Source organism: Armigeres subalbatus, chromosome 3 (assembly GCF_024139115.2).
Source record: "Armigeres subalbatus isolate Guangzhou_Male chromosome 3, GZ_Asu_2, whole genome shotgun sequence".
Classification (NCBI taxonomy): Eukaryota; Metazoa; Arthropoda; class Insecta; order Diptera; family Culicidae; genus Armigeres; species Armigeres subalbatus.
Window position 1 is genome coordinate 213462632 of NC_085141.1, and position 144179 is coordinate 213606810.

At 40.2% G+C, this 144179-nt stretch overlaps 6 protein-coding genes and 2 long non-coding RNA genes across 8 annotated transcripts; 3 read left to right on the forward strand and 5 right to left on the reverse strand.

Moving 5' to 3' along the window:
* Nucleotides 1-17749: 17749 nt before the first annotated feature.
* On the reverse strand, nucleotides 17750-60562 carry LOC134219321 (N-lysine methyltransferase KMT5A-B-like). The gene is given in 7 exon segments (XM_062698037.1): nucleotides 17750-18720; nucleotides 21665-21855; nucleotides 21913-22273; nucleotides 22397-22523; nucleotides 22526-23239; nucleotides 60264-60320; nucleotides 60396-60562. Coding segments are annotated over 6 exon segments (1650 nt in total). The 5' UTR covers nucleotides 60310-60320; nucleotides 60396-60562; the 3' UTR covers nucleotides 17750-18509.
* Nucleotides 47474-48153, reverse strand: LOC134228149 (uncharacterized). The gene is made up of 3 exons (XR_009983849.1): nucleotides 48077-48153; nucleotides 47886-47954; nucleotides 47474-47819 (listed from the first exon to the last, which is right to left on the reverse strand). It is a non-coding gene; the product is annotated as an uncharacterized LOC134228149 (long non-coding RNA).
* A 4988-nt stretch (nucleotides 60563-65550) lies between the features above and the next one.
* LOC134219327 (transmembrane emp24 domain-containing protein 2) lies at nucleotides 65551-66605 on the forward strand. Its single transcript, XM_062698044.1, has 4 exons — nucleotides 65551-65800; nucleotides 65859-66040; nucleotides 66124-66276; nucleotides 66339-66605. The coding sequence occupies exons 1-4, from the start codon at nucleotides 65665-65667 to the stop codon at nucleotides 66486-66488; spliced, it is 621 nt and encodes a 206-aa protein (XP_062554028.1). The 5' UTR covers nucleotides 65551-65664; the 3' UTR covers nucleotides 66489-66605.
* A 227-nt stretch (nucleotides 66606-66832) lies between these two features.
* On the reverse strand, nucleotides 66833-83609 carry LOC134219325 (probable arginine--tRNA ligase, cytoplasmic). Its single transcript, XM_062698042.1, has 5 exons — nucleotides 83445-83609; nucleotides 83249-83386; nucleotides 81623-83035; nucleotides 67095-67401; nucleotides 66833-67031 (listed from the first exon to the last, which is right to left on the reverse strand). Exons 1-5 carry the CDS (start codon nucleotides 83487-83489, stop codon nucleotides 66922-66924), a joined length of 2013 nt encoding a protein of 670 aa, XP_062554026.1. The 5' UTR covers nucleotides 83490-83609; the 3' UTR covers nucleotides 66833-66921.
* Nucleotides 83610-83719: 110 nt separating this feature from the next.
* LOC134219326 (large ribosomal subunit protein uL18m) lies at nucleotides 83720-84514 on the forward strand. Its single transcript, XM_062698043.1, has 3 exons — nucleotides 83720-83970; nucleotides 84034-84184; nucleotides 84251-84514. The coding sequence occupies exons 1-3, from the start codon at nucleotides 83804-83806 to the stop codon at nucleotides 84446-84448; spliced, it is 516 nt and encodes a 171-aa protein (XP_062554027.1). The 5' UTR covers nucleotides 83720-83803; the 3' UTR covers nucleotides 84449-84514.
* On the reverse strand, nucleotides 84457-84864 carry LOC134219328 (cytochrome b-c1 complex subunit 9). Its single transcript, XM_062698045.1, has 2 exons — nucleotides 84635-84864; nucleotides 84457-84562 (listed from the first exon to the last, which is right to left on the reverse strand). Exons 1-2 carry the CDS (start codon nucleotides 84764-84766, stop codon nucleotides 84524-84526), a joined length of 171 nt encoding a protein of 56 aa, XP_062554029.1. The 5' UTR covers nucleotides 84767-84864; the 3' UTR covers nucleotides 84457-84523.
* A 5899-nt stretch (nucleotides 84865-90763) lies between these two features.
* LOC134225093 (ribonuclease P protein subunit p29) lies at nucleotides 90764-91891 on the forward strand. The gene is made up of 4 exons (XM_062704881.1): nucleotides 90764-90924; nucleotides 90983-91298; nucleotides 91356-91501; nucleotides 91567-91891. Exons 1-4 carry the CDS (start codon nucleotides 90903-90905, stop codon nucleotides 91704-91706), a joined length of 624 nt encoding a protein of 207 aa, XP_062560865.1. The 5' UTR covers nucleotides 90764-90902; the 3' UTR covers nucleotides 91707-91891.
* Nucleotides 91892-98815: 6924 nt separating this feature from the next.
* Nucleotides 98816-99811, reverse strand: LOC134225094 (uncharacterized). Its single transcript, XR_009983160.1, has 4 exons — nucleotides 99736-99811; nucleotides 99592-99671; nucleotides 99459-99529; nucleotides 98816-99378 (listed from the first exon to the last, which is right to left on the reverse strand). It is a non-coding gene; the product is annotated as an uncharacterized LOC134225094 (long non-coding RNA).
* Between the last annotated feature and the right edge of the window lie 44368 nt (nucleotides 99812-144179).

A 144179-nucleotide genomic window follows, 5' to 3' on the forward strand; every position in this document is an offset into this window, starting at 1 on the left:
GCTTTGACGTTATTTACGACATGCTTACATGTTGGTCGAACATTACATCGCTTGGATGTACATTTCTATATTTCTTCAAAGTCTTTCCCACGAACAAATCTGGTCATGTCAACTAACAGTTTTTATATATTTACAGCTCAATGCCCATCATGGGTGGCAACATTCTAGAATACTTGCATTCCCATCGATGTAACACTGAGTCATCAAATGACAACACATTGCACCACTTGACAATCGGTCTAGTGGCATCAATTCATGAGAACATGCAAAGCGCAAGAACATTTCACTTTTCCGTTCTTCGCTGACCTAACCCAACAGCGCATAGGTTGAACTAGCAATGCGTTTGTGCATGCTTATTAGTATTGGTTAGTATTCTTCTGATTGGACAAATTGGAAAATGGGTTGTTCCTATCTTCTAGTTAAGCAACGTACTAGATTAAGCCGATAGGTTAGCTGTAAGCAAAGCAACTTAATAAAGGACAGATTATCGACAACCATCGTGAAAACTAGACCTCTCAGTGTTTCTTATTTGTGATGTGAATTTCTTAAAGGATAACGAGTATCCTAAATGGCGACCGGACTAAGTGAACCTAGTGCCAATTGAATTGTTAAAGTGTGTTCAAAATAAAGTGTTTGGAGAATAGTCAAATTAGCCATGGGATTCTTCAGTAGCGACGAGATTGTTGCTAATAACACTACGACAGAAAGCACAGTGATAGCGGGAACGCTAGTGATTATAGTGCTAGTGATTATTGTGTTTATTTTCGCCAAGATGTACGCCAAATACGTGAGAAGTAATATGTGCGAAATGGCAAGAAGAGAAGTGCAATTGAACACACTTCGGCAAGTTTAGTGCCTCATAATTATTGACAATAACAGAATTGAAAAACCGACAAAACTATTACGAAAATGAGCAACGACTGGTGGAGTGTTGTCCTCGAACGAGTTCGAGTTGAACGTATTATTGATGCGGCAGTGACTGAATTTAGAAACAGTGATTTATACTTGAGCTTTTGCGATTCGGACAGAAGAAGCATCACTCTACATGTGCCGTGCGTTAACAGTGAGGGTGCTAATGTGGTAACGAAAGTGGACGTCGCAAAAATAAACATAAGTGATGAATGGTGAATGAAATTGGAACTACGAATACGGCGGAACGGGACCCGGTGTGCGTGCCATTGCAAAGGAAGCGATGCATATGACCGATAGTGAGCGAATGAAATTGGAGCCACGAGTGCAACGGAGCGAGATTGACGGTGCGGCGTGAAGAAGCAGCATTGGACACCACAGTTTAAGTCAATGGATGAAGAGTATGGGTAATGTACTAATGAATCTGATTTATATGTTTTAGAATGCTTAAATTAGATTTATATGTTAAAGATTTCAAATTCTGATTTATATGTGTCAATCAAATTATTTAAATTTCATTTAATTTAAGATTATTATACAAATTCTTTTTAATGAATGATTATGAAAAATTGAAACTATTGCATGAATACATAAAAAAATCAATCAATACTACTTTAAAAGAGAGAACTTTACGAGAAAAATTAAGACAGTGCGATGATTTATACAAAGCCTTAGAGTTAAAATTTTATCAGAATATTGGTCAGTTCTCTGAAGAGGACTCTGATTTATTGCTATCAAACGTAAATAGATTTTATTTGGAAATTAAGAATATTATTAAATGCAAATTAGAGAAACTTCATCTTAAAAACCAGATTACTACAAGAAGCACATACAGCTCTCGCAAAGTTGCGAAAATTAGAACAAGCACAATGGCTCGTGCCGAAAATGAAACTGCTTTCGATATAAAGCAAGCTACGGCAATTATACAGCCGTATGATGGAACGGCATCTGGGTTTGATGCGTTCATAGATTCTGTTAATTTATTGAAGGAGCTCATTCAGCCAGCTCATATGCCACTGGCAGTAAAATTCATAAAAACGCGGTTGACAGGAAAAGCTAGATGTGGATTTCCTGAAACAATTAATACAAATTGTCGATCACATTATAAACAAATGTAGGGATACCACCACTCCTGACTCCATAGTTGCGAAATTAAATTCTACAAAGCAACGTGGGCAATTAACAAGTTTTTGTGAGGAAATTGAAAACCTCTGCAATAAACTTGAGAATAGTTACATAGTTCAGCAAGTCCCTGAAAATGTAGCTAAAACTATGACGACTAAAGCCGGTGTGTATGCTCTTATTAACGGCATTCAAACAAGCGAAACAAAATTAATTCTGAAGGCTGGTACTTTTTCTTCAATTAAGGAAGCCTTGCAGAAAGCACAAGAGTGTGCCAACGATAATCCAGTTTCAAACATATACCATTTACACAATAAACACAGTAACAAACACCATACTGGCAGGGAGAATTTTCGTGGAAACAATTTTAATAGAAATCGCAATACCAGAAATTTTAACAGAGGAGGTTTCTATTCAAGAAACCGACCCAATAACAATTATCAACAGCAGCGGGGTAGATATTCACGCGGAGGATACAATAACCAAGGACGATATAATTACAATCGCCCTCGGTTTGATGGCATGAATAGAATGTATGGGAGCGTCCACAAATTACGTAACGCTTAGAGGGGGGAGGGGGGGGGTTGAGTAAAGTGTGACGATCCATACAAAATGTTTAGATGTTTCATACAAAAAGTGTGACATAGGGGGGAGGGGGGGTTGAAAATGTCCATTTTTTGCGTTACGTAATTAATGGATCTTCCCTATGTAGCGAATGTTGATCAACAAATTGACCAACACCAGAATTTAATTCGTGAAACAAATAGTAGAGGACTCAATAGACCGACTCCTCAACAAAACCAACAACAACAGCAAAATTTTTTAGGTCAGTATTAACAATAAGCATAAGTGCAGCCAATTTTATAAAAGTTGGTGTACGTATGGCTAATTCAATTTGCACCTTGCTTGTTGATTCAGGTGCCGATATTTCAATATTCAAATCAAATAAAATTAGTAGCTTTCAAAAATAAATCAGCAACACAGAACAAAGCTAGTAGGCATAACCGAAGGAGAAATTGAAACGTTAGCAGTAACTGAAACATATTTAGATTTCGGAGATAATATACAGGTAAAACATACTTTTCATATTGTCAAACCAGATTTTCCGATAATAACTGATGGAATTTTAAGAAGGATTTCCTATCATATTTTTAATGTAACATAGATTATGAATTCTGGTTATTAAATTTCAATGTTAATAACAGATCTGTATCTATTCCAATTCAGGATACAGTGAATGAGAAATACTTAATACCACAGAGATGTGAAGTGGTTCGGAAAATTTAAAACTTGGATATAACAGAAGACATGGTTTTATTTTCTCAGGAAGTTAAACCTGGTCTATTTTGTGGAAGTTCAATAATCTCACCTGAAAGTCAATTTATAAAGCTTATGAATACTTCTATGGAACCAATTACTTGTTCAAATGATGATTTTAAATTCAAAATGGAACCTTTGAAAAGTTTTCAGATTTTAAATATTAAAGCAAAAACAGATCAGAGAATAGCCGAGACAGGGATAAGAAAATATTGGAAGAGATTGATATGACAAAAGTTCCTGAATTTGCTAAAAAGGATTTAGAAAAGTTGATAACTAAATTCTCAGATATTTTTGCATTGCCAGAAGAACCAATTACAACAAACAATTTTTATGAGCAAAGTATTACTTTGAATGACAATATTCCAACATATATACCTAATTATAAAACTATTCATTCGCAAAGTGAAGAGATACAAACTCAAGTTAATAAGATGTTGAAGGATAACATAATAGAGCCTTCAGTATCTCCTTACAACAGCCCGATTCTGTTAGTACCAAAAAAGTCAATGGAAGGTAGTCAGAAATGGCGACTTGTCATTGATTTCAGGCAGCTAAACAAAAAAATTCTAGCGGACAAATTTCCTTTACCGAGAATAGATTCTATACTAGATCAGCTTGGTAGAGCAAAATATTTTTCAACTTTAGACTTGATGTCAGGATTTCATCAAATTCCATTAGATGAAACCTCAAGAAAATTCACAGCTTTTTCGACCCAATCAGGTCATTATCAGTTTACTAGATTACCGTTTGGTTTAAACATAAGCCCAAACAGTTTTCAAGGAATGATGACAATCGCAATGTCTGGACTTACACCAGAATATGCCTTTGTATATACATTGATGATATTATTGTAGTAGGATGTTCAATGCGACATCATTTACAAAATTTATCTCCTGTTCTAAGACGAGTTTAGACAATCCCATTGAATTCCACCACTTAATTGTATCTTGACAGATACGTATTTCGACCTCAAAGGTAAGGCCGTCTTCAGTGTCTCGTACTTGACTCGACTTGAAACTGCTTCGAGTCGAGTCAAGTACGAGACACTGAAGACGGCCTTACCTTTGAGGTCGAAATACGTATCTGTCAAGATACAATTAAGTGGTGGAATTCAATGGGATTGTCTAAACTCGTCTTAGAACAGGTGAAAACATTCCACTAAAAAGCTCAAAATAATTTTCTTATCAAAATTTATCTATTGTTTTTGAACGAATTAGAAAATACAATTTAAAATTGAATCTAGCAAAATGTAAATTTTTTAATATTGAGGTTACTTATCTTGGTCACAGAATAACGGATAGAGGTATTCTGCCAGATAGTAATGAATTTGAAGCAATTAAAAATTATCCAGTTCCTTTGAACAGTGATGATGTGAGAAGGTTTGTAGCATTTTGTAACTACTACCGGAAATTTGTACCTAATTTTGCTACAATAGCATATCCATTGAACCAATTGTTGAAGAAAAATGTGAAATTTGCATGGACTTCGCAGTGCGAAGATGCTTTTAAAACACTTAAGTCATTTTTGATGTCACCAACATTACTGCAATATCCTGATTTTTCTAGGACCTTTATTTTGACAACCGACGCATCTGATGTAGGATGCGGTGCAGTGTTGTCCCAAAATTTCGAAGGAAACGATTTGCCTATAGCGTTTGCTAGCAACAGTTTCACGCCAGGTGAAAAGAATAAATCAGTAATTTTGAAAGAACTGACTGCAATTCACTGGGCAATTGATTATTTCAAAGCTTATTTGTATGGGCGTAGATTTACAGTCCGTACAGATCATAGACCACTAGTATTTCTTTTTAATATGAAAAACCCAACTTCTAAATTAACTCGAATGAGACTGGATATGGAAGATTTTGATTTTAATATCGAATATATTGCAGGAAAGAGCAATGTTTCAGCTGATGCTTTGTCGCCTATAATAACAACATCTGAGGAACTTAAAGCAACAAGCGTGCTTGTTGTTAATACTAGAGCAATGACATGGAAGAAAATGAATGAGGAAAGCAGGAGAAAAAAACAGCATAATAAGACTAACGAACAAAAGACTGACAATAGTGAGCCTGATCAACTCATTATTTACACGACTGAAAACCCAACTGAGACTAGAAAATTACCAAAACTTCGAAGTACTATAGTAAACAATAATTTGATATTTGAAATATATAAAGGAGCGCAAAAGAATGATACAATAATACGAATAACGACACGATTGCAAAGTATAAGACAAACATTAGTGTTTGCACTTTCAGTGTTAGAGAAAGAAATGGCCATGAAAAACATAAATAGAATTGCGCTATCAAGTCATGATAATATATTTGAAATGGTACCTAAAGAAATGTTTAAAGAGTTAGCTCTTAAAACAATTAAAAATCTGCAGATAATTATTTATAAACCACCTATGTTCATTAGTGTGGCATCTGCATCACAGATGTCATCGATTCTCGTTCGACTAAAGCAGATCGCAATTGTTGCGTCCTGCTGAGTCAAAATTCTACATGTCCCATATTTCTTCATTGCACCACTCCGGGTCAGAATTGTTCAACCCTCGTCAGTCATCGACCGTGCCATAATGGTCGATGTACTGCATAATAAATTTCCAACGAAAGGATCAATTTACCAAGTCAATGTTCTACGCCTGTTTCCAACCGGCGCTGTTCCCATGCCACATGAGCGTGCTAACGCTGCAATGTGCATTCTCTTTTAATCATGTCTCTCTCCTTGTCGTTCTATGTATTGATCACTGATTGGCTACAAAATATATAATGACTTCAAATACCTCCAAGTCACAAGAGTTTAGCTTAAGTCAAAATGGTTAAATAAAATCAATGATGGATGTAAAGTCATCGAGTGTAGTTCATTGGAAAAGAACTCCCTAAATTATAAATGTATATTACATGGCTGACTGTGGCAAAAGAGCCATTAGCAAAAGTGATAAAAAGTTGTAATTTTACAAACATTGGTTCAAAGAAACAAACACAAAGCAGTGCATTTATTTTTCAAAATTGTCATGTGACAGTGAATCCCCAGTGCGTCAAAAGTGCATAGAAAATTACAGTGTGCTCAGCACTGAAAATTAGTACGAGACAATGTACATAATGCGGGAAATCCAAAGCAAAGAACCATGAAAAATCGAGAAGCAATTGTGACAGTGCCAGTGTTAATAAATATTGGATGATCAAGCAACAGTTATTTTCGTCGCCAAACATTCCCAATGCAAAAGACAATTAAATAAATGTCACGAGAAGCAACTGAAGAAATTCGTTAGTGAAAAAAAAAAATTAACTACTAATCAACTGCAGCAGAGACCCCTGCCTGAGGCCGGCAGCGGGGACGGAAAAAAGTGCAACCGCACTTCAACAATAGGCAGCGTTTTCAATTTCATTACAACACGGAACAGATACGAAGGTGCAACCGAACCAAATGCCGGTAAGCGTGCTCTTTAATTTTTAACAAGTGAAATTGAACGTAACACAATGGGAAAGCCCCAATCTAAAACAGCAGTGTCAGGCGATAGCAACGTGAATATAATTAATCAATTAGAGCAGCATTCAGAATTCCACGACGATCACAACCTCAAATTATGGATCATTATTGTATCGCTATAATATCGCTCAGGTTTTATTTGCCATTTACAAGTGGAATAATAAACGCGTAAAACGTAAAGCTTTTAAAAAGGGATGTATGTCCACCAACAATCTTGATAAGATTTAAATTTTGTGATGAATAAATATTTGAAACTAGAGGACGCTATTCGGTCAAACATAACAAATATCAAAAAGAAATCTAAGTTTTCTGTTGAGAGTAGTGGAAAATATGCTAATACTTTAATATCTCTTAAAAATAAATTAAAATTACATATTTTGGAAACCGAAGAATTAAAAAACGATCCTACTTTTGTGACGCGTTACCGGGAAATTAAAAACGATATTGAACTTGCTCTACAAAGAATGAAACAGCCATCCCTGGATGAAACTAAAGGAGTAGAAATAACGGTAGAAAGTGAGGATAATAGTGGAATAGAGTCAGACCCAGACGACGAAATAGACGATATGACGTCGATTTTAGAAATTATCAAAATTGCCTCGACACTCATTCCTGAAAAACTTAACAGAGTCGTATCTGCGATTCAAGCGCTACAGGCTCTGGTTACAGACGTTAACAAAGCATCTGCGATTCAAGTCATTTTATCTAAACTATCAGGAAAGGCCCGCTCAGCTGTACCTGAAAATCCCTTGGAATTGCAAGAAATAATAGATGCTTTGAATTCGAAATGTGCTACGACTCAAACACCAGAATTACTTCTGGCTAAAATTGCAGGCGAGAACAATCCGGTGAACTGGCTAAGTTCACCGACCAACTTGAAAAACTAACTCTCCAATTAGAAAATGCATATATCGCAGAAAAAGTTCCAGCCGTCACTGCGGCTCGTTTAGCAACTAGAGCAGGCACAAATGCATTGGCCAATGGCCTCAAATGTAAAGAGACTCAGCTGATTGTTAAAGCTGGGAAATTTGACACTTTTGCCGAGGCGGTAGCAAAGGCAATTGAAAACGATAAAACACCACCATCAAATACGGTGCTTTATTACAGAGCCCCATCGAGCAACCAATTCAGAGGAGGATACCGAGGTCGTAACGCTCGAGGAAATATTCTTCGAGGTGGAGGCCAGTATAATGGTAGAAATCATGGCTACCAAAACAACTACCAAACGCGAGGTCGTGGTAGATATGCGTATCAAAACAGCCACAGTAATCGCGGTGGAAATAATTTTCGGGGTGGAAATCACCATCAGCACTCGCGTGTTTTCTATGCCCAGCCGGAAAACCAACCGAACCCCCAATCTCAGAGTGTTGGGGGTCCCCAACAAAACCAGCAAGCGCCTCAGCACAATACACAAGTGGCACTAGCCAATCTAACGAGACGTTAACATGTTTCAATATAAACACTTCATGTACAAATTTTATTAAGATTCAATTAGACGCGTCTGACCAGGTATGTACTTTACTGGTAGATACTGGAGCAGACATATCTATACTTAAATCCAATATAATTAAACCATCTGAACTAGTAAATATTAACGAAGTATGCTCAGTTACAGGTATTACTTCACAAAAATAGAAACCATTGGAACAATAACTACTAATCTAATATGCTCTAATAACATTTTCATTGAACATAAGTTTCAATTAATTGATCGAGAGTTCCTGATACCCACAGACGGAATTTTAGGTAGGGATTTCCTAACAAAATTTCGCTGTAATATAAACTATGACTCATGGTTACTTACAGCATTTATTGCGGGTAACCAAATCGAGATTCCAATACATGATAATCTGAATGGATTTTTGTAATCCCACCGAGATGCGAGGTTTTGAAAATCATTGATTCCGAAAACCCCATGGAAACTACTTCATGGACTCTACAGAAATTCTTCCAGGTGTTCTATGCGCAAAATCAATAGTAAACACAACAAAACATCTCATAAAAATTATTAACACAACCTCTGAAATAGCGACAATAAGTAAAAAGTTTGAAAGAAGCTATGAACCTCTCGAAAATTATGACATTTTTACATTTAATGAAGTCAATCCACAAAACAGGCAAGTAAACTTACTTAATGAACTCGATTTAGAAGGTGTTCCAAATGAGGCTAAAACAAGCTTAACACAGTTATGTACAAAATTTTGTGATATTTTTGCACTTCAACAGGATAGTCTAACATGCAATAACTTTTATAAGCAAGAAATTCTACTTAACGACAAAACACCAGTCTACACCAAAAATTACCGAATTCCGGAAGTACACCGAGAAGAAATAGATAAACAGATAGACAAATTATTGACAAAAAACACAATTCGTCCGTCAACATCTCCTTTCAATTCGCCTATCCTGCTCGTGCCCAAAAAATCGAGCGATGGCATAAATAAAAAATGGAGACTTGTTGTCGACTACAGACGACTTAATAAAAATATAATTGCTGACAAATTTCCGCTCCCTAGGATCGATGACATACTCGACCAACTAGGTAGAGCGAGGTATTTCACAACTCTAGACTTAATGTCTGGTTTTCACCAGATAGAACTAGATGACTCATCAAAAAAATATACAGCCTTCTCCACTTCGAAAGATCATTTTGAATTTAATAGATTACCATTCGGTCTAAACATTTCACCAAACAGCTTCCAGAGGATGATGACTCTAGCACTGAGCGGTCTTCCTCCAGAAAGCGCCTTCCTCTACATTGATGATATTATTATTGTTGGATGCTCCATAAAACATCATTTATCCAATCTTGAAAAGTTTTTGAAAACTTCGAGAATTCAACCTGAAGTTGAATCCTATGAAGTGTATATTTTCCGAAGTGACGTAACCTATCTAGGTCATCACATATCTAGTGAAGGAATCCAACCCGATAAATCTAAATTTTCAGCAATACTCAACTACCCTGAACCGAAAATTCCGATGATGTAAGAAGATTTACTGCTTTCTGTAATTATTACAGAAGGTTTATTCCATACTTTTCAGAAATAGCAGCTCCTCTAAATTCGCTACTGCGAAAAGGAGTAAAATTTGAATGGACCGAAAAATGTAAAGAATCTTTTAACTGTTTAAAGCGAAAATTGTTATCACCTACAATTCTAAAATTCCCAAATTATAAGGAAAAATTTATTCTAAGCACAGACGCATCAAAAATTGCATGTGGTGCCGTATTAGCGCAATTACATGGTGATATCGAATTGCCAATAGCCTATGCAAGCAGAACGTTTACAAAAGGCGAAAGCAATAAATTCACTATCGAACAAGAGTTGACTGCCATACACTGGGCGATCGACTATTTCAGACCATATTTATATGGTAGACGGTTTTTGGTGAAAACAGATCACCGCCCTCTCGTCTATCTATTTTCCATGAAAAACCCCAATTCAAAATTGACCAGAATGAGACTAGACTTAGAAGAGTACAATTTTGATGTTGAATACATATGCGGAAAAAAGAATGTTGGCGCCGACGCTTTATCCCGTATAGTGCTCGACTCTGAGGAACTGAAAAATTTAACTATACTACCTATACAAACAAGAGCTATGACGAGACAACAAACAAATCCAACTAATGAGGATACACAAACTGAATTATCTGCTGACGAGACTGATCACCTCAAAGCTTATGAATCGGTTAACAATCTAGACGCATTCAACACACCTAAGATTGTTTTTGAAGTAAAAGATAACGTTATAAATTTACGAATTTTAACGAAAAACATGAAAAGAATTATCGCTCAAGAGCAATTATTCTATAACAGAGGAAAATTTAATTTACAAAAATGTCTGCAGACAATAAATACAATGGCCATAAAACAAACACAAAATTGCTAGCACTAAAAAACGTTGACAACATATTTTCATTGATTCCTCGACAATTATTTAAAGTAATATGCAACCAAATTTAGAAAAATGTGAAAATCCTAATTTATGAACCAGCCCGGATCATAAATGATGAGGACACTATACAGAAGATAATCGCTGAAAACCACGACACGCCTATGGGAGGTCACTGTGGTATAAATAGATTACTCAAAAGATTGAGACCAAAATATTATTGGTATAATATGAAAGAGACCATATCCACATATATCAAACAATGTTTGAAATGTAAGCAAAATAAGCATCAAATGAATACGAATGAAACTTATACACAGACTACGACACCGACCAATTGCTTCGATCTAATTTCAATAGACACTATTGGTCCTTTAACAAAATCTAAAAGTGGAAATAGATATGCACTAACAGTTCAGTGCGATTTATCAAAATACGTGATTGCAACCCCAATACCTGACAAACAAGCGAACACATTAGCGAAAGCATTAGTAGAAAATTGCATTCTAATATATGGTTGCCCAAAAGCAATTAAATCAAATTTGGGAACTGAATATAAGAACGAAATTTTCGACAACGTATGCAAATTATTATCAATTCAACAAATGTTTTCAACAGCATATCACCCAGAAACAATAGGAAGCCTCGAAAGAAACCACCGTTGTCTCAACGAATACCTCAGAAACTTTACTAGCGATGAGAAAGACGATTGGGATTCTTGGCTTAACTACTACACATTTTGCTACAACACTTTACCGCATACCGATCATTCCTACACACCTTTTGAACTAGTTTTTGGAAGATTAGCAAATATTCCTAGCCAATTTTTGAACGTCACAAAAGTAGATCCAGTATACAATCACGAATCATATATGTATGAATTGAGATATAAAATGAAACTAGCGTCCAGTAAGGCAAAAACACTGTTAGAAAAAGCAAAAGGTACAAGAATTCAGAATCAGCAAACAATTTCAAAACCCATATGTATAACAATAGGAGACCATGTTTGGTTGAAGCAGCAGAATAGACGAAAATTGGATCCAGTATATTCTGGACCATTCGAGATTATTGATATAAACCACCCTAATGTGAAAATAAGAAATATTGTAAACCAAGCAGAACAAACAGTTCATAAAAATAGAATTATTAAAAATTAAATGCCAATAATGATAAACTTAGAAATGCATATTATCAATATAATATAGGTTTAAAAAGTTCCAAATAAAAAAAAAATAGTTAAAATTTAGTAACGAATGATTTCAATATATAAAACCATTCTTCTCTAGCGGGAAGGGTAAACTTAGATGAATAAACTATTAATAAATAAATAAATTAACAAATAAATTGTGTTCTTCAACATTTCGTAATTCACAGCTCTTTAAATTGTGAGAGGTACTTGAAGTCAATAATAAAAATGACATCATGCAATTCAATCATTTTTCCTATAGGAGGATGGTGTGGCATCTGCATCACAGATGTCATCGATTCTCGTTCGACTAAAGCAGATCGCAATTGTTGCGTCCTGCTGAGTCAAAATTCTACATGTCCCATATTTCTTCATTGCACCACTCCGGGTCAGAATTGTTCAACCCTCGTCAGTCATCGACCGTGCCATAATGGTCGATGTACTGCATAATAAATTTCCAACGAAAGGATCAATTTACCAAGTCAATGTTCTACGCCTGTTTCCAACCGGCGCTGTTCCCATGCCACATGAGCGTGCTAACGCTGCAATGTGCATTCTCTTTTAATCATGTCTCTCTCCTTGTCGTTCTATGTATTGATCACTGATTGGCTACAAAATATATAATGACTTCAAATACCTCCAAGTCACAAGAGTTTAGCTTAAGTCAAAATGGTTAAATAAAATCAATGATGGATGTAAAGTCATCGAGTGTAGTTCATTGGAAAAGAACTCCCTAAATTATAAATGTATATTACATTAGTGATCATGGTGAAATCCAAACTACTTTAGAAAAGTATCATGAAACACCCACTGGAGGACATGTAGGTCAGCACAGACTGTATCTGAAATTACGAGAAGTTTATTGCTGGAAGAATATGAAATGTTCCATAGCTCAATTCATCAAGGCCTGTGAATTGTGCAAATTGAACAAGGTAAACAAACATACGAAAGAGAAGATGATTATAACAAAAACACCATCGAAACCTTTTGAAGTTGTGTCTATCGATACGATAGGACCACTTCCTAAATCAAGTAATAATAACAGATATGGGATCACAATACAGTGTGAACTCACAAAGTATATAGTAGCAATACCAATTCCAACTAAAGAAGCTAATGTGGTAGCTAAAGCTTTAGTTGATAATTTTATTCTTATTTATGGAATATTTTAGAGTTAAAAACAGATCAAAGGACCGAATAAAAAAAAGAAAACCCTGATTCAATATATAAGTTTCTACAAAATAAAAAAAACTTTTTAACCTCCTATCATCCGCAAACTATTGGTTCGTTGGAACGAAACCACAGATGTTTGAATGAGTATTTGAGGTCATTCGTCAATGAACATCAATCAGATTGGGATGATTGGTTACAATATTACGCATTTTCGTACAACACAACACCTCATACCGATCATGGGTTTACACCTTTTGAATTAGTGTTTGGTGTTAAGGCAAAATTACCACAAGAGGCTTGTATAAATGATATCGATCCTGTCTATAATTTTGATTTGTACAGTAATGAATTGAAATTTAAGTTACAAAAGTCACACAAAATAGTTAAAGAAAAATTAATAGAACAAAAACACTTGCGTAAAGACATAGCAGATAGAGAAGCAAATCCTATTAAAATAAAAATTGGAGACATAGTTTATCTTAAAAACGAGAACAGAAAAAAGTTAGATTCTTTTTACGTAGGCCCTTACAAAGTTGAAAGTTTATATGAACCAAATTGTGCAATTATCCATTTGCAAACAAATCAAGAATTGTTAGTACATAAAAATAGACTAATTAAAAGTTAAGAAGTGTTAAAACATACCGAGCCTAATCTCATAAAAATAATGAAACTCAAAAAATAATAAACAAAAATGAGATAGGTAAAAATTCTTAGACCATCTAAGAAGTGCGAAATTCGGTTTAGCAGTAATTAAACATAAATTTTAGTTTATTTTATTTTTTTATTCAAAAAAATATATGTAAAGAAGATTGGAGCAAAACCCTATTTTTAGCATTAATTCGAAATATGTTGACAATAATTGAATGATTCCATTTCATTACATCATTCACCTAAAGGGGGATGGTGTAACATGATAATTTCCAGAATATCATAAATTAAGTATTTTGACGCTTTCAAGTTATTTACGACATGCTTACGTGTTGGTCGAACATTACATCGCTTGGATGTACATTTCTATATTTCTTCACAAAGTCTTTTCCCACGAACAAATCTGGGTCATGTCGCTTAACAGCTAATTGTTTATATTTTACAGCTCAATACCCATCATGGGTGGCAACATTCTAGAATACTTGCATTCCCATGCATGTAACACTGAGTCATCAAATGACAACACATTGCACCACTTGACAATCGGTCTAGTGGCATCGAATTTCATGAGAACATGCAAAGCGCAAGAACATTCCTTTTTCCGTTCTTCGCTGACCTAACCCAACAGCGCATAGGTTGAACTAGCAATGCGTTTGTGCATGCTTATTAGTATTGGTTAGTATTCTTCTGATTGGACAAATTGGAAAATGGGTTGTTCCTATCTTCTAGTTAAGCAACGTACTAGATTAAGCCGATAGGTTAGCTGTAAGCAAAGCATCTTAATAAAGAGGAGATTATCGACAACCATCGTGAAAACTAGACTTTTCAGTGTTTCTTATTTGAGATGTAAATTTCTTAAAGGATAACGAGTATCCTAAAACTTGAACATAAATTATATATGGTAAACGATTATTTTCCAATTCCCACTGACGGAATGTTGGGAAGGGACTTCTTTACCTCTTACAAATGTTGCATTGATTATAGTGCATGCATTCTGACAATGAGTATTTTTAACACGCGTATTACTAGTATACCAATCTATGAAAAATCACACACCAAGCAAATTATACCTCCATGGTGTGAAATAATGAAAAAAATTAAACCTACTTTATTTACCAGAGGAGATGGTTTCCATATCAAACGAAGTAACTACAGGTTTAATGTATGCTAATTGCATAAATATAAATATAAATGATAACAAATTTGTAAAATTCATTAATACAATGAACGAAAATAAAAATTGATTTCATACCAACTATGACACCTCTACGAAATTTTTGTTTCATTAGTAAGAACTGTTCCACAAAACGTTCCGTTTTCGAACGCATGAGAAATTATAACCTTAAATTTAACCCGGCAAAATGTTGTTTTTTCAAAGCCGAGGTAACATTCCTTGGACATCATATCTCTGAGAAAGGACTCAACTATAAAAAACTATCCAATACCAAAAAATGCGGATGAGACCAGTAGATTTGTTGCATTTTGTAACTATTACAGACGTTCCATAACTAATTTCGCTGAAATTTGCCACCCATTGAACCATCTTACTAAAAAGGATACAAAATCTAAAATCCTCATACTCAAACAACAGCTACTGTCACCTCGAATCTTAAAATTCCCAAATTATAAGGAAGATTTCACTATTACGACTGATGCCTCCAAAGTGGTTTGCGGAGTTGGTATTAGCTTAAGAATATGATGATATCGAATTACCTGTGGCCGAATTACCTGTTTTCCAGTCGAACGTTCACAAAAGCTGAAGCGAATAAATCATCAATACCGTCGTCGGGGGTGACAATGGGTCAAATGGGGGTGAGAATGGATCACTGTTTCAACTACTTAGAATGCTTGTAGAATATATTTAATGCATCTGAGGCCAAGAGGACTAAAACTATAAGAGACCTTTTTGAACGATTTTGCTCTACGGCCTCCAGAGTGACGGTGAGAGCGATGACCCATTCTCACCCCCCAGACCCATTGTCACCCCCAACGGCGGTAGTGCGTAAACTAACTGCAATTCACTGGGCAATTAAGCACTTTCGACCATATGTGTACGAATTCGATTAGACTTGGAAGAATATGATTTCATAGTACAATACATAAAAGGGAAGAGCAACGTTGTATCGGACGCACTATCAAGAGTGAACCTTGATATATGAGAATTGAAAAAATATGTACATAATTATCAGGCCAATGACTAAAACCAAAATAACCCCACAATTCGTTCAACCGGCTCCACCGAAACCACATCAATTTCGTGTGTATGATGTCATGAATGGTTTTGAAACCTTCGTTTTACCTAAGCTAAGTTTTTCATTTAATCAAATGGCTATGTCGATGCTCTAATTGCTGGAACAAAAATCCCGAAATAAAAACAATACTACGCGCCGGGACATTTACTAAGCTGAATGTTGCAGATCAGAAAATAAAAGAGAATGACGCTATACAAAAGACTCATGAAGATAAATCTAGAAACACAAGTCCCATACAAGCTCAGATATTTTCGGCAACCAGGAATCAATATAATCGAGGCCATGGATGAGATAGTAATATTAACCAAAGGAGAGGAAATTTTAACCCTAACAACAGATTTAGTGGGAGCTGGCGCAATGCCTTAACCAAAAGCGTAATTAAAATCAATTAAACTACAATAAACTAATCCAGCATACAAATCAAACTAGCACCACGGAAACAAACGGGCACAAAATGGAACGCTGAGTTATGCAATTGAAAACAGCATACCTAGAAATCATTCACCACCGAGAGTTTCTCTCTCTCTACTTCCGGCGAGGCTCGAGGGTCAATATCACGCAACTCGAAAGAGTCAAATAACAAGCCAGGGCCCAACAACTAAATTTAATAAACGCAGTGATAATGCCAGGCCATGCTATTATGGATCATACAATATTCCTTGTAATATTGAACCCGGAGCGGTATAAATATGTTCACATAAACGAACACCATAGGACACCTAAACGAACAACTTCAGAAATCAAGTTTTGTCTCTTGTGATTGTACTGGAGACTTCAGTCTGGTATTCTCTCAAATAGAGAAATAAAAATATTGCGACTGCAAGGCATCACCGCGCCTATATCTCATCCCAAAGTTTGCGTATCAAGGATCTCGCACCTATCCATATAGATTCTTATTCAGAGTTGAAGGTTTGCTGAAATCAAAATGTTAAGTGAAACACAGAATGATTTTAACTTTTAACGTAACACGTGTTTAGGTTTATTATAATATGCTTTGTCTACATTGATGATACTATTGTCGTTGGATATTCAATGCGACACTATTAATCAAATTTATCTATAGTTTTGAACGATTTCTTAAATATAATTTAAAATTAACCAGCAAAATATTACTTATCTGGGTTACAGAATAGCCGATAAAGGTATTCTGCCAGATACAAATAAATATAAAGCTTTCAAAAATTATCCTGTTCCTAAGAACAGTGACGAAATAAGAAGGTTTGTTGCATTTTGAAACTATTATTAATAATTGTACCTAAATTTGTTAAAACATTGTAAAAAATGATAAATTTGAGTGGACAGCGCAATGCGAGGATGTTTTCAAAGTACTCAAGTCATTTTCGACGCCATCAACATTATTTTAGTAGGTACCCTGGTTTTTGTAGGACCTTGCTTTTGACAACTGACGGATCTGATTTATGATGCAATGTGGTGTAGTTCCAAAATTTTGATGGAAACGACTTACCAATCGCGAATGCTAGCAAAAGGTTCGCACCTTGTGAAATGAATAAATCAGTTATTTTGGATGAACTGACTGCAATTCTCAGGGCAACTAATTATTTCAAAGCTTATTTGTATGGACGCAGATTCACAGTCCTTAAGATTAAATTAACATACTAAAACGTGTGATTGACAGTCCGGAGAAGGCAAGTTCGATTTCCGGTCCGGTCTACGATATTTTCTGATTATAAAAATTCTCGACCCGCTTGACATAGTTTAGTGTATCCATTGTGCTTGCTCACAAGATCCATATCCATCGATGCAATGGCAGACAGTATCCATGCAATGATTTATTTCACATGATTTATCTTATAATTGCAACCATTAAATTGGCTGGGTGTATTAATAAATATTTAAAGTTATACGCCATTTAGCTAACTGATTCAGCAAAATCTTGGATTTTCCATATACCTATTATAAGAAAATAGTTTCTAATTTATGTTTGTATAAAATATTTCATCCTAGTTATCCATTTTAAATCTCAAACCTGCCTTCAAAATGGAAAAAAATATTTGAGCTGCTATTTTAAGATTGAATAGAAAGAAAGAATATTTCGAGAAAAATAAATAGGATAACAAACTGATTCGTCCGAGTTATGCTTCATTCAGGAATACACAGTCACGTCTAAACTAGAGTCAATCAAATCAGTTGTTTGCATTGCAACAAATCTCTTTCAATAAAGAGCAATCTTTTTTTTATGTGTAAAATTTGTGTTTATGATGATCTTTCTTTATGCTAGAATAATTATTGTTTTCTCAGGTGTACGCTATTTACAGTGCAAGAGACAAAGTAGGTGTTTACTTCGCTTCCCAAAAGTTATCCTTGCGGGCACGTAGACCATCGTTATCATCATGCTAATTGGGAATTAGAAGGAACATCAAAATGCTTACAATATTCCGCTGTATCCTGCTCTCACTTGACTTTTTAGCACAAACATATGGCGGGTACTTGGCTGTGAAATACGCTCGTTCGAGAATAGGAATTGAACTTTCCCGCGATTGGGAACTCATCTCTAGAATGCCAACCAAGGATGGTGCTGCAGGGCTTCCTTGGAACGGTCTCCATAATCGTACGTTACCTCTACGCCTTCCGCGATATCTTCTTTGGCCAGTAGCACCAGATGAGGTCGGTTGTTCAGGGAAACCGTTTTCGTCATAAGATTGCCGTTACGCGAGTGATTTACTAACCGGCCTAACTTGCCGCTCTCGGCGGTGGCGTCGATGCTGAAATAGAATAAAAATAAAATTGTTGAGGATGCAAATGGTAAAAAAAACCTTAGCTATTTACGAGTTCAAAACAGCAGACCGATAATTATGGGGCGATGCACTAATCATTAGCATTAGCACTATTGTATGAGAGTAGCATCACTTTCATCCGTTACCACAGATATTGATTTGGGAATAACTCACTAACTCTTAGATGAAAGCAATGCACTCTCCAATAGTCGAGATCTGTCCTGGCCACGTCCTTGCGAATGTTTAGGAAGGGGAAGGATGGTTAGTTGGACACCTACTTAAGAAAGATGCAGAGAACTCTACGACCTCTCATAGGTGCCACGGGAAGTTTTGGGATTATGTGAAAGGTTATAACAGTAGGAATCGTTTTGGTAGAACGTGAAACACAGAAAGTGGGAAAGGGACGAGCCTGGAATTGAATCCACGACCTCCTGCTTATAAGCGAAGCTGTCTTCGTTAAAATGCTCGCGACCGATAATGATGCTTTATAGCCTATTCACACTACGCCATTTATAATAATAAATATCGTGTTATCAAGATACTTTTAACATGATCAGTATTCCAATAAATAAAGTACATCTACACTAGCTAGTAATAAGCTATTATACATAATGTGAAAAAACAAGCATTTTTCAAGGTAAGAATCAGCCCCAAATGACCTTTCCCGTCAAACATTTTATTCGTCAAATATCTTGGGCCTTGGCTGTGCATGCACAACACATGTTACGAAATGGACAAATTGATATAAATCCACGTGTCTTGGAGAGACTCGAACTCTCAACCTCCTACTCTCTAGTTAGGCGTGATATCCCGTACACAACAAGACCACTTGAAAGGGGTCGTACACTTATTACGTAAGCAATTTTTCTGGGATTCTCGATCACCCCTTTCCCCCATGTAAGATTTTTTTTACACAAATGATTTTTTTTATATGGTGCGTAAGAAAACGACGAAGTGGTGTGGTGGAACGGAAGGTGTGCGAGTGTTGAGGATAACTTTTCTTCGCTCGAACAGTCGAACGTAACCACAGGGAACGAAACCACTATGGTAACTTATTCAAACCAACCAAAATTATGTTGTTAATGCCTTTTATTGGTAAGAATTATCGGCAATCGAAGTAAGAATTATCAGTGTGAACGTTAATTAACAGTGTCATCATCCGATGGGATGTTCACCCAAGCCGACTTTCTTCCCAAACCGAATCTATTTTAAACTTTCATAAATATATTTCCATATTGCTGAAAAAACAACTGCATGCCAACGAATGGACAATTTTATTATCTTTAATATTAAATCTTCTATGGCTATCTATGTCTATGTCTATCTTCTTCTATATGAATAAGTGCCGATCATGGTATGGTATTCCAGTAAGTTGGATCAAAACAGAATTTTGGGTATGCACTATCTACAACGAAATAGGGGAACAGATGGCTTTCACACTGATCTTCTTCATCTTATTGGCATTACATCCCCCACTGGAGGGTAAAGGAGGGCTAAGGGTCTGTCTCATTTGGATAATTAAACTTAAAAGTGACAGTCCGGAAATTAAAAAATCACCCAGTCATAAAAATGATTGGTGCTACACAGCACCAGGAGGGCTTTCACACTGATGTTGGGACTCTAACGGAAGGCGGAAACACAAAATGTGGAATCACAAAAGGCAGATTCTCGAAAGGCAGACCTTATACTTGTAACAAAAGACGGAAATACGAAAGGTGGAATTTCAAAAGGCAGAATTTTGTCATTTATTAGTTTTACACAGGCGTCTGCTTGAGGTAAGAGAGGACATAATTTATTTTTTGAAGGCTCGCATCTGCCCGGTCTAAGTTGAAGGGGAATATGATTCCTTCTTTAAAAGCACGCCCCTCCGTATATCTGTAAATCTTATTTCACAACACGGTGTCTCTGTGGGGGAATTTTATTTTTCAAAAATCAGTATCTCTGAAACACCCACCACGTGAAAGCAATGCTCTGCAATGCAATGCTCTTTCATATAGTGGGTAAATTAAAATGTTCTATCGGGGGATCTAGAACAAATTTTATTTTCACTATTTTTGGTGCAAACTCCCTCCCTAAATTTCAAATGATAGCCGATTTTACCCCCTCAAAAATGTATGGAAAAATGATCTCCGATAGAACATTTTAAAAATCCACGTTAAAGAGGAAAACCTATACTTTTGTATAGTGGGTGTTTTGGAGCTACTATTTTTTTTAAAATAAGCCTCTTCGGATAAAGACACCGTGCACCACTGAAGCACTAACAGCTTCTTGGCTCAGTATCCATTAAACACTTCCAGAGTTATATAAGTGTACGATTTCTCGGAAAGGCAAGAAAATTTCCTATCAGACCGTGTAGAGATTCGATATCAGTCACCTTCAGCATGGTATGCTTCGTACAAAGCCATATGCCTTATCGCTGAGCTATGGAAGATCTCCTCCCCACTAAGCAACAAGAAAGCATGCACCTGGCCGATCAAAGGCCAAAGGATATCTTTTTATAGAGGAAGGAGAATCACGATCAGCAAAACTGTATTAGCATGTTTTAACAACGGCCGGCCGTTGGGTCTGGTGCTTCAAAGTGTCCGAATAAGTTAAACCAGTCCAATGCAATTCTGCCTTTTGTGGTACTGCCTTTTATGATTCCGCCTTACGTGATTCTGTCATTTGTATCGTTCCGCCTTTCGTTCATTCTGCCTTATGTGCTTTCATTGCGAGAAAGATTTCTAAGATTACCACGTTCTCAAATTCTCCGGGCATAAGAGTAACATCCGAGTTATGATGGTTGTTTCATTTTTAGATCAGATATAATAGATAATAGAAATTAAAAGATTGGTTAGGGTTGAAGATACGAAAAGAAGGACTTCAAAAGATCATCAAACCAAGGGACTAATTATTACGAAAAGTTTTAGTTTACACTGCTTTAGACACTTACCAATGCTGAACGTTTTTGTGTTTGAAGTAATACATATAGCAACCGGTACTGTCATCTTCGGCATATATCTGCTCCCGTTCCTTCGCTTCCGATACAGTGATGAGATCGCCTATATACTCCACTACAAACTCTCCCTTCAAGAAAGGTCTCGTGGTAACGATTCCGCGCCCTTTCTCCTCAAAGTGTTGAATCTTGCAAATATCCAATATGTTAGCTTTAGATAGCCCCGTATGTTGAACTAACTTTACCTTCAATCCCGATTCTCGCTGCTCGCGGATGGCTTTTTCGATATCGCGATCTCTTTCCCACAGTACCTCTTTCTTAGTTTTCCTCACACTTCGCCGGACTTGGAAGAAATCTGTGAGTTTCTTATTCGTACCCGCATCGCCACTATGTTTGCCAACATTCGTCGATACGACTGTAGGAACGTCGCTTTGCTTACTGCTTTGGTTATTGTTGTTGGTGTTTTGCTGAGCAGTTGGATTTACCGAATCATTCAAGACCGGCTTCTTCTTATCCAGCTCAGCTGTGTTCGGTAGGATATTAACATCTGTTGGATTTGTCTCCTCCGTGTCTTCTAAAGCGTTTTCGGATTCCTTAACATTAAGTCTACAAATATGTACATAAAAAGAAACATTTTATATTATATACTATTTAAATATCTATTCAAACAGAAACTAACTCCACTACGTTTCTTGATCAGAGCAAAATTCAAAATCGGTTTAAACCTACCTTCGCTTCGATTTCACATTCCTTCTTGTGGCCCTCTTGCTTTGAATATTCAGGTGCGCCAAAGCTGTGGATGGACTTGCTACCAGCGGATTCTTCACCGGCGACGGGCACAGGATGCGATGAGGGTAGCTGGCTTTCGACGTTTGCCGTCGGCCAACTCCAGGGTGCCAGTAGGGAGTATAACCACCCCACTGTCGCCACTATCACACGAATTGCTATCTTGACTGAAGAACGTTGTCGAGTCGATCTCTGTCACTTGGGTTGGTTTCGACAGATCAAGAGCATAGTCGGATGCTTCAATCTTAACCGTCACGGACGAGGCCGCGCTACCCCACATAGGATCGCACTTGGGCGGTGAGAATTTCTGTTGTATTTCGCTTGCCAGGAAAGAGTTCTTGATTACCATGCGAGATTTATCTGTGGGCGTCTTATCAAAATTCAAGCTGAGCACTGGCTCCTGCAAGAATATATTACTCGCCGGATTGCTTTGAATCGTGCCGAAGGCAAATCCGGCCAACAGCCCGCTACCACTTGCAACATTCTCAAACGAATCACATGTATTTTCGTCAGTGAGATCAATGAATTGTGTTGTGGCTACTAGTTTATTGTCATTCTCTACCGGCATCGAAGGCTTTCCAGTCGTCAGATATTTAGCAATACCGTTCGTCTTGGTACGACCACCACGCAACATCATCGGAGCGGTTACGTCTGCCGATGTGTCATTGCTAGTAAAATGAGATAAGTTGTCGTATTTGAAATCCTTGCGCTTGGGGCTTGCAGTATCGTCAACTGCAGAAGATGTAAGCCACTGACCAGTGGGGTTGGTCTGACGAGTTCGACGTCCTGAAAATAGATAAACAATATATAAAATACTCTACGAATCAATGTATTTATTATTGATAATGGCATATTCGGGATTTATTTTAAATTTGATATATGCCATTTGTTTTCGTGATTAATAGCGCGAATAAATGACAAAACAAATATATTTTGGAATGTGCTAGATCATCCAAAATATCCAAAATGGCCACGACACTAGCTTTTGACGTCACTTGAAGCTTGGATATCTATTGAACCATGTCTATAACATATTCCATAAGACCAGGAAACATGCTCTGATGGTTTAGAGATATCCTAGCTCATCCAAACTGTCCTTGAGTCCAGAACTTGCGATCTACAGAAACAACACTTGGTTTTTTCATTACTATATGCTAAGATATGTATTCAACCATGTCCATAAGAGACATGGTCTGATGATTTCGGGATATCCAAGGTTATCCTAACCGTTTTTAAGTTCATAACTTGCGATCTACAGCCACATCTACAGCTTTTTTCATCAGAAGCTTAGATATGTATTTAACCATGTTAATAACATACTTCAGCAAATCATGGGACATGGTAAAATGGTTTTAGGATATCCTGGCTAATTCGTTGAAATCAGAACTGAGAAAATATGTTGCTAAAATTGTAGATTTGTAGTCCCGAATAGAACTATTGTTTGGATGAGCCCGATTATTCAAAACTACCTTACGATATCTGTACAAGGTATCTGCAAATTATCCGTGCAACAAGACAGGTTTATAATTATTTTTTGGAACAAATTAAAAAACCAGCATGCAATCCTTCTATTACATGAACCAAGCTGGATCTGTTCACTTCAAAATGACCCCTGTTCCCTGAGTTATACGCCTTCTTCTGGGTCGGAAGAAAATAGCCGCACGTTTCTATACAGATACTTTTCAGACATTTTTGACGATTGTGACATGATTTTAAATGTCTCGGTAATATATTCGGTGTTTTGCTGGCTGTTGTTTTCAAGATGGACCATACCGAATGGTAAATTCAATTCAAATCCGGTGAGTAAAAAACAATTCTCTTTCACTTGAAAAAAAGGAGCGTTTACAAAGACTAAAAGTTTTATTTGTACATGATATGACTCCCAGTATTCCCAGAATATACATCTGTTACAGCCTGCTGAGTTGTTATGCCTATAGATCTACTGATTCAGTCCGTTGATTTGATTTATTGGAATATTTATTGGTATATTGGAATATAATCTTAATCTATTACGAATTACATCTGTTGTCATGATTCTAGAAATTACATCTTGTAGTCTGTTAAATTCATTCATGAACCTGCTGGTAGGCTCGTCCTGCGTGTAGTTCCGTGATCTAAATGGAGGATCGAAGACCCTCCGACGACGAACAGTAACCGGGCTAGTGTTGAAGTTGTGCCGGTTATAGAGACTACTATGTACTACTGATTCGCCCTCTCAAGATGTTACAGAAAAATACGATGTCAAAATGTTGTGTCCATTATGCCAATATTGTCTATTTTTGCTCTGTAGAAGCAAACTGTCCAAATCTGTTCGGATAATTTGCGGACACCCTATAGATTTCCAGGAGACGCAATTTTGAAAAAAATCAAATGTTGACTGCATCTCAAGGACAGTTTGGATGACCCAGAATAACCAAATTATCTGGAAATGTATGTTATACTTCCATGAGATGTAATGGGAGTGGTTGAAGAGGTATCAAAATTTTGTGTTAAGACAAAAGACTGTCATCTGTTGATCGCAAGTCACGAACTGAAAAGCAGCTTGGATTACTCAGACTATTTCAGAATAAATAAGCGGTATTTTTTTACCTTCTGATACAGCGGTTCTCAACCTGGGGTATATGTACCCCTGGGGGTACCTTCGCTGGCCCTAGGGAGTACCTCGAACAAAAATTCGTAATGGCGGACGAATTACAATTCCAATCAAAATTTAATGATAAAGTTTCGATAATTGTGTATTTTTTTATTCCAAAACTTGGTTTTCAAACATAATATGCATGGCGATTAGTAAATCCAACAGAATCCTGCCTCCACAACCAGCACAGATTTCTTCCAAGCAGCTCGAAGGCCTCCTTTCAAGTTGATCAGCAGCCTTTTTTTCAAAAGGTTCGGAGGCTTGGAATCCTCCTTTCAACAGGCCTGGAAGTCTCTTTTCAAGAGGCCTGGAAGTCTCCTTTCAAGAGGCCTGGAAGCCTCCTTTCAAGAGGCCTGAAAGCCCCCTTTCAAGAGGCCTGAAAGCCTCCTTTCAAGAGGCCTGAAAGCCTCCTTTCAAGAGGCCTGAAAGCCTCCTTTCAAGGGGCCTGAAAACCTTCTTTCAAAAGGCCTGAAAGCCTCCTTTCAAGAGGCCCGAAAGCCTCTTTTCAAGAGGCCTGGAAGCCTCCTTTCAAGAAACCTGGAAGCCTCCTTTCAAGAGGCCTGGAAGTCTCCTTTCAAGAGGCCTGGAAGCCTCCTTTCAAGAGGCCTAGAGATTCGGAAGGTTCTTTTCAAAAGGCTAAGAAAGCTCTTTTCAAAAGGCTCGGAAGTCTGCTTTCAAGTGGCTCGTAAGCCTGCCTTTAAGAGGCCCGGAAGCCTACTTTTAAGAGGTTCAGAAGCCTCCTTTTGAGAGGGTTCAGAAGCCTCCTTTCAAAAAACTCGGAAGACTCCTTTCAAAAGGCTCGGAAATCTCTGTTCAAGAATATCGGAACCCTCTTTTCAAGAAGCTTGTAATTCTACATTCAAGAGACTCGGAAGCGTCAAGAGGCTTTGAAGCGTCCTTTCAATATACAAAGCCTCTCGACAAGATGCGCGGCAGCCTACTTTCAAGAGATTTAGAAGGTCCGTACAAGAGGCTCAAGAGTCTCACTTCAAAGGAATAGTGGATTAATCTTTCAAGAGGCTTGGAAGCCTACTTCCAAAAGGGGTATTTCAATTAATGCAAAAGTTCGAAGGGGTACCTCTCAAGAAAAATGTTGAGAACAGGTTTATACATATTTCGTGACATTGCGTGAAAGCTTAAGATCGTAGATTCTGTGCTAAAAGACAGTTTGGATGACCTACAATATTCCAAAACTGTCTTCTAATGTCGGTTGACGATACCCATAGTCAGAGCAAAAAATATTCACCTTCACGAAGCAACTGTGGTACGAATTTTGACAAACATCGCAACCTTATTCAAAACATAGAATGATTTACTCAGTTTTCTTCTTTATAAATTTAGCCATAATTAGTAGTGAATAGTGTCACTGGGTTCGAAAAGCCTTGATTATATTGACTTTTGGCGGTAAAAGTGTCTCTCAGTTGAACCGTTGAACGTCGAGGTCAGATCTATGTGGGTAATTGTTTAAATAATCATATTAGCACAAAGAACAGACGATGAAGCTGGACTCTCCATGTTGTGATAACCTTTTACTGATCATTTTGAAATAACTTGGAATGTTGCCGATATTCCGTGCAGAATCAGCGCTAGCGTCATCAAAAAATGCCACTATGTGCTAGTTGCGTGCAAGTTGCTATGTTGCATGCAAGAGTATACCTGCGCCATCGTGTTGTCAAAATGAGATTTGAGTTGCAATGTCCACGTCGACGGCGTTCCATGTCTGTTCTCTGTGATATTAGTGTTCAGCTTTATAAAAAATATTAGTTAACGTAATCCAAATAAATAATCACTGACTAATATTCATTCGGAAATTGGCCGTGCTAATATGAACATATGTTTCAAAGTGAGGGTGATGAAGACAATCACAACTGTTGATTGCAAGTCCCGAGCTCAAGAAAAGTTCGTACAATCCATAATATTTAAAAACTATCTTACAATGTCTTTTAAACTTGCGAAGTTTTTCCCACCATTTATATGATGTAATGAATAAGGTAGAATCCACCGCCAATAATGTACTATACCGTGGACAGAATTTAATATTTGTTTTACTTTTTTTTTGTTTTTATCCGTGTACACTACTAAAAATCCACACATTTATATTGGCAAAAATCCATAGATTTGACTTACGATTTATATAAGCAAAATCATAATAATGACATAATCATCCTCCACGCAAACTACTAATAAAATATATCAGGACTGATTTAAATCGCAAACAGGCGTAACTTATTGTGTATTGGATTTACATTGGAAGAAATACGAACTCCTGCTAAAGCAAGCATTTCCTGAGAAAACCATGGTAGGGGAAACTGGACACACATGATCCCCGGGGAAACATGATCCCCCCATGTTTTCTCGAAACCTAAGAACATGTTTATATCACTGATATGTGTAAACAGATCCGATAAACAGATAATTTAATCTGAGTAACATTTGATGTTAGCTCTAGCTAGTTAGATGTTAGCGTTCTCAATTCTTTTTTTCTGCAAAGGTAAAAAGTTTAATAACTTATATATCCAAACAAAACGTGTCAATTTTTTACTGGACGTAGTTTTATTATTGCAGAATTGAATAAGCTCATACATTGGTATTGCTCATTTCATATTGAATGAGAAATAAATCAAGATAAAAAGTCAATATGGACACACTTGATCCCCCACAGTTTGGACACATTTGATCCCGATATTGCATATATTATGGCGTTTGTTGTATTTCATTGCATTTGCATATTATTGTATTACATGCAACTAATTGATCTGTTATAATTCTTTTCTAGTTTAAACGTTTAATAGATTTATTTACTTCCTTCAATTTTATCATTCAAGCACACGCGTATTTAAGGTTTCCAATAGCCTTATCACATTACCTAGAACAATGTGTAGTTAAACATACTTAACTTTGATTAGTTTTATTAAATACGAGTAAATCTAACATTAAATGAATACCTATTGAAATTACTCAAGAAATCATCGTTTGTAAAATCAGTACTGTTAGATCTACTATTCAATTGAACTGTCTCTTTTAAATAGGGCACGGTGCCCCCAGACGCGAATACTATCGCACTTTCATGAACCTCCGTGGTTTTCTCACGAAAAGTAAGCTTAGAGCACCAGGAAAAGGATACGGGGTGTTTTAAAATCTTTCATCGGTGAAATTTTGAATACGCCCTATTTTAAAATTGTATGGTTTTTCCCATAAACATACATGTTTGCTGCAAAATAGAAATATATAGTGCTTTCCTTTTCATTAGTAATTGAATCAAGTATCAAGTATCAAGAATCAATCGGTTACTAGATTTTTTTCGTACCGCTGGCCGTAACCAATTAGTTTAAGTTGTTGTGGGGGTTTCCAAATCCGTATAGCAGGTTTCCAAATCCGTATAGCAGACCGCAGATTTTGCTTTGGTAAGCTTTTAGCTACAAAATATATTTTATTTGAAACGGTTTCTTAATGCTCAATTTGATTTTTCATTACTCACAAATTTGGTGACCTACGATATCAAGAATCGTATCACTTCTCGATGCCGTTTATGTTTTGTTTACTCTGCATAGAACATATTATTATCAAAGGCTATTATAACTGAATGAGCTACTCACGATTTCAATTGGTCTTATAGACACCTAACTTCACCAAATCCAGAGGCAATGTAGGTTTAGCTTAAGATAGAGAGTAGGTATCCTAGATTGTAAGTATAATTTCGTTTTAACTAATATAATTCAATTCAAATACTGCATGACATACCTTTAGGAATATTTCACGCTATTAATCTAAGATCTAGTTACGGTAATCACTAATCTATAGGCAACATATGCCGTGGATTTTTGTTGATCTAGCCGTATATTAAATTTAAGAATTTTAGGTTTTAATCACTGTTATAATAAGATTTAGTTTGTAGAAAATCACACCAACTTCGTAGTACCTGGATGATTTGCAATTCTTCCCACTTATTGTTTTGGTCCCATTCGTCGGAGTCCATCATCATCGATAGCGAGTTTCATCTCTCCTTCATACGATCATCCGCAACTGGTTATTTGGTCACAGTTTAGACTAATAGCTTGACCAGTCACAGTTGACCAGTACCAGGGGGGTCTCGTCGCGACAAGTTATATTTATTTAGACATGTGTTGTTAGTTGAATAATTTTAATAAATAAACAAATAAACAAATATCACTCACTCAATATCATAACATGTCTTGACATATGGGTTTATTACCATGAAAACATTAGATTGTCTAATCTGGAGAGTAAACTGTGCAATTAAGAGCGAAAACTTACGCGTACAGCACTGTTGTTCCATCAGATTTATAGTTCGATCTGATTATAGTTCGTGGGTTGGACACATTACCCGAATGTCGAAGAACATTAATCTATTTGGAAGATTTCGTAATGCTACTAGCATTTTAATAATACTGAATTCAATAACTATTAAAAAGAAAGGCACTACATATTTCTATTTTGAAGCTAACATGTATGTACCTATATACAATTTTAAAATAGGGCGTATTCAAAATTTCACCGATGAAAGATTTTAAAAAACCCCGTATCCTTTTCCTGGTGCTTTAAGCTTTCTTTTCGTGAAAAAACCACGGAGGTTCATGAAAGTGCGATAATATTCGCGTCTGGGGACACCGTGTAGGGTAAGTTTATTTAGAATCATTATTTTTATCGTATTTTATCGCAAGTCTGTCTGTCTTCCTGAAGATCTTCTAACAATAGGTTAATTCTACCGCTTCTATTAAGTATTTTAAAAAAATCACATTTGTGTACTAATAATATACACGTGAATATAATGTTTCAAGCATGCCAGTACAGTATACCCCCGGTGATCCGACAAATGTATGGCCGGACTATCGGGGTTCCTCTCGTTAATCCGACTGTCAAATCCATACAAATGAACCAAAACAAAATCACAGCACAAACTCGAAAACTGACAACATAATGTGTTTAAATGGGTGTTGATACTTTTTAATCCGGAAAATTCCGAATTAGCGAGATCCGGACTAACGAGTCGTCGGATTAGCGAGGTCCGGATAAGCGGGGGGATACTGTACCACATTGATGTATGAAGTCGCTAGCCTGGTATGATCACCTTTTCTTAGGCACCGAAATAAGCACTCTGGGATATTAACCACTGGCCAGTGTTGGAAAAACTCAGAAGCTCAAAACTCATGAACGATTCAAATCACTCGTGAGTTTAAACGCACCCAACCAAAAAATCATGGCTGAGTTGAATCACCCGTTTGAATCATCTAGGCCTTTCTTTTGTTCTCTTTCGTAAAATAACCAGGCTACTGACATCCTATTGTTTAGCCCATCGCCAGATCGTAGCTAGGATGTCCTGGGCTATAATTGTTTTAATGCTGCGTTTCAATGATGACAGCGGGCTATGTCTATTGATGATGATGACACCGTGCTTGTCACCGGCTCGAAAATAACAGTCATCTAACGTTCAACACATAGAACAATGGATACTCTTGCGTTTGTAAACAATAAATTGCCCCCAAATTGATTATGAACACTTTTTAGAGCGAAATGTCTGAAATGATCCGTTTTAGCATGAAAAATCAGACGTGATGCATTATTTTAAATTCGCAAACTCAATGATTGAGTTTTATGAATGATTTTACCAACACTGCCACTGGCTATTGGTTTTTTTTTGTGGTGGCTGGCCCAATTATTACTTCCGGTCTTTTACTATACTTAGTATAGTAATAGTCAAGCATTCGTTCTACATATTACTAATATGGGGGTAAGCGTGGTGAATTGTTATAGAATTTAAAAAGAAAACGAATGCTAAGACCAAGTGCCACTGGATGACTCCAAACGGGCCAGTATAATGTGGGGTAGTCAGGGTTTAACTAAATTAGCTAATAGTATAACTTATTTTGCCACGCACCAATTTCAGTATAATTTGTTTCTTCGAATCAAATTCCTAGAAGTTAGGTTTTCAGCATTACTTAGCGCAAGAGAGGGTTTAAACTCTGCGTTAAACTGAATTTTATTCGCCGATTCGGGGCGTTATCATGAGTGATCAGCACTCATGGAACACATTGTTTAACGCGAATGTCAGCCGGGTTCGATCAAAAGTGTAAGATTTAGTGTAATTAGTTTAATTATTTTTATTTTTAGGCATCAAACGTTAGGAGCATGTTTTCAGCGTCGCACAGCCCAGGAGAGGTGTAAGCTCACAACCGTATAGTGTAGGCCGTCCTCGATTGGGGTCCTGTGGGTCGCATGTAGTGGCTGTGCTCAGGGCAGTTATGTGTTGAAAGCGGTTTCGGGGCAGTTAGGATTGAGTTTTAATATAAACAGATGTAGGATTGAACAAAGTTGTAACCTTTAAGGTTCATATTGTGGAGACTATTGACAGCCAAAGCGTTGAGGATAAGCTTTTAGTTAGCAACTGAATTAATTTATCCGATTTGGAATCCTAGATTGAATAGTAGGTATATATGGACAATTATAGAAACTATATACAGTTATCAATTTATTAAGTATTGAGGATATGTTTTTGGTTAAGTTGAGTATCAGATGGGCATGTGTGATATCCATTTATAAGACAGAATTATTAGAACTGTATTTTTGTCTTTGTAGTATAATTAATTACTTACTAATGTTTTGCGGGCCGGCGAGTGAAAGCGGCCCAATTCTTTTATCTACCTCTTTCCAGACGACCAGTGATGAAGAAAATCTTATTGTTCCGGTATCATCAGTGGTATTCATATTCATAACAACCACCGTCAATACAGGAAGTCTGTGTTCACAACGTGATTACTTCAAGGACAATCCCAACATCTTCTGTGAATTGCAGATAAGTATTGCGTTTATATTTTAATTGCACTGAGCTCGTTCTAATCTGATCGATGAATGAATTTACTTGTCACTAATCAATATCATTAGTAAATTTAAATATTCCCGTAGATTAGAAAAGCAAGTGCATATATTTCTATTTTATGGCAACATATCACAGCGAAACGGACCCTTGGGAGCCTTAAGTAAGATCTCGGTCCGGTTGCATCTAAGGAGATCTTAGTGCAGTGCACACCGGACGTGTTGCCCAGTAGACGTATCGCTCAGCGGTATTTAAATACAACGCAGATAGGCTATGGTCAGAGGGTGCGTTGATATTACAAGATTACAAGATTACTGCCACTGGCTATTGGTTTTGAAGTGCGGCTGTTTTTTTTTAATTAGAAACAGGATAATTAGATTTTTAAACAACAAAGATATAGGGTAAAATGCCCAATAGTGGACCCCCTAGTAGCGAAATTTTGCTCTTTCTGTCATAATAAGTAGAAATTTTCTACATATTAATTCTGCTTGATATCTAATAACAAGTTCTGCATCTCCTCTTTACGATACATACATAAAACACTCAAATACACGACGTTTTTTTGTTGAAATTAACATTTTAAAGTCTGACTGAATTCGCCCTATAGTAGACCCCCTGGGGGTCCATAATAGGAAATTGCTTCCCTATAGTCGACACTTCATTTGATTTTCATGTTTCGTTTCGGGACGTTCTTCTTTCCTATTATGGACCCCACAAATTATTCCTATAATGGACACTCTCGTGTTTATTTTTTATAGAATAGTAGAAAATCATCTTATTTTACTTTACATAGCATTTCCAATGCATGTAATCAAATCATAGGACTGTAAGGTAGGTTATCCCGATGGAATTTCATAGCAAAATATTTACATTGTGTTGTAATAATGCAAAAATGGGTGGATGGTCCACTATTGGTTGGGGGTCCACTATTGGGCACTTTTCCCTATATGATATTTATGTATCGATCATCCAGTTTTAGTATCACCACACAGAGAGATCCTCTTTGAAACAGCATGGTTGTCGTAATCTGCCTTTCAGTGGAGTGGATTGATTGCATAAATAATCATCAGGATGCCAACTTTGTTGATAATTGTCATTGTTACTCTATTCAAGAACCAATATACCTGCCTTACTCAATACCAACAATATTTTTAATTTTTGCGCGAATGTTTTTTACTATACAGAATTGTTGGGATTTGAAAATAAAACAATTTGGCCTTTTATCACACTTGAAAGAACCTAAATATCTTCAGCTCATAAAAGGATCAATTTTCCCCGATATGAGGATCGATTTTTTTTATAACTTTCATGAAAAAATAATTTCTTCCAATGATGTTTTTGAATAAATAATTAAATCACAGAGAAACAGACGTCTCACTTAGAACAAAATGCAATCAAAATCATCGTCACGGAAGCATTATCGCCCAGTGCTAAATGCAGTGTGTGTGGTCAAACGGAAACCAGATGGCGGTAGTGTGCAAACGTCAAACATAAGCAAATCCGATAGAACCGCTATCGGTGGCCGATTGACCACCTACAAAAATTTGAATCCACCGTTAAAAATGTGAACGATGGAACATGTGTTGAGTGAGACGTCTGTTTCTCTGTGATTAAATTGTTCATCAAGTCCATCTTAAATCATATAATTTTGATTATTTTGCATCGAGAAACATCCGAAACAAAAAGTGGGGATCATGTGTGTCCAGTTTCCCCTATGTATCCGACAGAATAAGCTTTCCGCTATCAGGTAAGGGTTCATTCACAAATTACATAACACAAAATTTGACCATTTTCAACCCCCACCCACCTCCTCGTAACGTTTTTTGTATGAAAGGATTTTGAAATTTGTATGGGCCGTAACGGTCTTGCAGGTACCCTCCCACCCCCTAAAGCGATATGTAATTTGTGAACGGGCCCTAAAGGGAATAAGTTTTGGTGAAAAAGGCTACACTCTGAAAAATCTTCAAGTCATGTTTACCTGGAAACAAATGTGGTTCTCATCCACCACACTTTTCACGTAAGAGTGACCTGAATGTCATGTAACCTGAACAAAATTTAGATTCGGTGAGTTACGTGATTTATCAGGTGAATCTGACTGGATTTTCCATTACTAATGACGTGAAGTTTGAAAGTAACTACGTGTTTGATCAGGTGAACCTTACGTGATTTCTACGTACTGGTTACGTGAACTTTTAGTGAAAGCTACATGATATTAGGCAACCACTATATGCTTTGAAATAATTTGCAAAATTGTTTTGTTTTAAATGAATGCAAAATAATTTAATAACTGCCCGCATCGGTTAATAGGAGACCTCTTCGCGTTGCTGAAGCGCTTGATGCGTTGAAATGCATTTGATGCAGAATGATGTTTTTAATATTAGACAATGCTGTCATTCGGCCATTGCGCTTCGGAGTTATCGCTAAAACGCTGTTGGAGAACGAATCAAAGTTACTGACGAATGTCGAATGAAATTTATCAAATTTGGTCAGAAATGTTGAAACTAGATTCTAGAATTGCAGCTATTTCCCATGTTGAACCAATCAGAAAATAGTTCACCCTTGGACGTTGAAATCTGCACACGGCGTTAAAACGACGCATATTTGCATCGGGAAAAAGCGGTAACGCAGCGTCGCCGCACCGATGCACACCTGCGTTTTTCCAACGCCACGTGCACGCAGCGTTGAAAAAACGCTACGTGGGCATCGGCCCTTACTCCATTTGATGCTGGGTACCTTGCGTGAACGCGGCGTGCACGCAGCGTGAAAAAACGCTACGTGGACATCGGCCCTAAGTTAGGCAATTTATTCGGTTGAAATTAAAACGGAAATTAATCGGTTGAAAAAAAAACTTCGATGACATTTTTTATCGGGTGTTTAAAAAACTTTGAAAACAAGAGGTGAGCCAGTCTCGGGATGAAAACCTCTCAAATAAAGACAAAAAAAACTTTGAAAAGAAAATTGTTTTTTAGTTTTGAAGTTAAAAATATTTTTCTTCATGGGACGGATAAGTACATGCACAAGGCGAAATAAAATTGGGGTTTTTACAACTTTTGACTTTTATTAAAAAAAAAAGCCATATTTTGCTTTTTTCTTTTTTTACTAAAACATAGAACTTAAAAGAAAGCTTGTCAATCTGAATAATTTATCCAAAATTGAAAACTTTGTTTTGAGCAATATATTTTGTTGAACTAAATGAACCGTCTGTTTGAGAAACTGCATATGTAACATTTTTGGCAAAAATGAGATTTTTATATATTCTGAATCCTCGTCCAAAAATACGTATTCTGTCAAAAAATACGAAAAAAAAATTTGTTCAGGAATGTATGAATTTGTTTTCGTTTGTTTGAGAAACTACATATGTCCACGCACTTTGAAGAACAATTGTGGAGTATTGTTTACATTTTTGGCACTGAAAATGCCCCAGAGTGTTGAGTTTTGCCAAAAACTATTGATCTGTATCGAAGAAATCGAAAGATTCGGTGCCAATTTGTTCAAAAACAGTTTTTTGTTGTTTTCTCGAAATTGTGTAAAATGGATTTATGCAGTTTCTCAAACAAATGATTCAAATAATAACGATATATAGTAATTTCTTCAATAATTTATCATAATGCATGAAGTTTTCTGGAAATTTGGACTTGAGTGGCCGTAGCAGATAAAAATCGGTTGGCATTGGTATCAGTGTTGTCAAAAAGAACTCGTTATTTTTTGTCCCTAGGTTCGTGGAATGTTCGCAAAGAATAATTTTCATTGACATTCCTGTGGTAATTCGTGCATTTATTCAAAGTTATGTTTGTGAAAAAACCGTCGTGATTTCAGGATATCGAATATGATTCAGGGGAGGAAACAAAAAAGCTACCCTGTAACCAGCATAATCCACATCCGGTAAAAAATTACGAGGAAGAGGCATATGGCAATGACAATGAACCTCAAAAAGGAGGTTCCAATGAATTATTTGACGTCGGCGACCATAGCATCCGACAAAAACTTATGAAGAAAAAGAAAAAGAAGCAAACTATGGCAAAGTCATTGAGCCCCAAGAAGGATGTTCCGATAAATTGTTGGAAGATGTTCAGAACCCGGCCGATGGAAGTTTAACAGTTGATGTAAAGTACGAAAGCGATGAAGGATTGTATGATATATTAGAATAAAACGATACTTAAGATTAATCCACCTAGCGGCGATGATGCTTTTTTCGTGCATCATAAAATGTATTGAAAAAATTAGAAGATTTATGTAGAAGACACGACCGCACGACGTGAACTACGTGAAAATTAGTACCTTCCAATTTGAAGTGCCATCAGTCTACTATAGGGCAAGTACGGTCAAACTTTCAAATGTTAATATCAACGAATAACGTCGTGTATTTGAGTGTTTTGGGTATGCAACTATTAGGGGAGATGCAGAACTTGTTATTAGATACTATGCGAATTCAACATGTTAAAAAATCACTCTTATGGCAGCAAGTTTGAAATTCCGCTGCTAAGTGGTTCACTCTTGGTAATCACTATTATTCAAATAATAACTATAATTCAATAACAGATAATACCAAAAAGTAGGCAATTACTGCGCTGCAATGTACTGCCGTCATATGCATATTTGTCCCATGTTTGCTGGGATTTCCTATGTACATGGGACAGTTATGCGTATAACGGCAGTGTAGTGGATGTATGAACTGGATTGATTGGTTTTGAAATTTTGACTGGGTATGGAAGAATTAAATTTTCCAATAGTTTAGCGTTGATAATCAATATTTTCAATAGATTTGACAAATTGCTGAAGAATTTCCAATAGATTGATAAGAAAATCACGAAAATCCATCGAAAGATAAAGGTTCTATTAGCGTTTGAAATCACTCCTAATTTCGTGGCGGTCTCGAGTATGAAAATTTTCGTTTAACACTCTGCATCTGAGCCTTCCCCTTAGAGTAAAATCAGCAGTGATTCAAATCGTTCGGGGCTGTCAATTTGAATATGAATCTGAAACATTAATTTTCCCAGCAGCTGTTCTAGATTCAGTTTTTATACCAGTCAACTGTCAAAAAAATAAAACTGGTATAAGGGTGAAATCAGGAGTGATTCAGTTTCATTCTAAATTTTCGACCACTATTCTAGTTTGAATCTGGAGCAAAATAGAACAAACTCGCTGGTTTCCCCAGCAGTGTTCTATTCATGTTTTTCAAATTTTCAATTAATTGAATTCATTATGTTACTGCCAAGGAAGGCGCCGGAATTGCAAAGTGGATTGATCCGTAGATAAAATGACGCATCCATACACCAAAACAATTGAAAAATATTTGAATCTCGTGATTCAATCGTGGTTCAAATCTGCAGAAAATAGAACGGAGCGTTATACCAGTTTTTATATTATTTTGACAGTTGACTGGTATAAAAACTGAATCTAGAACAGCTGCTGGGAAAACTAATGTTTCAGATTCATATTCAAACTGACAGCCCCGAACGATTTGAATCACTGCTGATTTTACTCTAACGCTCCAAAATATATAACTGGTATAACGCTACAAAGCAAGACCATGCTGAGGGTGGCTGGGTTCGATTCCCGGTGCCGGTCTAGGCAATTTTCGGATTGGAAATTGTCTCGACTTCTCTGGGCATACAAGTATCATCGTGCTAGCCTCATGATATACAAATGCAAAAATGGTAACCTGGCTTAGAAACCTCGCAGTTAATAACTGTGGAAGTGCTTAATGAACACTAAGCTGCGAGGCGGCTCTGTCCCAGTGTGGGGATGTAATGCCAATAAGAAGAAGAAGAAGATAACGCTCCGTTCTATTTTCTGCAGATTTGAACCACGATTGAATCACAAGATTCAAATATTTTTCAATTGTTTTGGTGTATGGATGCGTCATTTTATCTACGGATCAATCCACTTTGCAATTACGGCGCCTTTCTTGGCAGTAACATAATGATTTCAATTAATTAAAAATTTGAAAAACATGAATAGAACACTGCTGGGCAAGCCAGCGAGTTTGTTCTATTTTGCTCCAGATTCAAACAAGAATAGTGGTCGAAAATTTAGAATGAAACTGAATCACTCCTGATTTCACCCTTAGCCGTAGTTCACGTTGAAAATCACATTAGAACAGATTAAATTTTGTCTATTATTTTGCATGCTTACGTAATATGTATACGGCCTCTTTTGAATTTTAAAATGATAGCGCATTAAAAAAAACATATTTAAATACTTTTTCATTTACACATTAAGTTATCACTCTGCTAAACCCCGCCGGCGCAAACCATTACCTTAGTATCTGACTAATATACACCCAGCTTGTATGGTTCCCCATAAAGCTTCTATAAAAGCCATAAAGTAGGCAATTAATGTTAGTGTACCTCACTACGGCAAAATCAAACGTTTGTATCGGGAAAGGCAGCATCATTGCTGGGAGATAAATTTGGTGTGGAACATATTTCACCCTTCACTCTTTTTTTTCTGGATGAAAATATTTTTTCCACTCTCATTTTTCGCGAGAATTATCGTTGTACAATAATAAAAAGTGTATAAGCGCAACGTGATTCTAACCTAGAACATTAACAATAATAGCATAGTACATCTGCATGTAGGCACCAGATTGTTTGTTCTACAAAAGCTACTACCGTTTGCATTAGTGATGGTACCATATGAGAAAAAAACAAGCAAACCACTTTTTCACGGCAAATGAAGTGAGCGAAAAATGGCGATTGTCTTTCTTTCCCAAAAAGCGGTTTCTCGACAAAAACTTTCGTAAGTGAAATAGAGTGAGCATTACGAACCCTGATTATATGTATTACATTACAAGCTCGTAGTGCGACACTGTTTTGGCACAGCGAGCTCATGCGGCCTGAACTTTTATTGTAGAAAAAATGATAATAAACGTAATGTACACTGTAAATCCGGCAATAATACACCGGAAAATCTTTCCCTTCCTTTCGTTATTTTCTAAAAAATAATCTTAATATTTACTGAAATACAAAATATATCAACAATCATGTATATGCCAAACTTCTCATTTTTAATTTTTTTTATTGCAGAAGGGAATCGCCGAAAAATCAGAGAACAACAATTTCACCAACTGAACTAAAGTTGCAGTCACGAATATGATAGATGTTATCGTATGCGATTAAAATTATAAAATAATGAACTACACTCTAAAGCTTTATTCATATTACTTGCAAGCCAAATGTATATTCCACTCCGGCTACAAAACTTGGCACGAAGTGTTGAACTAAGAAGAAGAAGCAAGTATCAATCGCCTCCATTCCAAAACATCCCGAACACATTTGCTCCCCCTTGTCTGTGCAAAGTGAAGTAGAACCGAGCCAGCGTTTGGTGCTCTGTGGCTATGCGCTACCTACATACTTCTTATTATTATCACTTTGTTTTTAGCGCTCTTCCTGTTTTTCTGTATGCGTGACATCCATATTATTTTTTCACCATCATCCATAATTTCAACTAAGCGCCAACTTCTATTAAACGAAAATAGGCGTCTAAAAGTGTAGTTTTTACAGAAGAAATGCGAATAGTTTGTTCGCAAGTTTTATAATTCTTTCAACTTAGACATACATATTTATAACTATTTATCTGAAAACTTTCTACTTTTGCGGCCTATAGCTCCGCACACGAGACATTGAAAATTCTCATGAACAGATTCATAACCAAACAGAAGCAAAATTAATCGACTTCTCCAAGTTATCTTAATTACTATTTGAGAGATTGATTAATAAGTCAATATGTCAAATCTTACCTTTAACCATTATTTCCGGTTGTGATATGCCAGTCAATTTAGTTTACTTAGAACTAAAAATGATCTGATTTTTCCTTTTTATTCACAGTTCAAGCGCCACCATTTACGTTCTTTTGCTTTGTACAGATATTTGCTGCACGTACACAAATATGTGTTAGTTGGCCTCTATCTCAGGCACGCACACTGCCGAGTCCACCAACAAGTGTAGAAGAAGTCGGAACACCGAAGGTGGAGAGAGCCTCTTCCACAGGAAAAATATACGCTTTGCTTATTTCTTTTTCGCTTGTGTCGCGACGGACTATGCTATTTTCACGTCGAATTTTGCGTCCATTAGTTGCTGTTCTTCACAATCCAAACGAAAATATTCCTTCCAGACATTTTGCTACACAAATAATTTACATTCAAAGCACAAATACACCACTTTCGAGCGCTTATTATCCGAAAATTAAAATTCTATTTAGAAATCCACTTTTCTCACTACCTCCATTAGTGTTCAGTCCATCCACACAGACGGACAATGAAAAATGTTGTGTTCGTTTTGAATGCGGTTGCATTGCATTTCCATTTAAAAACTGTCAACGATGCTGTCGGTTAGAAGGCGGGCTGTCATTTCAGTTGACATTTGAAATGTGGGTCATTCACACAACATGTAAAGTTTAGTAAATCTTCTTCAGATCATTGATGGCGGCTGTTTATTTATATTATCATAATGCTAACAATTTATTAATATTAAGTGTAATCTAATGCTCTAATGCATAGCTAAACTAAATCTACAAAAGGTGAACGTCATTATTTTTATTGCCTTTACCGTTCAATAAAGCTGCACCGAACGGCTATCATTTCCATCCAAAAACGAACTTTTTATAAAAGGCTCGTAGACGAGTGTAATATACAAGGAAAACTAGAATAAGAGATAGGCGGAAACACCATCATGCTTTCAAGCGAACCGTTGGAAGCGGTTCCAATCCGTCTGTCTGTGTGAGCAGGGATTGACACCTGATGGGTGCTGCGGATTAGGGATCCTATATTAAGAGATGTGCGAATACTTTTCCAGACGATTTAGCAACGCTGTTACTTTCGTAAACAAACGCTGCCAGCATTTGCCGCAGTGAAAAATGTTTAGGCTTGTAAATGACTTAACATTCGAAGACACTTTTTGATTATTTTGTCTATCCTCTAGTAGTGCATTCTCGCAATACGCAATACGAGCAATACGAATGAACACGATATAAGGCATCAACTAGACTACTTTTATTTACGAAAGCAAAACAAATTGTTTATTCGAAAAAACTTTTCATAAAATTTAATTCACCAAAATCGTAATACCTTTCGAGCTGCAACAATAACGATGTTAATTTGGCTCAGATTTTGACAGTTATCAATGCAAGATGGCCGCTTTCGCATATCTCTGAATGTAGGATCCCTACTGCGGATAGGGCCGCTTTTTTGTTCTCAAGCGAGTAGAGGGACATTTTGAAATTAATCTCACACACAAAATTATCTTGCAGTTACTTAATTGTCAAACATCTCCCGCTCTTCGGATTTCTCTTTTCGTGCTGTTCGAAAGCGCACACATGCGCGAGACTACCCAAGTAACCACCAAGCCGTTAAAATCGACTTTATTTCGGTTATATAGTCTCATTAAAAATCTGGTGCTAGTGCTATTTATTTATTTATTTATTACCAGACTAAGGCCGGAGTGCCTGTGCAATACATAAAAGTCTTCTCCATTCAGCTCGATCCATGGCTGCACTTCGCCAACCACGCAGTCTGCGGAGGGTCCGCAAATCGTCCTCCACCTGATCGATCCATCTCGCCCGCTGTGCACCTCGTCTTCTTGTTCCCGTCGGATCGTTGTCGAGAACCATTTTCACCGGATTACTGTCCGACCTTCTGGCTACGTGCCTGGCCCACCGCAGTCTTCCGATTTTCGCGGTGTGAACGATGGATGGTTCTCCCAACAGCTAATGCAACTTGTAACTAATGACTTCGGCACACATGAGACTCCCCTCCTCATAACCTCAGGGTCGGCATACGCGCTTGACTCTTCGCTACCAAGAAAACACTTGAATACCGTTTTGCAGTTTAACCCACTTTATTTTACGTAGCACACAGGTACCTTCACTCCCACTTTTTTAATGGCTATCTCCTACCTTCTCACTATCCTTTCTTGCTACGCTTCTTCTGTTAACGGGGCCCCTTCACCGTTTCACCACCTTCACACGCCTTTCTTCCGTTTCTCCTCCAAGCATGCAATGATCGCTTGTCTCTTCGCAGCGGAGCTGCTCCTTGACCGAGTCACTCGCGGATGGGTTCGACGGCGTCACGACCCTTCAAGCAAAACGCGAAAATCTCACACTACCGATCTAATAGACCCACCGATAGAAACTCGTGATGGGTGGCTTACATTGACCTCTCTTGAGCCTCTTCCTATCATGTACTTCGTTTTCGACGTGTTGATGACTAGTCCAATCCGTTTAGCTTCGCTCTTCAATCTGATGTAGGCTTCCTCCATCCTCTCAAAGTTACGTGCCATGATATCAATGTCGTCGGCGAAACCAAATAACTGGACGGACTTCATGAATATCGTACCACTCGTGTCTGTCAATCCATGCCCTTCGTATTACTCCCTCCAAAGCGATGTTGAATAGCAGACGCGAAAGACTATCACCTTGCCGTAACCATCTGCGCGTTTCGAAGGGACTCGAGAAAGCCCCTGAAATTCGAACTACGCACATCACCTGATCCATCGTCGCCTTGATCAACCGTATCAATTTATCCGGAAATCCGTTTTTGTGCATTAGCTGCCATAGCTGGTCCCGATCGATTGTATCATATGCGGCCTTGAAGTCGATAAATGGTGCTAGTGCTAGTAAGACCTAAATTATACTTTAGTGCTGCTCAAAAGCCGCTTTTGGCGAATTATTTGGCCGATATAGTGCTTGTCCCTACCTACCTACCCAGACGAGTTGGAACGGAACGAAAAAACGAGCAATGGGTAATGTTTTCAACATAACCGCGAGTAGACGTAGGACTTGTATAAACGTAACGTATTTACATTTAACTTTTAACTTTTGGATCTATAGAGTTTGATTATAGGTATTGATATTGGAAAGACAACTTCCATGCTGTGTTGAATTATTAGCAATTTGTGTATTCAAAACTTCTGGAAATAAAACTAATAATCAAATACATAATAAGAATTGCTTTGTTTCTAACTATTAAGCCCTTATTTACTCAAGCAAGTGTAGGGCATTTATAGATCTCTTATTGATGATAGTATTTGAAGTTAAACAATTCTATTTCTAAAATTTTCAGACTTGGGCAAAATGTGCTATTTTGGGGGAACTGTCCCGTTTTCCAAACAAAGAAATGCAGCACCAATTTCGTTGCTTCTTTTTGCTACCATGCGTGCTTACTGATGAAAAAAATCACAACAATAAGAAACAAGTCAAGGAGCAGTGACCCTACTATAATAGAGGAGATACTGCTAATACATCAACGAAAAATTATATAATGTTTTGATTCCAAACTCCATGTCTACGTCAAGTTTAATGATACAATTTCTCAGAAAATAAAAAACAAAGTATAAGATAAAGTTTATTTAAATATTCTTCTGGAAATTATTTTTTGCGGACTTTTTTTAAAACATGTAATTCAGCAAAATTTTCTAATCTAAAATGGATATTAACACTATTGCTGATTGTGCATCTTTAATTGCTAATACCTTCTGCAAATAAATGAAAGTAATTATTTTAATCAAATTTTTATTTTCATCAGTGTAGTTGATTTTTTTTATATGAAATCAGAAATGTTTTAATGTACATGTCGTTTAGTACCAAGCACAACTTAACATATGGTCAGTCATATGACATGACTCGTACTCATCCCGGGATCATTTGAATTATGAAACTAATCACCTGAATGAGCAGACCAAATCTCTCTAATTTTATTCTTCTTCATCCACCACCGAACTCCGAGCGATGCGATGGGCGATTGCATCCATCGCAACCGACACCATTGCACGCGACCATCATCAAGCACAGAATGACAAAAAAATTCGCCCACTTCTTGCATGCATATTCGCAGATCCACCGGCAGTTCTACCGCTGGTGACTGCATGCTGTCGCTGTGTAGGTAAACACAGCGAACGAACGAACGAAACGAACAAACATTGAAATGCGCGAGCTAAAAGCACGTCAGTACGCGCTGCTGTCACAAATTGTAATAACTCGCACGCGGCAGGCACTGCTTCTTTTATACACAAAGAAAATCTTCCGACGGACCCGAAGGCCTGACATACCGCATTCTGATGTCCGTGTTAGGAATGCACGGGATTGGTTACATATGAAATTTTTGCTGGCTTTGACAAGAATTGAAATTTTCCATAGCTTATCGTTAATAATCTTAAGTTTCAGTGAGATAGGCAAAATGCTGGAGAGTGTCCGAGTCCATAGATATATAAATCTTCAAAATCCATCGAAAGATAAAGGCGCTAGTAACGTTCAAAATCTTCCCTTCCAGCGTAACGCTCTTGATTTCCAAAAATCTAAATGATACCCAGTATAGTAAAGAAAGACGTAAGTCCAACGTCAAAAACTCAAATGTGTAGCCCAATCGGTTTGTACGCAAAGGTGACATATGTAGGACTACGTAGCTATACGAAATGGATGGTATTTGCCATTATGATTTCTCGCTTAACTTTTCAAAAGGTCCTAAGTAACATTTTTTTCATGAATTAATTTGAATAGCGCAATCAACAGACCAATATGAACACTCAGAAATAAAATAAATCCTTAAAAGTTTTGAAATTAAACTTTTTATTTATATTCAGCATTTATACTTTACAAAGTATAAAAGGTATACTACCTAACATTAAAAGTTATACTAAGACGGAATAACGTGAATATAGTTTTGTTTGCATTCTGTCTACTGTTTTTTTTTTCAGTGAGATCCTCACGTTTTTCAGTTGTTGAAATTAGCTTCTAAAATTATCCGCAAAATAAAATAAATTAAAAAGTATCCACATAGATGAAAGAGTAAAAAATATTGAAATTATTGAAAAACAAGAGATTATACTAATTAAAAATTCTTCTTGTAGATAATTCAGGGAGAAGCAGATTCGAAATTAATGTCGAAAAAAAATCGTGCCCTCATGAGATAGATTCCAGTTAATTCACAGACAGAGCGACCATTTCATACCATAAGGATCTAACACGAAACAGCGGCCATCGACGGTTGAATACCAACTGGGCAGAGAATGGCGCGGTGGCTAACATTTTCGGGAGGCTGATCGATTTCACTCACAGAATGTATCACGAGCTAACGGAACCTGAACGGAACTAGCCGAGTGGTAAGTATCAATATGCGAAAACTTCTCGTGAAATGATATTCGTGATTGTATGAACATATTTTCCATTGAGCTATACTCAGCTATCAACGATAGTTTATTTGAGAACTACATTTTGTCTTGTAAATGCACTACAAACATAAACTTAAATTAAACATATTTTTAGATTGCCGCGTAAAACCGATATGAAGCACACCATTGAAGTCTACCACTTTTCGGTTAGCACCAGACAGATCATGACCTTCCTGGACAAACAGGCACTTCTGTTTATGAATACGACCAACATGCTGTCGCGAATGGTACGTCAAACGTTGGTCAATGCGTAGTTTTCGAATTTCACCTAAAGCTGTAGAAACTCTTACCACCGGAATTATACGCACTAAATCCTATCACTACCCTGGAGAAGCAGCGGAGTGGTATCACGTTCCTTATGTTGGTAAGGCAGCATACATTTTTGGAGATTGTTTATACCTACGCAATTCATTATCATTTTTTGTAGATCGTCGATCGTCATCCACTTCCTGCTCGTCGTGTCAATAAGGTCCCGCCTCCAGGTGCTCTCCCGAGCGTTTGCATTGTTATGGCCACAAACATCAACGAACTTCATCACTCCGGAAAACGACAGAATTCAGAAAATCTCAAGGTTCAGGCCGACACCGTCGATGTGACTTATGTGAATTTATGCTCGGTTGAATTAATGTATTAAACATTAGCGCTCATAAAGCATTTGACAAACATAATAAATGAACAAATACATTTCTTTTGTTTTTTTTAATTATTGTAAATATAAATAATAAAACAATAACAAACAAACATAACCTAAAAACCATGAAGAGATCCAAAATATACTAAACAAGCATAAAGCTAACTTATACTACAGAACGATTTTCTTAAAGTTATACTATCCCGGGGTCAACCAGGCGAATAGCCATTTAGAATGAATTTTAATCTATTTAGTATAGATTTTTCTCAGAGTGAAAGCTTTTGACTGCAGTACTCAAATTAATTCATGAAAAAAATGTTACTTAGGTCCTTTTAAAAAGTTAAGCGAGATTTGTGTCTCTTTATTAAAATTGAGTAATCTGCTCGGAGGTCAACTAAATCAAGAAGCCGAACAGTAGCTCCCAGTTAAATGAACTTTGAGTCTTCAACCGTGGGAAAGGGATTAACCCGACTCACCGGCCGCATCGCAGCTGAAGCCACTCGAATGGCTTTTAGTGAAGAACATCACCATCCTAGGAGACGCCATCCTCAAAAATGTTCCAAATAAAGAAGAAATAAGCGAGAAATGAAGGAGAAATAAACAGAATCGAAAGTGGGGCGAAACCAAACGCAAATATATTTATTTGCAAGTTTGCTCAACAAACAATTTTAGTTGAATAAGCTTGTTTTCTAGCTGAAGAAAACTATGTTTCTATATTAGCTTTCAATGTTTGTTAAGCGGTTTTAGCCCGCGATGGAAGCGTACGTGTATCGTTTTCTATGGCGCCGGTGGCAAAATAAGAGGAACTGCAAGAATTAATTACACACAGTCCTTTTCAGGACTTAAACTATTTATCCAAGAAGAGGGATTGACTGCTGGGAAAACTCAGTCTGTTGAAGTTTTCGAATTTATCCATTTGAACGACTATGACGATTCTGTAGAGATCCTTAATTTTGAATAATGCGCCATTCGAAACACTAAAGCAGCAAAACGAAATTCTCCACTAAGATGGCGTCTTTATCGATTTGCCTGTCGTCGGCGGAAAGGGCAATTTTCTGGCAATATTATTTGGTTTTGTTTTTGTTAGTCATTGGAAATAAAATCGATTTTTTCCGGGCAACCATTTTATAGTAGAAAAGGTCAACCCGAAAAAAATGTTCTTGAAAGTGCAAAATTTAATTGTTTAGCGATGACAGAAAGTTATCCTTTGGTGGCAAAATCACAACCGCTGATGCACTAAATTTGTTTGAATGGATGGAATCACTAAGAGCAACCAAGATACTACGGCGATCACCGCACCGAAGCAGTCCATTTTGTAACCGTTCTTAACCTCTAAAGCTATAAAGAAGCTTCAAACGCAGCGGCTTATGCGCCACTCTTTAAACCAAAAGACCACTGGACATGCCCGACATTGCCCGACTTGCTACTAGAAGCAAGTCTCTTCTCTAGGGGATTTCAAACGGTTATTTGTTGATTGAACTGAGTGTAACCAAAAACGAGAATCGACTGTAGATTTAAGTGGGTAGTGCCAGATAACAAACGAACCTGAAGTGAACGTAAAACTAAAGCGAACTCAATACAGCATCATCCAAACGGACTGATATAACAGGGATCTTGGCGTATGAAATGAATATAAAAAGGTAATTTATGCTGGATTCATTTATATGTATTCATTCATCTTCCTTTCGTGTGTGTATCACTGTATGTGTTGTGAGTGTCATGGCGAAGGGTTTTATGCTCCCGACCTTCGGTTCGTCAACCGGGGGTGCACGGATAGCGTTCGATGACCTGTGGTGAGACGGTGTAGCTGTTCTGGTCACCAGGGGCGGTCGAGCCCGGATACCTCGAGGCGGTCGGTGTTGCCAGGGAATTAATCGCTTTACAGGCCGAGTTAGAGTTGCGGGGGAGGGTGTCAGCGAGACCGGTACTCTACCAGGTCGTCCACGAACGAACGCAAGCAGGCCAGTAATATTCCTCTCTCCCCGTTTAGCTACCAGAAAACTGACGGACCTAGCGGTAATCCACACCGAAAGTGTACGGCTAGTGGCCGAAAAGATGGCGGAAACTAACGAGCTTTATGCCCGTAAAAAAGGGCCCGTTGGACGCTGAGGTCCAACAAGAAAAGATAGTTAGATAAATTATACAATAAAATGAAGTCTTCAACCTTTTACCTTTGTAATGGAAATTAAGAACGCACAGGAGCAGTGTGTTCGCCTTTGGTGATTCTTAATCTGCTGAAACTGGTTGAATTGGAAATAAATATTATAAATTTAAAAGAGTTCACTTCACGCAAATGTTATTTAAAATGAAAACTATTTTGGCTTTTAATACCCTCTACTTCAATATAATTAAATTTACACACCTTAGAACAAATCAAAAGAAAACGGAGATCAATGGACTCACTACCGCTCACTAGCCGACAGCCAATTGCCGTTGTATGGGCCATCTACGTTTAATCCGAGAGTTAGTTTCAGTACATATTTTAAATCTAAGCTTTTATCCATTTTTTTAAAACTTTTATAGCAAGTCCTAAATACAAATAGTTCTTAAAATATTTATTCTCTGTTGAGGGGTTTTAAAGCAAACTAAATTGTAAAAAGGGTATAAAAACCTACGAACTAGTGGAAAACGTTACAATTTTTACAATCAACCCTTTCTGATAAAAAAACGCTGGTCCTGAGAAGAGCCAATATTTATTCCCCAATGCACCTTTTCAATAACTAATTACAATACAACCAAACGCTTGTCGGAACCTTGCGTTGAAATTTCAGCATCGCCACTGGTGGCCAGGCATTGAAAAAAATCAGATCGTGTGTAAAAATCAGCTAAATTTATGCCAACTTGATGCTCTAATGCGGCCTAATCACTGATGCTTTCTAGATCGTTGAAATTTGGCGATCGTAGATTCAATGTTTAAAGATCTTCATCGCTCACCAATGGGAGACAACTGAGCGAGGCTAATCACTTGGTAACCTAACAATGAGTGTTGTTGCCACACGAAAAATTGGTAACCTAACAATGAGTGTTGTTGCCACAGAAAAATCTTTCCAGACATTAGGAAAATTAAGTCCGCTATGAGAATGGAACTCTGATACACTGCATGAGAGGCTTTGATACTTTCTCTCCTCCATCCCAGCAACTTGAAAGCAGAGTGAATAAAGCAGAACATCTTATGTGTTTTGGTTTTATTCTTTTATTCTAGTAGAGCAAGCGTAACACAAATGCTCCAGTCGTAGCTTCCCTGGATACCATATCAAGTTTGGCTTGGCGAACTCTGTTGCTTGTTGCTCTGCGTGAAAGCTTGTTCGACCGCACTCTGCAGAGTGCGGAATCGCGATCAAAATGCTCGCGCGCACCGGAAAAGCAGTTTTCATGTATTTAATAAATTAAGCCTGTTAGCCCGGCCACTTTGTGATCTGATATGGGTGTAAATATAATGTGCACTCATAACCATTAATTTACGGGCAGCAAGGACTATGTCCAAGGGCTTGACGATCCCTCCCAAGGCCATCTGCGAGTTGTGGGGCTTGCCTAGGATGTGGTGGGGTTTGACAGTGGGCCCTGTTAAACCTCTATAATAAACTACATGTATCCGCAAGTAGGCCCCACCAAAGCGACCGTGTGCCGCTCAAAGCGCACAAGCCCAAGTCCTGGTGTTAGGTGAGACGCTAAACAGCCCTGACACGACGGCCCTCCGACGAGACAGGAGGTTTGCGCAGGCCCAATAAGCTGCCTGGAAAACCAATCATTACGAACAATATAAGGGATAATGCTACTTGATATAATCGGCAAAGACCTAGGCGACGAATACAGGATCACGATTGGAAGCTTGGAACATGGAACTGAAATTCGCTAGGTTTCGCAGGTTGCGACAGGATGATCTACGATGAATTACATCCCCGCAACTTCGACGTCGTGGCGCTGCAGGAGATTTGCTGGACAGGACAGAAAGTGTGGTAAAGCGGGCATCGAGCAGCTACCTTCTACCATAGCTGTGGCACCACCTACGAGCTGGGAACCGGCTTCATAATACCGGGTAAGATGCGCCACGTGCGATTGGGTGGCAGCCAATCAACGCAAGGATGTGCAAGCTGAGGATTAAAGGCCGTTTCTTCAACTATATCATCATCAACGTGCACTGGCCACACGAAGGGAGACCCGACGACGAGAAAGAAGCGTTCTACGCACAGCTGGAGCAGACATACGATGGATACCCACTGCGGGACGTCAAAATCGTCATCGGTGACATGATCGCACAGGTAGGAAGGGAGGAAATGTATAGACCGGTCATCGGACCGGATAGTCTGCACACCGTATCGAATGACAACGGCCAACGATGCATAAACTTCGCAGCCTCCCGCGGAATGGTAGTCCGAAGCATCTTCTTTCCCCGCAAAAATATCCACAAGGCCACATGGAGATCACCTAACCAAGAAACGGAAAACCAAATCGACCACGTTCTAATCGACGGTAAATTCTTTTCCGACATTACGAACGTCCGCACTTACTGCCGACCACTACCTCGTTGCAGTATGCCTGCGCTCAAAACTCTCGACGGTGTACAACACGCGTCGAAGTCAGACGCCGCGGCTTAACATTGGGCGGCTACAAGACGGTAGCCTAGCCCAAGAATACGCGCAGCAGCTGGAAGTGGCACTCCCAACGGAAAAGCAGCTAGGCGCAGCGTCTCTTAAAGATGGCAGGAGAGATATTCGATCCGCCATTGGTACTGCCTTATAAATGGTTAAACCGCTCTTTGCGGAATCCTGATCAAAAAGGCTCGCGCAGCGGAAAGCAGCTTTCTTGCATTCAATAAATTAAGCCCGCAAATTTGAATGGATGGAATCACCAACAGAAACCAAGCTTCCACGCCAAACGCCGATGCCACTGAAACAGTCCATTTTCGCAATTAAACTTGACTGACACCACCATTTGTAATACATTTTTCAGCATCGCCTCTGGCGGCACGGGATAGCAACAGTGCTATTTTTGTAGTCAACCCTGCCTTCATATAAAATGCTGGTTCGTTGAGGTTGAATGAACTACAGAAACACACCGAGGACCACCACCAATGCGATGGATTTCCGTTAAAAATGTTACCAGCGCCTCCGTGATGGTGTGTCCGCTCCGCTGCGTTCGCTTTGATGCGTCCGCTCTGCGTGAAATCTTGTTCAAACTGAGGATTAGATCCAAACCCGCAAGTTGCTTGATTTTGATGTCTGTGCTTGAGATGCGTGTACGTGATTGGTTGATTTACCTAATTCTAAACTTTTTTGACGTAGGACTTACGTCTTTCTTTACTATACTGGGTGTCATTCAGATTTTTGGAAATCGAGAGCGTTACGCTGGAAAGGAAGATTTTGAACGTTACTAGCGCCTTTATCTTTCGATGGATTTTTAAGATTTATATATCAATCGACTTGGACACTCTCCAGCAATTTGCATATTTCATTGAAACTTAAGAATATTAATGATAAATTATTGAAAATTTCGTTTTTTGCAATGCCAGCAAAAATTTCATGTGTAACCAATCCCGTGCATTCCTAACACGTACATCAGAATGCGGTATGTCACGGGTTGTCGGGTCTACCGGGAGATTTTCTTTGTGTATAAAAGAAGCAGCGCGTACTGATGTGCTTTTTGCTCGCGCATTTGTCGTTTCGTTCGTTCGTTCGCTGTTTACCTACACAGCGACAGCATGCAGTCACCAGCGGAATGGGCGCATTTTTTTTGTCATAGTGTGCTTGATGATGGTCGGATGCAGTGGTGTCGGTTGCGATGGATGCAATCGCCCATCGCATCGGTCGAAGTTCACGGCTAAAGGCCGATGATGGTGCCTCATGGTGGTGCGAGGGAAGCGGTGGTGGATGAAGAAGAATAAAATTAGAGAGATTTGGTCTGCTCATCCAGGTGTTTGGTTTCATAATCCAAATGATCCCGGGATGGGTACGAGTCATGGCATATGACTAACCATATGTTAAGTTGTGCTTGGTACTAAACGACACGTACATTAAAACATGGATATACTATAACAGTTCGGATTCCCCAGCAAACAAAAATCAATTACACTGATGAAAATAAAAAATTGATTAAAATACTTACTTTCATTTAATTGCAGAAGGCATTAGCAATTAAAGATGTACAATCAGCAATAGTGTTAATATTCATTTTAGATTAGAAAATTTCGTTGTATTTCATGTAAATGTTTCAAAAAAGTCCGCAAAAAATAATTTCCAGAAGAATATTTAAATACTTTATCTTATTCTTTGTTTTTCATTTTCTGAGGAATTGTATTATTAAACTTGACGTAGACTCGGAGCTTGGAATCAAAACATCAAATAATTTTTCGTTGATGTATTAGCAGTACCTCCTCTATTTTAGTAGGGTTACTGCTCCTTGCCTTGTTTCTTATTGTTGTGATTTTATTGCAAAAAGAAGTAATGAAATTGGCACTGTATTTCTTTGTTTGGAAAACGGGTCAGTTCCCCTAAACTAGAACATTTTGCCCAAGTTTGCAAATTTTATAAATACAATCAAAAAACAAATCTGGCAATCATTGTATAAAATCTTTACATATACAATTCTGTAAGCTTTTTATACAAATATTGTATTAAAATAATACAAATCTGTATCATTTCAATACAAAAATCTTCCGAAATTGTGTATGCCAAATTATTATACAGTTTCTGTAAGGTTCTTATGTAGAATTGTATTAAAATCTGTCATCCGCTGGTTGGGTGTAGAATTTTTAAACTTCAAATACTATCATCAATAAGAAATCTATAAATGCCCTACATTTGCTTGAGTAAATAAGGGCTTAACAGTTAAAAACAAAGCAATTCCAATTATGTATCTAATTATTAATTTTATTTCCAGAAGTTTGGAATAAACAAATTACTAGTAATTCTACACAGCACGGAAGTTGTCGTTTTCAATATCAATACTATAATAAAACTCCATAGATCCGAAAGTTAGAAGTTAAATGTAAATACGTTACGTGTATACAAGTCCTACGTCTATTCGCGGTTATGTTGAAAACATTACCCATTGCTCTTTTTTTTTATCAATTATCGATAATAAATAGTTAAAATCAGTATTTTCATATGAATACAAATAGGCGTTGACTCATCCTTGATCGAATGGTTAAAAAAAATTGAAAATCCATCGAGAAACGGCTGAGATATTAAATGTACTTGAGAATCTCAGAAAACAGGAGATAAATATGCGTATGATGGCAGTATATCATGAACTAGTATTCATTATCTCAGAAATTTGCTAGAAGAAAAAACCGCTACGTGGACATCGGCCCGTCCGCTTTTTGACTGAGCTCAGAATCAAAATAGTGACCAAGCCACTAAAAAGTGACCTACTACTAGCCCTGGATTAGATAAGCATTTTCCTCCTATTTCAGCTATAATTTTCTTTTTATTTTTGTTATTCTCACTAGTGTAATTTTGAATACGCGATTGTCTTTTTTTTGCCCCTTTGGATTGCTATGATCGGGGTGGGTTTTTGAAAATTGACAAGTGATTATGCCGGAAGAACTAGTCTACTTTGACCAAATGAACATCGGACTGTGGGAATCAGCTAACATAATCCTCTTGAAAACTTTCAGGAATGTGGTTTTGTCAGTCAAGTCAGTAACATAGGACAAAGTCTAGTCAAAATGTAAATTTGAATATGTCAGTATTGTTTGTATGTACGTTAGGCGTTGATTATTTATTGAGTCATTTCTATTATTGTGATTTGTAGAATTAATGTAAAACACTACTTGTCTTCTATATTTTAGATCTGTTATTGTCATTGTGTTGTTGTCGGTTGTTTGTCTGTTATGTTTCAACATTTTATTTATCATCAGACTAAGGCCGGAGTGGCCTGTGCTGCACATAAAAGACTTCTCCATTCAGCTCGGTTCATGGCTGCACTTCGCCAACCACGCAGTCTGCGGAGGGTCCGCAAGTCGTCCTCCACCTGATCGATCCACCTTGCCCGCTGTGCACCTCGCCTTCTTGTTCCCGTCGGATCGTTGTCGAGAACCATTTTCACCGGATTACTGTCCGACATTCTGGCTACGTGCCCGGCCCACCGCAGTCTTCCGATTTTCGCGGTGTGAACGATGGATGGTTCTCCCAACAGCTGATGCAACTCGTGGTTCATTCGCCTCCTCCACGTACCGTCCGCCATCTGCACCCCACCATAGATGGTACGCAACACTTTCCTTTCGAAAACTCCCAGTGCGCGTTGGTCCTCCACGAGCATCGTCCAGGTCTCGTGTCCGTAGAGAACTACCGGTCTTATAAGCGTTTTGTAGATAGTCAGTTTGGTACGGCGGCGAACTCTATTCGATCGGAGCGTCTTGCGGAGTCCAAAGTACGTACGATTTCCAGCCACTATGCGTCTCCGAATTTCTCTGCTGGTATCGTTATCGGCGGTCACCAGTGAGCCCAAGTACACGAATTCTTCAACCACCTCGATTTCGTCACCACCGATAGAAACTCGTGGTAGGTGGCTCACATTAACCTCTCTTGAGCCTCTTCCTATCATGTACTTCGTCTTCGACGTGTTGATGACTAGTCCAATCCGTTTAGCTTCGCTTTTCAGTCTGATGTAGGCTTCCTCCATTCTCTCACAGTTACGTGCCATGATATCAATGTCGTCGGCGAAACCAAATAACTGGACGGACTTCGTGAAAATCGTACCACTCGTGTCAATCCCTGCCCTTCGTATTACTCCCTCCAAAGCGATGTTGAATAGCAGACACGAAAGACCATCACCTTGCCGTAACCCTCTACGGGTTTCGAAGGGACTCGAGAATGCCCCTGAAACTCGAACTACGCACATCACCCGATCCATCGTCGCCTTGATCAACCGTATCAGTTTATCCGGAAATCCGTTTTCGTGCATTAGCTGCCATAGCTGGTCCCGATTGATTGTATCATATGCGGCTTTGAAGTCGATAAATAGATGATGTGTGGGCACGTTGTATTCGCGGCATTTCTGCAATACCTGACGTATAGCGAACACCTGGTCTGTGGTAGAGCGTTCACCCATAAATCCCGCCTGGTACTGCCCCACGAACTATCTTGCAATTGGTGTTAGTCGACGGCATAAGATTTAGGAGAGTACCTTGTAGGCGGCGTTCAGCAATGTGATTGCGCGGTAGTTGCTACAATCCAGCTTATCGCCCTTTTTGTAGATGGGACACACGACACCTTCCATCCACTCCTGCGGCAGAACCTCATCCTCCCAAACCTTGGTAATCACCCAGTGCAGCGCTCTAGCCAGTGCTTCACCACCGTGTTTAAACAGCTCTCCTGGTAGTTGGTCAACTCCAGGGGCTTTGTTGTTTTTCAGCCGGCCGATCTCCTCCTGGATTTCCTGGAGATTCGGAGCCGGAAGTCGCATGTCCTGCGCGCGTGCTCCTAGGTTCATTACCATACCGCCACCGTTGTCTGCCATATCGCCATTCAGGTGCTCTTCGTGGCGGCAGCACCTTTGGATCACCTCACGCTCGTTCGTAAGAAGGTTCCCGTTTATGTCCTTACACATATCGGGCTGTGGCACGTGGCCCTTATATGAACGGTTCAACTTCTCATAGAACTTTCGTGCGTTATTAGCGCGGTACAGTTCCTCCGTCTCTTCACGGTCTCGATCTTCCTGCTGGCGCTTTTTCCTCCGGAAAATCGAGTTTTGTCTGTTCCGCGCCCGTTTGTATCGTGCCTCGTTCGCCCTGGTGCGGTGTTGCAGCAATCTCGCCCATGCTGCATTCTTCTCCTCAACTAACTGCTCACATTCGCCGTCATACCAGTCGTTTCTCTGATCCGGAGCCACCGTGCCTAGTGCAGCGGTTGCGGTGCTTCCAATGGCGGATCGAATATCTCTCCAGCCATCTTCAAGAGATGCTGCGCCTAGCTGCTCTTCCGTTGGGAGTGCCACTTCCAGCTGCTGTGCGTAGTCTTGGGCTAGTCTACCGTCTTGTAGCCGCCCAATGTTAAGCCGCGGCGGACGACTCCGACGCGTGTTGATCACAGTCGAGAGTTTTGAGCGCAGACATACTGCGACGAGGTAATGGTCGGATTCAATATTCGCACTGCGGTAAGTGCGTACGTTCGTGATGTCGGAGAAGAATTTACCGTCGATTAGAACGTGGTCGATTTGGTTTTCCGTTACTTGATTAGGTAATTTCCATGTGGCCTTGTGGATATTCTTGCGGGGGAATAAAGTGCTTCGGACTACCATTCCGCGGGAGGCTGCAAAGTTTATGCATCGTTGGCCGTTGTCATTCGATACGGTATGCAGACTATCCGGTCCGATGACCGATCTATACATTTCCTCCCCTCCTACCTGAGCGTTCATGTCACCGATGACGATTTTGACGTCCCGCAGTGGGTATCCATCGTATGTCTGCTCCAGCTGCGCATAGAACGCTTCTTTCTCGTCGTCGGATCTCCCTTCGTGTGGGCAGTGCACGTTGATGATGCTATAGTTGAAGAAACGGCCTTTTATCCTCAGCTTGCACATCCTTGCGTTGATTGGCTGCCACCCAATCCCTCGTTGGCGCATCTTTCCCAGCACTATGAAGCCGGTTCCCAGCTCGTTGGTGATGCCACAGCTTTGGTAGAAGGTAGCCGCTCGATGCCCGCTTTTCCACACTTTCTGTCCTGTCCAGCAGATTTCCTGCAGCGCTACGACATCGAAGTTGCGGGGATGTAATTCATCGTAGATGAATGTCGCAATCGTAGATGTCGCAATCTGCGAAGCCTAGCGACTTGCAGTTCCATGTTCCAAGCTTCCAATCGTGATCCTTTATTCGTCGCCTAGGTCGTTGCCGATTGTATCGAGTCGTATTATCTTCTATGTCGTTCGTAATAGTTGTTTTTAAAGGCGGCTTATTGGGCCTGCGCAAACCTCCTGTCTCGTCGGAGGGCCGTCGTGTCAGGGCTGTTTAGCGTCCCACCTAACACCAGGACTTGGGCTTGTGCGCTTTGAGCGGCACACGGTCGCTTTGGCGGAGCCTACTTGCGGATACATGCAGCTTTTTATAGAGGTTTAACAGGGCCCACTGTCAAACCCCACCACATCCTAGGCAGGCGCCACAACTCGCAGATGGCCTGGGGAGGGATCGTCAAGCCCTTGGACATAGTCCCTGCTGCCCCATGTTTCAACATAAAGGTCTTATTTAACTTTGTCTTATTGTAGTGTTTTAGTCATTGTTAAATACAGTATGTATAAAACTACAAAAAATTGTTGAGTATTGCCTTACAAATCCTATGTCCTTCCTCTATCTATCAATATCTGCTTTCTCCTTTTATCAACCTCTTATTCTCTTTTATATCTCAATCTCTACTTTTTTGTCTGTCTCTCTTCTATCTCAGATTTTCAATTTAATATTTTTCTATCCAATAGTACAGTTAACTTATACCTTGGCTACTCTAAAGAATTTATCAAGCAAAAATTGAAAAAAAAATCTGTTTAATTTCTGAATCTAAAAAGTTCAATATTATTATTTCATTTTATGATCAATCTAATTTTTGACGTAAACGTCTAAGGCGAAGCCTCGGATACAGCGTGCAAAATTTTCAAATTGGGGACCGTCACGAAATTATGTAAGATTTCAAACGATAATAGCGACTTTATCTTTCGACGGATTTTCGAGATTTTCTTATAATTAGATTCGGAAACTTTCCACCAATTTGCTAATTGTATTAAAACTATTCATTATCAACGGCAAACTCGCGAGCTCGTGATTCTGCTACCGATGGAAAACAATCTGCCATCACCAAGCAATTAAGTTTTACTTTGGTAGCCAATCGTTAGTACTTCAGACAAGAAAATTTTAATCTGAGCGCTGCTGATGTTGATGACGACGACCGCCATCAGTGAGAATAAGATTTCCGGTAGGAGCTCCGCCGATGCCGATGGTGGGACTACGATCTGCTTTTCGCGACATCTCGAACTTAATGGCTCGCGCGCACGGAAGAGCTGCTTTCTTGTAATCAATAAAGTTGAACCTGTAGCCACGCCCCTTTAGTGAGTGTGTGACGGGTACACAATATTTGCAGTCATACCGGACAACAAAGAGGCGGGACTAATGGGCCATCTTTATTGTTTATAAGAAAACTGCTTTTCCCTGCACGCGTGGCATTTCATTTGAAATATCGCGGAGAGCGGTCCAAGCATCGGTAGAGATGTCGCAAATCAATCGATTACTTCGATTAATCGATTATTTGTTGTGATAATCGATTAATTTTGAATCGATTACTTCCCAACGATTAATCGATTCAATAATCGACAAGAATCGAGAGTAATCGATTAGTTACTAATCGATTAATCGGCATTTTACGACAACTTTTAGATGTCGATTTCTTCGAATCATCGATTCATCGTTATGATAATCGATTAATTTAGATTCGATTACTACTCGTCATACTAATCTATACTACTTACTAATCGTCAAGAATCGAGAGTAATCGATTAGTTACTAATCGATTAATCGAGATTTTATGACATCTCTAAGCATCGGCAGAGTTGCTGAGCAAATTTTATTCCAAATACCTACATATGGGATATTGGAAAAATCGGTTCTTCTCAGGGCCTCCATTCGATACAAAGGAAGATTGAGGCGAGGCGATTTTTTTTCAAAGTGAAAATTAACCGCTTGGAGACGCCATAAAGTTGCCTGGCGTCCGTAGCAGAATCACGAGCGCGTCGGAGGGAAATGTTACAAATATCTATTCGCATGGATGGCTTCAGTGGCAGTCAAGTTTAATTCTTTCAAGATTCTTATTTGGGTTTGTTATTCCAGCCAATGGCGTGGGTCGTGTGATCGTTAGTGATTCGAAATATGCATTATTGGGAATTAATCGATTCTTCTCAGGGCCACCATTTTAAACCTAGGAAGATTGTGGCGTGACGAATTTGTTCAAAGTACGACGTCGTAGCAGAATTACGTTGCCGTTCGTAGCAGAATAACGAGCGCATATTGTAGAGAGCTGCTGCAAATATGTATTCTTGCACTGGCACTAGATTCTTCATTTCACCAAACTGTTTTACGTAGTTTACGTCGGGCGGTCGTGTCTTGTACACAACCCTTATGATTTTTTTATTCCTACGTTTTTTCTTGGCTGATTTTTGGTTTGCTCATCAATACCAATGTCCAATACAAAGTTTATGCAAGAAATATTCATTGTTATGGAGAAACATAAATTCAGATTCCTATCATTAAGCTATTTTCTATTCATTTAATTGCATAATGCATCGACATTACTATTTTGAATTTTCCAACCTGATGTAAATCCTGATAAGTCTAAATAGTTCTCCACTTCCAATTGAAAACATTCTGAAAATTGAATGTCTCTAAAATACAAAGTAGACTTCTCAATTTCAATCTGTATTACAACCTATCCTATCCTACCTATGGCCACACGTTGGCTTCGCTACTTCCAGTTGACAAGAAATTGATTAATTTCCCGACCCCTTGGAGAGTGCTAATGAGCCCTAGCGGATCCTCCATGTAAAAAGCTATACCTGATAAGTATGCCGGGACATGCGATCAGGGGCTCAGTCCGCAAAGCAGCCGATCCACTGTGAATCGTTAGAGGCGCACTGAAGTGCTCCAAATGTGATATGATACGCAGATGAATATTATCTTCAGTACCGTCAACCCCCGTGACCTTGGCTAGTGTAATTTTGAATACGCGATTGTCGAAACAAAATTCAAAGGAAAAGCGGTTTTCACGACTGGGAAGACAGGCCTATGCTGTAACGACTGCTGTAACAGTCCTATAATATTGATCACAAATCCTCAACCCCATATCTGAGGATGTCCTACAACAAATGTACGAATACCTAAATGAATTACCAATAGTGGCTGATTTACTACCCGCCACTGCCAACATCCAGACGCTAACGCACAGCAGCATGAAGTTAACCTCCACAAATTTGTATGGCGAAATAACATCTAACGCGGGTTTTCTGAAAAGTTTCTGCTTTTCACGAAAAAAAAACTAGTTGGTACCAGGTTGGTACCAATTATGTAGCAAGGTGTTCGCCATTATGCCTACCACATATTTTTTGATGAAGGTTTGTATTGTCGAGAAGTCAAACCAAACCAAACCATGCCTTTCGCCATACTAGTATCAGAAAGTTAACTCCTAATAGGAGCGGCCGCTGTATGCACGCTCATGTGGAAAATTCATTGATATGAAATAATTTTGCCGAACCCCGACCATATTTTATATGTGACGAATAAAGTATAGGCAGCTCAAAGCATGGAAGGTAGATTACCCCAATTGAACGATAGTCTGCTTGCCTCTTTCATCATGTCGAAGGTATTGCAAAGAACATTGTCCCTAGTACCCTTATCACCGATATCATATTAACTCTCGAAATACAATAGAAAAATGCATTCCGATAAATTTGTAATTATTCTAGATTGGGGGCGCACGCTATTGTTTGTTTTGAGAACCGACATGAGTATTCCCGGAAAGCTAATGTGCCCCGATAGGTCTTTTGCTAATTTCACCAATTCAGACCGGCTAGTAACTTACCCTCGGGTTTCTCCTGTTCTAATTGTGTTTTTTTCTTTGTGTTCATCCTCCAGGCACCTGTATTCGGATTATAAGAAAATCATTTTAGTAACCTAACCCAGAGAACTTGGTGTACATTTGTGAAAAATATACCTGGCAACGGCCTAATAGGAACCAAGGCCAAGGAACAATTGACGCCCGAGCACAGTATCCCAAATAAAAGCAGAACTGCAAAACAAAACCGAATGCAGATCGCTACAAAATTATATGTTAATACTCCAAAACTTTAGCACATTTCCTCTGAATAAAAATGAAGAAACACTAACCTAGACACTTTACACTAACCAAAAAATAATTTTTATCAAACTAAACATTCGTTAACGGAATGCAAGGAGCTAGACTTTACTAGTAAAATCTAGCTCCGATGTGCTTCAGTAAAGGTGTGGGCCAAAGTCCTCTATGTCCGTATTAGTCGAGAAAATAACCAAAACATTGCCACCCACAGTGGGCGGGCGAAGTGAAACGTCACGTCTGTTATGAAAAATGTACTGAGTATGCCAGACGTGACGTCACCTTCGGTTGCCATCGGCCATATTCGGCAACCCAGCTGAGAGTTTCTCTCTCAAAAGAGCGAAAGTTCGTTGAACAAATACTACCGATGTGCTTTACTACATTTTTCATAACAGACGTGACGTTTCACTTCGCCCGCCAACTGTGGGTGGCAATGTTTTGGTTATTTTCTCGACTAATACGGACATAGGGGACTTTGGCCCACACCTTTACTGAAGCACATCGAAATACTACTTTAGGGTTTGGGCCACACCTGTAGTAAAGCTCTCGGGTACTTTTTCAAAAGGACGTATGTGATTTTGTAAACAAAGATTCAAACGTTTATTTGTCCAATCTGATGGCACTCCCACGCAAACCAACACCACCAACAGGTAGCCGAAGCCTCCCCCTATCTGTCTATGGTGATGGTTTTCGTGGGAGGGCTATCAGATCGGACGAATCGACGTTTGAATCTTTGTTTACAAAATCACATACGTCCTTTTGAATAAGTACCCGAGAATTATAGAGTTGCGCAAAGAGGATCTTCTTACTCTTATTCTGAATGATGCTCTTGTTATTATGTTGAAAACTTTCATTTTTGTTCAACCCTTCAAGTGACTTCATGGAAGTGATCACTTCTAAAGCTTTTTAATTCGATAACCAAAGTCACCTACAGAGTGCAAACACGTGAGTTTCAATTTCAATTAATGAGTTTTAATTCGCCATAATAATCATCAGGCGATAACAATACTTCCGCCTTACCAACAATCATTTGTTTACTTTGCTCGATAGGTAGACGGTTTGACAGTTCAATAGGTAGATTTGGCTTCACTCTTTGCGTAACTCTATAGACTATAACTCTATATATATATATATACACTGCCAAAAATATCTATATAAGATATATGTGTCGCCGTTATACATTTTTGCAATAGCTCCACCCTAATATAATCGATATAGAACCACACATAAATTAAATAATTGTTAATTCGAGACCACACATAAAGTTTATTTAGATATATATTTTATTAGTAGTTCACGCGGAGAATGGTTATGTGTGCGCTGATATACATCATAAGTTAAATCTATGGATTTTTGCCAATAAATATGTGTGGATCAGAGATGCCAGATTTGAAGACATGTCTTCAATTTGAAGACATTTGAATCACTGTGAAGACATTTATTTCGTGAAGACATTTTGAAGACTTTTCAAAATATTTGAAGACTTATATACTTATTTGAAGATACTTGAAGACAATAAGCCTGCGAATGGAAAATTCAATTTTATTACTTACTTCACTGATTTTTACTTCACTAAATGTTTACTACAGCATTTCCCACATAACAGCTATGTGAATTCGCATAGCATGTATGTGGAAACACACATAATCCTTATTAACTAATAACCTTCGTGTGGATTCTCCTAGAGCGGCTTGTTATTATTGCACACATAAAATGTATTTGTAAATTTCTTTAGATTTTTGCCAATAAAAATGTGTGTATTTTTATTAGTGTATAAATTCTGCGACCTCTATATTATAGATAGTGGAATATATAGATGAGCGAAGATAAATCCTCTGTCTCCAAACGAACTGTCAAACGTGTCTCCAAACGAGCATGACGTCATGATTTCAATGGAAACGTTAAGGGCTGTGACGTCATATGCGCGTGTGCACGGGCAAAAAAATCGACTCAGCCATGCTTTCGCTCATCTATAGATTCTACTATCTATACTCTATATGTAAACATTTATTAAACATTTTTTAAATTAACATTTATTAAAGATTTATATTACATAACCTATAATAGTCGTTGTCTCGGGCTTAGAATCTCAAATATAAAAATACATTCACATTAGCCGGTTGATAAATGTAACGCGTTTTAGACCTCATACGCACTTCGAGCTGCGTGCTGGTTAAAAAAAATCCCGATGACAGTATTCGATTGAATTTGGCGGCTGCGTCGTCTTTGACGTGTGTGTGAAAAGGTATTTCGATCATTACATCGGAACGCAATGACCGATCTAATATGCGGCAAACATAGACAGAATTCTTTTATGACTAGATTTAATCTATTTAACCGTTGAGCTAGAACCAGATTTTTTTTCTAAATTCATCTGATCTTTTCGGCATTTCGATTCCTTCATTCCACATTCCTCTAAATATCCGTCGGAAAACTCTTTGAATTACCCGTGGATTTTTAAAAGAATTTTCAGTGAAAATTTATTAGAATTTTTCGTGTAAAATAAGAAGAATTTCCCATGAGGAATTTCTTGTCTAAATATAAGGGAATTGAAAATTCCGTTAAAATTATCGAGGATATTTATAAATATGTCCGTAAAGAAGAAATAAAGGAAACCTTTCAAATAATGCTTTTTGCATTGAAACTTTTCTTTTCGTCACTGAAACCATTGACACTTGTCTGCAGCGACTGCTTCCGCGATAGAGCATTTGCATATTTCATTCACTCATTGGGGGCCCTCCTTAGCCGTGCGGTAAGATGCGCGGCTACAAAACAAGACCATGCTGAGGGTGGCTGGGTTCGATTCCCCCGGTACCGGTCTTAGGCAATTTTCGGATTGGAAATTATCTCGACTTCCCTGGGCATAAAAGTATCATCGTGTTAGCCTCATGATATACGAATGCGAAAATGGTAACTTGGCTTAGAAACCTCGCAGTTAATAACTGTGGAAGTGCTTAATGAAAACTAAGCTGCGAGGCGGCAATGTCCCAGTGGGGGATGTAATGCCAACGAAGAAGAAGAAGATTCACTCATACATCTATATTGCTGTCAAAATGTGCATTTGACAACTAAATTTTGAGCCAAAAGTTCTATTTTTTGACACCGGTGCACTCACACAACTAATCGACATCTGTTGTCAAAAAATCAGGAGTACCAACTTGACCACTATTTGTCTTAATTAATTTCCATAGAAAATTCTAATAAATGTCGACAATAAATTGAAATTGTTTTTGTGTTAAAAAGATATTTCTCAAAACTTCCATGGTAAATTACTACAGGAAAATGTTCTTAAAACAAATCCCGAGGAAACTTGTTGCACGCTTTCGTGAAATTCTTCCTTGAATTCCTTTGGTAATTCTTCTAGAAATATCTTTGGACATTCTTCCAGTATATCCTCTAAGAAAAATCGTTCTGCTATTCTTTCTGAAATTCCTCCTAAATTTCCTCCACGAATTTGTCCGGAAGTTGCAGGGATTTCTCCAAAAAAATCTCTAGGAATTCCTCTGGAATTTCCTTTAAGAGCTCCTCCGTAAGATCGTCCAAGAATTCTAGCGAAATTATATTCAAGATTTCCGCCGGAAGATCCTCCAGAATTCCTCCGGTAGTTCCTTCACGAATTCCTCCAGCAGTTCTTTTAGGAAATCCTCCGGAAGTTCTACCAGAAATTCTTACGAAAGTTCCCCCAGGAATTCTCACGGAAGCTCCTTTAGGGATCGCTCCGGAGGTTTCTTCAGGAATTCCTCTGGAAGATTCTCCAACAATGTTGCTGAAAGATTCTCCAAGAATACCTCCGGAAGTATACTATGGAATTTCTCTGGTAAACAGGATTTCATTCGGAAATGTCTGCAGCAATATCTTAAGAAGATCCTCTAAGAATTCATTCATAACTACTTCCAAGAATTCCTCCGGAAGTTTGTTTAGAAATGTCTAAACAAGAAGGAATTCCTGTAGGAACTTCAGGGTAAATTCCAGAGGGGTTTTCCGGTGAAATTTCTGAAGGATTTTCTTGATGAATTTCTTAAGGACATTCCTTAGGAATTTTTGAAGGAATATCCTTCAGAAATTCATCAGGAGAATCCTTCAGGAATTTCTCCAGAAAATCCCTCCGGAATTTATCCTGAAGTTTCCACAGGAATTCCTTCTTAGGTTTCTCCAAGAATTCCTCCTGATAATCCTCCAGCAATTCCTCCGGAAGTTCCTTCAATAAATCCTTTGAATGTTCCAACAGGAATTCTTCGAGAAATTTCTTCAGGTGTTTTAGAAGTAATTAGAAGCTTTGTCAAGAAGAAATTAGTATAAGTAATAAGAAGGTTCATGAAGGGTTTATCCCGAAGTTGCTCCAGAAATTTATCCGGAAGTTCCTACAAAAAATATCATGGTAAATTTTGAATCCCTACAGGGTATTCTTTAAAAATAAATTTGGAAGAATTCCACGTGGAAATTCAGTTAAAAAATCCAGTGGAATTTTAATCAGACTCAATAAAAAATCCAGGGAAACACTATCTCATGAAAATTTTAAATTAAATATAAATATTTAAATTATATTTAAAAAATATTCTCTAAAATTCTAACAATTTAAGCATTAAAAAAATTAACATTATTCCACATCAATAAAATAAGGACTTGATTGAATTTACAAACCTATATTGGATTTAGAAATTTCTCGCTGATATTCATAATTTTAATATTGAAGACATTTGAAGACATTGTTAAACGACTGTGAAGACATTTGAAAATATCATCTGGCATCCCTGGTGTGGATTTTTAGTAGTGTATATATATAATAGACTCTGGATGAACGCTGAAAAGATATTTTAGTAACAACTAACTGTTAGTACATAACTAAAATATCTTTTACGCTGTCATCAGAGGAAAAGTAGAATCACTGAGCTGCTGGTCACCCTAAGGACCCTAAGGCGTTATGGTTCAAATTTGCCGCTAGACGTCAGTACAATCGTTCGGGGGGTCGTGCGTCGTTCCGATTGATCAACTTTGACATTCACAAATGACAAACTGTCAAGATTTCCTTTCCCAATTTATTTTCGAAGCCTTTGCGAGTGGACATCAAAATATTACGTGGCGGAGTAATTTTTAACTAAATCTATAAAAATTCGAAATTAAAATAAGCAGCATGAATAAGACTGTCCTATTAGTTCTTGCGGTTGTGTGGTTGAATTGTTTACACCTGTGCCATGGCTATTTCATTACCGTCGACGCGCACTCGGAAGAGTGCTTTTTTGATAGAGCAGATTCCGGCACCAAACTAGGTAATACGAGCTAATGACATCGCCGCTCAAATTTTAATGCATTTCATATCGTTTCCAGGGCTTATGTTCGAAACCATCGAGGGCGGTTTCCTGGATATTGAGGTACGCATTGTAGGCCCGGATCAAAAGGTTATCTATCAGGGGGAAAAAGAATCAAGTGGAAAGTACACTTTCTCCGCGTATGAAACTGGTGTCTATCACTACTGCTTCAGCAATAAGATGTCAACTCTGACGCCTAAGGTAAGTTTGTTCAAAATTATTTGCGATTTTTATGAATATCGGACGCGGACAAATAGCAGAAATTCAACGCTTTATCGTTATAGGTTGTAATGTTTTCGATGGAAATTGGAGAAGCTCCTAAGGGAACGATCGGCGCAGTTAATGAAGGTGAAGCCGGACACTCGAAGCTCGAGGATATGATCAAGGAGCTGTCCGGAACGCTGACGAGCATTAAACACGAACAGGATTACATGCACGTAAGATCGATGAACCTCTCAGTCTCCCTTTCAGATAAAAGATTCATCATTTCACCTTTCAGGTTCGCGATCGAATCCATCGTTCGATTAACGAAAGCACTAACTCGCGGGTAGTGATGTGGTCCGTGTTCGAAGCCTTGGTGCTGGTCGTAATGACCGTGGGTCAGGTTTACTACCTGAAACGATTCTTCGAAGTTAAGCGAGTTGTGTAAATGGACGACTGTAGAAACCTTGAATTTTTCGAGCTGAGAGCTACTCTTTGTAAGTTATTTTATGTTGTATCGCGAGTATAATAGAACTAATATCTCCTATTGGGTGAATTTCGTTTACGTTCGAAACGTTAATAATTGTGTTCCGAAATATCCTTGGTAATACAAGATGTAAGCCAGCCCAGGCCTGCAAGCCTCAATAACGACGAAAAAATGTCAGTTTCTTAAGGCTAAGGGGTTGGATGATGATTTTCGAATATTTTTCCATTCAGTCATTAGGTACATGCGATTGCTCTTGGATTGATAAAACATCAAAGTGTCATCCAATAGCCGTTGCAATATAAAAATTTTAGTATTTCTGGCACAAACAATTTCAAAGTTTATTGAAATAATGTGAAACATTTCCATGTATCTATTCAGCGATACAAAACATAATTTAAATTTTATGTAATGGCTTCAACCCAAGAATATCGAAGCACTTGCCAAGGACCCTGGAGGTTGCTTCACAAAGTAACACACGTCCAGCATTGATCTTCACAATTTCCCCTGAAATATGCGTAAAGAAAATATTTAGTCCGTTGATATAAGAAGGCCAATTGTTTGTCTTACCCTGTTTGTTCTTTTCAATGCAGTAACAGCTGTCGTAGAATTCAGTGAACGTCGTGCTAACCTCGTAGACAAACTCGCACAGGTGATGCAGGCAGAGGTTTTTGGAGATCAGTTTTATGACATCGGTGAACTTCAACAGCACCTTCGCCAGCTTCCATTCCTTCTCATGCTCCAGTGTTAGTTCGGTAGTGTCGATTACCTTCTCGATGTTATTGGCAAAGTCTCCTCCACAGTTGCGAGCGATGGAACGTATGCGGGTGTATGCGTACAGCAAATAGACTGCTGTATTACCCTTGTCCTCCAGCATCTAAACAAAATGGAGAAAGGTTTGTGAATAATGAATTATTGAGTGAATTAGTCAATCGTTGAAAACTACGGGAAAAACCTGAAAAATCTCTGGAATTTCCACTACAAATTATTTGGGATATTGACCATCGACAAATGTGTTCAAACGGTGACACACACGTTTCGACAGGTATCCAAATGCAATCACACCAAGGAGGGAGTGGACATAGTAGAAAATGTATTATTGAACAAAAAATAATGAAAAATATACGACCTTTAGTTGTCGTGTACACTTTCGTAGATCGGATCGCTTTTATTATAGCAAGAGGTCATGGGCCCAGGAGCTTGTAACCGTAGTAACCGATCAACAATCCATTGTTTATAGCATTTTTTCAATCCTTGTAGAAAATAAATTCTTCCTTGCATTCTCCCAACATTAAGAATGTTATTTATTATTTATTTATTCAGACTAACTCTATTCGATCTTGCGGAGTCCTAAGTACGTACAATTTCCAGCCACTATGCGTCTCCGAATTTCTCTGCTTCTCTGCATTTTCGGCAATCACCAGTGAGCCCAAGTACACAAATTCTTCTACCACCTCGATTTCGTCACCACCGATGCAAACTCGCGGTGGGTGGCTTCTCTCGAACCTTTTCCTATCATGTACTTCGTCTTCGACGTGTTGATGACTAGCCCGATCCGCTTAGCTTCCCTCTTTAGTCTGATGTAGGCTACCTCCATCTTCTCAAAGTTTCGTGCCATAATATCTGTCGTCGGCGAAGGCAAATAGCTGGACGGACTTATTGAAAATTGTACCACTCGTGTTAATCCCTGCTCTTCGTATTACCCCTCCCAAAACAACGTTCCGAAGGAACTCGAGAATGCCCCTGAAACTCGAACTACGCACAACACCCGATCCATCGTCGCTTTGATCAACCGTGTCAGTTTATCCGGAAATCCTGGTTCGTGCATTAGCTGCCATAGCTGGTGAATAGATGATGCGTGGGCACGTTGTATTCGCGGCATTTCTGCAGTACTTGGCGAATGGCGAACACCTGGTCCGTGGTGGAGCGTTCGCCCATAAAACTAGCCTGATACTGTCCCACAAACTCTCTTGCAATTGGTGCTAGTCGACGGCATACAATTTGGGAGAGTATCTTGTAGGCGGCGTTCAGCAATGTTATTGCGCGGTAGTTGCTACAATCCAGTTTATCGAAATTTTTGTAGATGGTACACACGACGCCTTCCACCCACTCCTGCGGCAAAACTTCCTCCTCCCAAATCTTGGTAATGACCCAGTGCAGCGCTCTAACCAGTGCCTCACCACCGTGTTTATATAGCTCTCCTGGTAGTTGGTCAACCCTAGGGGCTCTGTTGTTCTTGAGCCAATCTCCTCCTAGGTTCATCGCCACACCGCCATATTCGTCTGCCACATCGCCATTCAGGTGTGCTGCCGCCACCTTTGGTAGTTGGATCACATCACGCTCGTTCGTATGAAGGTTCCCGTTCATGTCCTTACACATATCAGGCTGTGGCACGTGGCCCTTACGTGAACGGTTTAACTTCTCATAGAACTTTCGTGCGTTATTAGCGCGTTACAGTTGCTCCGTCTCTTCACGGTCTCGATCTTCCTGCTGGCGCTTTTTCCTCCGAAAAATCGAGTTTTGTCTGTTCCGCGCCCGTTTGTATCGTGCCTCGTTGGCCCTCGTGCGATATTGCAGCAATCTCGCCCATCCTGCATTCTTCTCCTCAACTAACTGCTCACATTCACCGTCATATCGTTTCTCTGATCTGGAAGCACCGTGCCAAGCGCAGCGGTTGCGATGCTACCAATGGCGGATCGAATATCTCTCCAGCCATCTTCAAGAGACGCTGCGCCTAGCTGATCTTCCGTTGGGAGTGGCACTTCCAGCTGCTGCGCGTATCCTTGTGCTAGTCTACCGTCTTGTAGCCGCCCAATGTTAAGCCGCGGCGTTCGACTACGCTGCGTGTTGTACACCGTCGAAAGTTTTGAGCGCAGGCATACTGCAACGAGGTAGTGGTCAGATTCAATATTCGCACTGCGGTAAGTGCGGACGCTCGTGATGTCGGAGAAGAATTGGCCGATTTGGTTTTCCGTTTCTTAGTTAGGTGATCTCCATGTGGCCTTGTGGATATTTTTGCGGGGAAAGAAGGTGCTTTGGACTACCATTCCGCGGGAGGCTGCGAAGTTTATGCAGCGTTTGCCGTTTTCGTTCGATACGGTGTGCAGACTATCCGATCCGATGACCGGTCCTTACATTTCCTCCCTTCCTACCTGTGCGTTCATGCCGCCGATAACGATTTCGACGTCCCGCAGTGGGCATCCATCGTATGTCTGCTCCAGCTGTGCATAGAACGCTTCTTTCTCGTCGTCGGGTCTCCCTTCATGTGGGCAGTGCACTATAGTGCACTATAGTTGTGTAACATGTGCATCACACATGTTATTCATATTTCTTCTTTAACACACTTTCAGCAGACTCAGTGGGAACATGCTGAGAATGCCTAGCAACTCTAGCACCGTTGGCGACAAGCAGAAAGTGTCGCATTACAAATGTATCGAGACATGCTGTTACCAAGTGAACAGTCATGTATTTTTCGAGGGTCTCTGTCCCTCGCTCTTTTGCGTTAACAACGATCACTGATTGGTGATCGATGTACATAGCTAGGTTCATGTATTGGTGCTTCAAGTATCTCCCGTAGGTTAAATTATATTTCTTTAAATTTCAATAAAGCATTAAGATTCCAACCTTCTAAGAGGATGGTAATTTATTTTAACAGTGAGTATCACTACCCAACGAAAAGAGATATAACATGGCGACCGTGACAGGCAGACCATTATTCTGGTGAAGTGAAACATTCCAGTGAAAAAAGAAATAGTTACAAGAATGGGCAATAAGAAGTCAAGTCCCAAAACGGAACAAAGTGGTGATAGTGATGTGAACATTATAAACACACAAGATTTTCACACGGAGTTGCATCTCGACCACGAGCTTAAGTTGTGGGTGATATTTTTTTTAATTTCACTGCAGCTCGCAGTCACTGTGTACAAAGTAATTGCAAAACGAGAGCGGAAAAAGGCAGCAAGAATGATGGCCAGATCCATTGCTCACCTGAACGAAGTCGTAACGCAAAAAGATTAGAGTGAACCAAAAGTGACAATAATCTTTGCAATAAGAGAGTGACATTTATAAATAAAGAAGAGAGAAAAAACGGCGACAATAAACAATTTAGATCAACATACAAAATATGAGTGCAAGTTGAGTGCGAGTCGTGATGAAAGCAGATACGTTTGATTTCCGGATGAACCAACGACCCTAGTGAACGAGTTGTGCAACCCAGAAGGAATAGCAGAAACCTTGAAGCCCTTGAAGTGACCTGAGTTCAACTATGAATGCAGCAACACATAATCAACACACAAAATTTGAGTGCAAGTTGAGTGCGAGTCGTGATGAAAGCAGATGCGTTTGATTTCCTGATGAACCAGCAACCCCAGTGAACGAGTTGTGCAACCCAGAAGGCATAGTAGAATCCTTGAAGCCCTTGAAGTGACCTGATTTAACCATGAATGCAGCAACACCTAAATGGATATTGAGGTACATAAACTTTTCATAGATAGCAACATTTCTCGTTTAAATTCTATACTTTCCAATTTGAAAAAGCCCCTAACAGGGTATATAAAAGAATAACTTTGAATGCAAAACTAGAAGATGCTCGTACATTATACACACAAATAACAAACATTTTAGCCGAGCATGAGTCAAAATTTCCCCAAGCCGAATTTGTCTTTTGTATAAATGTACACGACAGATATATAGTGAAATACATACTCTAATCTCGACAAAAATAGAGTACGCAGGCAATCATAAAATAAGCATATACACGTTAGTGTGCGTAATAAATTTCATTTCTAAATTAAAACATAAACTCAGAGGAAAAATGGTAAACCCGAAAGTAGACATCAAACTGGGCACCACCCTAGTGCAAACGTACGATGGTGCTCCAGGAAATTTAGAAGCGTTTATTGACGCTGTTGCTTTATTTAACGACACAGTAGAGAGCGAATTTAACGAAGCTACCGCTGCCCAGAAGCAAGCAGCTCAGGTTACGGTGATTAGATTTGTCAAGTCTCGCCTTACGGGCATTGCACGACAGGTAATAACTGGCGCTAATGATTTGCAAGCCATCACGGATGCGCTTAAGCAACATTGCGAATCAAAAATCACATCGGATGGTTTAGAAGCAAAATTAAGGGCTCTCAAACAAAAAGATTCAATTGAAACTTTTTGCAAGGAAGTCGAAAATTTGACATCGCAACTCAAATCATGCTACGTAAACGAACAAATACCAGTCGATAGAGCTAACACGATGGCTATAAAAAAGGGAGTTGATTCTTTGATAAGTGGTATCAAAAATACGGATACTAAGCTTATTTTGAAAGCTGGATCCTTCATCAAAATTAATGATGCAATCCAGAAGGTGATAGAAAACGTTCAATACACTAATGCCAACAACAATTCGCCAGCAACAAATGCTCAAATTTTTGCAGGTCGAGTAAACTACTCAAGAGGACGAGGTGAAACGAATAACAGAGGACGTGGGAATCGGAATTATAGATATCAAAATTCACAATCTCATCGTGGACATTTTACAAATCAAGGTGGAAATTGGTCACACAGAGGGAATTCCTCTTATCAAAGAGGTAATTGGGCTCGACGTGGTCGGTACCCATCAAATATGTTCTTAGCTCATCAGCCTCACAATCAAATGTCACAGCAGCAACAGATTTCACAAATGGCAAATGAAAATATGTTCTTAGCTCATCAACCTCATATTCAAATGCCGCAGCAAATTACACAATCAACAAATGGAAATATCCACCCTTTAGGCGTACCGTTGGGGCGGCATACACAATAAATGTATCCGCAACCAACTACGTACAGCTAACGCTTGATATGACAGATACACAGTCTTCATTTATTGTAGATTGTGGATCTGACATATCAGTCATGAAAGCTAACAAAATTAAAAGCACACAAATTTACTATCCCGCTGACAAATGCAACATTATCGGGATAGGACAAGGTAATACCAGCACCATAGGAACCACGCATGCAAACTTACTAATTAATGGCATGCTAATACCACACACATTTCACATAGTCGAGAAAAATTTCCCTATTCCCACTGATGGTATTTTAGGGAGAGATTTTCTCGTAAATTACAATTGCAAAATTGACTATGAGTATTGGTTACTTCATATACCAATGAACTCTGAAATCTTAGAATTACCAATTGTAAATAATTATCAAAGACAAACCGTAATTCCCGCCAGGTGTGAAATCATCCGAAGACTGAATAACACAAATTTATCCGAAGACAGCGTGATTTTTCACAACAAATTTCAGATGGTATATTCTGCGCAAATTCAATTGTAAGCAAGAAAAGTTGTTTCATTAAATTCATAAATACGACTGATAATGATTTTATTTTACCATCGGGATTTACACCGCAACATGCTCCTTTAGCGAAATACCACCATTATGCCTCAAATGAATTATCAAGCGATGAAATAAGAAAACAGAATATAAAAAACGAAATTAACACACAAAATTTAGAACCTAAAATTAAAAGAAAAGTTGAAGCTTTATGTCAAGACTTCAACGACATATTTTCACTTGAGAACGATATTTTGACTCATAACAATTTTATGAACAAAATATACAACTTGACAATGGAAAACCGGTTTACATTAAAAATTATCGGATACCTGAAAGTCAAAAATCCGAAATTGATGCACAAGTGGAAAAAATGCTTAACGAAAAAATTATTAAAAATTCAACTTCACCATTTAATTCACCGATACTGTTAGTACCCAAAAAATCGTCACCAGACGAGAAAAAATGGCGTTTGGTGATTGATTTTAGACAGTTAAATAAACAGATCATACCAGATAAATTTCCACTCCCCCGTATTGATGATATTCTGGATCATTTAGGTCGAGCGAAGTATTTCACTACACTCGATCTCATGTCAGGATTTCATCAAATACCTTTAGATGAAAATTCCAAAAGATATACAGCCTTCTCCACCGAAAAGGGTCATTTTGAATTCAATAGACTCCCTTTCGGATTAAACATCAGCCCAAACTCATTCCAGCGTATGATGTCCATCGCTTTGAGCGGTCTACCACCACAATGTGCATTTCTCTACATAGATGACATCATAGTCGTAGGATGTTCTGTGGATCACCACATTGTAAATCTACGTAAAGTTTTTCTACAATTGAGAAAGTTTAATCTAAAATTAAATCCATCCAAATGTTATTTCTTCAAGAATGAGGTGACCTACTTAGGGCACCATATATCGAAGGATGGTATTCAGCCTGATAAAAATAAATATTCAGTAATCATCAACTATCCAATCCCGAAAAATGCAGATGAAGTACGACGATTTGTTGCCTTTTGCAATTACTATCGTCGTTTCATCAAAAATTTCGCCGATATAACTGTTCCATTAAACAAACTACTACGAAAAGAAGCAGTTTTCGAATGGGACGAAAACTGTCAAAATCTTTTGAAATGCTTAAAAGGAAGCTATTATCACCTCAGATTTTACAGTTTCCAGACTACCAAAAAGAATTTATAATAACAACTGATGCATCCAAAATAGCTTGCGGAGCAGTTCTAGCTCAACGGCATGGAGATTTTGAATTGCCAATCGCATTTGCCAGTAAGGCTTTTACGAAAGGCGAATCGAACTAATCAACCATAGAGCAGGAACTAACCGCAATACATTGGGCAGTCGACTATTTTAGGCCTTACATTTATGGTCATAAATTTATCATTCGTACAGACCATCGACCACTCATTTATCTATTCTCTCTAAAAAATCCTACATCTAAACTCACGCGGATGAGATGGGATTTGGAGGAATACGATTTTGAAGTGGAATATATTAAAGGAACCACAAATGTTTTATCTGATGCCTTATCTAGAATCCAAATAACGTCAGACACACTCAAAAAGATGTATATATTAACTAGATCTATGACAAAGAAAAATGCCACTACAATAACTGACAGTCAAACACAGAAGCCTGATTAACTTCACGTATATGAAACCGTCAGTAGTTTGGAGGCATTTGATTTGCCAAAATTAACATTTAATTATAATTATAACACATCGTGTATAGACATGATTATATATGATAAAAGATTCAGAAAGAGGCTAACACCACCAGTTACCCTCGCATTAAATTCTAATCTAATAAACGATTTACAAATTTTACTACAACATATAGATGGCAGGCCTGCCCAAACAAAAGTACAATCAAAAATACAAAACGATATGCAACAAAATATCAAAATTAAGCCAAGAATAAAGAAGCTAGCAATTCAAATGAACGATGTTATTTTCTCATACATTGACAGAAATACTTTTAAACAAATCGGCAATAACATTCTTCGGAATACTGCCATAGTAATTTATAAAAAGCCAGTTGAAATTTCAACCGAAACTCAAATAAACAATATATTGAAACAAAACCATGACTCTGCAATTGGAGGTCACATTGGTATAAATAAATTATATAAAAAACTCAAATCACTCTACACCTGGCCCAATATGAAACAAACGGTTTCAAATTATGTCGGGTTATGCAATCTCTGTAAACTAAACAAACACGCTATACCAGCGAAAACTCCAGCTGTAGTAACTACTACACCAAACACAGCCTTCGATGTTGTGTCCATTGACACCATCGGTCCGTTTGCTCCTACTGAAAAAGGAAACCGCTATGCAGTAACACTGCAATGCGATCTATCCAAGTACGTAATCGCAATTCCTGTACCAGACAAATCAGCTGTTTCAATAGCTAAAGCAGTCGTAGTAAAGTAGTAAAATTCTTCTTTATTTAAAACATGTTTTGTTCTACAATCATTTTTATACATGTACAGTGATCGGCCGGCTTGGCCCTCCAACTTCAATTTCAATTATTGTTATTATTATTATTATTATGCTATTACTTAATTTTTAAAATATAATGTATCATGACGGCCTTTAGGAGGCGCTGGTGTGTTTTTTAAAATTTGATAACCTAACTACTATGTACACTAATATTTACAATAAAAAAAAATTTGATAACCTAGATTGGAACTAGCGCCCTAATTGGTGCCTGATCCGAATGCAAGCAACGGACCCTAAACTTTTCTTTACACTCACCAAAGCGTTCATGTAAGGTTTTTATTCCGGCCAGACGGTGGACCTCGGATGTTCTTGTCCTGGGAGGGGTGTAAAACGAGCAGTCGTAGAAAAGTGTATCCTCATATATGGCCCAATGAAATCCATCAAAACAGACCACACTGTGAACTCGACATTACCCATTAATGTGGTAAAAATACACATTATTTGACGACATATGAAGTTGTCAAAATAATGGTTATTTTTTTATTTCTTGTTATGAGTAAATTATGCCCATTTTACACTTCCGAATATTTACTCATTAATGGGTGAAAATTTAGTTGACGCGCAATGAAAACATTAGGCACTCAATGTGGAAGCGCAGCGAAAATTTGTTTTCTTTTTTGGGAAAATTAAACTGAAAGGTAAGTTTCATTTATATTCCTTTTGATGTAGATTCAGTAAAGGATTAACACTTTGAAATTGTGTCATTGAACAGGAAATAAATTGGATAACTTCCAAATGGCGAATACAACCGGGGATAAACTGCTTGTTCAAGTGATATCCCTTGCATCACCAAATGTCCGTGCGTCCGAGCGTGATCTGCGTCAGCATGTGCCCTCTTCTAAAATGAGCTGGCGTTCGAGGCCTGATGGGTGATGGATCGGAGTTTTGCAGAAGCACAGATTTGCAGTAACACGCATAAGTACTGTTGAATATAATGTATGTGTATCATTCACCCGCTGAGCGTAACCCGTGAACGTAAAGTGCTTAAAGAAAAAATAACAAAAAATTAACATTATAATAAATTAGATTTTATTCAATGATTCCGATTGTTTTTCTATACTATTTACTATTATTTATACCAAAGTTCATATTCCAATTACAAAGCCTAAAAATTTTTTTTTTTTTTTTTTTTTTTCGAGAGTTGACCAGTTGTAGTCTTAATAGACTGGTATCTCGGCTGGGCTCTCCATGTGATACACAATACTAGCAGACGACTCAAGCTATGTTGCTCACTATGTCACTGCGGCCTGGGTTTGTATTGTGATCATACCGGTACATTATTCTTTCTATCTACAGTCTGTCAATTATAAACCGAACAAATAATGGAAGCTCAACATGTACATAGATGTTTTCTGAATAAGTAGTTAACATGTAAATTTAATTATTAGTTACTTGGAGCCGACATTCAATACCTAATAGTAGTCTATGTTGACAACGGGTTGCCATTTCCAAGTAACAATTTCGAATAAAGATGTAATGATATCATTCTGATAGGGTAGTTTCAAAATAGATTAATTTAAGTACTATTGTAATAAATGGACACATTGAAGAGCTTCCCTTATTTTAACACGGTTGAGTATCGGATGTTTGTCAATACGTCGTCGAGTTAATTGTATCCTATCAGTCACAGTAATGTCATATGTTAAAGTTTCAGTAGTCTAATAGTGATCATTATACAAAATTTCTGTCCAGTTGTTCCGTAATTGCTTTTTTTTGGTCAAGTTCTATTCCCTTTTCTAATATTCAAACCTTTATTATTTATTAACATAATGATGTCTAAAATTCAGTTATTCATATTCAGGGTATACAATATTCAATATAATAGTGGATGAACGCATCATATGGTCTATCCTCATTTCCGTAAGTGGTCAAGTTATTAGTCTTGTAGCAATAATAGTGGTACTAGTTATTCTCTATCTTGTGAGTGCTCAATTAACTATTCTAAACAGAACTCTGTCTCTTGTCTTTCTGTCCACCGATGGTCATGTATTTATTTTCGTTTTTATTATTTATTTGATATCTTTAAATTTCAGTCATTTATTTTACTATCGGTCATTTATTTTATTATAAGGTAAAGGTCAGCGAATTTGTCTTAATACGAGAAACACTAAGTCATGTCCCCTATATATCCGCTAATTTTTCTAACTAACCTAATAGAAGGAAGAGAGAAACAGTTTTTTGCGTTGATCCATGCAGCTAGAGAGACTAAAATAAAAAGATTATCGAGAAGATATAATAGATACATTCACTATCTCCAATGCCAAATTAGTAAATCTACAAATTCTACTTTTCACTACTAAAATTCTACTACAGCTATACGGGTACAAAATGAATTATTGTTAGCTACTACTACAAGTATAAATAGATGTATGCTATTTGGATAAGCGTTTGTTTCAGGGTCTTGTTAGTATTAGAGTTAGGTTAGTTAGACCCCTACTGAGCCCTGCCGGCACCTCCAAATTTACCAATAGGCAGTTGTTGTTAGATCGTGCGACACTAACCATTAGTTAACTTGGAGGCATGGTACTTCAAGTGTTTGGTATAACTGTTGACCTTATTTAAGTAAGATGTGATAAAAGTTTCTCTACGGAGCTTATTTTCAAACCACTACCATTAAAATAACGATATTCTTGTGAAGGAGATATAAAAAATGGAAAAATATCTTAATTTTTTAATTTAGTGTTGAACTTAACCTTTGTTTGAAAAAAGCACTCTATTAAACAACAAAAATAAAAATAAAATAAAAATCTTTTTAAGACACTTGAAATATCAACGTCAAGCCCCTTATCCATGGACAGGGCAATTACAAAGCCTAAAAATTAAATATAAAATGTGTAATTTCTACCCATCCCCCGATTTCCTAAAAATCGCATAATGGGTAAAAATTACTCCTTGTTTTGACGTTGAGACGGTTTACTCATTAATGAGTAAACGCTGTTTACTCATTTAATGAGTTGAACTATTTTACTTCATAATGGGTACTTTTTTACCCATTAAAGAGTACTTTGGTGGCACAGTGCAAGGGACCGAATACAAAGGCGTATTCGATGAAGTTTGTAGATTGTTACAACTAAACTAGCCACCCTATAACCAGAGACCGGCGGAGTGAAAAACTGTCGAAATGGCAACGTATGAAAATGCATGAAATCGTGAAAATAATACCGGCATCACTTGAACTTTTTGCTTGCTTCTTATGGATGCAAAAAGTAAACAAGTCGAATTGGAACCGCTTTTGACGGTTCGATTGGAAACAAGATGGCGTCTTCGCCGATCTCTTATTGTAGTATTTCTAAACTAAACCACACTTGCTCTACAGCGTACCATCCACAAACAATCGGCGCTCTAGAACGTAACCACAAATGTCTAAATGAATATTTAAGGACATTTACAAACGAGCGTAAAGACGATTGGGATGACTGGCTGTCATTTTATTGTTTCTGTTACAATACAACCCCGAACATTCAACATGATTTCACGCCGTTTGAATTAGTTTTTGGAAAAAGATGTAATACTTTCGAACTTTGCAACAATACCATTGAACCTCTGTACAATTTTGACTCATATCAAAAAGAATTAAAATTTAGATTACAGGTTACGCACAACAACGTCATGCAAACACTAAACAAAGAGAAAATCAAAAGAACAAATATTACCAACAATAAAATTGCTCAAACAAATATACAATTAGGTGACATAGTGTATTTACATAAAGAAAACCGACACAAATTAGATTCCGTTTACAGCGGACCATTCGCGATATCGAAGCTAAATTTGCCAAATGCAACTATTATTGATAAAGACAATAAGCAACAAGAAGTACATATTTCCAGATTGATTAAATAACATAGCAGCACAAGAATAACTAGTTAGGACGCTTTTCTCCATTAGGGGGAAGGGATGCACCATAACTCCTCCCGTATGAAAATTTTGTAAAACAAAAATAATAAGGACAATACATTTATAAAAAAAAAATAAAATTGTGAGAGATATTTGAAGCCAAACTGAATCACTTCTAGTTTACCCTTTTGGCCCGTAGGGGAATGGTGTAACATGTGCATCACACATGTTATTCATATTTCTTCTTTAACACACTTTCAGCAGACTCAGTGGGAACATGCTGAGAAGGTCAATTTCATCCGGCATTGAACCTTCAGTTCAATGCCTAGCAACTCTAGCACCGTTGGCGACAAGCAGAAAGTGTCGCATTACAAATGTATCGAGACATGCTGTTACCAAGTGAACAGTCATGTATTTTTCGAGGGTCTCTGTCCCTCGCTCTTTTGCGTTAACAACGATCACTGATTGGTGATCGATGTACATAGCTAGGTTCATGTATTGGTGCTTCAAGTATCTCCCGTAGGTTAAATTATATTTCTTTAAATTTCAATAAAGCATTAAGATTCCAACCTTCTAAGAGGATGGTAATTTATTTTAACAGTGAGTATCACTACCCAACGAAAAGAGATATAACAGTTGAAGAAAGGCCTTTTGTCCTCAGCTTGCACATGCTTGCGTTGATTGGCTGCCAACCAAATCACACGTTGGCGCATCTTGCCGAGCCCTATGAAGCCGGTTCCCAGTTGGTGGTGCCACAGCTTTGATAGAAGGTAGCCGCTCGATGCCCCCTTTTCCACACTTTCTGTCCTGTCCAGCAAATCTCCTGCAGCGCCACAACGTCGAAGTTGCGTGGATGTAATTCGTAGATCATCCTGTCGCAACCTGCGAAACCTAGCGACTTGCAGTTCCATGTTCCAAGCCTCCAATCGTGATCCTTTATTCGTCGCCCAGGTCTTTGTCGATTGTATCGAGTCGTATTATCTTCTATGTCGTTCGTGATGGTTGTTTTTAAAGGCGGCTTATTGGGCCTGCGCAAACCTCTGTCTCTGCGCAAACCTTCTGTTTCTTGGGCTGCAAAATGGTGAGTTGACATCTGGGAAGGAGCGACCTACACAGCTCTGGTCCTCACAAGTTCCAATCTCACGCTTCCACGGGTCTTCCGATGACAATCGACCGCAAGGTAAGGGTTTTGTACTTAGCTGGTAGTGCAGCCTGGGCACTGTTGTCCTTCTGACATCAGCTAGAGTGAGTGGGTGCGACCAAAGGGACCATCGTCCCTAACCCCTAATCCCAAGGCGTTAAGCGACCCGTGCCGAGGGGATGCATGGCCAGGGGGATAAAATAATGAGCTAGGCCTTTAACGGAGCCTGTGGGGTACCTGGGCACCCTTCACAGTAATTGTCCCTTACCGCGTCATGCTGGACTCTGGCGTGGTGGACCTTTTTTCCCGAGCAACTCGTGGGAACAAAATGGAAAAACAAGTCAATTCTTCAATTAGTGGTAGTAGTGTAGGCGACAATACCTTCGCAAGGGGTGGGTTGTTCAGGTCTCCGCCTGAGGCCAGAAGCAATAGTCGGCAGCTCGGTGCGCAGCGCCAGCGTGGATCACTTAACCATCTCCCAGCCTACGCCGGTAGAGGTTATAGACAGCCCATGGCTTCTAAAGGCGATGAACCGCAAACGCGATGGGCTTTCGGCCTTCGAGGTGGCGACGGAACAGTTGGACGCCATCATCGACTTTGCGTCATCGAAGCATAATATCAGTAAGGACCTCAAGAGGAGCTTGCTGAAACTTCGAAAGTCGATGTTGGATGCCAAGCTGGAGAGGGCGGTCGAGACGGCCAAGTGTAAACCCGTGAAACCCGTGGAGTCGAGGTCTATCCAGACTGAGGCCCAAGGATTCGCGGACTCGGGCAAGGTCAAATCGACCGAGGGCGTGCCAGCGAAGACGGTGGTGCCAAAGTCTACTGAGGCTCAATTATTCGCGGGCACGTCGGGGGTGACTGCTCTAACGGAGCAGACACAAAAACGGGGGAGACAGTCTCCAGGGGATGAGCTCCCTGGGGGCCGCTCCAAATCGCGGAGGGTTACTACCCCGAACAAGGGTAGTGGGGCTGGGAAGCTGAACCCCGGCCAGGTACCTCCCAAACCGGGGGAGGAAGGACCTGGAAAGGTCCGATCCTATCGATCTCGACATGTACATGTACATGTATTTACGGCTGTCGAATAAGTTCAACGCACCAACTATACGTTTCGTAAGTTGGGTTAGACGTTTAAACTAATAATAAGTTTTTATATCTATTAAGACTATTTTGTCAGATAGACTATCTCAAAACAAATAATAAATACAAAGATGTAATCATTTTCTCAGGGTTCCAAATACGATTGAATATTAACTTTAATATTAAAACTATTACCTACCTTATCGAAAGAGAAAATGTATTCGTTGTTCCTGTTATGGGAAAGATCAGCATACTTAATACAACCGTACGCAACGGATTCCTGTGCTTGTTTGAGTTCTTCCGATGAGAGCACCTTATCACGTTCTTTCTCAAGCAACTTGTCCAACGATCGTTTCAAACCTTCGTCCAAAAGTTCGGTCAGTTTAACGGTGTCCCCGGATCGGGTTTTGAATTTCTTGCCGTCCTCGCCCAGCACTACGCCAAATCCGACGTGGTCTACGCGGTGAGCATTGGGGTCTAGAATTTTGGCTCGTCGTGCGCAAGAGAATATTGTTTGAAAATGCGTTGCTTGACCCGCATCCGTCACATACACCAACCAATCTCCTTTTTCTTCGTGCAAACGTTGTTTGATTGCGGCCATATCCGACGTATCGTAGGTGAAACCGCCGTCGGATTTGATAATGGTCAGCGGAATACCGTCACGATTCTCGCCCCACATAATCTTACGGCCATCATCTTCCTCCAAAAAACTGGCACTTGCCAACTCTTTCACGATGGCTTCCATTCGTTTCTGATAAAACGATTCACCTCGTTCGATTAGCTTGACATCCAGTCGGTCATACACCTTTTGGAATTCCTTCCTGGATACGTCGCAGATCAATTTCCAAGCTTTCATGGAATCGCCGTCGCCACTTTGCAGTTTTACGACACATGCATAGGCACGCTTCTTAAATTCCTCGTCGGAATCAAACCTCGTTTTGCTTTCTTTGTAGAATCCTTGGAGATCACTGATTGGCGGAGAAACCTGCAGATAATTTGGGAATCGATCCTGCAGATGAGCAATCAGCATTCCAAATTGAGTACCCCAGTCACCGACGTGGTTCAACCTCAGAACATCATGTCCCAGAAATTCCAAGAACCGGCAAATCGAATCTCCAATGATGGTCGAACGCAAATGTCCGACATGCATCTCTTTTGCAATGTTTGGTGACGAAAAGTCGACAATTACTCGCTTTTTCTCGAATCGAGGTGGCTGCACGCCCCCTTTTAAAATTGCCATAACGGCGTGGGCACCAAATTTCTTATCCAAGAACACATTGACAAACCCCGCCCCGGCTACTTCCACCTTGCTTATCGCATCTGACCGAGGCAATGCAGCCATCAGTTGGCTGGCCACATCTCGAGGATTCGTTTTAACGTCCAGAGCCTTTAACTTTTGCACAATCTGCATAGCACTGTTGCACTGGTAATCGCCGAACTTGGCCGCACTGGAAACGGTTATTACCGCCGGAACATCCTGGCACACCTGGGGAAATGCTGCTGCGATAGCATGCGTGAACAGATCAGCTAGATGGTCCAAAATGGATGCAACTTCGCCGGATGCCGTTGGAAACCTGGCACCGGATGCGTTGCCTTGTTCCAGTGCAATTGCCTGAAAAAAAAATAGATGTTCAATTGTAGGTTTTAGAGGGTTCCATAAGTGGAACTTTTCAGTTAATCTAATGTATCGTTATAAATTAAATTTTAAGCAGTCTTCTAAAAGCAGCATAGACTGAAACACCTTTTTCCAACATTATTATCCAAAAAAACTCGGATAACATTAGCAGCGAAACGACACCAAATGTTGGAAACGATGTATAAATACCTTATTCAATATAATCAAACGATGTTTTAATTTCATGTTCTCCACTTGCAGTTTCTCTAGCTCCGGATTATTTTCTCCTAACCCAACATTATTACGGGCATCATCCATATCTTTTTGCAGCATTCGAATTTCATGTTCCTACAATTAATGAATTGTCTATTATTACAAGGAAATGAAGGAAAACAGTGAAACTTACCACTTTATTTAACCTGCGGGTTTCCGTTGGGATATCGCTGGACATTTTTGCTGTTGCTAAAAATTAAACGATGTGATGATGAAATTTATCTCAAACAAATCGGCGGAAGATCCAGCGTAAACACCGGCTGTTCGTCAACGTGTGAGGTGTGAGCATGATGGAGCTGAAGGAACCATCAGAAAAGGAAACAATCTGACAGTTCCTCGAATGTTTTGGTGATGTGCGACATTCAAAGGCCTTTTCAACCAGTCTACTCTACATATGATCTTTATGAGCATAGTTTGTTTTGGACATCAGATCAGATTCTCAGGTGTGGTGTGGATTTGCGGCACACCGAGTCGTGCGTGATTGTAGGAAAAATGGCCAGCTCGAAGCGCGTTTTCCATAAAATACAAGAGTTGAATAAATGTACAGAAGGAGCCCGCTTTATAGTTAATCGCAACCCCAGAAATTTGGAACGATTACGGCTAGCCTACAAAAACGACGGATACCATTTGGAAAAACCTGGTCGAAATTTTTGGCACAAGTGAGTTTTGGTTTAATTTTTGAAAAAATATTCTCTGAAACTGAACCATTCGTTTATTTCCAGATTGGAGCTAACACCCAGCAACAAATATGTTACCGCCAAAGTGAGCCATTTCCAAAATGGGACAGTAATCGAATCCAGTACTTCCGAATGGGCAATTAAGCGTCATTTGTTTAAAGGAAATGATACTTCGGCTTACATAAACTTGGCAAAGGTAATGATACTAGTAAAATAAATATAGAACCTTAGTACCTATGCGTGGAAACCTAATTCTTTGCAGATCTTCGCAGTTCGCTGCATGGAGGCTGGCCTCACCGAATTGCGATGTGATATTCAACCAAAGCCGGATGGAAAGGTGGACAAATTTCTTAAAACTTTGATTGAAAGTGGAATCAAATTGCAGGAGCCGGAGCGAATTAAATCCATTCAGCCGTGGGATATGGAGCGCCCGGAAAAGCCATGGGAAGTGACTGAATAAAAAGCGAATTTGCTTGTGGTTTCCTACATTTTATTAGCCCTCATAAAACAGTTATTTCACATCAAATGGATTACTTTATTGTTCGTATTTATCCTTGATGTCGTCCCACAGTTTCTGAAATAAACAAAAATCATTGAATCTCGGGAACACACTCCGCATTGACTTATGTAATGCTCAGATACTTACACCCTTGTTGAACGATTTGAAAAAGGCATCGGTGCCGAGGTCAAAGGCCCGTTCGAAAAAGAATACACTCAGGGCGATTCCCGCGACGTAGGTGGACGTCCGTTTCAAAAGCAGATTGTTCAAGACCTTCATTTTTCACCGGATTTCAATTCGTGATATCGCGCTGAGGACTTCACGGATGCTTTCTTCGAAATAAATCGCAGACCGACCAAGCGAATGAAAGTTTGACAAACGAACTTTGACGTCGACGTCCGATTTTATCACGATTTATACAGGAGTTATGGCAGCTAAGAGGTGGGATATAAAAATAATAAATAGAGATGGCGTTGGCATCGGCAGAAAGAAGTAACGTGTGAACTGAATCAGTAGGGCAGGGCAACCAGTTGATTTTTTTATTATGCTAGTTGACTATTAGCTTATATATTTATTATCAGTTCCCCAGAATTTTTCGTGCGACGTTGCGATAAGGCACCGCCCACTCTACGGCCATGGCGCAAACAACCAGAAAAAACACCAAGGAGAGATTAGGTGAGAAAAAAATATTGATATGCATGTTAAATGTTACACAAAAATGCTTATGTTTATAGGCTGTTTTTGGTGCTAACTCTAACTTACAATAGCATGAATGGATTTGGGTTCTTATCCTTGATTGTTATCTAAATTTAGGAAATCAAAAATCTAAATAAGCACCCAACTCCATTCATGCTATTGAAGCGCTGGATTTGGTTACTGTTTTCTTGTTGGTGATCCTTATGTGAGATTTGTTATTTTTCTTACAGATTCGGCTCGGGATTTTTGACTGAAAGAACGACTATGACGCGATAAACGGCATTTTGACGCATGTGTCCGTCAACTCAAATTAATTAATAAAGATGAAGTTCAAAATAAAATAAATATATAAAATCTAAAATCGATTCCATAAAGTTTTAAAGGAAAGCATGAATAGACAAACTTTTTTGGGGAAACTAAACCTTCGTTTCAGATTGAAAATACTAATCTTTTTTTTCTACAGTTTGACAGACAGTTCCACAATATTATTTTGAAAGTTTTGTACTTTTATTTTCAGATCCTCATGCCACTTTCAAAGCCTAGGTGTAACAAAAGTTTTCGTACTTTAGTTTTAAACATACTGAACTCTCTACGAAAAAGAACCAACGCAACTTTTTATTTTAACCAACGTTCCTTTTAATTTGATTAATGATTTTTCTTTCTGTGTAACACTGCTTCCCAGGCGGGCCTTGTCGCGCTCGGTTCCGCCCACAAGCATGTACTTTGTCTTTGACGCATTCACCACCAGTCCAACTTTTGTTACTTCACGTTTCAGGCGGGTGTACAGTTCTGCCACCTTTGCAAATGTTCGGCCGACAATGTCCATGTCATCCGCGAAGCAAATAAATTGACTGGATCTGTTGAAAATCGTACCCCGGCTGTTACACCCGGCTCTCCGCATGACACCTTCTAGCGCAATGTTGAACAACAGGCACGAAAGTCCATCACCTTGTCTTAGTCCCCGGCGCGATTCGAACGAACTGGAGTGTTCGCCCGAAATCTTCACACAGTTTTGCACACCATCCACTGTTGCTTTGATCAGTCTGGTAAGCTTCCAAGGGAAGCTGTTCTCGTCCATAATTTTCCATAGCTCTACGCGGTCTATACTGTCGTATGCCGCCTTGAAATCAACGAACAGATGGTGCGTTGGGACCTGGTATTCACGGCATTTTTGAAGGATTTGCCGTACAGTAAAGATCTGGTCCGTTGTCGAGCGGGCGTCAACGAAGCCGGCTTGATAACTTCCCACGAACTCGTTCACTAATGGTGACAGACGACGGAAGATGATCTGGGATATCACTTTGTAGGCGGCATTAAGGATGGTGATCGCTCGAAAGTTCTCACACTCCAGTTTGTCGCCTTTCTTGTAGATGGGGCATATAACCCCTTCCTTCCACTCCTCCGGTAGCTGTTCGGTTTCCCAGATTCTGACTATCAGTTTGTGCAGGCACGTGGCCAGCTTTTCCGGGCCCATCTTGATGAGCTCAGCTCCGATACCATCCTTACCAGCTGCTTTATTGGTCTTTAGCATCCTTTAATGGTCTTTAATGGCATCCTTAACTTCCCTCAAGGTGGGGGCTGGTTGGCTTCCATCGTCCGCTGAACTGACGAAGTCATCTCCTCCGCTGCCTTGACTTTCACTGCCTGTACTCTCAGCGCCATTCAGATGTTCCTCGTAGTGCTGCTTCCACCTTTCGATCACCACACGTTCGTCCGTCAAGATGCTCCCATCCTTATCCCGGCACATTTCGGCTCGCGGTACAAAGCCTTTGCGGAATGCGTTGAGCTTCTGATAGAACTTGCGTGTATCTTGAGAATGGCACAGCTGTTCCATCTCCTCGCACTCCGCTTCTTCCAGGCGGCGTTTCTTCTCCTGAAAAAGGCGGGTCTGCTGTCTCCGCTTCCGTCTATAACGTTCCACGTTCTGCCGGGTACCTTGCTGCAGCGCGACGCGCTGCGTCCTTCTCCTCCAGAATCTGTCTGCACTCTTCGTCAAACCAATCGTTCCGTCGACTTCGACCCATATACCCGACGTTGTTCTCCGCTGCGTCGTTAATGGCTGCTTTGACTGTATTCCAGCAGTCCTCAAGAGGGGCCCCATCGAGCTCACCCTCTTCCGGCAACGCTGCCTCGAGATGCTGCGCGTATGCAGTGGCGACATCAGGTTGCTTCAGTCGCTCTAGGTCGTACCGCGGCGGTCGTCGGTACCGAACATTGTTGATGACGGATAGTTTTGGGCGCAGTTTAACCATCACCAGATAGTTGTCAGAGTCGATGTTAGCGCCACGATATGTCCTGACGTCGATAATGTCGGAGAAGTGCCGTCCATTAATCAGAACGTGGACGATTTGTGATTCTGTCTGCAGTGGTGATCTCCAGGTGTACCGATACGGGAGGCTGTGTTGGAAGTAGGTGCTGCGAATGGCCATATTCTTGGAGGCGGCGAAATCAATTAGTCGTAGGCCGTTTTCGTTCGTCAGCCGGTGAGCGCTGAACTTTCCAATAGTCGGTCTAAACTCCTCCTCTTGGCCAACCTGAGCGTTCAAATCTCCTATGATGATTTTGACGTCGTGGCTTGGGCAGCTGTCGTACTCACGTTCCAGCTGCGCGTAGAATGCGTCCTTATCATCATCAGTGCTTCCGGAGTGTGGGCTATGGACGTTGATTATGCTGAAGTTGAAGAACCGGCCTTTGATCCTCAACTTGCACATTCTTTCATTGATCGGCCACCACCCGATCACGCGCCTTTGCATATCGCCCATCACTATGAAAGCTGTTCCCAGCTCGTGTGTTGCCGCAGCTCTGGTAGATGGTATGATTACCTCTAAACGTTCGCACCATTGATCCCTTCCAACAAACCTCCTGCAGCGCTACGATGCCGAATCCACGGTCCTTGAGCACATCGGCGAGTATGCGTGTGCTCCCGATGAAGTTGAGAGATTTGCAGTTCCACGAACCGAGTTTCCAATCGCTAGTCCCTTTTCGTCGCAGTGGTCTTCGCCGATGGTTCCGGTCCGTACTCTCTTGTTGATTGTTCGTTGCTTAAGATTTTTTAAAGGCTGGCTTGCAGGGCCTGACACCAAACCCCCTAAGTTTCCGGAGGACCATTCCTCCTTATTTCCGGTGGACCATGGTGCACAGTTTCACTTAGAGTCCCTCGCTGGCACTCGGACGATGATCAGCCGCTCCTAACATGGAGAACAGACGCTGCTGTGAGCCGATCCTGACATGGAGAACAGACGCTCAATAAGATTTGCACCTCCGGAAGGAGCAAACCCCCTTCCCTGTCAGCATACGACCATAGTTCCCACCGGGGTTGGTTACCCGATCTTCCCTAAGGTTGCTCGTATCCCGGCCAGCACCGCGGGGAGGTAGGGATAGGAGTTGCTGGGTAAGAGGCTAAGGACCGCGAGATGGGGTCTATTTTATTCCTTCAGGTACGCGAAGTACCAATGGTACGCTTTACCCAGCATTTGCCGTGCCATGTTTTTCAATATACTCGCTTCAATATGTATCGCCGTTGCATATTTGATCTACAGGCGATAGATCTGCTGTTGCAGTAAAAAATAATATAGTATGTTTTTATCTTGTATTCACGAATCATTTAAAAAACTTGACCAAACAATTATTGATGAAAGAAATCCACCAAAAGGAAACTCAATGGTATAAACACAGATAACAGACGTTGAAGCTGCACTCACCATGTTGTGATAACTTTTTACTGTTCATTTTGAATAACTTTGGAATGTCGCCGTTATCCCGTGCATAATCAGCGCTAGCGTCATCAAAAAATGCCACTGTGCGCTAGTGTCGTTATGCACGCAAGAGCATACCAGCGCCATCGTGTTGTCAAAATGAAATTGTGAGTTGCAAAGTCGACGTCGATGGCGTTGAGGTTCGGTGTGTTTGTTTACACATGTTTTGCAAGAAATTTTGTTCGAGCCTCCATGTCTGTTCTCTGTGGTATAAATGCCTAGTACCTCACACTATTTTACATAGTTTAACTTTACATCGCATCGCTTACGTTGAATAATTTTTACATCGGGAAAAAATTACATCGTTACTGTTTATTACACAGCAAGCTCTCGGGTACATCGTGCAGTGTAATATTCAGCAATCGACGGATTCGATGGGTTGCATCGATTTGGATGTAATATCACAGAGAACAGACATGGAGGCTCGAACAAAATTTCTTGCAAAACATGTGTAAACAAACACACCGAACCTCAACGCCATCGACGTCGACTTTGCAACTCACAATTTCATTTTGACAACACGATGGCGCTGGTATGCTCTTGCGTGCATAACGACACTAGCGCACAGTGGCATTTTTTGATGACGCTAGCGCTGATTATGCACGGGATAACGGCGACATTCCAAAGTTATTCAAAATGAACAGTAAAAAGTTATCACAACATGGCGAGTGCAGCTTCAACGTCTGTTCTCTGTGGTAATATTCAACAACTTTTTTTGCCTTTTTTGTTTACTCAACAATAAATGTTCTTCGATCAACATGCACTTAAATCGTTTTTCACGGCGCAAAACACATTACATATACTATGATATCAACGCAGCGGCTAATTGACTATATATTGACTCGACGTTAACACGTTAACAAAATTCTGTCAAGGTACAATTGAGTGGTGGAATTAAATGGGATTGTACAAACTCGTCTTATGTCAAGTGAGGTTTTTGTGTCCAATAAAATAAACAAATAACCCATTTTTATAGAAAGCTCAAATGACAGGAGACCTAACACTAATATTTATTTACATTTTACAAAGAACATTTGCGAAAATGGAATGCAATGATGATGATGATTACGAATTGATGATGGTTTGCATGCAAATTTACCAAAACAAAGACCGAGCCGTTCACTCAAAATTGCGATCAGCTGATCGAATCTGTCTCGTAAAATGGCTTATTTATTACAAATTGTACACACCAAATGCTGCATGGATTTTGCTGAGCTGTAAATTATAATTTTTGGATAAAAATCCAAGAAGCTGGCAACCTCCATTCTTTGAAATAGGAGATCGTCAGTTGCGTTCTAGCAAAAATTCCGCTTGAGGCCCTTCCTAAATATTTTAACAACAGCCACTGCACCTGACAGTATAATTGCAATATTTCCATTATCAGGCGACAGGTGGTGTTGCTGTGTGTTTGTATCAATGTAATATTGCATATACACTAGTGACATCTGCTGTTCGATATCGCAAGCTTTCAATGTTCCTTCCACACACACGAGGTGGAGAACAGTCTTGAATAAATTGAAAGTATACAGCTAGAATTTAGTATGGAGGTACAATGAAATCTCTTTTATTGTTTAGAACTGTAAAACAAGTCGTGGGAACAAAAAATCTAAAAATTATTTGTTGCTTTTTGACCTAGGTTTCATATTGATGCGATGCGCAGTTAATAAGAACGGATGATTTGTCCTTACAAGGAAATTCATTTTACTTTAAATGTTGTGGCGCCATCTCGTTCAAACAGCACCTTTGTCTTTGCCTTATTAAAATTTTATAAAGGAAATTCTCTTTTGTGACTACAGCACCACCTAGCACCACAAGCCGTCTACGTTCGACGAATATCCGCCAGCAAGAAAGAAAAAAAAAACAAAAACAAATCCACACTCCACCGGCAAGGGTGGCATTTAAATTTTGTGATTAGGTATAGTTGATTGAACATTAGATTTTAAACATTTAATTTATTCACAGACATGGAAGATAAAACCAAAAGAGGTGAGTTCCATTTTAACATTGTTTGCTTGCGAGCAACATTAACTTTCGTCATCTTTAGACTTCACCGCCACGGTGATCACCGAAAGCCTCATCAAGCCGCAGGACCGAACTCGGTTCCAGGAGACGAAAGGGCGTTCAACCGAAATGCTAATACCGAAGAAGAAACCGGATAAATTGTCAAACAACCATTCCAAACCGAAGAAGAAGCTATCCCGCAAAGAAATCAGTCAGATGGGTATCTATGCTCTGCCGCAGGGCTCGATTCGATATCAGCAGATTGTCCCACTCCATCGGCTTTGGTGTGGCTACATGGCACGATATTTGAACAATGAAAAGCTTCCGGATGTAGTCGATATTCAGTACAATCAGCTGGTGTATGTACTCTACAACATGACCTTACACAAATTTTATTAAATTTAAATTATCTTCAGATCAAACATACTGAAAGCCGACCTCCACGGAGCCAAATTGAGCGTCGTGCGGACCAAGAACCCCAGCATGATTGGCATCAAAGGCATTGTCGTATTGGAAACGAAAGGTACTTTCAAGGTAGTTTCCAAGGACAACAAGTTGCGCAGTGAGTTGAAATTTTATTTATACCTACTACTGTTAAACTATTTATAATGTTCAACGATTTTTCAGCAATCCCGAAGATTGATTCAGTGTTCGCATTTCACTGGAACAATGTCGATGTTAATATTTTTGGAAAACAATTGAATGCGAGGTCAGCCGAACGTTCGGTTAAAAAAGTTAAAGCGTTCCCTGAGTGCGATTTAGATTAATTGTTAAAATATCGCTGTTTATTAATACATTAAGATGCTCTTGAGTTTTTTTTCCAATGTAACGTAACCATTTCGGTCAATCACATCTATTTTAATTTATCGTTTCACATATGTAGGCGGATACTTTACATATGATGTTCCACTCGATCAATAAACCGAGTTCGGATGATGATCGACAAACAATATTCCATGGTGTGGTTTTTCAATACATATTCTGATGACCTGCCTTCGTATCTTTTTTTTGTGAAGGTTTACTGGCGGGACTCTGAATAGAGTAGAAACCTCTGCACCAGGCACCAGGATGATACCGTTGCATAATTCCGTTCGAAGCAGTTTGCCAGCCGTACACGGAACCTGTCGTCTAAGAAGACGCTGTTGCAATTGAATCAGAGGGAATTACGTTCATAGATAGTCAGAGAAGTCTCGTGCTAACTAACATCGTAATCGTTTAAGGTCATTTTTGTCATTTTCTTGTCAAAGTCACATTATTTAGCCAGTTTGTATGCTATTTAGACGTCTATTGTCATTGTACGCGTTTAAAATCAACCGAAGCAGTTTATTTGACTCACATGGAACATGCTGCCTAATGCTCAGGGATGCCAGAAGATATATTCATATGTCTTCACAATCGTTTAAAAATGTCTTCAATATTAAAATTATGTTTATTAGCAAGAAATTTCAAAATCCAATAGGTTTGTAAATTCAATAATATCCTTGTTTTACTGATGTGGAATAGTGTTTATTTTTTTAACATACAAATTGTAAGAATTCAAGAGAATATTCTTTAAAATTCTTTAATTTTTTTATAACGAGTTTTCCCTGAATTTTGTACTGAGTCCGATTTTTAACTGAATTCTCTCGTGGAATTTGTCCAAATTTCTTTTTAAAGAATACCCTGTTGGGAATCAAAATTTATTGTGAAATACTTGAAGAAACACCCAGAGAATTTTCTGAAGAAACTTCCGGTAAAATTTCTAGATCAACTTCCGGATAAATTCCTGATGGAGCTTCTTATAACTTATACTAATTTCTTTTGGATGGAGCTTCTAATTACTTCTGGAAGTCTCCTGAAGAAATTTCCCGAGGAATTCCTGTTGGAACATCCAAAGGATTTACTGAAGAAACTTCCGGAAAAAGTTCAAAAGGAGCTTCCGGAGGAATTCTTGGAGGAACTTAAGAAGGAATTCCTGTAGAAACTTCAGGATGAATTCCGGAGGTTTTTTCTGGAGGAATACCTGAAGGATTTTCCTGATGAATTTCTGAAGGATATTCCTGAGGAATTACTGAAGCAATTTCCGGTGGAATTCCTGAAGAAACTTTTGTTGAAATTATTGGAGGTAGTTCTGGATGAATCTTTGGAGGAGCTTCTTGATGTATTGCTGCAGAAATTTCAGAACGAAATCCTGGAGGAAATTCCAGATAAATTTCATAGTATTCTTCCGGAGGCATTCTTGGAGAGTCATTCGGCACCTTTCTTAAAGGATCTTCCAGAGGAAGAACTTCCGGAGGGATTCCTTGTGGAGCTTCCGCCGCAATCCCGGGAAAACCGAAGGAGTTCTGGAGGATCTTCCAAATGAATTCCTGGGGCCTGTAGCATAATCGAAATTTTACTAATAATATTAGTAGAGTAGCTTTTAACTTGTATTTTTCTGTTGCATAATGAATTTACAAGTATCAATTTACAAGTCTAATATTACAAGTAAAGCGCACTAATAATATTAGAAGAATTTACAAGTAACTGTTGCATAAAGAAAATACAAGTACAAATTATTTATTAGCGTTGGCTTGTAGTTTCTTTTACAAGTATGAATGGTGCTGTAATTTAATTTACAAGTCGTTTTTATTTTATTATTTCAGCTGTGCAAAGCAAATATACATCGTTTTATTGTTTTAACGACTTAATTTCTCTTTTAACTATTAAACTATATCTTAAACTATTATTCAAAGTGCATTAAATTGTCATACGGCTCGGTAAATGCTGGGTAAAGCGTACCATTGGTACTTCGCGTACCTGAAGGAATAAAATAGACCCCATCTCGCGGTCCTTAGCCTCTTACCCAGCAACTCCTATCCCTACCTCCCCGCGGTGCTGGCCGGGATACGAGCAACCTTAGGGAAGATCGGGTAACCAACCCCGGTGGGAACTATGGTCGTATGCTGACAGGGAAGGGGGGTTTGCTCCTCTCCGGAGGTGCAAATCTTATTGAGCGTCTGTTCTCCATGTCAGGATCGGCTCACAACAGCGTTTGTTCTCCATGTTAGGGGCGGCTGATCATCGTCCGAGTGCCAGCGAGGGACTCTAAGTGAAACTGTGCACCATGGTCCACCGGAAATAAGGAGGAATGGTCCTCCGGAAATTTAGGGGGTTTGGTGTCAGGCCCTGCAAGCCAGCCTTTAAAAATCATAAGCAACGAACAATCAACAAGAGAGTACGGACCGGAACCATCGACGAAGACCACTGCGACGAAAAGGGACTAGCGATTGGAAACTCGGTTCGTGGAACTGCAAATCTCTCAACTTCATCGGGAGCACACGCATACTCGCCGATGTACTCAAGGACCGTGGATTCGGCATCGTAGCGCTGCAGGAGGTTTGTTGGAAGGGATCAATGGTGCGAACGTTTAGAGGTAATCATACCATCTACCAGAGCTGCGGCAACACACACGAGCTGGGAACAGCTTTCATAGTGATGGGCGATATGCAAGGCGTGTGATCGGGTGGTGGCCGATCAATGAAAGAATGTGCAGGTTGAGGATCAAAGGCCGGTTCTTCAACTTCAGCATAATCAACGTCCATAGCCCACACTCCGGAAGCACTGATGATGATAAGGACGCATTCTACGCGCAGCTGGAACGTGAGTACGACAGCTGCCCAAGCCACGACGTCAAAATCATCATAGGAGATTTGAACGCTCAGGTTGGCCTAGAGGAGGAGTTTAGACCGACTATTGGAAAGTTCAGCGCTCACCGGCTGACGAACGAAAACGGCCTACGACTAATTGATTTCGCCGCCTCCAAGAATATGGCCATTCGCAGCACCTACTTCCAACACAGCCTCCCGTATCGGTACACCTGGAGATCACCACTGCAGACAGAATCACAAATCGACCACGTTCTGATTGATGGACGGCACTTCTCCGACATTATCGACGTCAGGACATATCGTGGCGCTAACATCGACTCTGACCACTATCTGGTGATGGTTAAACTGCGTCCAAAACTATCCGTCATCAACAATGTTCGGTACCGACGACCGCCGCGGTACGACCTAGAGCGACTGAAGCAACCTGATGTCGCCACTGCATACGCGCAGCATCTCGAGGCAGCGTTGCCGGAAGAGGGTGAGCTCGATGGGGCCCCTCTTGAGGACTGCTGGAATACAGTCAAAGCAGCCATTAACGACGCAGCGGAGAACAACGTCGGGTATATGGGTCGAAGTCGACGGAACGATTGGTTCGACGAAGAGCGCAGACAGATTCTGGAGGAGAAGGACGCAGCGCGGGCGGTCGCGCTGCAGCAAGGTACCCGGCAGAACGTGGAACGTTATAGACGGAAGCGGAGACAGCAGACCCGCCTTTTTCAGGAGAAGAAACGCCGCCTGGAAGAAGCGGAGTGCGAGGAGATGGAACAGCTGTGCCGTTCTCAAGATACACGCAAGTTCTATCAGAAGCTCAACGCATCCCGCAAAGGCTTCGTGCCGCGAGCCGAAATGTGCCGGGATAAGGATGGGAGCATCTTGACGAACGAACGTGTGGTGATCGAAAGGTGGAAGCAGCACTACTGGAACATTTGAATGGCGCTGAGACTACAGGCAGTGAAAGTCAAGGCAGCGGAGGAGATGACTACGTCAGTTCAGCGGACGATGGAAGCCAACCAGCCCCCACCTTGAGGGAAGTTAAGGATGCCATTCAACAGCTAAAGACCAATAAAGCAGCTGGTAAGGATGGTATCGGAGCTGAGCTCATCAAGATGGCCCCGGAAAAGCTGGCCACTTGCCTGCACAAACTGATAGTCAGAATCTGGGAAACCGAACAGCTACCGGAGGAGTGGAAGGAAGGGGTTATATGCCCCATCTACAAGAAACAACACACAAACTGGCGACAAACTGGAGTGTGAGAACTTAATGCCGCCTACAAAGTGATATCCCAGATCATCTTCCGTCGCCTGTCACCATTAGTGAACGAGTTCGTGGGAAGTTATCAAGCCGGCTTCGTTGACGACCGCTCGACTACGGACCAGATCTTTACTGTACGGCAAATCCTTCAAAAATGCCGTGAATACCAGGTCCCAACGCACCATCTGTTCATTGATTTCAAAGCGGCATACGACAGTATAGACCGCGTAGATCTATGGAAAATTATGGACGAGAACAACTTCCTGGGAAGCTTACAGACTGATCAAAGCAACGGTGGATGGTGTGCAAAACTGTGTGAAGATTTCGGGCGAATACTCCTGTTCGTTCGAATAGCGCCGGGGACTAAGACAAGGTGATGGACTTTCGTGCCTGTTGTTCAACATTGCGCTAGAAGGTGTTATGCGGAGAGCCGGGTGTAACAGCCGGGGTACGATTTTCAACAGATCCAGTCAATTTATTTGCTTCGCGGATGACATGGACATTGTCGGCCGAACATTTGCAAAGGTGGCAGAACTGTACACCCGCCTGAAACGTGAAGCAACAAAAGTTGGACTGGTGGTGAATGCGTCAAAGACAAAGTACATGCTTGTGGGCGGAACCGAGCGCGACAGGGCCCGCCTGGGAAGCAGTGTTACGATAGACGGGGATACCTTCGAGGTGGTCGAGGAATTCGTCTACCTCGGATCCTTGCTAACGGCTGACAACAACGTTAGTCGTGAAATACGAAGGCGCATCATCTGTGGAAGTCGGGCCTACTACGGGCTCCAGAAGAAACTGCGGTCGAAAAGATTCGCCACCGCACCAAATGTGTCATGTACAAGACGTTAATAAGACCGGTTGTCCTCTACGGACATGAAACATGGACAATGCTCGAGGAGGACTTGCAAGCACTCGGAGTATTCGAGAGACGGGTGCTTAGGACCATCTTTGGCGGTGTGCAAGAAGACGGTGTGTGGCGGCGAAGAATGAACCATGAGCTCGCCCAACTCTACGGCGAACCCAGTATCCAGAAGGTAGCTAAAGCCGGAAGGGTACGATGGGCAGGACATGTTGCAAGAATGCCGGACAGCAACCCTGCAAAGATGGTGTTCGCTTCCGATCCGGCAGGTACGAGACGGCGTGGAGCGCAGCGAGCGCGATGGGCAGACCAGGTGCAGAACGACTTGGCGAGTGTGGGGCGTATCCGAGGATGGAGAGATGCGGCCTCGAACCGTGCATTGTGGCGTCAAATTGTTGATTCAGTGTTATCTGTTTAGATGTTAACTAAATAAATGAATAAATTGTCATACAGTGAAATACTATGCACCAGAGGTGCATCCTGAACAGAACATGAGCCAAGAGCGTGTCTTGGTGTTCTTAGCTTTGAACTCTGAACACTGTTCAGTGTGCACCGGGTTGGTACGCAAACAAAACGATCATGGTAGCTAAGATTCCTTAGATTTAGAACTATGCAAAAACATACGAGCATGCTAGATTTCTATCCGTTAGATGCTCACGTGTTCCATTACCAGCCGAAAAATGTGTAGCATGCCGTTGCTTGAATTTGTTTTCCTAGGATACAAGTTGCTAAGTTAGATCAGTGCTCTTGAACAGTGCGCTGTGTTCAAAACGTTTCACGGTGTGTTTATCCGAAGAGGCTTATTTTCAAAAAATCAGTATCTCTAAAACACTCACTACACGAAAGTATAGGTTTTCCTCTTTCACGTAGGTGCTATTTTAAAATGTTCTATCGGGGGTCATTTTTCCATACATTTTTGGGGGGGTTAAATCAGCTATCATTTGAGATTTCTATGGAGTTTGCACCAAAAATAGTGAAAAAAATAAAAATTGTTCTAGATCCCCCGATAGAACATTTTAGTTTACCCACTATATGAAAGAGGAGCGCATATACTTTCACGTGGTGGGTGTTTCAGAGATACTGATTTTTGAAAAATAATATTTCCCCATAAACACACCGTGGTTTTGAACACGAACACGCGTTCTCGTGTTCAGATGCATCTCTGCTATGCACTAAGAATAAATTTCTCGTTGTAATATAAAACTGAGAATTATGAAATTTTTCAAATAACTCTGGAGAAAGCAGAAATACTTTAAGCGCTGACGTCAATTTTGTGTAAAATAACTCTTCCAACATTAAGTAGTTTACCCTCATCCACGTAAAAACATATTACCCAAAGCAAAGTTTAGTAACTTTAATTTACCTAAATATGACTTTATTCAAATGTGAGTTGTTATACTGAACAATTTCGGGTGGGGCTATGCATCTTGTCCTATTTTTGATAACAATCATGGAAAAGGAAGGACAAACTACTTAAATCTTTTATATAAAAATGAAATGGTCTGTGTTCGTATCCGCATAACTCGAAAACGGCTGGATGGATTTTCTTCATTCCTTCAGCAGATATGTTCGTTATCCTTTCCGACGGGTTTATATGATATTTCCTCATACGAAAGTCAAGGGTAAGGTTGATTAAATCGTGAAAAACTAAAATTAAGATTCATATGGATATTTCGCATGGGCAGTTCACAACACGCATTTTCGCCTACTATGCAGGACAACGTCTGCCGGGTCGACTAGTTTTTAATAAAATTTGATGCCATATTATCATTAGTAAGTATTTTGAACTTAAATTTTGAATTGATTTATCTTTCAAGAAATCGTCTAAATTTCATAATATTTTCAAAAATTTCAATTATTGGTCTTGTAACTCGCTTGCTCAATGGGTGGGTAAATCTGAGGGTCGTTGAATGAATATTCTTCCCCATACACGAACCTTAATTAAACTCAATTGAAGCAGGAACTAGTGATAAAGGAACACCTACCCAGGGATGTTCTGTGTCGGAGTAAAATAGGGTGTAAAGCTATTAGGGTACAAAACACTATTTCACGTTTCTCAGAAGGCGAGGCTTGAACGGTTCGGTTTGTGAACCCGGTTGAAACGAACAAGAGCAAAATGGTGAAAAGTCTATAAACCTTTTTTTTTAGATTAGCTAACAAGAGGGTTTATTATCCTATCATGACGTCACATGAGGTACTTAACTGAGTTGCATGCATGCGTTTTGATTGTTGCGGATCCGGATCCTTGGAAGTGGTAGGTGTTGACGGACGACATTGGCCAGCCGGCGGATGTCGTGAGATGGGCGATGCTCGGTAATTGCCAGATAGAATCCATCGTGTCAAGTTGGCAGTGGCCAACGAGGGTTTAATTGCCGATTCGATGCAGCATCTTGCGGTGGTCGGAAGGTCGGTCTGTTGATGCGGATCAGTTGCCAGCATTTGCCAGCGGGATGACCGGGCGATTCGGGAAAATAGCCGACGATTGCCAGTATGATTGGCTGCTGTTGATTAGCTTGGATTGGTTTGCCGAATATTCACGCCACGAGGAGCGACGCCTATTTCCACACGCCGGACGAACAAGATGGCGATTGTGGTTGGCTTGGCCTCGGATCTTCTCGTTGCGGACTCGTTGTTCTGGCCTTGCGGAATTCACCGGGCCCTAGGAAAAACGACGGAAAGAAAAAGGCCCTTTGTGTGGACCTATTCACACACCATTAGTACCCGTGACGTCCCTACACCTAACCTCACTTCCTTCTTCACTTTTCATTGTTCTTATTTACCTTTTTCTTTGTTCTTCTGTTTGTTTCACTGGTAATTGTTTTTTCGTCTTCTAGGCCAATTAATGTGATAACTAAAATTTTAACATATTAGCTTTAAGTTTTTACTAACACAAACTCCAATTTTAACACTAACCATAGTTTTACAGATTTTGCTTTATCGTTACTAACAATGATTTTTAATTTGTTTGTTTCTCTGTTTTGGCCATTCGGTTTCTAGATTTTAAATAGAAATAACACTGAAATTATAAAATTTAACACCAAAGTGAGGATTTCAAACCTCAAACTATTGTAGTTAATCACGCGCGCACTACTATTCCGTTTGAGAAACTGGCACCAAAGAGGTCCTAGTGGGAGATAGTCTTATTTATTTATCATCAGACTAAGGCCGGAGTGGCCTGTGCTGCACATAAAAGACTTCTCCATTCAGCTCGGTTCATGGCTGCACTTCGCCAACCACGCAGTCTGCGGAGGGTCCGCAAGTCGTCCTCCACCTGATCGATCCACCTTGCCCGCTGTGCACCTCGCCTTCTTGTTCCCGTCGGATCGTTGTCGAGAACCATTTTCACCGGGTTACTGTCCGACATTCTGGCTACGTGCCCGGCCCATCGCAGTCGTCCGATTTTCGCGGTGTGAACGATAGATGGTTCTCCCAACAGCTGATGCAACTCGTGGTTCATTCGCCTCCTCCACGTACCGTCCGCCATCTGCAACCCACCATAGATGGTACGCAACACTTTCCTTTTGAAAACTCCCAGTGCGCGTTGGTCCTCCACGAGCATCGTCCAGGTCTCGTGTCCGTAGAGAACTACCGGTCTTATAAGCGTTTTGTAGATAGTCAGTTTGGTACGGCGGCGAACTCTATTCGATCGAAGTGTCTTGCGGAGTCCAAAGTACGTACGATTTCCAGCCACTATGCGTCTCCGAATTTCTCTGCTGGTATCGTTATCGGCGGTCACCAGTGAGCCCAAGTACACGAATTCTTCAACCACCTCGATTTCGTCACCACCGATAGAAACCTCTCTTGAGCCTCTTCCTATCATGTACTTCGTCTTCGACGTGTTGATGACTAGTCCAATCCGTTTAGCTTCGCTTTTCAGTCTGATGTAGGCTTCCTCCATCCTCTCAAAGTTACGTGCCATGATATCAATGTCGTCGGCGAAACCAAATAACTGGACGGACTTCGTGAAAATCGTACCACTCGTGTCAATCCCTGCCCTTCGTATTACTCCCTCCAAAGCGATGTTGAATAGCAGACACGAAAGACCATCACCTTGCCGTAACCCTCTACGGGTTTCGAAGGGACTCGAGAATGCCCCTGAAACTCGAACTACGCACATCACCCGATCCATCGTCGCCTTGATCAACCGTATCAGTTTATCCGGAAATCCGTGGGAGATAGTCATAGCTTTTATAAGTTTTTGTCTTATACAAAAGCCATGATTATATTTTTTTTTATATTGACGTTTATGCTTCAATTTTCTACACCCTAATGTTTGCTCTAACCTAGTGACATCTGTGGGTGAGCGTTAAGCATTCAGGGCTGCAAATGTTTTGCCCGCGTTCAAACTGCTCGAACCTCGTTTGACTTAAGTGTTCGGTGAGTAGGAATGGAACAGGTTCACTCACACTGACTTGACCATCGTGGAGTGACTGTGTTTTCAACATTTGTTTACAGGGTTGTATTCGATAGGGGAAATGAAAAGGACTTGTGGTGGAGCCAACAAGCATAAATGGAACCGAACGGTTACAGTCTAAAAAAATCCAAACCCGCATAAGTCCCGCAAGTACCCAAAAGTATCCCAAAATCTGCATATAAAAAAAACGTAGAAAATCACTCCCAAAAACCACGAAACCGGATTAAATCAATAAATTAAAGAGAGAAGGATAATAAATTCGTTTTTCGTGTATACCTATCGCAGTATTCTAAGCACAAACTTGCAGAAAACCATAAACAAATCATTGACAGTGAACTTTCGGATGAATTTTGACAGGTAAATGAACCTGACAGACTTGTCATTTCAACGTTACTAATAATACAAGCACTAATATTATTAGTTGGCGAATCATTTTTATGCAACACAAATTACAAGTACTTGTAATTTTTTGACATAATCGGAAAAATCCCTGAAACTTCCGGACAATTTCCTGGACGATTTTTTGAAGAAATTCATAGAGGAATACTGGAAGAATGTCCAAACATATCTCAAGAAGAATAATCAAAGGAAAAATTTAACAAAAGTGTGTAGCAAGTTTCCTCTGAATTTCTTTTAGGCAGATTTTCCTGTAGAAATTTACCTTGAAAATTATGATAAATATCCATTTAACACCAGCATAATTTCAATTTCTTATTGACATTCGTAAGATTTTTTTATGAAAATTAGTTGAGACAATTTTCTTGTGGAAATTAAAAGGGATTTATTGTGGGAATTGTGGAAATCAAGATGAATTTTCTGTTTGAATTTTCCCTTTATTCCCTTTATGTTTTTTTACGGAAATTATTAAGTATAAATTTTGTACTGAATTTCCAATTTCAATTCTCTTGAATATAGACAAGAAATTCCTCATAATTTTCATCGGAAATTCGAAAATTCTTTTAAAAATCCACGGAAAATTCAAAGAGTTTCCCGTCGAATATTTAGAGGAAAGTCACATGGACATACCGGAAAGATCAAATGAATTCGTAAGGAATTTAGAAAAAGATCAGGTTCTAGAGGCTATAGCTCAACGGTTGAATAGATTAAATCAAGTCATAGAAGAGTTCAATATATTTTACCATAAATTATATCGGTCTTTGCGTTCCAATGTAAAGGTTCCCCCAAACTCACGCGACGCGACAGTCGCGACGCGATTCTATCGCTTGGCGACAGCGATTCTGTCGCCGTTGGTATGGAAGCGTGAATATAACATTGCCTGCAGCGACCCAACGATAGAATCGCGGCGACTAGTTGTCGCCGTCGCGGCGATGAAATCGCTTAGGTTTGGGGCAGCCTTAATGATCGAAATGCCTTTTTACATACACGCCATCGGAAATTTTTTAACCAGCGCTCAACTTCAAGTTAAGTGCGTATGAGGTCTAAAATGCGTTGCATTTATCAGCCAGCTAGTGTGAATGTATTTTTATGTTTGAGATTCTAAGCCTCAGACAAAGACTATTATAACTTTTGTATTCTTTTTTGCATAATTTACATATAGTCGGGATTCAGCCAAACCGCACCAAGCGGCTTTTTGACTGACTTGTGATATTTTGTTCACAAAAGACATACGGAAAGTATTTCTTGTTAAGTCATGCGTACATTTGTTGTAAGGGATCCTCAGGTATGGCGTTGAACGATGTCCGATGCGATTTTTAACCAAGTGAATCTATTACATGAAAACCTTGGCAAAAAATAGAAAATTTTTCATTGGCGCTTGGTGTGATTTGGCTGAACCCCGACCATATAGAAGTCGCAGAATTTATAACTAAGAAATAAAATTATATTTTCTCTCGCTGGCATATTGACTGTCTTCAAGTATCTTCAAATAAGTAGATAGGTCTTCAAATATTTTGAAAAGTCTTCAAAATGTCTTCACGAAATAAATGTCTTCACAGAGATTCAAATGTCTTCAAATTGAAGACATGTCTTCAAATCTGGCATCTCTGCTAATGCTGCATCGTAGAAACTGAGACGGAAAGTGTTTAATTCCCGATTTATAAAAAATGACAAGTCAATAACTTTTGAAGCAGTTTTCCAGCCGTACAAGGATCATGTCGTCCATTAAAACACTGTTGAACTGGCTCAAAAGACATTATATTTACAACTTTAATAGATATTCTCTCCCATTATCTCATTTTTAATTATACAGATTGATGTGTACGATGTCATTTTTGTCTTTATGGTCAGCAAGTATGAAGTATGGGTTTCTCGAATTACATTGTTTACCTAAGGGCTCATTCACAAATTACATAACGCATTAAGGGGTGGGTGGGTACATAATATTGCGTTAAAAAATGTTACGGTTTGACTAGGGGGTGGGTGGGTTTGTTTAGTTTTGTTACGGGTAACATTTATGATAATAAAATAATATTAAAATTGAATTTAATTTTGATATAGTATTATTATGTACTATGAAGGAAGTTAAGGAAGAGTTCACTAAAAATACCAATTTATCATTTTTGTGAAATTTTAGTAAGACGTTATGCGTCACAGGTGGGGGTGGGTGGGTATGACGGAAATGTTACAAACAAGTCACGGAGGGGTGGGTGGGGGTTCAAATCTGTGTTTTTGCGTTATGTAATTTGTGAATGAGCAAGTTATTGGTTCTTCATTGTTTTCGTTCTGTGTCAATACTATCAAACACAATGTAAGTTATGTCTTGTAAAAAGTGGAAACTATTCGTGCATTTGGTCTATTTTATTGTTATTCCTTTGTCAAGGTAGTCTCTTTTTTTTAGCAAGGGTAAACGGAAATCTGCATCCAGACACCTGAGGAGGTTAACTCAGGTAGTGTGGGGATGGGTATGTTACCCGACCCACTAAAACCAAAACCCTTTCGCCAGTCCGTACCCCCGGCCCGCAATTAAGCAATACATCAGGGGGGGGACTATTGAGAACGCTCACGCCTATGCTAACGAACTTGACGTCAATACACACAACATCGACTTCAAGGGTGGCTACCTCACCACCCGTCGATCGCAAGCTATGATAGTAACCTAGCGGTCCGTATCATAATCTCACGTTGGAGACGAGCACCCTGACAACAACCACCGCGCATGAACCGCAATGACCTCTATATCTACATACGGAGGTCCCCGCAGCCCAACCGCGACATGTTGGTTGTCGGGGTGAGCAAAGTGTTCACTGCATCACAGGTGCCCTTACTGCATTCGTTGGTTTTGTTCAAGACGCCACCACCGCTCATGCTCTTTGCCATTTGAGCAGCGAGGCTGCTCTCTCGACACGTCGCACTTGCACCGAGTCCCTTTCGTTGTAGCACTCCACATCTTCCTCTAGGAGTATGTCTATCGGCATCATCCCAGCTATAACGCACACCGCCTCATATGATATGGTGCGATATGCGCTCGCGACACGTAGGCACATCAGCCGGTGTACTCTGATCAGTTTCTTTACATTTTACTCGGCCTTTAGTGCTACGGCCCATGCCGGTACGTCATAGCGGATGATAGACAATGCTACGCCAGCTATCAGCCTACGCACTTGACTATGCACCGACGATCTGTTGGACATCATTCGTGATAAAGATTTTATCGCCAATGAAGCCCGCTGACATGCATAATCGACGTGGCTCGTAAAATTGAGCTTATCGTCGATCATCACGCCCAGATGCTTAAGAGACCTCACGGAGTTAACTGTGCAGGTCCCTACTCTTATCCTCGCTTGCTGCAACCCATGACGGTTATGTACCACCACGACTTCCGTCTTGTGATGTGCAAGGGACAACCGCCTCGAGTTGAGCCATTCCTCCACTCTGCCAATCGCGTATGAAGCCTTCAGTTCGACTTCGTCGAGAGTGTCTCCTGTTACCTCTAGCATTACGTCATCCGCGAAGCCTTCTATTTTCACACCGGCCGGGAGACTTAAGCGTAATACTCCGTCGTACATAATTTCTCTTCGTCCGAGGATCGACCTCTGTGGAATACCCGCAGACACTACGATCGACTTTTGACCAGCATCCGTGTCGTATATCAGCACCCTATTCTGAAAATAACTTTTCAGTATCCTGCACAGGTAATCCGGAACTCTCAATCGGTGCAGGGAGTCAGCAATAGCTGCCCAGCTAGCATTGTTGAATGCATTTTTTACATCAAGTGTAATCAATGCGCAGTATCTAACACCTCGCCTGTTCAACCCTCTCGCAATCTTGGCCGTATCCGTTACCGATCGAACTGCTTCGACGGTGGAACGACCTTTACGGAAGCCATACTGGTTGTTTGATAGCCCACCAGTACGCTCGGTATAGGTCGACAATCTGTTCAGAAAAACCCTCTCAAGCAGCTTACCAGTTCCGTCGAGGAGGCAAATCGGTCTGTATGCCGAAGGTTCTCCCGGGGATTTCCCAGGCTTGGGCAATAGCACCAATTTCTGTCGTTTCCAACGATCTGGAAAGTTTCCTTCATCCAGACAACGTTGGAGGCAGCTCCTGAACATATCTGGAGCGGCAAGAATCGCGTGTTTAAGGGCCAGGTTCGGAATACCATCCGGACCCGGCGCTTTATTGAGCTTAAAACCTCTTGCGGTTTCGATAAGCTCTTCGATAGTCACTAACGGGACCACGTCAACCGATCCATTCGGGGTATCAGGCCAGTCTGGTGAATCATGCTTCGGGAACAGCCCTTCAACGATCCTAGCTAACATCTCCGGAGATCTCTCAGGAGGTGTGCTATTTGTTTCAGCCATCACTATCCTGTAAGCATCCCCCCATGAAGGTGTTGTTTGCCATACTGCACAGCCTTTCAAGTCATGCTCTTTTACTACACTTTATTTCGTAGTTTAGAGCTCTGCTTGCTGTCTGGAATGTCCGGCGTCTATCAAGTCGATCAACCTAGTTTCTTACACGTCGTAGTCTTCTTTTGGCTTTAAGGCAAGATCTACGAAGTTCAGCTATCGCGTCAGTCCACCAGTACGCTGGTTTGCGGTTCCCATATGGCTTACACTTCCTTGGCATAGCCATGTCGCAAGCTCGTGTCAAGACATCGGTCAACTCGTCACCATTAAGGTTCAAGGTCCGATCTTCCCACTGTAGTGATTCAATCAGCAGTTCTCGATCGAACTGTGAGGTGCGCCATACTTGGTCAGCACCTCTGACCTTTCTCGTAGCTCTAGATATACACACTTGAAATAAATCGCCGAATTCGGTAAAATTTTACCGAAATCTCAACAGCAGAACTGTTCGGTAAATAATTTAACTGATTTTCGGTGATTTTGACAGTTGAGCAATGGAAAAAAATACAAAAAATCTGTAAAATAACCGCCTGTGATTTTGACAGTTGAGCAATGGAAAAAAATACAAAAAATCTGTAAAATAAATTACCGAACAGTTCTGCTGTTGAGATTTCGGTAAAATTTACCGAATACGGTGAAATGAGTTAAGTGTGTAGGGGTATAGTTAACCATAAAACGAAGTTCCTGATGGTCACTAGCTGTATACCCTTCATGTACTCTCCAATCCGGATTCAACGTCCATCCCGCACTGCAGAAGGTCACGTCGATGCATGATTCACCGTTCGGTCCTCTGATTGTTGACACTTGGCCTTCATTCAGCAGGACTACATTAAGTCCCGCTAGAGACTCTAGCAGAATATGGCCTCTAGCGTTGGTGAACCGGGATCCCCAGTCCACCGCCCACCCGTTGAAGTCCCTTGCTACTACTAACGGTTTAAGACCAGTTAGTTTGACCGCAAGAGTGTCCACTACGCTAGTATACTGCCTTATACTCCATCTAGGTGGATAGTAACAGTTACAAAAGTAAACTCCGTTTACCTTTGCTATAACGTTAGACGATCCCCACCAGTGTGATTTGCCCTCATCGATGATATTATCTCCTGAATGGGGAACCGCCCGCAAGTCTAGATTGCCACCGATCCGGACTTGTCAACAACCCAACTGCCGTTTCCAGCAGGGATGCGATATGGGTCGGACAGCAAGGCAACATCAGCTTTACACTCAGTAACCGACTGTTGTAGCAGCGCTTGCGCTGCCTCGCAGTGGTTTAAGTTTAGCTGTGTTACTTGCATGTCTGGACCCTTCTAGAGGCCGGACAGGCCTGTGCACCAGTGAGATGTCTGTTGTCTGTATTAGGGGGACAGATCAGACACCTCGGTGCGGCCTGACAAGTGCGAGCTTTGTGGCCACCAGGTCCGCAGCTTCGGTTATTTCATCCACGCCGTGGCACTGGATGACCGATACTGGGCAAAGGGCTCTCACTTGAACCCTGTCACCTAGTACCTCCTCTATCAACTTTTTATACTCAGCACTCTTCTGAGCAGCATCCCGCTTTAGGACGAGAATTATCTCGCCTTTCCGCGTTCGACGGATGTAGTTGACGTCGCCTCCTAGGCCAGTAAGCTTCTCATGGCTCATCGCTCCTCATGGCCTTCAAGACATCGGCATAGCTTTTATCATCAGACTTGATAATGATCGCTTCGCCTCTGTCTTTCCGCTTACCGTTGCCATTGGAAGGCGCACCCTTTGCAACACGGGCTCTACCCTTCTTAGCAGATGTAAGCTGCGTTCCACCTGCCTCCTTTCCTGCGGCTTCTTTCGCTCGTCGCACTAAGGGGTAACTAGACCAAAATCCTGGCCAAAATTATATTTCGGCGTTTTTTAGTAGGTTTTGCATCTTTGATGCAAAAAACATAGTAACAATCGATTTTCGAACATTTTTACAGGTGCGAATTCACCTACCAGTTATAAATTATCTTTCTTGATATGTTGAACAAAGTTAAAAATTGAACAAAGTTATTATAAACTGATACAGAAGCGACAGCTCCATGACAGTTCATTTGTTTACTCGCTTTTGTCCTTTTTTCGCGTGGGAAACGTAAAAAATGAAAAATCTCGCGTAGCATTTGATAAGGGCCTATCACATAAAGGTAAATATTAATCGATGCAAAACAAAACTTTAATTTTTCAACTCCTGTTTCACAAGCTTATTATATTTTTAGCAGCGAAAGCTTCCCAGAACGTACAACCAACACTTCCCAAGCAACATTTTTTGTTTTACGACGCTCTTCAAACCTCTTCAAACATTGTCCTCTCTTGTAAATATTGGGACATAAGGACTCAACTCGCAATAAGGATTTGTCCCAAACTGCAACAGAATAGGACAATGATCGCCTGCCGCGCATTTAGAGAATAGGACAATGATCGCCTGCCGCGCATTTCAGAGGTATACAAATTACGTTAACAGGTTAAGTTTATGCCTAAACATTGGTAACTGATACTTTTTTAACCAAAAACAACGTCGAAAACCGACTACGGTTAAAAAAGTATCAGTTACCAATGTTTAGACATAAACTTAACCTGTTAACGTAATTTGTATACCTCTGAAATATACAAGTTATCGCATTTTGAAATGTTAAACATTTACCTCCATGATTGTTGCAGATAAAATGGAACGCAACATTGTCTTTATTCTCTGCAGATGAGGACAAAGACTTATCGCCTGTCTCTTTTGTTGCTTGTTTTTATTTTGCATTTTTTAGTGTTTATTTTTAGCTTGAAGCGGCACCTGCCCATTTCATACCCTACCCCATCTTATGTCCATGCTCCAACTTGTCTACATAATTTCTACTAGTTATCGAGTTATATCGAAATTTACATATCTGTTATCAATGCAATCGCATAATTCAATACAATTGTTATTTTGATTTTTCATAAGATTGGTTAGTGTTAAGGAGACGAAAGATAATGGAGCATGCGCAATGCTATGTAGAGATTCAAATGAGCAACAGATGCCCCAAACTAAAATTAATATCTGAGCGTTAGGTTACAAAATTGTATTGCAAAGTTTTTTTAATCGGCTCCGTAACGCTCGACAGCATTTGAGCCTACCAAATGTACGAATGAATAACAAAAAAAGAGTATGTTACTATTGTATTCAATTATGTCTATGTGTAAAATGCCTCGAAAGTCAGTAAAAGTTATCTGCAGAAATTTTCTGCCTATATACTGTTGAAAACATTGGCGGAAATTGAAATTACGAAAACTACCTATTTTGAAGATACTCGCAAATTTGTTTGCGGACGAGTGCGGATGATCTTTAACCTGCAATAGAAAGATGAAAGCCTATATTTTCATGTGCATACAATCTCGTAGCGGAATAGGATCAAACGTAAAAATTTCAATGACACATAATGAAGATAATAGTAAAGAATATTCTAAAAATGTAATACCATGCAAAAGTTCGAAAAACGAGAATGGGGTTTTGGCCAGCCATTTGTTCTAGCTACCCCATCGTCGTATTCTTCGTTTATGAAATGGCACTCACGAAACTTTCACTACTTTATAGTATGAAGTCTGAACTTTCAGAAGAGTACTTGACATTGTGATTCGGTTTGCCACCTTCTCCCAATTGAAATCAGTGTGAAATTCACTTTAAAAGTTTCATAACTTTTGATAAAGTTGTCGTAGCAAAGCTTTATATTTATCAAAACGCGTAGTTTTTTAGTGCTCACATTTTTGTAGAACATCACAAATCTGAGTTTTGTTTAGAAAAAAAGTTATACCAAAAATTCTAAATTTAAGGGAGTTTCCATAAAAAACGCTCATATCTCCAAAAGTATTTATCGTAGGAAAAAAGTTTTTATAGCAAAATGTCATATTTTTGCTAGATCTACAACTTTGCCGAAGAAACTTTTTTTTATCACGTTCGTGAAAAAAGTTAGATTTTCAATTTTTTCAATAGTAGGTACTATTGAAAAATAAAATCCACTCAAATATGGGCAATATTTTTGTGATTTTTTTCTCTGAAGACACTATTTAGATCACATCAGCCGTTTGGGCACAAAACAATTAAGTTCATCAAATCACGGGTTCCGACCATTGTGCAGTCGTCTGATTTTCGCAGTGTGAACGATGGATGGTTCTCCCAGCAGCTCATGCAACTCGTGGTTCATTCGCCTCCTCCACGTACCGTCCGCCATATGCACCCCACCATAGATGGTACGCACCACTTTCCTTTCGAAAACTCCAAGTGCGCGTTGGTCCTCCACGAGCATCGTCCAGGTCTCGTGTCCGTAGAGGACTACCGGTTTAATGAGCGTTTTGTAGATTGTCAGTTTGGTACGGCGGCGAACTCTATTCGATCGAAGCGTCTTGCGGAGTCCAAAGCACGTACGATTTCCAGCCACTATGCGTCTCCGAATTTCTCTGCTGTTATCATTTTCGGCAGTCACCAGTGAGCCCAAGTACACAAATTCTTCTACCACCTCGATTTCATCACCACCGATGCAAACTCGCAGTGGGTGGCTCACATTGTCTTCTCTTGAACCTCTTCCTATCATGTACTTCGTCTTCGACGTGTTGATGACTAGTCCGATCCGCTTAGCTTCCCTTTTCAGTCTGATGTAGGCTTCTTCCATCTTCTCAAAGTTTCGTGCCATAATATCTATGTCGTCGGCGAAGCCAAATAGCTGGACGGACTTATTGAAAATTGTACCACTCGCCGTACCGTACGAAAACCATTTTTTTTGTTAAATATCTTGGCTGTGCATATGCACAGCATATGTTTCGAAATGGACAAATTGATATGAAATTTGCGAAAAAGAATCCACGTGTCTTGGAGGGACTCGAACCCTCAACCTCCTACTCTCTAGATAGGCGTGATAACCCCTACACAACAAGACCACTTAAAGGTCACGTTTGCGGAAAAGCCATCAGAATCCGAGTACCAACCTCCACCGCGGTTAGCTCTCTTTTTTGCAAATTGAATATCTTTCGGATGCTTGATTTGTCCAATCTCCACATGTGCTTTACTATTGTATACCCACAGCCAAGCGAGTGCACATTGTTTATTAAACGAGAGGATCGCACTCCATGCCCCAGGAACTGTCTGGGCGGGACGGTATAGAATGCGAATTCAATCGCACTCTGCTGTGCCAAAGGCTTGCTTGGCTAAAGCATTTGATGAGTTTGATTGCCTTAACGTAAGCGGTCGCGTGTACTCAGACGACTAATGACGGTGAAAGACCGACACTTGATTACAATTAATTGCATATTATTCGGCAACTCGGCCGTACGAAAACCATTTTTTTTGTTAAATATCTTGGCTGTGCATATGCACAGCATATGTTTCGAAATGGACAAATTGATATGAAATTTGCGAAAAAGAATCCACGTGTCTTGGAGGGACTCGAACCCTCAACCTCCTACTCTCTAGATAGGCGTGATAACCCCTACACAACAAATTTAGTTTTTTACTAAAAAAATGCGTAAAAAAAATCTTAAATTTTTCAAATAGTATTATCCATTACTCTTGTTGAATTACAGTTATTTAAAGCTTAATACCTTGAAATACTATTCCAGCAGTTACTTGTTTGATGCTGATTGCATAGGCCATACTTGGTTTTCTAAAATGTAATGAAAGTATATTCAGATTAATGCTCGTAACTTGCCATAAATAATCAACTATCCAACTGAATAGGTACTCAAAATAGTTTTATATGCATTCTCAATAATTTGAAAGTAAGCACACCCAAATATGGAGTTACGCTCAAGAACAATACCACCCATGCGATTGCCCGAGGAGGGAGCCCCTACTGGAGCAGGTCCTGGAACGGGGGACAGAGCGAGCGGCCAGCGGCTAGAGGAAGGAGAGGTGCAACAGCGACCCTCTAGTCATCGGGCTCAGCCCGTGTCGACAAGGCAAAACAGAAACGGCAGCAAAAGAAATCACCAAGGCAATGCTGCACCTGCTGATGTTGCTGTGGTTGATCGACGTCAATCACTCACGTTAGCGGGCCGCCGACGGCAACGGATCATGTGGACAAGGGAGATGAATTAGTACGTTGCTACTACGTTTGCACCAGGATGGATACGGATATGTCCGGCAGACCGGCGATGCTGGAGATGTTCAATGAAAGGTTCCCTCGGTTTGCTCCTCAGCTTGACCAGAACAAGTTGTACACACGCCAGAGAGCTATTATGTCACATAATATGCTGACTCCAGAAGACGTAGAGTACATCAAGCGGGAAGTGCAGAGGGAACTAGGAGAGGAGGAGGAGGCAAGATCGAGCGATACGTCGAGAAGGTTGGATTCTGTTGGGTTGGATGCATCAATCGCAAGTAACCGTCGCGATTCGATTGCACCTGCCGCTCCAGGACCAACAGTGGAATTACAACGACAGCAATTGAAGGACTAACTAGCTTATCATATGGGGACAGCAGTTACACAGTTCCGTGCGACAGACCCCATGTCCCGACACCGGATACCCAAGTTGCAGTACTCCTATCGGTTGACGAGTACAGTAAGCATCCTTAACCAGGATATTTTGCCACAGTACTTGGAAACCGTGGAGAACCTTGAGGAGCTGCAATTTATCGTGTATTCGGCTGCAGTGGCTGTTGTAAGAACGTTGGGATTGCGAACGCGTCCACAAGGTGAGAGTACGCCCCAAAGCACGAAAACCCGCGTGGATGCGACGTCTGGAGACCCGCATCGCCACACTGCGGTCAAAGATTAGTCGATTAACACAGTACAAGCAGGGGAATCGATCAGCCAGGCTAGCTCGGAATGTTGCTGAAATTGTGAAACCCACAGAACTTCGTGATCTCACCGAGGTGAACATAACTGAGATCCTCGACACCCATGTACAGCGGTTGAGTGCTCTTGCTAAACGACTGCGACGTTATGGAGAATTTTTGAAGAGGAAGGAGCAAAATCGAATGTTCAACATCAACGAAAGGGAGTTTTACAACCACATCCGAAACGACAAAACCGATTTTGGCGAGGGCCTTCCGGAGATTGAAGAAGTCACGCAGTTTTGGTCCAATCTACGGGAGAACCCCGTCATACACAACGGCGATGGGGTGTGGATGGCAGAAGAAGAGCAATATTGTGGTGGAATTGGAGACATGACCGCTATCAACGTGACCGCCCAAGACATACGTGAGGCTACCCGGTATACCAGGAATTGGGCTGCACCAGGACCCGATTTTGTGCATAATTTCTGGTATAAAAAAAACTCACAACAGCGACCCTAAACGCCATGCAATAATCATCATTTTTCTTCTATTTTTAAAGTATGTCATATAAACGAACAAAAGGAAAGATTGGACAGGTTGGAACCTGTTTATCAAATAGCAACCGCTGTTGAAAATAAACAACGGATATTTAAGTATAAGCAAAACTTGGCGAATAAGCTGGCCTAGAAATAGTAGCTGACATGCGCTGTAAGGATCAGGGAAATGGCAGCACTTGGCTCTTCAAGTTTCTACCTAAACAATAAAGTAATTTACTGTATAGGTAAATAAAGTAGGCTAATAAGATTAGATTAGGTACCTAGCGTAGTATAAATAGTGTAAGTTGCGATTGTTTTCTTCAAGTCGAGTCAAGTACAAGACACTGAAGACGACCACACAGTTGTGGTCGAAATACGTATCTGCAAAGATAACGAAAATTAACTGGTGGAATTAAATGGACAGTACTTAATTCGTCTTAGACGGGTCAATACATTCCACTAAACGAGCTTAATATATTTTTCTGAATAGCCAGTAGTTATAAATAACGTTTTTGTAAATAAAGAAGAGAGTCGGATTTTGGACTTGGAGTTAGCAAGTCACATCAGAATTGTTCAAGTGTTTTATTTTTCAAATTGTGATGACTGTTTTCCAGAAAACTAACCGCTCGAGCTCGCGCACAAGGATCAGGTCATCATTGATGCAGTCGTTGTTGGGTAGGCCACCCACAAGCAAAGAAACCTGAGCCGACTATAAAAAGGCATACGACTCAGTACCTCACTCGTACCTTCTTAAGGTAGTGCAGTTGTATAAGATAGACGGTAACGTCATCAGGCTAATGCAGCACGCTATGGGGATGTGGAGCACATCACTACACATTACCGACGGAGAAAAGGTGTTACGGTCCAGGACTCTCAGCATAAGGAGGGGCATATTCCAAGGCGATACCTTTAGTCCTCTATGGTTTTGCCTTGCCATGAACCCTCTTAGCAGAGCACTCAACCAACACAACTATGGCTATCATTTGAAGAGTGGAGAAAGGAGTACAAACATTACCCACACCTTCTTTATGGACGACTTGAAGCTGTTTGCGGAATCTGTGGAGAAGCTGCACCAATTTCTGCGGCTTGTAACGGTATTCAGCAACGACATCCGGATGGAGTTTGGTATCGATAAATGTCGATCCGTACATCTACACCGGGGTCACCTGGTGGATGCCGACAGTTTCCGCGTCAACGAACAGGAGGAAATTCGAAACATGGTTGAAGGCGAAACGTACAAGTTCCTAGGTTTCCTGCAACTGAAAGGAATTCGTCATACGACGATCAAGAAAGAGCTGCAGGAAAAATTCTTGCATCGTGTCAACGGTATTTTGAAGAGCCTCTTGTCGGCCGGCAACAAGGTGAAGGCGATATAAACACGTTTGCTGTGCCCTTGTTGACATACAGTTTCGGGGTGGACCAAGACTGACTTGGAGGCGTTAGAACGAGCAGTACAAGTGGCGTTCACTAAGCATCGCATGCGCCATCCAAAATCGTCCATTGAGAGAGTTACCCTGCCACGTACAGTAGGAGGAAGAGGCGTTACCGATATACAAACACTATGTGTTTCCCAGATCCAGCAGTTGCGAAGATACTTCGTGGAAAGCCAGAACCGCCACGAAATCTATCGCGCTGTGTGTGAAGCTGACCACGGATTCAGTGCCCTGCATCTGGCGCAGGAGGACTATCAGCTGAATTGCGACATCAAATCTGTCGACGAGATGATCGTATCGTGGAAGCAGAAGGAGTTGCATGGGACGCACCCCCATCAACTGGAGCTGGAATATATCGACAAAGCGGCGTCGAATACGTGGCTGGTGCGGGATGAACTCTTCTCAGAAACAGGAACTAGGATGAAGCGGGTAACCCTCATCGACATTGCTGTATCGCTAGACCATAATGTCCAAACAACATTCTCCAACAAGATAACGAAGTACCACGACTTGGCGGAGGAGTTGAAGCAGATGTGGCACCTGGAGGACGTGCGTATAATTCCGGTTGTTATCTCAGCAACCGGAATCGTCCCGAAATCTCTTCTGAGATCCTTAGGAGAGCTGGAACTATCCCATAACCTCCATAGCATCCAAAAGACAGTGGTTCTTGGAACTTGCAGCATCGTAAGAAGATTCCTGAACCACCATAACTAATACATCCGGTGCAAACGTTTATTATAGGATTTTAAGTCAACCGGCGAATGAGATCCACAGAGCCTAATCCCCTTTGGCATTCAGATTGCCCGGGGTAGGTGAAAATTCCCAGCACGCTTGATGAGGAAGTGCCAAAACTCTATAATAATAAAATGTTATTTTATTTTATCATCATGTCTCGGGAGCATCGCCGTTGCCAGTCAGACGAAACAGAAAGCGAGAGCAAGTTGCAAGCGACCGGAGCGATTTGTCTTTCTGTTCCATTTCTATTGAGAAGAAATGAAGTAGTCGTTTTTTATTCAGATATTTCTCAAACTCAATGTGAGGCCTCTTTAGATTGAGGTACCGCTATTTATACCTTTCTAGAGGTGGCAACTTTCAAAGGCACTCCCCTCAATTAGCATCGGCTCAAACATATTTTTGCTTCTTCTTATGAGTTCCGAATTCATTTTTGTACAGAGATCTAATTTCATTTCAGAATCTCACCTTCACACAGAGCTCTAATCAGTCAGAGGGTTTAGCACATCCACCAAATACATACAATGATAATGTACAGAAGAATGATCAAGTTTACGCTAAAGGCTGCTCGATTTTTATAGTGTTAACACAAATGCATTGAATTTGACTCATTTATGCTCTTCGATTCTTGAGCTTATTTTATAAAAGTTATTTTGACTTTAACTTGGTGATATCGAAATACGAGAAATTCTGGCGTTGCTTCACACTCGACAATCCCAGTCAGCCATTCAGCAGATTCTTCGTAGTTTAGTACAATTTAACTGATTCTGGTCAAGCACGGATGGCAAACTTAGATATGTGTACTCAGTCAAAGCTAAAGCTAGCCAAGCTAGCTCACAGGACTAACAGGACATTTGTTACAGGACATTTGTTTACTTGCTCCGTCATACTATTTCTTATTACCCGAGCAACTTTGTAGAAGACGGAAACATTCTATTTCTCACAGATTACGAGATATCTAGCCCTACAGATGATTCCTTACATACATGCGCTTCCAAGTATGGAACAATAAGTTCAATTGACTTGCCAACTTTCTTTCCGTTCAAGTGAGTTGAACGCGGGTGCTTAGACGTTCAATCCGCGTTCAATTCAAGCGACCTCCCAAAAGTTTCTTGACTGAGCTGTTTAAGCAAAAAAGCTCGGTCAAGCTGATTAAGCTAAAAACGTACTTTCAAAGGAGCTTTTGGTTACTTGGATTGTTCGATTCACTTGCCTTGTCTAAACTTAGCATAAAGCAGAAGACGAATGCACTAGACCATTGAACCAAACTTTGATAAATATGATTTCACAAGTTGAAATCTAGGTACAGTTAATATCTAGGGGTACTGTTCCGATCTCCATCCCACTGTACATATATCCATCTCATCGCTAAACAAAGAAATACGGCACCAAATTCGTCGCTTCTTTTTGTCAACATGCGTGCTCAATGCTGCAAAAAAATCACAAAAATAATAAACAAACCAAATTCCCTCCCATTGCTTTGTTTTTGATGGGATGGAAATAGGAGCTATGAGATGAAATGGCGAACCGTTCCCCTATGTATCCTTCTAATATTTAATAAGTAAGAACAAGAAATTGCATTCTTATTTCGTTCAACCTCATCGTTTTTCCGTTGTAAAAAGCAACGATATGTCGATTGGATTGCTATTGAAAACCGATAACATTTTCATCAGCGTTTGTCATGGTGCGAAGTAGAGAAAAAAAGTCATTTGCAGCAGCCAGCACAGGCGTCAGCCACCGGAAAACTCCAGCTATGATCATCCACCGCAAAATCCTCTGATGTCGTTCAACAACATCCATCCATCGGTCGACAGCAACCTCGACGTCGTCGACAACGATGTGATAGCATCTGCAAGGGTGATGATGTCAGCCGACAAGGACGATGAGAAGGCAATGGCAAAAAGGTAATTGAATGTAGATGGAGAGTATAGAAGGCTGCCTGCCGCCATCATCTACGTACTCATCACTGGCGTAATTAGTGCAAAGATGCATAGTGCCCCTTAAATCAGAAGTTTTTAAAGCAATGATTCATCGTACCCTCAAACAGAATTATGTGCATAATCTTCTTCTTCTATATTAGGGTGGCTCAAATTAGTATGGAAAAAACTTTTTTCAATTTTTTTGATGGGCCGCCCTCTTATTCAGCTCTATTTGATGCCCTGATGCTCTGGACAAAATTTCAGCCAAATCGGTCAACGCTTGGGCGGTGCTAAACTCGTTGGCAAGGATGTTACCGATCATTTAGTAATCTGGGTTCGATCATTTAGTAATTTAACTCATCCCAGAAGCTGAATTTTAAAATGTGTTGTATGGTGGACTTCGAGTGCGAAGGTTTTTCTACAACTCTGCCTAATGGTTCGTTGTTTGATTTCCTCTAATAACGGAGGTAAAGCGCTTGTTGCAGTTACTTAAACTAAATGGTAACAAAATTTCAATCATTTAGTTTAGGTTACCGCATCTAGCGCTATAACTCCGTTATTAGTGGAATTTAAACAATGAACCATTAGGCAGAGTTGCAGAAAAACTTTCGCACTCAAAGTCCACCATACAACACATTTTGATATTCAGCTTCTGGGATGAGTTGAGCTTGAGCTTGATTGACTGCTCGTAGTTGCTACTCCATTATGACCAGATCAGCTGTTCTTGCACAGGGAACCAACAGATGTTTGCTTGGGACTAGCACACATCTTCAATGTACAAGTACTGGTGATCTCATTTGTAAGGTCATACTGGCGCCTGCCACGTCAGAATGGAAGGGGGAGGAAATGATGATGCAATCACTCGCCCACTGCAAGCCGAATATACCTCTGCACTTGCCACGAGTTCATGCGGAATTTGTTGGAATTTCTGGGTTAGGTTGGAGAGGCAAAGGTCCGTCTTGGTTAACGAGCTGCCAATGTGATAGGTAGGAGAAGGTAGCTGATGGAATTATCTAATTGGATGTAGGAAACGAGCTCTATAGTTCATTTCCAATTCTAGCAGATTACTGTTAGAATACTCAAGTTGAAGGAATAGGGATAGTAATGGAAACGGTATGGAAGTCCATTTCCAGTTCTAGCGATTGCTAGAACATGAGAAATAAAGAGAAAGATACAAAGTAGGAGAATGGAACGGACCTGGGATTGAACCCACGACCTCCTGCGGCCGGCCGCGCAATGCAGAACACAATATTTCGTCCAACCGCGCGATCGTTCTGCTGTCCGAAACAAGAGATATCAGGCACTGAACTGATTAATTTTATTACCGGCCGCGCAATGCAGAACACAATATTCCATCCGACCACGCGATCGTTCTGCTGTCCGAAACATGAGAGATCACGCACTGAACTGATTAATTTTATTACCGGCCGCGCAATGCAGAACACAATATTCCGTCCGACCACGCGATCGTTCTGCTGTCCGAAACATGAGAGATCACGCACTGAACTGATTAATTTTATTACCGGCCGCGCAATGCAGAACACAATATTCCGTCCGACCACGCGATCGTTCTGCTGTCCGAAACATGAGAGATCACGCACTGAACTGATTAATTTTATTACCGGCCGCGCAATGCAGAACACAATATTCCGTCCGACCACGCGATCGTTCTGCTGTCCGAAACATGAGAGATCACGCACTGAACTGATTAATTTTATTACCGGCCGCGCAATGCAGAACACAATATTTCGTCCGACCACGCGATCGTTCTACTGTCCGAAACATGAGAGATCACGCACTGAACTGATTAATTTTATTACCGGCCGCGCAATGCAGAACACAATATTCCGTCCGACCACGCGATCGTTCTGCTGTCCGAAACATGAGAGATCACGCACTGAACTGATTAATTTTATTACCGGCCGCGCAATGCAGAACACAATATTTCGTCCGACCACGCGATCGTTCTGCTGTCCGAAACATGAGAGATCACGCACTGAACTCGTTTCGCCGGATACTAAGTCCTCGATATTCAGCTTCTGGGATGAGTTATTGATAAACTACTAAATGATCGAACCCAGATTACTAAATGATCGGTAACATCCTTGCTCGTTGGAAGTTTATATGCAAAAATGTATGCAGAAACATCCAAAAACAGTTATTTGCAGCTGGATGGCACAATTTACGATCAAGAATCATGATACTCATTCAGATCTTGAAGAATTCAATATAGAATGTTTTGCAAAAAATCGCGAGAAGATTAGATTTCGCTCGGCTAAGTTATTAGCATTTCTCTGAAGTGGAGTTTGAGCAAATTTCGTTTCTTTTACCTTTGAAAAGAAATAAATTCACCCCTACAACACTCCAGTAAAATGCTAATATCTTTGTCTAATAACCTCTAATCTTCTTGCGGTTTTCAGCATAACATTCTGTATTTAATTCTAGAAGAACTGAATGAGTATCAAGATTCTAGATTGTAAACTGTGCTGTCCAACTGCAAATCACATGTTTTTGGATGTATCTGCATACATTTTTCCATACAAACTTCCAACGTTGACCGATTTGGCTGAAATTTTGTCCAGAGCATCAGGGCATCAAATAGAGCCGAATAAGAGGGCGGCCCATCAAAAAAATTGTAAAAGTGTTTTTTGAGCCACCCTATTCTATATGCATAAAGATGAATTTCTGTTTGTCCGACCCTTAGAGTAGAGTAGGGCAAGAGTGCGCGTGGGGTAAGAGTACGTTTTTGATTTTTTGAAGTAATAAAAAAAGATAAACTAGCAGCACTGCATCAGTTTGACAGGACAGGCCAACTATTATCATGTGTAATGAATCGCCTACTTTGAGCGTGCTTACAGCGGCACACTAGGAGTTAACTTTTGGAAATCAGTATGGCGAAAGGCATCTAATGGTTAATATCTCGAAAATAAGCACCCTAATCGAAAAAATATTTGGTAGGCGTAGTAGCGGACACCTTCCTACATAATCGGTACCAAATAGTTTTTCGTGAAAAGTTCCTACGGTTGAGAAAACCCGCGTTAGATGTCTTTCGCCATACAAATTTCTGGTGGTTAACTCATGCTGGCTATTTTGCGCATATACTATAGCGCCTGGATGTGACAGTGGCGGGTAGAAAATCAGCCACTGCTAATAATTCATTGTGAACAATTTGAGAAAACAACAAGGGAGATATGGAGTTATATAACTTTTTGGTCATTTTGCTAAAAATAATTGTGTTTCCGCAACTAGTATTCCATTACCATACATACGTTCAATCAGGTGAACATTATACCACTTCGATAACCTATTGTATAGAGTACTTCATGGAGCAGAACACTAATCCGGTTGGTTTTACAAGAAGTCAAAACCACCTAAATAAACTTTGGGGCAGTGGGGTAAAAGTACGCAGGTACGTGTGGGGCAAGAGTACGCATGTGAATCTTCAAGTTCTGATGTCAAACCCGTATCTCCCGCCGAAATGAGACTACTTCTAAAGCGTAAAGATCCTCAACTAAGAAGAAGAAATTATCACAAGTTTTAAGGATAAGTTGAAGTTATTTGGTGTTAGAAATGACTTAGCGAACCAAGCACTGAAGCGAAATAATGAAATTGTATTAGGACTTGTTGTACACCCAAATATAGTCCGAAAACTCAATTTAATCTAAATGATAATTTCATAGAATCAAAATAAACATCCTTAAATTACGCAACGTTTAGCTGGGAGGGGTTGCGAGATATATGACGATCCATACAATTTTTAGAAGATTCATACAAAAAGTGTAAGATAGGAGGGAGGGGCGATGAAATGGACAAATTTTTCGTTACATGATTGGTGGACTTTCTTTAAGGAAAATTCCTTTGCTTACGCCACGCGAAACCTGATATATTTATACCTTTGCAGTTTTTTTTCTATAAAAAACAATGGTTTTTCGTATGAAAGATCATATTTCTTGGACACCCTCCTCCTTTAAGAGTTACGTAATCTTTAAACATTCGCTAATATACATACTTTTATTAAACATCTATTAAATGTTATTAATTTTTATTTGTGTTAATATATACTTAAAGCACATGATTGGATAAATGAGTACTCTTACCCCACCCGATGCGCACTCTTGCCCTACCGGTGGGGTATCTATTCAGCATTTCGCGCGCAGCAATGGCTTACGTTTTTTGACACTTTTCTAGGCAGCCAAGTGTCAAAAAACGGCAGACATTACCGTGCGCGAAATGCTGGATAGACTCGGAAACCGATTGCCGTTAAAATTTGTATGCAGTGGTTTTTTTTTTTTTTATCTATTGCATTTATTTGACAGGCTCAGGCGTGTATAACACTTAACGGAGCCGAGACTCTTTATGATATTTAAAAACTATATCATTATTATTAACAGTTAGTAGGGGAAAGGGACATTGACCAAGATACTCGTGGTGACTCAAGGTTAGATTGCGTAATTTCAGGATGGACAGGGTTGGGATTTTGGTTTTGGGTTTTTTCAGCTGCTCATCCGGGTATTTGACGTCAAAAACGTTGTAGCGTAGCGTCGTGCTCCAGTTGTGGTTCGTCAGGGAGCATCTTCCGGATGGCCAGAGCTTCATGGTACACGGAACAATAAGACAAAGACAAGAAAAAAAACTTGGAAAGAAAAAAAATGAAATATTAGACTTTGATGTCAGACGAGCAAAGAAAGACATAGATAGCCTGCATATATACCACATCGCGATCCCCCAAAACACTTCTTACTTCCCTGTAGGGTTGTTTACCTCGGGCCACAAGGGTATCCAATAGTTGCTCTCTGGAGGCGTCGTTTTCCGAGCAATACCAAACTACGTGATCGATGTCATCGTAACCGGCTCCACACCTACATATATTGCTATCGACCAGGTTTATTCTATAGAGATGTGCGTTTAGTGAATAGTGATTGGACATAAGCCTCGACATCGTGCGGATAAAGCCTCGACTTAAGTCCTCACCTCTGAACCACGCTCGCGCAGAAACTTTAGGAACTATGGAAAATAGCCACCGTCCAAGTTCATTGTTTGACCAAATCATTTGCCAATTTTGAAGAGTACTCTGACGGACTAATGGGAAAAACTCGTTGTTCGAGATTTGTCTATCATAAACTTCACCTTCCTGTGCGCCCACCTTTGCTAGCGAGTCCGCCTTCTCATTGCCATAGATTAGGCAATGGGATGGGACCCATACAAAGGTAATCTTGAATGATCTTTCGACCAAATCACGCATCTGCTCTCTTATATTTGTAAGAAAGTAAGATGCGTGCTTAACAGGTTTCATCGACCGGAGTGCCTCGATAGAACTAAGACTATCCGAGAAGATGAAATAATGGTCTACGGGCTGATCGGAAATTATCCCCAAAGCGAAGTTAATTGCTGCCAGCTCAGCAACATAAACCGAACACGGTTCCTGAAGTTTTCGGAAGGTGATTGAATTTACATTGAAGACACCGAAGCCAGTGGATCCGTTGATGCGAGAACCATCAGTGAAATATCTGTTGTTGCAATTGACATGTTCATATTTTCGGAAAAATAGGGGGAATGGAAAGATTTCGAAGATGATCTGGTATTCCTTGAATAGCATGTTTCATGGACAGATCGTATTCAATGGAGGAACTGTCGTTGATGAAGCTAACTCGTGGTGGATTATAACATGGAAGACAAAGATCTGTCGATATGTAGTTGAGGTAGACCCTCAGGAATCTTGACTGACGAATCAGTTCAAGCATATTATCGAAATTTTCTAAGACAAGTGTGTTACTTGTTCCACATTTGATCAGTATTCTAAGTGAGAGTTCCCAGTAGCGGTGCTTTAAAGGAGTGACTCCAGCAAGCACCTCCAGGCTCATGTTATGCGTTGAATGCATACAGCCAAGAGCAATACGCAAACAACGATATTGAATTCGTTCCAATTTGATCAGGTGGCACTCAGCTGCTGAGAGGAAGCAGAAAGAGCCGTACTCTAAAACAGAGAGAATAGTCGTTCTATATAGTTTGATGAGATCTTCCGGGTGAGCGCCCCACCAAGTTCCGGAGATAGAACGTAGAAAATGAATCCTTTTTCGGCATTTCTCTATCAAATAATCAATATGGGTTTTCCAGGTACACTTAGAATCAAACCAGACCCCAAGGTATTTTGAAGATAAAGATTGGTTTATGTTATCATTCAACAGCTTTAGTTTCAGTTGAGCAGGGTACCGCTTCTTAGTAAACACAACCAACTGAGTTTTTGCGGTGAAAACTCGATCCCTAAATGTCTGGCCCAAACAGTCAGATTATTTAGGGAACTTTGCAATGGCTTTGCAGGACTTCTGCACATGAACCTCTTAGCGAGATCACGGCATCATCTGCAAGTTGTCTAAGTGTGCATTGTTCTCCCAAACAATCGTCAATATCTTTAACATAGAAATTGTAAAGCAAGGGACTTAAACATGATCCTTGGGGAAGGCCCATGTAGCTATTTCTGGAAGTTGTCAGAGTGCCGAGAGTAAAGTTCATATGTTTCACTGACAACAAGTTGTACAAGAAATTATTTAAAATAACGGGTAATCCACTACTGTGCAGATTTGCCGACAGTATTTCTATGGAAACTGAATCAAAAGCGCCCTTAATATCCAAGAAAACTGAAGCCAATTGCTCCTTATGCGCAAAGGCCAGCTGTATATCTGAAGAGAGCAACGCTAGACAATCATTTTTTCCTTTACCTTTTCGAAAACCGAACTGAGTATTTGATAGTAGAGTAGAGTGGGGCAAGAGTGCGCGTGGGGTAAGAGTACGTTTTCGATTTTTTGAAGTAATAAAAAAAGAGCACTGCATCAGTTTGACAGGTATTCTGGTCAACTATTATCATGTGTAATTGTTAACGATTTGAATAAACAACAAGGGAGATATGGAGTTAGATAACTTTTTGGTCATTTTGCTAAAAATAATTGGATTTCCGCAACTAGTATTTCATTACCATGTATACGTTCATTCAGGTGAACATTATACCATTTCGATAACCTATTGTATAGAGTACTTTATGGTACAGAACATCAATCCGGTTGGTTTTCCTAGAAGTCAAAACCATTACTTGAATAATTTTTGGGACTGTGGGGTAAAAGTACGCAGGAACCGGTGGGGCAAGAGTACGCATATGAATTTTTAAATTATGATGTCAAACCCGTATCTCCGGTCGAAATAAGACTTCTTCCAAAGCGTAAAGATCCACAACTAAGAAAAAAGGGACAGAATTCGAAATTATCACAAGTTTTTAGGATAAGTTGAAGTAATTCGGTGTTAGAAAGGACTTAGCGAACAAAGCACTGAAGCGAAGTAATGAAATTGTATTAGGACTTGTTGTACACCTAAACATAGTACGAAAACACAATTTCATCTAAATGATAATTTCATTTAATCAAAAGAAACATTCATAAATTACGCAACGTTTAGCTGGGAGGGGTTGCAAGATTTGTGACGATCCATATAATTTTTAGAGGATTCATACAATTAGTGTAAGATATGGGAAGGGGTGATGAAATAGTCAAATTTTACGTTACGTGATTGGTGGACTTTCTTTAAGGAAAATGCCTTTGTATACGTCACGTGAAACCTGATATATATATTTTTACCCCTATATATAGAACAATGGTTTTTCGTATGAAAGTGCACATTTTTAGGACCCTCCCCCTCTGAGAGTTATGTAATTTTTAAACATTTGCTAATATATGCTCATTAAACATCAATTAAATGTTATTAACTCTTATTTGTGTTAATATATACTTAAAGCACATGATTGGATAAATGCGTACTCTTACCCCACCCGATGCGCACTTTTACCCCACCGGTGGGGTAAGAGTGCGTTTTTCACTTGTCTTGCGATAAGGGTTCTACTAAAACGAATCTCAATAATTTCAATATTTTTTCCACTGGGTAACATAAAGAAAGAGTATATGAATCATCGACACAGATTTGATATGCAGAAGCTTGCTTCATAAGGGCCACATGATCGATTGAAAACTAAGTGCGTACTCTTGCCCCACTCTACTCTAATGCATTTTGTTCGACCCAATGATCAATTCTTGAAAGGATCATTTTCTCCAATAATTTCCTCATGCACGATAGCATGGCAATCGGTCGGTATGAATTGTGATTAGACGCTGGTTTCCCAGGCTTTTGAATAGCTATTACTTTGACCTGTCGCCATTCAGGTGGCACAATGTTGTACTCCATGAAACAGTTGTACAGGTCAAGTAATCGTCTTTTTGCGATATCTGGGAGGTTTTTCAGAAGATTGAATTTGATGTTATCGCATCCCGGAGCAGAGTTATTCGATGAAAGAAGAGACATAGAAAGTTCCAGCATTGAGAATGGTCCACCCAAAGAACCGGGATCAGTGACTGATTCTCGAAATAGCGGTTCTGCTGGTACGGAATCTGGACAGACCTTTTTGCGAAGTTGAATATCCATCGATTGGAGTATTCTTCACTCTCGTTGGTGGAAGTGCGGTTCCGCATGTTGCGGGCCGTTTTCCGAAGTGTTGTCATTGAGGTTTCTCGTGATAGTCCTCGACAAAACGTCGCCAGTAGCTACGTTTTTAGCCTTGAGAAGATTTTTGAGCTTTCTTTCAAGCCTCAAATACTCTTCGAAAAGCTCGGACCTTCCGTGTTTACGGAAGGCCTTGAAGGCATCAGATTTCTCAGAATACAACTTAGTACATTCATCATCCCATCCAGGAGTGGCTGGTCTTCTTATGACAGATGTACTTGGAACGCGTCGTTTCTGAGCTTCTAGTGCGCTTTTTTGAATCAACTCAGTAAGGAATCGATACTCATCCAGTGGCGGAAGAATATCAGTTGATTCAATACCAATTTTCACCGCCGATACAAATGTTTGCCAGTCAATGTTTTTCGTGAGATCGAAAGGAACCTGAACTGGCTCTGATCGTTGATAGCCATTTTTGATTGTGGTGACTATCGGCATGTGGTCACTACCATGGGGATCTTGGATTACATTCCACGTACAATCTAATGATAGTGAGTTTGAGCATAAAGACAGATCTAATCGACTTTCTTGACCTTGAGGTCCTATTCGAGTTACTTCACCTGTGTTCAAGATATTCAAGTTGAAATCGTCGCACAAATCATAGAAAATTGGCGCTCTATTATCGTCTCTGGTTTCGCCCCATGCAGTACCATGTGCATTCATATCGCCCAGTATTAAAACTGGGGATGATAGAAGCGAAACTGCGCTCCAAAGATGTCGACGACTAAGCGAGGCATTTGGTGGAATATAAACTGAAGCTATGCAAAGGTCTTTATTCTTTACATTTACTTGGCAAGCGACGATTTCCAAGCCATTTACAATTGGGATGGGAATTCTGTTGAAAGGGTAACATTTTTTGATCCCCACAAGAACGCCACCATAGTTATCATCCCGATCTAGGCGAATAATGTTAAAATCGTGGAAGTTGATTTCATCTTCAGAAGAAAGCCATGTTTCACAGAGTGCAAATATATCGCAATCGTGTTTGCGAATCAAAAACTTGAACACGTCTAATTTTTTTTAGGCTATGACAGTTCCACTGCAGCACAGTGATTGTATCTTCTATATTGGCCGTATTATCCATCGAAAGATACAATTTCTGCAAGAAGGGGCCATGAAACAGTCAATTGCTTCAGATATGTTTCTACTGTTGGTAAAAAGATGTCAATAATTGCCCTCATTGAATTGGGTACATTAAATAATTTCAAAATACGGTCCACAAGGTCCTTAAAGGATATCAGTCCTCGCTTGGACGAGATTCTTTTCTTGGAAGTGCGAGTAGCAGTTTTCTGCTCAGAGATATTTCTTGTCTGATGTTTCTTTGAAACATCAGTTTTAGGCAATGGCGGGAATGTCTTACTGCAACATGGGTCACAAGGTGCAGTGTAGACAGGCTGCTTCGGGATTTTAAATAATCCCCCATTACCATCCAATTTTTGCAAGCTTTTAGGGACGATTTTTGTTTTCTTACGGCGCAATCCCGGGGAAGACAGTTTCTTCCTCTTTTCGGGTACGTGTACCTCCGCAGAATCATCCATATCGGCTACGTCAGAGTCCGATTCGTCTATGGAAATGACATCATAAAAATCACTTACTTGAACGGCAGCTGAAATAGCAGCCGTTGCGTTGGCAGTTGCGGATGTATCTTGCGACTTCACCATTTCTGCATACGACTGCTTAGAGCGCTGTACTAACGAACGCTTAACTTTTTGGGTGCGCTTCTTGTACACCGGGCATTCTTGCAAACCATGGGGAGGGTCTAGACCACAATAAGCACATTTTGTAGCTTGTTGTTGGCATGACTCCTCCCTATGCTTCTCAAAACATTTGCCACAACGGGGCTTGTTGTCGCAAAACTCGGCAGTGTGCCCCAACTGTTTGCAGTTGGTACAATTAAACACCCTCGGCACAAAAAGACGCACCGGAAATAACATATTTTCAATATCTACATATTTTGGGAGAATCGAACCGGCGAACGTCACCCGAAGTGAACCTGACTTGGAATACACTTTTTTACCATCTACCATGACAGCTGAATGCAATTCCTTGCAATCCAGAATATCCACAGTAGATTGCAGGGCATTCTTTAAGCGACCTTTTCCTGCAAGTACATCCGTACAAGTCAGGCTCGCTGTGTTTATCACGCCTTCAATTTCGACCTCTCGCGAGGGCACATAAACCAAATATTCTACATTATACAGTTGGTCTTTTGCAATAGCATTTGCATCCTGATATGTAGGTGTGGTTACACGTAGTTTGTTCCGATTAATCTGATGAAAATCAGTTTTCGGAAAACGACGCGTCAAGTCGCGTTTGATTCCTAAAAAATCAATACTTTTCACTTTCTGCCGAAAGTAAACAACCCAAGGCCCAGGCGAAGAAGCCTGGTAGAATCGCATGCGAACGACATTGTCTTTGGGAGGCGTTTCGCCTCCGTTTTCTTCGTCCATGTAATGTAACTCAAAATCTCCAAGATAATAACAAAAAAATAATAATATGAGTAAATACTAATAAGATTTAACTATAATAATAACCAAACAACAACAAAACACAGAAAAGCGAAATGAATTAATAATATTTCAGGCGAACTTTTTCGCTTTTTGGCCCACTGTAATCCACCGGTACCTAACTATAGGCAGAACACAAAACGGCACCACTGAAGTGTGGATGAATCGAGTTCAACGGGACAATGGGATACAATATTGTACTTAGCCTGTTCGCTGCCTACTCCACCGAGTAGGTAGCTTTTTACGTGACGGCGACTTTGCTGCTGTAGGTCGTCACAGTAATGCTTTCAGAAAAAAAAGAAACTTCACCTTCTCACGAGACTGCAATAGCATTGCTAAGACAGCTCGCTTCCTTAATTAGTCGGCTGGATAGATCACCTTGTGACTAACTAACTTTTAACTCGCGTAGGCAACTAACGATATAAAAACAACCCCGACCGTGGGGGAAAAAAAACTCCACCGATTAAAAGAGCGTCACGTGATGAGACACGGATGTAAATACGTCCGGCTCGTCCAGAAACACGACAAGGAATGAATATGTATGCAGTGGTTGTTGGTGCCAGGGAAGATTCTTATGATGGTTTGAGACCGGAGCGAGACGAAGCAAGAAGCGCTAGCTGGAAGAAGAAGATCGTTAAGGCCACTCCTGACGGAATCCAAGATTAAAAGGGCTCGCGTTTTCGGGGGCAAACCACTCGATTCAGAGGCGGCGCACAACTGTCATTTTTGTTGATTTAGCTTTGCTGCGTCGCAGCATGCATGAAATAATAAAAATGACAGTTGAACGTTGCTTCCGTATCGAGTGGTGTGCCCCCGAAAACGCGAGCACTTTTAATCTTGGATTCCGTCAGGAGTGACCTTAAACGAAAAGGGCAGCTATACCACGCTGGTGATAACCGAAAATTTGGTAGTGGTAGAGCAATCATCAAGAATTCAATCTGGTCTACCACGGGCCACGGACCCGACATTCGCCAAATACAATGTGCCTATCCATTGACTTGTAAGCCGCATACGACACAATCAACCATGATCAGCTCTGGCAAGTAACGCATGATAATGGGACTAACGACGAGACGAAGAGCACGAGTGGTATGATTTAATATGACATTGGTACGATAACATTAATATGGCACACAACTTTAAGAAGACGAAGGAAGCGGATGACTGAAGAGGGAAGCTAGATACCGTGTAGTACTTGATAGGGCTCACAAAAAGATAATGTGAGCCACCCACCATGAGTTTGTCCCGGTATCGGTAATGACAAAATCGAGGTGATCAAATTTTCGGGAGTATGATTTAAGGCATGATTGAAAATTCAAATGCCAAGTAAAAGTCCTTTTAAAAAAAAATATTAGGAATCAAAAAAAAATCATAAGGATTAATTTGAGTTTTGAATCTTTATACATTAACTGTTACAAATGTTAAATGTAACAAAACTGCAATTATATGTCAGGTGAGTAATTGTTGGGCATGTCAATCTGGGTACATCTGCTGGCTACGCCAATGGCATCATCCTGCAAAAAAGCGAAGGGGTAGTCAGTCAGTGAAGAATGGCATGGATCCAAGACCGAGTAGGTAACGGTGATGCCGTCGCCATAGCAACTCGTCACCCTACGTGTCAAGCTTTGGTGTTGGCTGCCATATTTGCTCGAGCCACCCACTTTTAAACACCCTTAATGCTACGAATATAATATATATGTATAGAGAGAAAGAGGGTGAATATTTATTTAGCAAATATTTCCGGTGGAAATCAAACAGATTTTCCACAGAAGAGTGGTGTCTTCTGTGACTGTACTTTTATATTATCTGGCTGTAAAGCGAATGCCATGAGACTGGACCTCAGCTGTCCTCATCTCGACGAGCCTTCCGGGTGAATGTTGTTGTTTTTCGTGTCAGGCCATTTTTACTCTGCCTTGTGAATCTACCTACATCGAATAAACTTTTCAGTTGTGAATGGGATTCGCCGTGAGGAACTGGAAGGAAATTTTCATTTTCATTCTAACACTGCGACAGTAATTGTTTGTATTTTTCACCCTATTTTTCCTCGTATATATTCTGCACACTCCTTTCCCACTTCAGACCTCGGATGCAGGGCTGTTTGGCCGAAGAAGCACTTTCTCATAGTAAAAGCTGACGGTTCCTATGGCAACTGATCTCTAGCTTCTCTATATCTCTAGCCATGTGGTATGTGGAAGGTATGGAAGGTATGAGTACTCTGATGTGTCTCTTCTGTAGGAGCGAATAACCACGTATCCAGTCTGAGTGTCATCATCATCGTCGCCGTAATTCCCATCTAGGTACTGTTGTAGATATTTCGGATATGGTAACTGGAACCGATAATAGAGAAACCGAAACAGAAGAAACCGTCAGTGCGGAAACTATCACCATCACCTGGCTACCTTGATGCAATACCGTATTAAGAAATGCCTATGTTTTGTAGTAAATGATTATTTGACTGACTATTGGGAGAGCGGCCGTCATTCCTACTTTTACTTTTTTTCTCTGAATTTTGATCCACAAAATATGGATTACCACTTTCAAACATGAATGTGTTCTACTCAAACTAAACTAGCTACAATTAAACTGTAGGTGTACTAATTTGAGATGTATTAAGTATCTCAAGGGTATTAACTAATATCCAGCTTACACTATTTAACCTGGGTATGGGTATCTTCACATTGATCGACTCCGGGCAATGAGAAAGCGGACTTACTTAATGTGGGGGCTATGGAAGGCTCTACTAATTTCAATTAATTGGTCAAATTCAACTGTCTTCTTATATTTCCAACATAAGACTGCACTGTAAACGAGGCTGGTGAGAGAGAAATCTACTTGGTCATCTTCACATCGGCGTTCTTCTTCGCAATCGTACATATATGTAATCATCAGTTGAAGTCTCATTAATCAGCTTGAATGACACTGGAGTTGAATGTTGAAACTCTGTATTGATCTCTATCGGGTAAGATAGGCTTTCGTTCAACTTTTCGATTAACTATACCAACCACAATGCTTTTTAATTCTATCAATTCAGATTCAACCGATTTCATCTGTTGGCACGGCAAATGCTGGGTAAAGCGTACCATTGGTACTTTGCGTACCTGAAGGAATAAAATAGACCCCATCTCGCGGTCCTTAGCCTCTTACCCAGCAACTCCTATCCCTACCTCCCCGCGGTGCTGGCCGGGATACGAGCAACCTTAGGGAAGATCGGGTAACCAACCCCGGTGGGAACTATGGTCGTATGCTGACAGGGAAGGGGAGGTTTGCTCCTCTCCGGAGGTGCAAATCTTATTGAGCGTCTGTTCTCCATGTCAGGATCGGCTCACAACAGCGTCTGTTCTCCATGTTAGGGGCGGCTGATCATCGTCCGAGTGCCAGCGAGGGACTCTAAGTGAAATTGTTCACCATGGTCCAACGGAAATAAGGAGGAATGGTCCTCCGGAAATTTAGGGGGTTTGGTGTCAGGCCCTGCAAGCCAGCCAAAAAAAAAAACACGCAACGAACAATCAACAAGAGAGTACGGACCGGAACTATCGGCGAAGACCACTGCGACGAAAAGGGACTAGCGATTGGAAACTCGGTTCGTGGAACTGCAAATCTCTCAACTTCATCGGGAGCACACGCATACTCGCCGATGTGCTCAAGGACCGTGGATTCGGCATCGTAGCGCTGCAGGAGGTTTGTTGGAAGGGATCAATGGTGCAAACGTTTAGAGGTAATCATACCATCTACCAGAGCTGCGGCAACACACACGAGCTGGGAACAGCTTTCATAGTGTTGGGCAATATGCAAAGGCGCGTGATCGGGTGGTGGCCGATCAATGAAAGAATGTGCAGGTTGAGGATCAAAGGCCGGTTCTTCAACTTCAGCATAATCAACGTCCATAGCCCACACTCCGGAAGCACTGATGATGATAAGGACGCATTCTACGCGCAGCTGGAACGTGAGTACGACAGCTGCCCAAGCCACGACGTCAAAATCATCATAGGAGATTTGAACGCTCAGGTTGGCCAAGAGGAGGAGTTTAGACCGACTATTGGAAAGTTCAGCGCTCACCGGCTGACGAACGAAAACGGCCTACGACCAGCACCTACTTCCAACACAGCCTCCCGTATCGGTACACCTGGAGATCACCACTGCAGACAGAATCACAAATCGACCACGTTCTGATTGATGGACGGCACTTCTCCGACATTATCGACGTCAGGACATATCGTGGCGCTAACATCGACTCGGACCACTATCTGGTGATGGTTAAACTGCGCCCAAAACCATCCGTCATCAACAATGTTCGGTACCGAAGACCGCCGCGGTACGACCTAGAGTGACTGAAGCAACCTGATGTCGCCACTGCATACGCGCAGCATCTCGAGGCAGCGTTGCCGGAAGAGGGTGAGCTCGATGGGGCCCCTCTTGAGGACTGCTGGAATACAGTCAAAGCAGCCATTAACGACGCAGCGGAGAACAACGTCGGGTATATGGGTCGAAGTCGACGGAACGATTGGTTCGTCGAAGAGTGCAGACAGATTCTGGAGGAGAAGGACGCAGCGCGGGCGGTCGCGCTGCAGCAAGGTACCCGGCAGAACGTGGAACGTTATAGACGGAAGTGGAGACAGCAGACCCGCCTTGTTCAGGAGAAGAAACGCCGCCTGGAAGAAGCGGAGTGCGAGGAGATGGAACAGCTGTGCCGTTCTCAAGATACACGCAAGTTCTATCAGAAGCTCAACGCATCCCGCAAAGGCTTCGTGCCGCGAGCCGAAATGTGCCGGGATAAGGATGGGAGCATCTTGACGAACGAACGTGTGGTGATCGAAAGGTGGAAGCAGCACTACGAGGAACATTTGAATGGCGCTGAGACTACAGGCAGTGAAAGTCAAGGCAGCGGAGGAGATGACTACGTCAGTTCAGCGGACGATGGAAGCCAACCAGCCCCCACCTTGAGGGAAGTTAAGGATGCCATTCAACAGCTAAAGACCAATAAAGCAGCTGGTAAGGATAGTATCGGAGCTGAGCTCATCAAAGTGGGCCCGGAAAAGCTGGCCACTTGCCTGCACAAACTGATAGTCAGAATCTGGGAAACCGAACAGCTACCGGAGGAGTGGAAGGAAGGGGTTATATGCCCCATCTACAAGAAAGGCGACAAACTGGAGTGTGAGAACTTAATGCCGCCTACAAAGTGATATCCCAGATCATCTTCCGTCGCCTGTCACCATTAGTGAACGAGTTCGTGGGAAGTTATCAAGCCGGCTTCGTTGACGGCCGCTCGACTACGGACCAGATCTTTACTGTACGGCAAATCCTTCAAAAGTGCCGTGAATACCAGGTCCCAACGCACCATCTGTTCATTGATTTCAAGGCGGCATACGACAGTATAGACCGCGTAGAGCTATGGAAAATTATGGACGAGAACAGCTTCCCTGGGAAGCTTACCAGACTGATCAAAGCAACGGTGGATGGTGTGCAAAACTGTGTGAAGATTTCGGGCGAACACTCCAGTTCGTTCGAATCGCGCCGGGGACTAAGACAAGGTGATGGACTTTCGTGCCTGTTGTTTAACATTGCGCTAGAAGGTGTCATGCGGAGAGCCGGGTGTAACAGCCGGGGTACGATTTTCAACAGATCCAGTCAATTTATTTGCTTCGCGGATGACATGGACATTGTCGGCCGAACATTTGCAAAGGTGGCAGAACTGTACACCCGCCTGAAACGTGAAGCAACAAAAGTTGGACTGGTGGTGAATGCGTCAAAGACAAAGTACATGCTTGTGGGCGGAACCGAGCGCGACAGGGCCCGCCTGGGAAGCAGTGTTACGATAGACGGGGATACCTTCGAGGTGGTCGAGGAATTCGTCTACCTCGGATCCTTGCTAACGGCTGACAACAACGTTAGTCGTGAAATACGAAGGCGCATCATCTGTGGAAGTCGGGCCTACTACGGGCTCCAGAAGAAACTGCGGTCGAAAAAGATTCGCCACCGCACCAAATGTGTCATGTACAAGACGCTTATAAGACCGGTTGTCCTCTACGGACATGAAACATGGACAATGCTCGAGGAGGACTTGCAAGCACTCGGAGTATTCGAGAGACGGGTGCTTAGGACTATCTTTGGCGGTGTGCAAGAAGACGGTGTGTGGCGGAGAGGAATGAACCATGAGCTCGCCCAACTCTACGGCGAACCCAGTATCCAGAAGGTAGCTAAAGCCGGAAGGGTACGATGGGCAGGACATGTTGCAAGAATGCCGGACAGCAACCCTGCAAAGATGGTGTTCGCTTCCGATCCGGCAGGTACGAGACGGCGTGGAGCGCAGCGAGCGAGATGGGCAGACCAGGTGCAAAACGACTTGGCGAGCGTGGGGCGTATCCGAGGATGGAGAGATGCGGCCTCGAACCGTGTATTGTGGCGTCAAATTGTTGATTCAGTGTTATCTGTTCAGATGTAAACTAAATAAATGAAATGAACGATTTCATCTGCCGCAAATCTGTGTTAGATGAGATACCATTTCTCACACGTTGGAATGTATTCATACAGCTTTCCGGTTTTCAGAAATCGCTCTCAATAGAGAACAAACAACGATAAATAAGCGGCAAAAACATATACAGTCGCGATTCGCTGGTTGGGCCACGACCTCGGCCCAACTAACGAATTCGGTTTTTTAGTTGGGTCAACTGACAGCCATTTGAACACGTGTATTTCGACTTGAACATCACAAATGATGTCCAGTGACGCCCAATCCCGTTTTTCGTGCTTACATTGAATTTTGACGTACGGTTGCTTTTTAGTTGGGCCATTGCCCAACCAGCGGAGCCCCAACTAAAAAGTGACCCAAGTATTAAGATCCCAACCAGCGAATCCCGACTGTACAATATTGTCGGATTGGCAGTCCCCCACCGGGAAGCCATGATAAAAAGCTTTGTTCTTGCTCATTTTCCGTTGGGGACCTTTTTTTTGTACAGCTATGTAAAACAGGTTGAAATGCATCATCAGAACAGCCCTAGTAACATTTTGGTCTTATGCTGGTTTTATAACAATCTTGAAGAGTAAATTATGGTCTTCAAGAGCGTTATAAAACTTTAAAAAATACTTGGGAGATGTCCTCCGTAATTGGACTTTTCAAAGAAATTTATCAGGGGGTATAACCCCCCAAATCAGTTCATTATATTGGCAGCTTACGAGAAATTTCTCTCATGGTATGCTACACGCTTTAAATGATTGACACAATCTTGTGTTCCATTCATACAAAAGGGGCCTCTTCTAGAACAACACATAGATGTGCAAGAGTTATACACAGCCATAAAAGAGCCTCGTACGGTCGTGTCAAAAGTTGTTTTCAACATGTTACATATACATATACAAATTCCACATGTTGCTAAATCTGGCAAGAAGTTCTCAGTTAAATTCGTTCAAAAAGTGAAGCAAATAGTTCGTCATTGAACATGTTATGTATCGGACGCGGATTCGGGTGTTAAGTTTTATTATGTACGGTCGGAAAGTAAATCAATTAGTTCGGGATTAAACGTGATTCGTATAGAACGCGGTCGAAAAGTAAAACAATTAGTTCGTACGTGTTACGTATCGGAAGCGGATCCGTGTAGATATTAGTTTTCTTCTATGCGGTCGGATAGTAAATCGGACGCATAACTTTCGCGGGGTCCGAGCATTTAGTTCTGTGCTGATTACGCGATTGATCATATTTCGATTAGCAAGCAAAACAGTCGCACGATCCGAGATATTTTGGTTTGCCCTGTAGGGGAAGGTGGGTAGACTTGATCCCGGGGAGACTTGATCACCCCCTGTTTTATCGAGAACTAAAGTAGTTTTGTTCTAGCGCATTTTTTAGTATAGATCCTCTAGACAAATGACCTGTATGTAGTGAGTTATTTTTTGGATTGACAACCTTATTTATTCTGCAGGGCGTTTTGTATGTTTTGACCTTCCCAAAGATTTTTTTATTGGCCACGCAAAATTTGAACAACTTTTCATATCAATGACCAAAGTCTTTCGTTTTTTCACAGCAACAAGCCATAAATATGCTTATTGATCTGTACTGATGAAAATGTCAACATTCCATCAAAGTTTTAGGATAATTGGATTTGAAGTTATTGCCTCAATATGGGGACACTTGATCCCCCGTTAGTCACCCATACAAAAATTTGGCGAAAAAATTCAAAAAAATTAAAAACCGTTCTTAGGTTTCTAATTTTTTGTAGATTTGATGAATTTGATGCAGGTTTGGCAAGAAAAATTATTTATTGCGTAGATCTCATAGAAAGTGGATCAAGTCTCCCCAAATTTTAAAATTGCATGTGCTGTCGAATTCAATAACAAAAATAGTTCATGTATACGCACAGCAATTCGATAATTCTGCGTATTTTGAAGGGAAAATATTTAAAAAATCTGAGGGCACCTTTCTAATTTTATCAAAGCAATTTCTTGGAGAGGGATCAATTTCCCCCAAATATTTTCAAAGTCGATTTTTGACAGCACTCCAAAAAATCGATTGTGTATCAATAACAACAATAATTTAAGGACTGTCATACATCAGTAAAGTTAAATACTATATTTCTTAGAGAGTTTGTGTGGAAATCGCGTATATTTATTCATTTTTGGTTGTGATATATCGGAAATCAGAAAAGGGGATCAAGTCTACCCAGTCTCCCCTACTGTTTTATTCGCATTTCATACAATCCCCTCCCAATCACTCACCAAAGTGAATTCAAATGAAATATTCTATACAACTAACACCATACTAAAGCTATGTCCATTTAGAATCCGGAATAATCAAATCATCTGTATCTCGGTAACGGATTGACGTACAAATAAGGTTAATACATCAAAACAAGGGTAATTCACTGTACTTTAAGGAAAAAATATTGATACAAATCATTTTTTCTTGTTTCTAGTAAAAATTTGCACCTTCTTCTTTATTCCTCTCATCAAAAGTTGCACACCTCCGGAGTCAACTTTCTTGGCTCATTTGTTCCACATTTTGGTCATCTGAGTCGCGTCCCGAGCTGTTTTTCCACTTTTTCCACTTTTCTTAAGCTTCCGCTTCATTACTGCCTAAAATGTATCGATGGGCCGGAGCTGTGGGCAGTTGCGTGGATTTATGTTTTTATCGATGAAATCTTCGTTATTATCGCGGTACCACTGGATGACTTCCCGGCTGTAGTGGCAACTCGCCAAATCAGGTCAAAACTTCACGGGACCTTTATGGGATTTATGGAAGGTTTCTCCTTGTACAGCTTCGAGTCCATCGTCTTATTCGTCACAAACACTTAGGTCTTTTCTCCACAGCTGCATATTCCTTGCCAAAATCATCTGTTTTTATTTGCAAGTTTGTCCAAAAAGCAAACCTAAACTTCGCAGGAACTACTCCTCGTGCCGTCACCATGTAGAATTTTTGGCCAGGAAGCTGTCCGAAATCCATTTTGACGCAGGCTCCATCGTCGATGAGCAGGATTATCAACGTGGGTGTGCAGATTTTTTTCTCTCCTTTCGGCTTCCATCTGGAATAATTTTTGACACGCTGCACGAAACTTTGTGAAATTTATACCACAGGAAGTGGGCGCCTAGGTAGACAAACCGCTGTAAAAGAATTCTTGCAGCGATCACTTTCCGTGCCGCTGCAATACAATAAATGATTCCGGATTCTGAATTTCTAAATTTTTAGCTAATTTGGATGTATTTTGAGTGACCACGCGCAGTTTTAAGCTTGTATGAACATTACTATGTATGTGATTCATTCTGTCTTCATGTGTAAAAAAATATTGGCAGTGGCTGGTTTTCTACCCGGCGTTGCCAGCATCCAGGTGCTATCGTATATGCGCAAAAAGCCAGCATGAGTTAATCACCAGAAATTTGTATGGCGAAAGATTAGCAAAATTACCAGAAAATTAACTATCTTCATATCTCCCTTGTTGTTCATTCAAATTGTTTACAGTTACACATGACAATAGTTGGTCAGAATACCTATCAAACTGATGCAGTGCTACTTGTTTATCTTTTTTAATAACTTCAAAAAATCGAAAACGTACTCTTACCCCACGCGCACTCTTGCCCCACTCTACTATACATTACCTTCTTCTTCTTCTTATTGGCATTACATCCCCACATTGGGACAGAGCCGCCTCGCAGCTTGGTGTTCATTAAGCACTTCCACAGTTATTAACTGCGTGGTTTCTAAGCCAGGTTACCATTTTTGCATTCGGCTAACATGATGGTACTTTTATGCCCAGGGAAGTCGAGACAATTTCCAATCCGAAAATTGCCTAGACCGGCACCGGGAATCAAACCCAGCAGTGGCGCCGGGAGTGGGTGGGATAGGTAGGACATGTCCTACGCATGAATTTTCCTGGGTAAGACAGTCAAAGGATTGTCCTACCCATGATTGTTGTAAGAACATATGAAGTCATTGGATGGCAAGAATTTGTGTGTTAGCAGAAGGTGATTTTAAAGTTAATCAGAGTCCAAACAATAGTTATAGATGTTTTCGTAAAGCAATAGACTACTGATTGTTGTTTAGGACTTCAGGCACTTTTTAAAATCCCTAAAGCACTCAAAGATGTCTTGCAGAGTTGAAAAAGAAGTTGTTGAAATCTGCAAATGCGATTAGTCAAATATTTTAGAAGTTATGATAATGCTTTAAACAATCATGCGATTGAATGGATTATTAGAAGCCTGCGGAAAAAGTCTTCTTAAAACCGCAAAGAGCTATTGAAATCTGAGGAACCAGAAACATACCGAAGACCACTGTAAATCGTAAAGGATTCTGAGCTCCGAAAACAGATTCTTCGACAATCATGCGATTTTTTGGTAGTTTGCTTTGGATCGCTAGATCCTGAAGGTAATATGAAATCCTAGCAGTTGTAAAAAATGATTGAAACCATTAAATATATTTTTAAATTTCTGTGTCCGGCGACTTCTTCTGGAAGCTGGTAAATATGATCGATAATCAATAATGGAAAAGCAATATTTTTACTAAAAAGGCAATTTTCTCAAATTATATAAATATTCTGACTGCAAGAACTTTTTATGCTCTGATTATTTTTAGAATTTATTATATTGAAAGCATAACTTCTCCATATTGAAATGGATTTTATATAAACATGGTACAGTTATGCTTTCAGGGGCAGTATAGGTAAAATTTGCATCAATTTTTTAATACCAGAAGTGTTGCCCAAATTGGTCTAGTGGCTATCGTTTCTGCCTATGAGCAGGAGATCATGGGTTCGATCACAGACTCGCCCTTTCCTATTCTGTATGCCTTAGTGTGTTTCATGTTCTACCAAAACGATTTCTACCGTTACAACTTTCACACTAACAGTTCCAAAACCTCCCGTGGCACTGATGAGAGGACGAAGAGTTCTCTGCTCCTTTCTTAAGTATAGGTGTCCCAACTAACCATTCTTTTTCCTCCAGCATTCACAAGAACGTGACCAAGACTAATCTCGACTGTTGAAGAGTGCTTTGCTTCCAGTGATTAGTCCAAAAGCATTATTTGTGTTAACGGATGTAAATAACACAATATATTTGTAACACCTGAGAATCGCTCAATGCTACCAGAACTATTGCCCAAATCGGCATTTACTATTTGTCCTACCCACGACTCGGAACGGGGATGCGCCTAACCCAGCCATGCATGGCCTTGCTTTGTAGCCGCGCGTCTTACCGCACGGCTAAGGAGGGCCCCTACATTACCTATGTTAGATCAATATTAGAGTATTTCAGCATTGTTTGGGCACCTTTTTCTATGAATCGCCTGCTTTGAGCGTGCTTACAGCGGCACACTAGGAGGTAATCTAGATCTAGACCTGGCAAAAAAAACAAATATCAACAGAGGTGCATACGAAGGAGCTCAACAGTTGCTTCGGGAAATGTTTTTCCCGAAAATCCCACATACAGCAATTTACAGTTCCGACGACGGTTTCGTATGTTCCGTAACCTGCTTACTAAGATTGTAGCAGACACAGAATCCGCAAACTTGTATTTCGTGCAACAGCCAGATGCAACAGGTAAACTAGGTAGATAAGTGACACCACTATCCAGATTTATAGTTCTAAATATTTAAGATACCCGGCGCCTGCTGATGTGGAGAGATTGTTACGTGTTGGAAACAATCTGTTGCCACTGGATCTGATGCCCTACAGCATTGGCTGGTCAGTTTCGAGGAAAGGCGAAAAACCCAACCATTGTACTTGAAGCCGTGGCAAGTAATGATCCTTGGATCTGACATGTCTTTTTCGGAATACCAGGTTCAAATAATGATGTGAATGTTCTCGATCGTTCACCGTTATTCTTCTCTAGTTAGGTAAAAAAAGAAGGTAAATAAGCGGTTTTGTATCTATGTACATTTAATAAATATTAATGAACTTAATGTATCTCCTCATATATCAGAACTTAGCACAAATGCAGGAGTCTGCCCGCAAAGACGTCGAAAGGGCATTTGGCGTATTGATGGCACGGTTTGCTATTATCAAAGCCCCGGCCAGGCAAAGATGCATTGGAATCAATCATTAAAACATGCATAATTCTTCATAACATAATTATTGAGAATGAAAAAACTGGTAAGTAATAATGAAATAACAGCAGACATGAATCGAATGATTTGGATGTAATCTGATTGTGCACGAGCCGTTTGAAGGTTATATGAAAATTACTATGAGAATTGCACTTAGGGCCTGTTCAAATATTACGTAACGCGAAAAACGTTGTTTTTAAGAACCCCCCACCCCCTCGTAACAATCTGTAATAAAATTTAGAACTACCCCCACCCCCAGGCGTAACGCGTGACAAATACATTTTTATTTTTGGAAAAATCTTGTTTTTGGTAGAATTTGAACCACGATACAATAAATTATTATTTTTGTGTATTTTATGCTGTTTTGAAGACAATAACTGTTTTTTGAAAAATATAAATATTTTTTCTCATTGTCACGCGTAACAATTTCTTGAAGTACCCCCACCCCCTATATTTTGCATAACAAATCGTAACAAAAATAAAACAACCCCCCACCCCCTATTGCGTTACGTAATATTTGAACAGACCCTTATGTAAAGGATCGTTTCGTGAAGCAGCCCAGAATCTATTTCAATATATTTAACGCATTGCCATCATAGAATAGATCCTAAACTGAAAGTCAGTTGCTGTTGCGAAGCAATCTGACTTTTGAGAGCAAAGTTATAAAGAAAACAGAAATGCTCATTATTGATATTGATGTTATTCTTTTACGTGTAAAATTGAATTTCCCATAATCCAGTATTTCTCTAATAACTTTTGTTGCCAGCATCAAATCGTTTAGCAACAACGACGATATTTTCCCTTGTTAAATTCCCTATGTTGCTAAAGTATTCATACATTTTTAGAGCTTAATGGGCAATGATGAGGAACGGTTTTTCATAAAAGTTACTGTTTTCATAGTAATTTTCATACAAGCTTCAAACAGCTTGTGCTCAGTCAAATTACATCCAAATTAGCTAAAAATTTAGGACGATTATTAAAATGGCAAATGCTATCGTTTAAGCATAGGGGAGCAAAAAAGTCAAAATTTCAATCACTCTAATGTACATACACATCAAGTGCCATTTCAGTTATGTAGTTATATCAATAAACAATGATTTGTTTTTCATTTTGTCAGAATATTTATTTATAGATCGAAACCAGTTAAAATGAAAATAATATTAAACTTAATCAATTCTATGTTTAAAAATGATAACTCTTTCTACGGAATAATGATTATTCGGAGTCGGAAGACTCATATTCTGGGTTCGTAAGCTCCAGACAGACTTCGATGCAGTCTTCGCTGATAAGCATTTCTGCATCATTTTCATTAAAAGATGTTTCAATGCCATCTTCATTAATGAACTCTTCTGAAAGGATCTCTTCGTATGTTGGATCTAACATATTACTGGCTTTTTCTGGTTTCGTTGAGAAGACGTGACTGAGCAGCTGATAGTACACTCGTGCAATGCCACTAATTTTTTTCCCACATCTACGGACATTATAGCATGATTCACCATTTGTTCATGTGCAGCAGTTCTCTGGATGCTATCTTCGAGCTTTTGTTTTGTCAAACTGGTCAGGACTCGCCCATTATTTGCCATGGCAATACTTGCAGCGACCAAGCTTTTCTTTGACTCTTATGCTTTTTTACTCACTGTTTGTCCCTTTGGGCGAGAACAGCCTGTTGCAGAAGAGTTCGCTATTTGACAACCTGCCAATTTAAAATTTTCCTTTTCTTCCTGATCCCGTTTACGCTTCATAGGCAATGTTGAGTTCTATAAAAAACAGTATTTTATTACACGTACCTACTAAAGCTTTCATATAATAACCTGTTGTATTGCAGTATGTTGGCTCCACTTTTGGGATTTTTCCAATATTTTAAAGCAATGCATTAGCCTGAATGATGTATTCTTCTTTGTGCTGTAAAGCACAAGTGTCTGTTGTAACTCGTCCTCAGGAGCAGCACCACTTTGTTGCCAAGATTTGATCTGTGCCAGGCGCCCAGCAAACTCAATGACGTTTTTGTTAATACATGACCACCCGGACTTAATTCCTTTCACTCCTCGTAGCTCGGGATCAGCAGCTATCCTTCGCGCACGACAAAGTTCCACAAACTTTTGGTCTACCCTGCCATAAAGCGTTTCAGCTTTCTAGTTTGTTGATACGATGGGGTCCTGTGATATATCCAGCCATGCCAAACAAAGTGCCTTATCTTCTTCGGTTGTCCGAATTTTAACTCGGATTTTGTTACTGTTATTGCCGCTGCTGTTCATTTTCATTGTATAGGGTTCAGGCAGGCATTTTCGTCTTATCGTCATAGTCTCAAATATCAAGAAGAATAGCTTTTATAGAATAGAAGCTTTTTTGCAAATTCATCCGTACCCAATCGTAAGCTTAGGCGAAACGTTCTGCTATAGTGGAGTTCTAACAAAATGACGTTGCTTTCATTGGTTTTAGCCCCTATGTATGACGATGGACGGAAATACCTGCCGTGTCCCTATTACTGCAAAAAGTCGTAATCGTAATCGTAAACACAAAAAGTGACATTTCTCAAACAAGCAAAATAGCAACCTAGTGCAGAAATTTATCGCGGCGCTAAATTGGGAGACTCGTTCGCAGCCAATTTTATGTTGCGTTCTTTTTTTTTTCATTCTCGTTTAGATATCATCGCCATCTTTCTTCCGGTGGTTGTTGTTTTGGTATAACAACTTTGTAAACACAGTGAGCTCTTACTGGGCGCTGCTAAAAGTTGTCATCTTCTTCTACATTCCAACTGGAACTTGGCTAGCTGCTCAACTAAGTATTCTATTAAAATTCCTCAGTTATTGATTGAAAGCTGGCCATTGCATTGCATGTGCATATTTAGTGAACCTTAGTATGTGAATATTGTGTGTGACGACTTGGCGAACGTGTGGCGTATTCGAGGATGGAGAGATGCAGCCTCGAACCGTGTATTGTATCGTCATATTGTTGATTCAGTGTTATCTGTTCAGATGTAAACTAAACAAATGAAATGAAGGCAGCATAAATGAATATACACACACTTAAAATTCGAAATTTTACGATTGCCGAGAATCCAACATCCGGGATCTCGACAAACATTTCGACGAATCTCGGTATTTTTTTTGGGTAATCGTTACTGAGATCTCGGTAAAAAGTCAACTTTGCCGAATTTTGGTAAAATTATGACGAAAATTAAAGAAGAATAATGGCTTATACCAACTTTCAAAGGCGCGTCCCTCAATCAATTTTGCCTTCAATAATACGTGGGATAATATTGATTTTGACCATGCATCGTTACTTAAGTTCTAACATATTTTTGCTTCTTCTTATGAGTTCCGATCTCGTTTTTGTATACAGAGATCTGATTTCATTGCGT

Excerpts from the sequence above, each read along its gene's own strand:
- LOC134219326 (XM_062698043.1), top strand. The coding sequence starts at position 83,804 with ATGGCCAGCTCGAAGCGCGTTTTCCATAAAATACAAGAGTTGAATAAA. Across the intron at positions 83,971-84,033 it reads GGTCGAAATTTTTGGCACAA|ATTGGAGCTAACACCCAGCA; the intron begins GTGAGTTTTGGT and ends GTTTATTTCCAG. Across the intron at positions 84,185-84,250 it reads CTTACATAAACTTGGCAAAG|ATCTTCGCAGTTCGCTGCAT; the intron begins GTAATGATACTA and ends AATTCTTTGCAG.
- LOC134219327 (XM_062698044.1), top strand. The coding sequence starts at position 65,665 with ATGAATAAGACTGTCCTATTAGTTCTTGCGGTTGTGTGGTTGAATTGT. Across the intron at positions 66,041-66,123 it reads TGTCAACTCTGACGCCTAAG|GTTGTAATGTTTTCGATGGA; the intron begins GTAAGTTTGTTC and ends TTATCGTTATAG. Across the intron at positions 66,277-66,338 it reads ACGAACAGGATTACATGCAC|GTTCGCGATCGAATCCATCG; the intron begins GTAAGATCGATG and ends TTCACCTTTCAG.
- LOC134219328 (XM_062698045.1), bottom strand. The coding sequence starts at position 84,766 with ATGAAGGTCTTGAACAATCTGCTTTTGAAACGGACGTCCACCTACGTC. Across the intron at positions 84,563-84,634 it reads TCAAATCGTTCAACAAGGGT|AAACTGTGGGACGACATCAA; the intron begins GTAAGTATCTGA and ends TGTTTATTTCAG.
- LOC134225093 (XM_062704881.1), top strand. The coding sequence starts at position 90,903 with ATGGAAGATAAAACCAAAAGAG. Across the intron at positions 90,925-90,982 it reads GGAAGATAAAACCAAAAGAG|ACTTCACCGCCACGGTGATC; the intron begins GTGAGTTCCATT and ends CGTCATCTTTAG. Across the intron at positions 91,502-91,566 it reads CAAGGACAACAAGTTGCGCA|CAATCCCGAAGATTGATTCA; the intron begins GTGAGTTGAAAT and ends ACGATTTTTCAG.
- LOC134219325 (XM_062698042.1), bottom strand. The coding sequence starts at position 83,489 with ATGTCCAGCGATATCCCAACGGAAACCCGCAGGTTAAATAAAGTG. Across the intron at positions 67,402-81,622 it reads ACATTTTCTCTTTCGATAAG|ATGCTGGAGGACAAGGGTAA; the intron begins GTAGGTAATAGT and ends CATTTTGTTTAG. Across the intron at positions 67,032-67,094 it reads CATTGAAAAGAACAAACAGG|GGGAAATTGTGAAGATCAAT; the intron begins GTAAGACAAACA and ends CGCATATTTCAG.